General features: G+C 39.6%; 12 protein-coding genes and 2 non-coding genes across 17 annotated transcripts; 7 read left to right on the top strand and 7 right to left on the bottom strand.

The window, feature by feature from the left end:
* The first annotated feature begins 12,707 nt into the window (after positions 1-12,707).
* Positions 12,708-14,438, top strand: cldnc (claudin c). Its single transcript, XM_012852796.3, has one exon. It carries the CDS (start codon positions 12,985-12,987, stop codon positions 13,654-13,656), a length of 672 nt encoding a protein of 223 aa, XP_012708250.2. The 5' UTR covers positions 12,708-12,984; the 3' UTR covers positions 13,657-14,438.
* Positions 14,439-19,476: 5,038 nt separating this feature from the next.
* cldnh (claudin h) lies at positions 19,477-20,353 on the top strand. The gene has a single exon (XM_012852797.3). The coding sequence runs from the start codon at positions 19,616-19,618 to the stop codon at positions 20,264-20,266; it is 651 nt and encodes a 216-aa protein (XP_012708251.2). The 5' UTR covers positions 19,477-19,615; the 3' UTR covers positions 20,267-20,353.
* A 13,133-nt stretch (positions 20,354-33,486) lies between these two features.
* abhd11 (abhydrolase domain containing 11) lies at positions 33,487-43,675 on the top strand. The gene is made up of 6 exons (XM_012852794.3): positions 33,487-33,753; positions 36,123-36,258; positions 36,575-36,748; positions 38,728-38,898; positions 38,996-39,177; positions 40,703-43,675. Exons 1-6 carry the CDS (start codon positions 33,596-33,598, stop codon positions 40,836-40,838), a joined length of 957 nt encoding a protein of 318 aa, XP_012708248.1. The 5' UTR covers positions 33,487-33,595; the 3' UTR covers positions 40,839-43,675.
* A 764-nt stretch (positions 43,676-44,439) lies between these two features.
* Positions 44,440-52,542, bottom strand: bicdl2l (bicaudal-D-related protein 2-like). Its single transcript, XM_012852793.3, has 6 exons — positions 51,810-52,542; positions 51,229-51,348; positions 50,992-51,150; positions 49,296-49,378; positions 49,035-49,155; positions 44,440-46,173 (listed from the first exon to the last, which is right to left on the bottom strand). Exons 1-6 carry the CDS (start codon positions 52,356-52,358, stop codon positions 45,802-45,804), a joined length of 1,404 nt encoding a protein of 467 aa, XP_012708247.2. The 5' UTR covers positions 52,359-52,542; the 3' UTR covers positions 44,440-45,801.
* Positions 52,543-61,299: 8,757 nt separating this feature from the next.
* Positions 61,300-66,463, top strand: LOC118564544 (claudin-4-like). Its single transcript, XM_036142970.1, has 2 exons — positions 61,300-61,386; positions 65,421-66,463. Exon 2 carries the CDS (start codon positions 65,441-65,443, stop codon positions 66,095-66,097), a length of 657 nt encoding a protein of 218 aa, XP_035998863.1. The 5' UTR covers positions 61,300-61,386; positions 65,421-65,440; the 3' UTR covers positions 66,098-66,463.
* Positions 61,306-75,156, top strand: LOC118564545 (claudin-4-like). 3 transcript variants are annotated; one of them, XM_036142971.1, is made up of 2 exons: positions 61,306-61,386; positions 72,718-75,156. In XM_036142971.1, exon 2 carries the CDS (start codon positions 72,738-72,740, stop codon positions 73,392-73,394), a length of 657 nt encoding a protein of 218 aa, XP_035998864.1. In that variant the 5' UTR covers positions 61,306-61,386; positions 72,718-72,737; the 3' UTR covers positions 73,395-75,156. The 3 variants fall into 3 exon arrangements, with proteins under 3 accessions (XP_035998864.1, XP_035998866.1, XP_035998865.1); XM_036142973.1 differs by lacking the exon at positions 61,306-61,386 and adding an exon at positions 65,504-65,572; XM_036142972.1 differs by lacking the exon at positions 61,306-61,386 and adding an exon at positions 71,196-71,239.
* A 3,304-nt stretch (positions 75,157-78,460) lies between these two features.
* On the top strand, positions 78,461-81,176 carry LOC118564543 (claudin-4-like). The gene is made up of 2 exons (XM_036142969.1): positions 78,461-78,538; positions 80,018-81,176. Exon 2 carries the CDS (start codon positions 80,038-80,040, stop codon positions 80,662-80,664), a length of 627 nt encoding a protein of 208 aa, XP_035998862.1. The 5' UTR covers positions 78,461-78,538; positions 80,018-80,037; the 3' UTR covers positions 80,665-81,176.
* A 4,997-nt stretch (positions 81,177-86,173) lies between these two features.
* Positions 86,174-86,935, top strand: LOC105924639 (claudin-4-like). Its single transcript, XM_012860440.3, has one exon. The coding sequence runs from the start codon at positions 86,236-86,238 to the stop codon at positions 86,839-86,841; it is 606 nt and encodes a 201-aa protein (XP_012715894.2). The 5' UTR covers positions 86,174-86,235; the 3' UTR covers positions 86,842-86,935.
* Positions 86,936-92,641: 5,706 nt separating this feature from the next.
* sumf2 (sulfatase modifying factor 2) lies at positions 92,642-98,741 on the bottom strand. Its single transcript, XM_012859492.3, has 9 exons — positions 98,524-98,741; positions 98,296-98,443; positions 98,087-98,201; positions 97,188-97,232; positions 96,964-97,114; positions 94,627-94,682; positions 94,336-94,420; positions 94,048-94,189; positions 92,642-93,947 (listed from the first exon to the last, which is right to left on the bottom strand). The coding sequence occupies exons 1-9, from the start codon at positions 98,576-98,578 to the stop codon at positions 93,845-93,847; spliced, it is 900 nt and encodes a 299-aa protein (XP_012714946.2). The 5' UTR covers positions 98,579-98,741; the 3' UTR covers positions 92,642-93,844.
* A 1,434-nt stretch (positions 98,742-100,175) lies between these two features.
* On the bottom strand, positions 100,176-109,002 carry cct6a (chaperonin containing TCP1, subunit 6A (zeta 1)). The gene is made up of 13 exons (XM_012859491.3): positions 108,753-109,002; positions 108,088-108,151; positions 106,883-107,017; positions 106,595-106,768; positions 104,411-104,514; positions 104,035-104,305; positions 103,596-103,678; positions 102,887-102,983; positions 102,549-102,696; positions 101,355-101,488; positions 100,746-100,848; positions 100,589-100,661; positions 100,176-100,512 (listed from the first exon to the last, which is right to left on the bottom strand). Exons 1-13 carry the CDS (start codon positions 108,887-108,889, stop codon positions 100,440-100,442), a joined length of 1,596 nt encoding a protein of 531 aa, XP_012714945.2. The 5' UTR covers positions 108,890-109,002; the 3' UTR covers positions 100,176-100,439.
* LOC118564656 lies at positions 103,755-103,891 on the bottom strand. Its single transcript, XR_004931995.1, has one exon. It is a non-coding gene; the product is annotated as a small nucleolar RNA SNORA22 (small nucleolar RNA).
* On the bottom strand, positions 107,247-107,383 carry LOC118564657. Its single transcript, XR_004931996.1, has one exon. It is a non-coding gene; the product is annotated as a small nucleolar RNA SNORA22 (small nucleolar RNA).
* Positions 109,003-110,255: 1,253 nt separating the features above from the next.
* LOC105939132 (protein NipSnap homolog 2) lies at positions 110,256-119,126 on the bottom strand. Its single transcript, XM_036142968.1, has 10 exons — positions 118,963-119,126; positions 116,677-116,786; positions 116,534-116,579; positions 116,356-116,450; positions 114,319-114,389; positions 113,346-113,486; positions 113,210-113,241; positions 111,903-111,997; positions 111,593-111,676; positions 110,256-111,317 (listed from the first exon to the last, which is right to left on the bottom strand). Exons 1-10 carry the CDS (start codon positions 119,052-119,054, stop codon positions 111,253-111,255), a joined length of 831 nt encoding a protein of 276 aa, XP_035998861.1. The 5' UTR covers positions 119,055-119,126; the 3' UTR covers positions 110,256-111,252.
* Positions 119,127-119,561: 435 nt separating this feature from the next.
* mrps17 (mitochondrial ribosomal protein S17) lies at positions 119,562-122,458 on the bottom strand. 2 transcript variants are annotated; one of them, XM_012881203.3, is made up of 3 exons: positions 122,345-122,458; positions 121,932-122,075; positions 119,562-120,066 (listed from the first exon to the last, which is right to left on the bottom strand). In XM_012881203.3, exons 2-3 carry the CDS (start codon positions 122,052-122,054, stop codon positions 119,752-119,754), a joined length of 438 nt encoding a protein of 145 aa, XP_012736657.2. In that variant the 5' UTR covers positions 122,055-122,075; positions 122,345-122,458; the 3' UTR covers positions 119,562-119,751. The 2 variants fall into 2 exon arrangements, with proteins under 2 accessions (XP_012736657.2, XP_021163363.2); XM_021307688.2 differs by having other exon boundaries at positions 121,932-122,092; positions 122,345-122,436.
* Positions 122,459-141,962: the final 19,504 nt, after the last annotated feature.

Genomic DNA, 141,962 nt, shown 5'->3' with positions numbered 1-141,962 from the left:
TCCTCAGTATCACAGAAATGCCCAGTGGAGGGCAGCAACGTTATATCTTCTCCTTCACAAATTAATTCTTTTGTTGATGGTATCACTTCCTCATTGCGTTTTGTATTATATATCATAGCTCCTTTGAAAAAGAAGGTGATTATTTACAGGAACCTGGCTCCCTGGTTTAATCCAGAGCTACGTTCACTGAGGCACAATGATAAGAAATTGGAGAGAAAATGGCGCTCTACACATCTAGAGGAATCCTACCTAATCTGGAAAAACAACTGTTGTATAAAAAAGACCCTTCGTAGAGTTAGAGCTGCATATTTTTCATCATTAATAGAGGAGAATAAAAATAACCCCAGGTTTCTCTTTAGTGCAATTGCCAAACTTACCCACAGTCATAGCTCTGTTGATCTGTCCATTCCCTGAGCTCTCAGCAGTAATTCTTCATAAATAAAATTAATTCTATTAAAAATAAAATCACTGGCATCCTACCAAACATGATTACCTTGTCATCAGTAAGTGAGGCAACATTAAAGCAATCTTTAAAACCTGATCAGTGTTTGAACTGTTTAGACACAGTAGAGCTTTCTGAGTTATCTAAGATTTTTGCTTCATCTAAACCTTTGACTTGTATGTTTGACCCAATCCCAACCAAGTAATTTAAGGAAGTATCCCTTTGATAAATGCCCCCATTTTAGACATGATTAATCTATCCTTAGTTAATGGATATGTACCACAGGCTTTAAAAGTAGCTGTTATTTAAGCAACACTCTTGATCAAGATGACTTAATAAATTATATACCTCTATATAATCTTTTTTTCTTGTCCAAAATTGTTGAGAAAGTATTTGCTAATCAAGTATGTGAACATTTACAAAGTAATGACCAATTTGAAGAGTTTTAGTCAGGCTTCAGAGCTCATCATAGCACTGAAACAGCTCTGGTGAAGGTCACTAATGATATTCTCATGGCCCCAGATAATGGACTTGTGTCTATACTTGAATATACTGTAGGTATTAAGGGAAAAGCATTGGACAGGTTAAAATCTTATCTGTCTGGTGTGCTTTGGTGGCGCAGTGGTTAGCGCGCACAGCCCATGTATGGTCGAGGCCTTAGCCCTCAACGTGGCTGAAGCAGGTTTGACTCCGACCTGTCGTCCTTTGCCGCATGTCTCTCCCTGTCTCTCATACAACCTTTTGTCATGATGCAGACTGAAGGCTGCACTCTGAACATTTCTGGCTCCTTCCCCATTGCAGCTCTGATCGGGAACACCTGGCAGGCTGCAATCACCATGGACTCATTCCACCTGCTCACACCACTATATATACTCATCTTAGTCTCTTCCTGATCACCGGTTCGTCTGCAGTCTCCTGAACACCATGCCTGTCCTGTTCCCGTCTGCTCCGGTCTGTTCCCATCTGCCAGTTTCTGTACCCCTGCAACCTCCGTCTGGTAAAATGACTGGCTTTTTTCGTCCGCATCCTGCTGCTTCAATAAACTCTGGAAACCAGCTGTGTGTGTGTGTGTGTGTGTGTGTGTGTGTGTGTGTGTGTGTGTGTGTGTGTGTGTGTGTGTGTGTGTGTGTGTGTGTGCTGTGTTCTGGGTTCATTCAAGACAAATCATGACACCTTTCCGGTCAGCCTATTGTGCAAAAAAATGCCATTAGTGCCATAAAACCATGAAAAAAATCTTATCTGATTTCAGTTTGTGCATGTTTATATTAGATTTTCTTCAAACTTTTTTTTCCTTCAATCTTTATTCTTCTATTTAATACACTGCACAATAACCTGTGCAATAATCCTGTAAAGAAGTGACTGCTGTTGTTATTTATCTCACTACCTCACTGTTGCTCTTTACCTGGTACCACTTTAGGGTACAATGTCAGTACATATGTATATAAGTCACTGTAAATGTACATAAGTCATCCTAAATCTCTGCTTTATTTCGTTTTTGTATTTTTTTTTTTTTTATTCTCTTTTTATATCTTTTTTGATCCACTGTGTATATGTGGACACACTCTATATACCTTATGCACCTTTTCATCCTTTTGGCACCTTCTTTTGATTATTGATTATTGAGCCGATTTGTGACAAGTGAATTTCTCCACTGTGAGATCAATAAAGCTTATCTTATCTTATCTTAAACTTTACGGTCACTTGTGGAGTACCACAGGGTTCAGTCCTTGGGCCAATTCTCTTCACTATATATATGCTTCCAATTGGTAAAATTATCAGACAGCATGGGCTTAATTTCCGCTGTTATGCTGATGACAGTCAGCTATATTTATTCATAAATCCTGATAATTCCAATCAATTACAGGCATGTCCTGATGACATCAAAAGCTGGATGACTTTAAATGTTCTGCATTTAAATTCTGACAAGACAGAAGTTGTAATCTTTGGACCAGAGTCCTTAAAACTCTTAAAGGCATACTATGCAACATTTTTCAGTTAATTAATATGTTCCATATCGTTTTGGATGATTAAATGAGTCATTTCAGGTTGAACTAAGGTTTTCTCGGCCGCCCTGGTGGTCTGTGGGGGAAATACCGCACTTGCAATTGCAGGAGCCCTCGGCTCGCACCCACAGGCTCAGTAGTCTCGTGTGCATCGCGAGAGTCGGTCTTGCTTTACAGCGAGAACTGCTACACGCCCGCAGTGAAAGGTGTGCTCGTTGGTAGCACAGTGAAGATATTTGTGCAGTTATCATGGCGGAACCAGCGAGAAAACAGCGAAAGCCCATGTTGGAGCAGGCAAAAAAGAGGAAAAGGGCTCTGGACAGAGAGAGGAGTCGTACACGGGTGAACATAGAAGGCTGCAAGGCTGACGCGGACCTCGCGTTTCTGCTGATGCGATTGTAAGTAACATTGTAGGGTTTCCCTCACGCTACCGCCACGCCGACATTCCAAAAAAATAATAATAAAAAAATAAAACTAACTCGATATGCGCGCCGCTCCGCTCAGACAACCCCTGCCCCCCCCCCCCCCCCCCCCCCCCCCCCCCCCCCCCCGCTCCGCCGGTCAGCGGTGCAACGTTTGTCTACCCCCCCTTCCGCCGGTCGTCCCAAATTCATAGGGGAAACACAGCATTGGAATGGTTTCTCTCTCTCTCTGTGTGCATGTTCATACTTTCACTGTGTTAGTCATTGTTTGTACTGCCGTTTTTTCGACTTTTGTATTCGTTGTGTTCGCCTGTCTGCTAAGCTCAAAACAACCGCGCCTGGCTTGACGGACAAACCAGGAGAACAGCTGAGCATATTTACGACAGTGCACTTTTACTTTCGCCCTCTGGGGGGAGCCTCGCTGGAAAATCAACCCCGGTTGCATAGTATACCTTTAATCAATCACTTAATCTGGATGGCATTAAATTGGTCTCTGGTAATAAAGTAAAAAATCTTGGTGTTAGTTTTTACCAGGATATATTAATTAAATCCCATATTAAATAGGTTTCCAGGGTTTTCTTTTCTCACCTCTGGAATATTGTCAAAGTTAGAAATATTCTGTCCAGGGGTGATGTTGAAAAACGAGTCCATGCATTTATTATTTGAAGGCTGGACTATTGAAATTCCTTACTATGCGGAAGTCCACAAAATGCAGTTCAAAGTCTTCAGCTGATCCAAAATGCTGCAGCAAGAATTCTGAGGAAAATCAACAAGGGGGATTATATTTCTCCTATTTTAGCTTCCTTTCATTGGATTCCTGTTAAATCAAGAATAGGATTTAAAATTCTCCTTCCAACGTATAAATCCCTTAGTAATCAAGCTCCATCATATATCAAGATGATCCTAGAGCACTTCGCTCTCTTCTACTGGTGGTCTTTTAAAGTAGAATGGGAGGCAGATCTTTTAGTTGTCAGGCTCCTTTCCTGTGTAACCAACTCCCAGTTTTGGTCCGTGAGGCAGACACTGTCATGGTTTGGGTTGAGGGACCAAAGTGGCAGCAAGGCAAAAGAAGGCACATACTGGAAATAATAGTTTAATGAAGTCAACTCAATAAATAAACAACATAGCAACAGTGATCAAAAACAGGGCCAAAAAACAGAGTACGACAACAAACGACACCACCCAGAAGCAACACAAACCCGGAACTAAAATACAAAAGGGAATCAACGGAAAATGCTCAACACAGGCGAGAGGGATTAACAAATTAACACAACATCCAAGCATCATGAAAGACACCTTTCTACTCTTAAGACTAGACTTAAAACCTCACTGTTTGGTAAAGCTTATAGTTAGAGTCGCTCATGTTACCCTGAGCTATCTTTTTAGTTATGCTGCAATAGGCTTAGACTGCTGGAGAACATCAGGATCTATTTCTCTAACTCTGCTGAGTTCTCCTACTGTTCTCCAATTTGCATTGTTTGTTGTTATTTCAACTTTTAACTTTTTGTTCTCTCTCTTTTTTCTCTTCATAGTAGGTACAGCTGGTTTGACATTCTGTCATCTTCATCATTCAGGGAAGACAGATCATCCGGCATTACCATATGACATGGAAAGGATTCCTGGATCAATGTTTGCTTTTGTGTCTCTGCTCTGTCTTCTCTAACCCCCAGTCGGTCGAGACAGATGACCGTTCACACTGAGCCTGATTCTATTGGAGGGTTTCCTCCCTGTTAAAGGAGTTTTCCTCTCCACTGTCGCTTCATACATACTAAGTATGAGGGATTGCTGCAAAGCCATCAACTATGCAGACGACTTTCCACTGTGGCTCTACGCTCTTTGAGGAGGAGTGAATGCTATTTGTCAGGACTCAGTGCAATCTGCTGGGTTTCCTTAGATAGGAAACTTTTTCAACAATCTGTATGATTTGATTGAATTTTACTTTGTAAAGTGTCTTGAGATGAAATGTTATGAATTGGTGCTATATAAATAAAATTTAATTGAATTGAATACCTGGTGAGAAAATACAAAATAAATTGTTACTTATAGTCCATGTCATTCAAAAGAAAGTAATTAGATGTTACTCATTCAATGCTATGCCTGTAAAAGAAGTAACTGTGAGCCCACAGATATGGAAAATGTAGCTTACCATTTTAAACATTTCCTAGAAAGGAACAAAGCAAAAAAAAAAAAAAAAGTTACAGTTAAAGGAGATTCAATTTGAGAGAGACTCTGTGTGTTCTGTGAATAAAACTGAAGGCTGATTGTGTGAGAGATGTATCAGCCTACAAGAATGTCTGTTCATGGAACAGAACTGGAAAACAGCTTGAACTGCATTTGAAATTGCTTTGAATGGTGAGCAGCATCAAAGAGCAGTCTGTGCAATGATGGATGGGATAGCCAAGCTTTTAAACGCTGAAATCAAAGGGAAACTCTTGTTTGGCTCCTACTTTTGCTCTTCTCCTCTGTGACCAAAAGGAGGCACCATCTTCTACTTCAATCACTTGTCAGTCCTCTCTGTGTGCATTTGTTTCCTCCAGCACAACATGAATGAATATAATCTGCCATTGATCCACATAAAAGTATCAGTTTAGCCTCCCAGGAAAAGAGAGAGCTTAGATTTTAAAATATCTGTTGTGAAAGTTTTATTTCAGTCAGGTATTGTGAGCTGTTAAATTAAATTCACAAAACAAAGCAGATAAATATACTTTACAATAGGAGGATTTTCCAATGTTCTTGAAAGTGTATCATCACAAATATGTATCAGAAGGTTTAACTTACAAATGTGTTCTTATTTAAACTCCCTACCTTTTGTAAATAAAAAAATAAAAAAAAATACCCATCTAAAACTAACACTGTTGCTTTAAGGGAAATTATCAACCAGTGACCTAATAAATGCTGCCAGTGGAAATCCCCGTTTTTTTTCTTTTCTTTTCTTTTTTTTCACTTTTTCAAACTAAATCAAAATTATGTAGATTTAAATTAACACAGTTAAATAAGTGTATGGATGTGGGTAAAATTCCAAACATTTATTATTTTCATTTTTGTTATTTATGTTGCTTGAATAATGGGTGGAGCATGTTTATGAGCTCTGGTAAAGCCAAGTGTAACTGTCACAGATCACAAACCCATCTTTACAGCCTGAGAAAGAGCCTGTTATCTTTCATAGGACTTGAGAGGGTTTTTACAAGGTCTCATGCCCTAGTTTCATGTTTCTAACTTATAATCAGGATTTTGATTGGTAGTAGAATAGTCATAAAGTTTATATATAGTAACCCTGTGACTGTAAGCAGTACAGGTAAATTCATTTGGATTTGAATACCTCTTTTTAGTAAAATGCTTAAATGGGTTTGGAGGATTGTGGTCATGTAAATCAAATCGATAAAAAAAATGTTTTACCACCTGTAGACAAAAAAGAAAAACCTACCTATAGGTGCATACTTCGAACAACTCACTCTTTTACCATGCTGTGTTTTACTTATTTACAGAATAAGCTAATTCATTGAAAGTAAATGATTTATGATTTATAAATCAGTCTGTGTATATTGTAGATTTCCTTTTCTATCAGCACAATCCTGTTCAGGGTTGTGAAAAGCCGAAGCTTGGAATAGGTGGTCAGCATATATCACAGAGATAATATAAGAGACAACGGATGAAAAATAGCCTACGGGCTAATTGTCTGTAAATTGTTGCTGCTAAATAAATCAATAAAATAAAATAATTAAGGAGAAAGCCATTAAACTCCAGAGAAGCAAGAGGAAACCCAAAATATTTTGCTGAGTACAGGCACATTTCCTGCGTCTTCTACGACAAACGCCTTCTGTAAACTGAATAAATAAGGGAAAGAAAGAGAAGTGGATAAATGTTTGAGCATTGATTTAAAAACTCTTAACTGAACAGTTGTTTTAAAAAGGTCCTGTATGTTGGTGACTATTTCTCTAAGGTTTTTTGTTGTTGTTGTTTTTGTGAGTTATTAAATGATTATTTCTACAAACAGCTGACAGTTTGTTTAAAAAAACAGCAAATAATCATATGTTCTGTATTTAAGCAGAGGAAACCTACCTTTACCAGACAACACGTATGCATGTTGTTGAGAAAATTATTAAGAATAACAATTTTATTTAATGTGAAGCTGTTGTGTTTCATCCAGTTACTTGATAGATTCATTTGTTTCAGTTTTTACATATTTACTTTAAGTATATAGGGATACAGTAGTATAGCACAACACACCAGACTTTGTCTTTAAGTGTTTGTCTCCCACTTCTGTGTTTGAACTGCTAACTGAATAGCTTTTCTGCTGTCATCTGGACAATCTGATTTCATCAGCATTTCATACCTGTTCCTTCAGCACTTCCACTGTGCACCGGTAGGCATCCAGTCACCTTTCAGGGTGTATGTAGGTCACTGTGATCACTGCGATGCCAGCAGTTGCACGTTCGATTGCGCTATCTGAACTTTTCTTGGCCGTTTCCCAAACAGATAAGCTATTCATTCACCCAGTTTGCTCTAGAACATAGCCCATACACATATAGCTTTCCTTTTATTTTAGATTTTTGTGTCTGTGTGTATCACCATTGTGGGAGACTGGGAGGAGCTCGAAAATGGTCCGAGGCAAAAAAAAAAAAAAAAAAAAAAAGTCAACAAGGAAATGGTTGATCCCTGTGCTAACTGAAACTCAATTATATTTTCTTACGACAGATAAAGCCGCCCAGTGAAACTCACTACTGTAAATTTAGTTTCAGTATAAAATGTGGATGAGCTGAGAGTATCCATGATCAAATAAAAGATGTCTACAGATCATCCTATGAATGATTTCTATTGCACAACAAACACATCCCCATTTCTACACAGTCCTCCATCTACAATTCAAATTATTCAGCAGCTCACTTTATTCATTTAGAGAGACATTCAACTAAAGAGATCACATGATTGTCAGAGAAGCACGTCTGCACCAGTGCTCCGTGCTTTCTCCCCTTGCAAAACAAAAGTGTTTAATGAGTAACACAAAACTGTCAAGAGCCCTGAGAAGACATTTGTTTCTGCCAAGCTGGCAGCTATAAACACCACAAGCATGCAGTACATTCTCTGTGTGGTCAAAAATGCAAGAATAAATTGTGTCACAGATTTATTTGGGCAAATAAAAAAACGAGAGATCTCTTACTAAGTGTCATCACAGCTTGCATGCACGTTTCTTTTTAACTCTTACTTTATTTAAAGAAAAATCTCTAACTTTAACAGGCATGTAGCATAATCTTTAACAACCTTTGTGTTTGGGCCTTTATGTCACTACACTGATTTGTGGAATCGAGAAATAGCATGAGCCACAGACCACTGGGAAAACAGCCAAAAATCGCAAAAAAACAATGATGATTTTTAAGCGCAGAATCAACGCACCGGTTCAAAATATCCACCCAAGAAAAAAACATTGATAGCAGAGTCACTAGGTCAAATGCAAGTTTGTATGGTGAAGATTTAAAAGAGCAATAAGGAATACTGACACCTTGTGTTGCAAATCGGAACAATACACAACAATACACAACACCTTGACAGAGAACAACCATTTCTCAGCAGTGTGAAACCAACTGAATTTTTACTTTCCCAGGATAAGTATATGATGTTGTATTCTTTTCTATTTCTGGTCTACTTCTGTTACTGGCTTCCATGTTAGCAGGCTGCTGCTCTTTTGCCAAGATAAAATACCAAATACTGTGCTTTTTTTGGGGAATTCTGGGAGCTCTATTGGCTCAGGAACCTGGAAGTAAACACGGGCTACACTCTGCACTGAAGTAGTTCCGTATCATACTTCTAGGGCTCAATCTAAATACCCTTATAGAGCAAGGACTCTTTAGCCAAAGCAGAAGTGTGTCAGCGGTCACCATGATAAGTGCTGTCTGAATAGTGCAGTCAATAAGGAAGGAGGTAGGAAAAGTGGCCTGTATACTCCCTCCAGCAGCTAGTTTTGCCAAGGAATGCCACAACATCCCTTACCGCCAGTAAGAACCCTTAAGGCATCCCACAATCCTTTGTGTGACATGTCGTATCTGCAAAGCCCCCTCACGGAAATCAACAAAAAATATCCCGAGAGCAGAGAGCATGCTCTTTTTCGGAAGGCTATAGGCCCGGATCTGACTCGCATTGTTCTTGTGCGTTTCTGTCACGTAATTACGTCAGAGTTAAAGGCTGTCCGAATTCAGCACCGCAGTCCAAAGCTCCTTTCTCCAGTAAGAGTTCTTACTGCTGACCCCATGAACGGTCAATGAACAGGGTATTAAGGGTATTCAGATGGAGCCCCAGTTTGAAAGGAGAAAAAATGTGACTAAGACATTGTTGATGGGCAGGACCAATTGTTTCCATCCTGGGTGACAAGTGAGAATGATTTCGGTTGATTATGCTGTAAATTTCTTACTTATTGCTCCTTCAAATGCTGATATCTCCAGGGAATGGAGTATGGTATAGAGACTTATCACACACCGGAAAATGAAAAGTGCTTTGCACCAACCCCACTGTGCATGTGACTCAGTTGCTGCAGTGACCACTTTTTGTAACGGAAGAAAAGCTGAAAAAAAATTCAGTTAGCGTTTAAATGTAGATGAAGATGCTGTTGACATTTCTGCTCCAGTTTAGACCAGCATTGTCCTTCTGATGTGTGGGGGCACATATCAGCACGTTTCGTCCGCTAGAAAAAAAAAACATGCTGTGTATTAGCACACAGTGCTGTGATTATTTATTATGGCATGTCTCCTTTATGCCATGAAAATCAGTCCATGTTTTACTTGTGATGGTTTGATTGTACTACACTGATGGAGCTATCAATGCTACATATATTCTGAAGCGCTTTCTGTCACGTCACAGGAGATGATTTTTCTTACAAAAATCCTCAGGGTGGCCTGTTGGTCTGGCTGCTGACTTTACTGCTGGAGCTATGCATTGCAGCGAAACAATGAACAATGCTCTGTTGCCATCCCTCAGCCCCAGGTTGTTCCTCTCCTTTATACCTAGATTCTAATTGTTTGCAAGCAGTCGGCTGAACAAAAGGCAAATATTTTCCCTGATAGGTGTAAAACACATAATAAAACAGAACACATTTAACATGTTGCAGCTAATATTGAACAAGCTTCCTGTTCTGCATTGTAAAAATGCTGCCAAGTAAATGGAATTCATTGTATTGCCTTCAATATTATATAATAGTTTTATTCATTAAATTAGAATGAGCATTTAAATGAGGCAATTTCTTTTTAGAATAAAAGTACCCTGTGAAAACATCCTTAAAGCAGGTATTAAACAAACATTTTATTAAGCCCTCATTTCTGTTTTAGAAATGTTTTTTATTCATCTGATTTAACATATGAATCCTAAATGAATTAGCTGTAAGCAAGGAAATATCATTATTAATAGTAATAAGGGCTTGGAGCCATCAGTCTGTGTGTAAATAATCAAGATAATCTGTTTCACTTAGTGAACTAAGACTGAAACAAAATAATTTTTCAATTATTTTCTAATTTATTCAAAGTGACCGTAATATGCAGCTGTTGTTGGAAAATCCAAGAATTAAACTTATCTGAAACAAAGAAAACTCAGTCAAAGCCTTGCATCATAAATTATGTTGATGTAAATAAAGAAAAACCTCTTAAAAGACAAAGTACTCCTATCAGTCATATAATATGCTGTCCTCTGACTTTGGGAGAACTCTTAAGAATAAAGAAATCATGCTTCCATGTCTTTTTTTTTTTCATGTAACTGAGAGGTTAATGACTTTGTCAACATGACTGGCTGTCATAAGACTTTAGCCCAAATGATCAATGGAGTCCCTGTTGGCACTATTACAGCGTGACACTTCTTTATCTTGTGCACATGTGCATATCAGCACGCTTTAATATTACGCCAACACAGCTGCAACAAAACGGCCAACGAAGAAACAACGATAAGATAAAACCTGATAAAAAGCAGCCGAAGGTGATAATTGTCAATGTAGGAAGAAAACAAAAATTGGTTCAGACATATTAATTATACTGTACATAACCTTTTCTCTGCATGCTTGAAGATAACACATTACTGTTAGAAAAAAAAAACACTGACTATTGGTTTTGTGTATTTTTTTATTTTCTTAAAGTTCTTGACCTGCTTTCATTTCACTGATAGGCCGTTGGGCACGATACGATACCAGGAAAACCTCTGTAGGTTACGTCAACCTCCGTAAAGAACTTTATGTTGCAAATGATTGTATGAAAAGTGCTCTTTAAATAAAGACTGGATGATTGATTGATTCAAAACCGGCTTAAATCAAGGTACAGTGGGGAGCCATGCTGAGAAAAGTGAATGAGTCCAAGTGTCGTAACTGATATTAGGCCTTTGACTGAGAAGTAAACCCTTAATAGATAATAGCTGCCACTCCCACTGTTTGACCTGTGTTTCGAGGAATGAAGAAAATCAAACGAATGGGATGTAATTTTCTTAACCTGCAGTCAAGCCTCTGTAAAACTAAATCAGTATGAGGAAACTTAGTGAAGTCATGACACATGCTACAGCTCCATTTTATTTACACAAAACTTTAAAACTAATACATGTAGCATGACCTAACCGCTCTTATTTAAAACAGAAAAAAAGGTTATTCCTACTGCTTCTTTGCGTTATAACTGCAAGATATGCACTTTTGCCTCTTCAGGTTTTAGTGTTTTTATTTTGACAGTGTAACATCAAAACAAACTGTAGGTAATTCTGTAAAAGTTTTGATTTGGGTCACTTCACCGCTTTGCCATTTAGTACGTTTCGATACCTAATTTAGTTCTGGTACAGACATAAAGCATTTGCCATGGGATGTTTCAGTGTTAAATGTGCCTATGGGTTGAATTTAACCATGTGTTAAATGTGGGTGACTTTATCCACAATGGAGAGGTTAAATATCTGTGTTGGCAACATATATTTTAAATTAACTTTATATATTTTCTTCATAATCTACTGAGAGTAAATGCAGAATCGTTCCTATCAGTAAAAGGTCACTGATTCTTATTTTGGGTCTTCAGAACCAATGTCGTACAAAAACTGATAGGTCTAAATGATTAAACTTTGGGTTTTTACAATATTAACTTGTCAGAATATGTTAAATATGAACTACAATGCAATGGTTAAGCCCATCGTTATGAACAGGGTTACTTAGGGGGTCTAAATGATCATGTGTGGGTGTGAAATACGGGGTATGGATTGCTGAATAGGTGAATTAACCCGTGACCTAAATTATTTTCTGTTTATTCCCCTTTTTAAAGCTAAAGAGTATAAAAGTTCTGCACAGAAACCAGAGTTAAACAGCTAGAAAAAGCATTTTTAGACATTTGCAGTTGGCTATTAACTATGATTGTGCTGTGTGAAAGCGTGACCCGGTACATTTTTCACCCATGAAAATTGTAACATGTTGACAAGGCAATAAAGACATAATGTACAGCCAACGAACTCTGGGTAAAAACTGAAACGTACAAAATAAGGCACATAATAGGTGATTTAATATAGCCTGTACGATACTCCGTCCCCATGCAAACTGATACCCACACCTCAAACACTCACCATTTAATAAGCTTGTTTATGCATCCAAAACAGCTGCTTATGGACTCCCGTCAGCCACATAAAAAGCTCCACTCTGGTCACTTATTACCTACAGGGAGCAATAAAACAGACACGCCCGGAGCTACCATGGGCAAAAGGTTAAACCATAGAAACGTTCATCTGAAAAAGGAATGAAAAACAGCTCCAACACACCCAGGTGATAAAGGAGGCCAGGGCCCAGAAGGCCCCTGATTGGCTTGGTTTGACCAGTGAAGTCATCTCCTACTGTAGGAGGGCCAGGCCAGCTCATAATAAAGTAGGTCTATCCGCTGATTACAAGCAACAGTTGACCGGGAAACGTCCAAACCAACACATACGGAGAGAGTCTGTAGAGGAAGCTTCTCTTGACCCAGCAGTTGGAGCCACTCCTTTGGGGGGGAAAAAAGCGCACCTGTTGGAAAAAGGATCCAAGAAGGATAAACTTGGGACTTAAAAAAGCAAGCAGGTACTGCTCATCCTTTGAGGAAGACTGAGAAAAAGAGGAGGTTGACCTCTGGAGTTGGAAAAGACACGTAATTAACAAAGAATGGGGTCATTCGGACTAGAGCTGGCCGGCATTAGCCTCGCAGTGGTGGGCTGGCTGCTGAGCGTGGTCAGCTGTGCTTTGCCCATGTGGAGGGTCTCCGCCTTCATCGGCTCCAACATCGTCACCGCTCAGGTGTACTGGGAGGGTCTGTGGATGAGCTGTGTGTTTCAGAGCACGGGCCAGATGCAGTGCAAGGTCTACGACTCCATGCTTGCTCTGCCTCAGGACCTGCAGGCCGCCAGGGCCCTCACGGTCATCACCATCATCCTGGGGGTGGTGGCGCTCCTCGTTTCCATGGTGGGAGCCAAGTGCACCAACTGCATCGAGGAGGAGGCAGTCAAAGCTAAGGTGATGGTGTCCTCGGGCGCGGCGTTCGTCACGGCGGCCCTGGCGCAGATCGTGCCCGTCTCCTGGTCTGCACACACCATCATCATGGAGTTCTACAGTCCGGTCGTGCCCACCGGGCAGAAGATGGAGATCGGAGCGGCGTTGTACCTGGGATGGGCCGCCGCAGCCCTGCTTCTGATTGGGGGGGCCATCCTCTGCTGCAGTTGCCCCCCACAGGAGGAGAAAGCGCTGAGGTACAGCGTAGCCCCTCAGAGCCGTTTGGCATACTCTGCCGCTCCGAGGTCAACGGCTCAAAGCTCCTACAACAGAAGAGACTACGTCTGAAAGAGAAGAGACAAGAAAGTCAAGGAAGAGTTGGGGGGGTTGGAGTTTTACATGAATCTCAAATATTATTTATACATTTTCAGGAAATTCATGTTTAACAACAGGGGGGGAAAAAAACAGATCTCGCTTTTTTTTTAGATGATTAGAACCAAAAATATGTATGCATTTTTTTATACTTTTGAAGCTTTTCACAGATAGTTGTTTACATATCATTTTCTCTAAAGAAAGCTAAGCGAGCACCCTGATAAAAGATGCTGCAGAATGCAACTTCTGTGAAAGAGACACACCTCATGGGAAAGTGTTATTTTATATAAATGTATCTGTGTTCATAATGTGTGGTTCTATGGGAAATGTGCTGAGAATTGTGTAGATGTTATCGTACTATCAGAGCAGACTGGAGTGAATGCTCATATCTAGATTTTTCTTGATGGACTTGCAGACATGAAACAGGAGCTGCGTCACAAATCTCAGCTTGAAGGAAAAGAAGGTCAAAATGGCGAAGTGGACTGTAAAATAGTGGGAGGGAGTCATGCGAAAACCTGCCTGGGTAGCCTGATATGCGCCTTATTCCATGTGTTTCACCTCTTTTCCTTTCACTGTGGTGACCTTTTTAATTGCTGAGGCTGATGTATCTGACTTTTGTTGAACATATCTCTAAACTTTGTCACATTTTTCCAGAATGTCACAATTCAAGTGAGAATATTTTGTATTTGGATGTACTTGTGATGATTTTACATAACTGAAAGAAAATAAAGTAATGAAGTTTTTTTTTTACAGTAAAACATGTTTGAAGACTAATTCTTTATGTTTTGAAATGCTTGATATAGTTTAACAAATTTGTTAAGACCAAAAGGAATATAATTACGGAAGCATATTGCATTCACCAAAATAAATAAATCAGACAGCTTATCTCATAATTACGAGATCACGATCTCATAATTATGACATCTTATTTCATAATTACAAGAAAAGATGTCATAATTATGAGATCCTGATCTCAATATTATGAGATGCATAATTTCAGAAGTACGAAAGCGTATCGACTCGCATCGCTCGCGGATATTGATGTCATCGAAAGAGAAGAGACAAAGGGAGGCCCTTATTCTTTTAGAAGTCGTCATTTGTCGGAGGAATGTATTCTGCACTGAGGATGACAGGGTAAGTCATGCATGCAAGGCAGTGCTACATGAAAGATTGATCAACAGTTATATTTAAGTACAACTATATACTAGGGGAGTGGTGGCCTAGTGTTAGACACAGACTTTGGTCCAGAAGTCTCTGAGTTCAACTCCCACAAAGCTGCCATTCTGGTCCTGAGCAAGGCGCCTTAACCCCAATTGAACCGCACAGTGGCAGCCCATGCTCCCAAGGGGATGGGTTGAGATGCAGAAGTGAATTTCTCCATTGTGAGATCAATAAAGTTTAGTTATTATTATACTAAATACTTTATTATATACTGGATACTGTATATTATTATATACCGGATACACCTGCAGTGCTGTGGTACCGTCTGTGGCTCTGTTTATGTGACGAAAACAGGTTTGCGTTGTGTTTGTACTGTCCATTCACACGCAACAATGTTTAACTGTTGCTTAAGGTGACTTTCAGCTATAGCTCTGGGCATATTCAGAAGAGTTTGCAGCCAAAACAGGACTCCGCTAACCGTTGTTGTTTTCTTCTTCTGGGGGATTTAACATGGAGCTTCAAAGATCACAGCACCACTTGCTCTGATTTTTCTTTGGTGAATGCGATACGCTTCCATATATAATAGCATAAACTACAGATTAAAAAAAATTGTGTGAGCCAACAGAAATATAAATAGCCATGACACTAATAGAATTATTTTCTGTTTTATTTTTTTCTTTTAATCTTTTCTTTTCTTTTTTTCTGTTTAGTTTTTTTCTGTTTACAAACTCAAATGGAAAATACCACATGAAGTTCATGTTTTTTTCTAAATGATCAGATGTTGCGATGTGATCATTTAGGGGACAATGTGACCCCATGTTAAAGATATGATAACATTAACTGTTTTATTTAATTTAAGAAAGAAAGTATTCCTGGAGCAGCGCTTCTGTGTTCTTTTTGTGTTTCTGCTCTGTCCTCTTAAATTCCCAGTCATGGCAGATGGCAGTTCACACTGGGCCAGGTTCTGGTTGTTTTGGATGTTTCTTCCTGTTAAAAGGCAGTTTTCCTCTCCCCTGTTGCTCCATGCATGCTCAGTATGAGGCATTGCTGCAACGAGACAAAACAAAGAACTTTTCACTGTTGTTACGCGCTCATTCAGGAGCAGTGAATGCTGCAAGTCAATGACTCAGTGCAATCTGCTGGGTTTCCTTAGACGGAAAGCATTTTAACCAATTTGAATACTTCACTGAACTTGACTCCATTGTTTGATAACTAGGATCAAACAGGAATAGTTTTAATTTACTTGGAGTCTGTCTATATGATTAGATTTTTGTTATGTTGGTTTTTGCTAAGTGCCTTAAGACAATATTTGGCACTATAAAAAAATGAACTCAACAGAACAAAAAATAAATAAAACATAAGCTGGTGAAAATAATTATAGTTTGTGTATCATAAGTGGTTTCCGGCATGTAAAATATTGAGATGATGATTTGAATTGTCGACGACAGGAACTGACCCTGAGTCATTGAAAAGCAGTTGCAATGCATTTGCAATTTGAGAAATGTGAATAATGTTCCAGATTTATTTATTATAATTCACACAAAAGTTTACCATTAAACTGTCTTTGAAATAGTTTAATGAGATTTGAAGTTTGAAAAGTTATATACTCAAGCCTAAAATGTATTTCACCACTGACAGATTTAAGGGTTAAAGTAATGTTTTAATTTGACCAGCATGTCTCCTCCGGCTGGAAATAATATAAAGTGTTGGAGTGGCTCAAGCAGAGTTGAATCCGGTAGAAAATCATCATGACTTTGGGATGACGAAGGACCCAAATGCAGAATAATCATTAAATGTAGATTTTTTTTCACACAGGAACAGGGCAATTTAAAAAACCAAGAGGATTAACGACGGAATAAATTCTGACAGAGCAACAAAGCATTGGGAACTAAACAGACAACAGAGGACAAATAAAAACCAGGAAGTTTAAATACAGAGGAATGTGAAGGGTAAAGTGAGCCATAGACAACAAAAAATAGAAAGATGCTGACGCCCCAACGCTTAAGCACCTAAGAATGAGCATTAGGAAATAATTAAAGAGAGCATGACCTACTGAACATAAAAAATCTATAAAAGTACATACGCAATAGAAAATCAAAACCCAAACACCTGGAGATCGTGACAGAATCTGTAGGGAGCTAAAAAATTAGACAGATGGCAAAGGAGGCCTTCAAACCTCAAAATCATTTTATTCATTTTTTATTATTATTATTCCTTTATTTAACCAGGAAAAGTCATCACCAAAGAAAGGAAATTGTCAAAATACCAGTGGCAGCAAGCGGAAACAAACTTTTCAGCAAAGATGAAAAGGAGTTTGATTGATTATTAGTAATGTTTGGCATGCTATTTTTTAACAAAATGTAACCCAAGAATTTTATTTCTAATTGACACTCCTTTCACATCATCTATTCATTTGAGAGATGCTTGTCTGAAAAACAAAGTTTTTGTTTGAAGGAAAATAATCTTATACAGTATATAAATCTGCCAAGAACCTAAATATGTTGGGCCTGTCCAACCTCAAGTTCTAAACAACAAATAATAATAAAAAAAAACTAAATACAGCAACTTTTCCATGTGACTTTTCACAGCTTATTTTAATTCCTCTCCTGGAAGTGTGAATCTTATATTCTATGCTAGTCTAAGCTTTACTTACTCTTACTTGCCTGTTTTTCACTTCAGAGGGTAAAAATTAGCGAGGTCTGAGACAACTTCCCTATATCTATCAGATATTAATGTAGAAATCAACAACCGGATGTAACCCTGTTTAACGTGTGAGAGACTGTGCTGTGGCTGCGTTTCGTCCGCACCACAGATATGAATAATGTTTTGATTTGAATAGTCAAATGATTGAACTTCAGGCTCATGAGGAGGCGGTCGTTGGTGCCACAGTGCAACACTTTTTGTCTGGTACCGAGCAACACAGAACAAACCTTTGTGAAGGTTTCAGTGGGGAAATCTTTCAAATATTTTAAATTAATCCCAAAACTCCAGGGATACTCTATTGTAACAACTAGCATTTATTACTATTGAAGGAAGTCATTGCAAACCCAGAATGAATAATAAAAGCAGAAGTACATATTATACTTGGATTTTACACTGTATTATGGCTACAGGTCACATGATGCTTCCAAAACTCAGTCAACATTCAAACACAGGACTGGAAAAAAGTGTTCTAATTTTTTTTTTTTTTGTTTTATTAAGTTATTTAATTATTTGTGTGTGCATTTTTTCCACATTTAACTGTTTCTGATGACCACACCGATTCTAATGTCGGACAAACAACATTATTGTCATGATCCTGGAGTGTTAGGTCTTATTTTTCATTTGTGTTCATGTTTTCAACATTTCTTTGTTATGTTCCTGAAAGTTTTGCCATAGGAGAGAGACAGAGAGACAGAGACAGAGAGACTTGTGTGGGATGTTTCCTTAGAGTTTAAGCAGCACTGAGAAGATCATATTCTCTGTATGCAGAAGGTGTTTTTAAAGAACTCTGTTTTCCTTGAACTCATATTTGTTCTTGGAGGAGTTATTCCAGTTTAAGGTAGAGCTTTGGAATCTTATCTTGATATTTTAAAAAGGCTACACAGCAGTGTGTTTGCATTGGTGTGAAGAATATATCTTTTTCTGCTAACTTTCCACAAAATATGCTATGTTTAAAGGCAACATATCATGCAAAATCCTCTTTTTAATTACAAAATATTTTTTAAAATATTTCGTAATTAAAGTCTCTTGGAGCGCTGATTGTTTAAATATAGTTTTTCCAGGTATTTACTGTAGAACTACTAAACAAGGTCATGGGCCTCTGGATTACCAATTTTGGGAATCATTTTTATTTTTCGGAGTGATTTTGTAGTCCAAGCTGAAGAAAGCGGTAGCTACAAGTGAAAAAGTAAAAATCTTTGGTTGTTCATCCCACTGTCCCCCAGCTTACTACAGAAATGGATGAACGCGATTGAGTGAAAAGCTCTGCGACCTGGAGGGGGACAGGGAGTGAAGTGCCTCCTTTATATTTAAATAGACACCATCAAAACAAGTTAAATAAAATAAATAAATAAAAAAAAAACAGAATAGAACAGGGATAAAGAGGGGGAACATGACGGTAAATTAACAAGGAATTCAGACCAAAGCATTGCAGTTCCACCTTTTAAAGCCCACATCTGGATGATTTTAATGTGAAAAGGAAGAACTGACAACCATGATATGTCCCCTTTAAAGTCTACATGTAAGTCAACACTTTGGTTGAAGAATGAGGGCTCTTTCTCAACATACTTCTGTTACTCTTACTCACTAAATATACTAATATATCTGTAAAAAAAAAATCTAATCTGTGCTTACTTTGCCCGACATATCAGACTTACGCACTCCTGGGCAGTTAAAAAGAGAATACATGTAACAGGAAATTAAGTGTGAATTTTTCTTGGAAGTTAGGAGTCATATTACCGGCGCCTATCCCCAACCCACACGTACTGAAGCACGAGGTCACGCCCTGCTGCCATCCTTTCTCTGGAGCTCCTCTACTTCGCTCCCCGTTAACAGGTGCTTTTTTTTTTTTTCTGCATGTGAAGACAGCTTTTTGCTGACATCATTGCCACTCCTCTTTGCTCCCATGAGGTATAAAGGATCCGGTTTCTGTGGCAGCATCCTTCAGCTACATCACACCGCTCTCACAGGTGCTCCACCTCAGCTGAATAACAAAGCAGGGCAGTCTTTGCCGTGATCTAAAAGCCTTTGTTTGCTGAATACTCCGTGGACTCTTTGTGAAGATTCAGCCAACATGTCGATGGGTTTGGAGATCGTGGGCATCGCCCTTGGATTCATTGGATTCATTATTGCGATAGTGACGTGTGCCCTCCCCATGTGGAAGGTGACGGCGTTCATCGGCCCCAACATTATCACTGCTCAGACCATCTGGGAGGGGTTGTGGATGAACTGTGTCACCCAGAGTACGGGTCAGATGCAGTGCAAGTCCTACGACTCCATGCTAGCCTTGCCTCAGGAACTGCAAGCATCCAGGGCAATGCTGATCATCGCGATTATCCTCGGGGTGCTCGGGATCATGATCTCCATCGTCGGAGCCAAGTGCACCAACTGCATCGAAGACGAGGGAGCCAAGGCAAAAGTGATGATCATCTCGGGGATTTTCTTCGTCCTCGCAGGCCTTTTGGTCCTGATCCCTGTGTCTTGGTCTGCCAGCGTCATCATCCGGGACTTCTACAACCCTCTGGTGATCAATGCTCAGAAAAGAGAGATTGGGGCATCCCTCTACATCGGTTGGGCTTCAGCCGCCCTGTGCCTGATTGGAGGGGCCATGCTCTGCACCAGCTGCCCGCCCAAAGAGAAGAAGTACAAAGCACCTCGGATGGCGTACTCTGCCCCACGCAGCGTCAGTGCTACTGCAGGGTACGACAAAAAAGACTATGTTTAAACCACCCTGCCGGTGAAAGTGTCGGGGAAATTCACATGGAAAGTAGTTTGAGTATTTATTGTACTTCTGTGTTTGTGTGGATGTGTTTTGCTTGTTCGTTGCTGTCTAAAACAACAGGGTAAGCCCCTATAAAAGACTCCGAAATGAAGATTTTGTGCAAATATTGATCTTTATCCTGTCTTTCTGGTCAACATGTTAATTTACATCCTCTTGGTTTATTAGGAATGAACAGAATAAGAGCCTAAGAGTTTGTTTTCTGCTAAAATAACTATAATGTTTTGACTTGTTTAGGTAAAAAAAAAATAGCAACTCTGGTTTAATACAAACATTTACACCTGTAGGACGTAGGCTGGCGGCATAGTGTTGTGTTACACTGAAACTTGGCAATAAAACATCGTGTGTCATGCCACCGACAATGACAAGGAAGAGCCGGGTCTCGTTTTACATGGATTTGTTTGCGTGATTGTTCCGTGTGTGCGTCTCTGTGTGTGTTTTGCATGTAATATTTGCTTAAGAGGGTTTCAGTGAGACTGAAACTAAAGATGGGTCACTAAGATGACCATTATAGTTTCAGTATGTAAAATATATATATATATTTTAAATTTTTGTGTTTGTGGTTTCGTAAAAGTTTTTTATGTTTTCATTTTTATTTTATAATTTTTGCATTCTCTATGTGCTTACATTTCAACTGGATGTGTATTGTAAATTTTGACTTATTTACCACATTTTGGTATCAACATGGTCCCTCAATGGTCAAACAAATAATACATGGATTGTATTTTCTTGTCTGAGACCCTGAGGGAGTCACAACTTTATTAGCTTTCTGTTTCCTCACACTGCTTTACATATGACTTTTATGTTTTGATAGTGACTATTGATTCAAATATCGTTTCTGAACATGTATAAAGAAATAAACTACTGTTTTATAACACTGTTGAATATTTCAATAAAAGTCCTTTTGCATAAGTGAAAATGTTTGACCATTTTTAGAGAACAAAAACCCACAGGGGACTTAACATATGGGCTCCTAATACAAACACGCTTGAGGCTAAATCAAACAGCTCAAAAACAAGGGGTTGTACTTCAGGAGCTGGACTTCTTTGTTTAGCCAGCAGCTGAATTCAAATATTAGTCTGAAACGTCCCCAATGTTGTCATGTGGGACGTTTGTAAAGACAAACATAATGCAACAAAGAAAATCTAAAAAGCATGTGAATCTAAGAGACCACTGTATTGTGATCAGAACAAGAATCAGATTTATTCGCCAATTTTGTGACAGAGACAATCCACTTCCTGTTTCTTTGTAGATGAGTCTCCATCCTGGATCAGACCAATAACAGTGAGGTTGACAGCAAACTTTATCCAATATAAACTTTCATGGCGTTATAACACAATTTGTAAGTTTATTTCAATATATTCATAAATAGTATTAAAAGACAGTTGAGGAAAGCAGTTTTAATTAATTTCATAGCAGCGTTGGATATGTGTGAATTATCATTCAGCTTAATAAAATAGACTGGAAGGTTAAAGCTCACAAAGGCTTGTCCAAAATTTAATCCACGTAGAATAAAAATCCTGTTTTCAGGTAATATTGTAGAATTTCTGGTTGAAATGTACATGATAGGATGTTTCATCACACAGTCTCATTCACAACCCTGTACATTAAGGTTTAAGAATATTGCACATTAACTCTCAGGAATGTTCACTGCACTGTTTCATATTTAATTAGGAATGACTTTTGGGACTCGGAGCAAGTCCTATTAGACCTTAAAGACTGTTTTGTTTTGCATGCTTTAATCTTAAAAAAAAAAAAAAAAAAAAAAAACTGTACACGTTGCTAGCGGCGTTATTACCTGTACACATTGTTTATTATTTGCTTGTTGTTTATTGTGTGTACCCTAGGTCTGAGTATGTCCCATAAAAAAATTCTCCACGGTAACACGCGGTGACAATAAATGGTTCTTGATTCATAAAAGGAGCAACTGTACACATATCTGTGTTTTACTTTCAAGCAAACTTTGTTTGAGATTTTTAACAAATTCATTTACACATTTTCAAACTAGACTGACTTAACTGTGTACCTGAATTGTAATTGGACTGAACTTATATAGCTCTTTTCCAGCCATACTGACCATTCAAAGTGCTGTACACTAGAGCCACATTCACCCAATCGCTCTCACTAACGCGCACAGATTCATACACCAATAACCAGCTCGGTAGGCAACTTGGGGTTAAGTGCCTTGCCCGGGGGCACATCGACATGTGACAAGGGGAAGCTGGAATTTACCCACAACTTTCTGATCCAACCTACTAATACATGGCGGTCTATCTTAACTGGCAGCCCAGGCAAGGGGAGATATATTTATATAAACATGAGACTCGCCGTGGTGCAACGACAGAGAACTACTGCTCAGGTGGGGAAATCTTTTGTAAACTTTGTAAAAAAAAAAGGAATATATATATATATAAATATATATATATATATATATATATATATATATATATATATATATATATATATATATATATATATATATATATATATATACATATATATGTATAGGTGCAATGGACAGATGTGACCAGAACTGAACTGTTTAGCACAGATACAACATAAATCAGAGGCAAGTGGGCTTTTGCTCAGTTGTTCTGAAAACTTTTCAACACCTATCCAGAAGTCTCAGTTATGGTAGCTCGCACTTGAGCGACCTGCAGTTGGAGCGCTGCCGTCTTTTAGTGCATGGAAGCCCATCCTCCTGGGCTCATTCCAAGGCAGATGCATCACTTTTGACAAAGTCCAAAAGACATGAAGCTGAAATTTCAGTATATAATGGTTATTCAACATATTGTCCCCAGGATTACAAATGCACTCCACACTTTTCAGATTTATTTATGTAAAAAAAATCTTGAAACCAGGGTGTAATTTTCCTTCAACTCCACAATTATGATTCTACTTTGAGTTGATGAATCATATAACATCAAAATAAATGCATTGAAGTTTGTGGTTGCAAAGTTTCAAAATATGAAAACTTCAAAGGGGTGTGAATACTTTTGCAAGGCACTACAATTATAATATTTTACTAAAGAATCATTGGATAGGGATTAATTAAAAAAGCCAACAGATAAAATGTTTTTTCCCCATCATAATATTTTATGAAAGAGAACTCAAGCAGATTGGATGTGAATGACCTCAAGGTGTGTCAGCACTTTTGTGACATGCCTCAGTAGAACTAGCTGGCAGATCATTTTTCATCATCGCTGGTAAACAGCAGATTTTTCGGAACTTTTTTTTACAGAAGTATTTTTTTATTATTGTGATGGTTCTCCTTTCTTTTATGTACAGATTAATAACTCCATGTCCCCTTTCTTGTTTCAAACACCTTATTTGGATGGCAACGTTCATTTGAGAAAACCCTCTTTGTTGTGTTAAAGGTCACAATCCACGCTTGATATGAGGCCAGAGACACGAGCACAGGACTAGCTGCAGTAGAAAGGGTGGATGTCTAAATGTCTAAATCATTTAAAAAAATGGTTACTGAGGTTTGACTAATATGATTAAAGAGATGTTGTATAGAAAATAATTAATAAAAACATAAAAAATAAACATTAATCTCTTAAGCCCATGGGCCCTCTTTCAAGGGAGCTTGAGATCTTTAGCAACAATAACACAGTTGTAGCTGACTAACTGAGACCGCCACACACTTATCATATGTCCAGATCTTCATCTGAGACTAAAAGTATCAACTTCATTCTAATGAATGGTTATGACCACATATATTATAAAATCTCAGATTTTCAATTTCAAGAATAAATTCCAAATTTCTAAAATTGTGCCAAACTGTGCAGAATTGGCACAGTAGGGGCCCACCTGTATTTCTTTCAATCTAAACATGTATAACTTCTCAGCTGCTTGTTGTGTGGACACCAGACTTGCTACAGATGCAACCAAGAATAGTCACAACAGTCACAATATGAGGCCAGAGACACAAGCGCAGGACTAGCTGCAGTAGAAAGGGTGAATGTCTAAATGTCTAAATCATTTTAAAAAATCAGTAGTCGGTTACAAAGAAAATCATTAAAGCACCTTTTCATGACAATGCTTTGCATCCTAGTGTTACATTACAGTATTGAAGTGAATATAAATTATCTTCACAGGTAAATATTTTTGCCCCATCATGACTCTGCAAGGACAAGCAGGTGTTGAAAATGGGATTTGATTCCTTTCATACAAACATCTCACTCTAAATCACATATAGATAAAACTGTGCTGACTGTTCGTTATATAGCTCATGCACGGTCAGGAACTGCCTCAGGTCACATTTTTAATTTCTGACACCCTTAATCACAACCTTTCACAGCCTTATCTATAGGAAACATGCAGACACACACATAATGCAGACAAACAACATACGAGATACTACTGCAATCTGATCGAGGTGGGTCACTGAGTGGAATTTGACCAAACTGTGAATTAGTTGCAATAATCATTTATTTCAAAGGCAGCACGTGTGCATTTTATATCTGTTGCTAAAGAGTAACCTTTTAAAACACATCAGTCTGAAAGCCTTTTACATATTTGTAAAACATTGGTGTGTACTTCCTTAGAAAACGTGTTTTTTTTTTTCCGTCTCAACAGGACATTCATCTGGAACGGTGAAGAAGAGGAAGAGAAGCATGACAATGAGAAAATAAATCCACTCAAATGTCACATTTGCATGTCCACTTCTCTTTCCATTGGACTAAGATGGAAACAAAAGCGAACATACAGGTGATCTGGACAGGCACCTGATGTGACACAAGCAAAATTGTTGGCTGAAGTCCAACATTTGCCTGATACCGACCAAGCAAACCATCAGCACAGCCTGTCCCTGATATGTTAATCTCTTCCCCTGATGGACACAAATGTTGTGTAGAGCAGATAAACTATCAGCAGCAGATGCAATTGCAGTGTATTTTAGACATGCTGTGTGGATCGAAACTCAGCTGACATGTGACCAAGCAGCAGCGCCGCAGAAGATGCTTGGACTGAAACAAATATGAGAAACAAGTCAACAAAGACAGAGATTTGGCAGCTTGTGAAATACTGATTTCATTTCTTGATGATTTTCATTAAAAACAAATGTTATATATCAAGAACCAAGAACCTAAGAACACATTTTAAATTGTTCGGTCAACACAAAGTAGTGCAGGGTTGTGAAATAGAAGGGAAATGGTTTATGGTGACAGGTGAAACTGTCACTGCTGACAAAGCTAATATTTGGGAGACATGCTGTATCCTCCACCTTTGTACAATAGGGAGAATGACATCTTTGGCAGTTTAGTTTATTTCATAACAGCTCAAGCTCACTCAGATTGGATAAAGAGCATCTGTAAAGATCAACAGCAAAGTTTTGCTACATGTTCTCACTTTAACTTAGGTGTGGACTTTGACTTGGACTTTGTAACATATGAATAGTCTTCACTCTAAAGCGGTGCCTGTTAATCCTAGTCCTCTAGTAACCTGTCTAGCCTTACGTTGTGTACACAGCAAATACACTCACACCCTGTGTAAGTCAGTCTGGCAGGCCAGGCTAGTCCTCTGGGTCCAGCGTATGTCATGTTTTAGACGTGTCTCTGCTCCAGCACACCCCGATTCAAAGGATCTCGTTGCCTCCTCAACATGCAAATCTGCAGAAGCCCATTTATCATATCATACATTCAGGTCAGGTGTGTGGAAGTTGGTACCTTCTGTTATTATGCAAAAACACATAGTTTGCACAGCGATCTGGAACACAAACTCCAACCATCAATTAATTGAGTTTATTGGTCAAATTTTCTACGTCAAGATTGAAAAACTGGTATGTGTTAACCCTGATACATAAAGCTGTTGTGCCCCTGCAAAAAAAAGCCAAATGTTTTTGAGGGGATTCAAACCACAATCTTGCTTAGGGCACCATTTTACTGTGAAGCACTTTGTGATTTTTATCTGAGAAAAGTGCTATATAAATAAATTTTACTTACTTACTTACCAAGCTAGGACCAATTCTGCTGGGAACCATATAAAACATACAAGATAGCGTGGTCCTGTGGACCCGGATTGAGAATCACTGCTCTTGAGCAGTACTAGCTCTGCCTGTATGTTTAGGGTCATGTTCCTGCTGGAAAGTGAACCTCTGCCTCAGTCTTAAGTCTTCTCTCGCCCTTAACAGGCTTTTCGTCTGGGATTGACATGCATGTAGCTCCATCCATGTTTTTTTGGATCAACCTGACCAGCTGAAGAAAAGCAATCCCTCAGAATGGTGCTGCCAGCCCCATGTGTCATTCTGGGGATGATTGATTGATTGATTGATTGATTGATTGATTGATTGATTGATTGATTGATTGATTGATTGATTGATTGATTGATTGATTGATTGATTGATTGATTGATTGATTGATTGATTGATTGATTGATTGATTGATTGAACAGAGCTCTTTCAGGAGTTGGGATATAGTTTTATAGCCTAACCCTGATTTAAACATCCCCATATCTTTATCACAGAGCTGTGCTCCCTGGTCTCCATGATGCCTCTTGTTCTCTGATGTTCCCTAACAAACACGACAGTTGGATTTATGTGCAAGATTGAATTGCACACAGGTGAACTCTAGACTGTAAATTAGGTGGACAGGCTGCACAGGATTTATCAGAGTTACAGTGCCGTAATACAATGGCTTTTAGATTTACATGTGTATGATAATTAATGAAACATGACAATTACGTGATTTTGTCTTGGTCTTCCACATCTATATATATATAGCTCCACAAAAATACTTGTGGTTGTAATGTGATCAGCTGTAGAGAGCTTCAAAGGGTGTGAATACTTTTTAAGGCACTGTATATCTGATGTTTGTCTCCTGTTGTTGTTTCCTTTCCTAGAGAAAATTGATAACCTTTGTCTTTATGACAGCGCTTTGAGCTGTATTACATTTCCTCCCTTAAAGTACAGTATGCTGATAACTCGATATTCTCGCGGAGCTCTGCGCTGTATTTTATGACTCAATAAGTTAACAAACTATTTACATATCTATAGTCTCCTGATAATGACACATCCTGTAAGCTATAAAAACGTTAGAGGCTAAAATAGGGATTTATTTGATTTAAAAAATGCATTCAGCAGTGGAACGGGAAGTGATTCACTCAGGACAGTAGAAAAGAGTCATAAATTGCAAGTGATGGGTTGCTTGAAATTTCTCATGCACTTTGTAAGCAAACAAAATGCTCCACATTTTTACTGTCATATGTCTTTATGAAGGTGTGATAACTCCATAAACTGGTAAACTAAGCTAAATTAAGCAGCAAGAGTAGGCGATCATCTCTGATACAGACCTGGCCACTTTAATTTACTGAGGTTTGACTAATATGATTACTTAGAGATATGTTACATGGAAAATAATTAATAAAAACATAAAAAATAAACATAAACCTCTTAAGCCTGTGAGCCCTCTTTCAAGGGGGCTTGAGCTCATTAGCAACACTAACACACTTGTAGCTGACTAACTGAGACCGTCTCCTTATAATATGTCCAGATCTTCATCTGAGACTCCTCTACAAAAGTATCTACTTCATTCTAATGAATTGTTATGACCAAATATAAATAAAGATTAGAATAAATTCCAAATTTCAAAAATTGTGCCAAACTGTGGCAAAATGGCACAGAAGGGTTCCACCTGTATTTCTTTTTCCAATTTCAATTGCTTATTGTGTGGACACCAAACTTGCTACAGATGCAACCAAGTTGTTGTAATTACAGTCTATGGTGTTTATTTCCTTCTTCAAAGCAAAAGTAAGAAGTTGTGTATGCAAACATCTGTTTTTTTTAGCCGGAATTTATTTTTGGGCAATTTATTATTTCAATCTCATTTACTGAATAATTTACTCTCAACTTTTGCCATCCACATCATCCTCCAGAACCTTAATGTTACTTTATAACATGATTAGCAGTTTATGCATTGTAAAACTTGAGATATGCCTCATAAAGCATGAGTATGCATTTTTAGAGAATAGACCCTGGGATTTTTACCTAAATTCTGTGAGACAGTATTAGTATTTTTCTCTTGTGCCTGGACCACACGGGCAGCTGACAAAGCTGATTCACCAGAGCGAGGGGAGATTTCTGCAGCATTTTGGGGATCCCAATAATCCCTTTTTTTAATAACAATATCTACAAACTCTGCATAGAATAGTTCAGTCCAGGTTTGACCGGTCTGTGTTGCACTTTGCAGGCTTGTGTTATTCTAAGGTAACCATAATGCTGGAAAAAAATTTAATAAATTCAAAATACTAACTTGTTTTGTTTTTTTTCATCAACAGACTTTGACTGTCAGGTCAGTTGAGTGGCCCTTCATTGTGCCCCAGGAGGGATTGCATTCAGATTAACCCACTAACAATGTTTACAAGGGTCCCCCGCCACCTCTGACAGTAACTGAAAGAAAAGTATATTCAGTGGGTCTTAGTACTTAGTACACTTTAGTGCCAGGTGTGAACAGGTCTCTGTCAACAAAACTGGGCAAATCATGATTTTTTTTCTTGAAACTAAGACTTAAATACCCATTCTTCCACCCATTGTCTTCCAGTTATCTGAGTTGGATCACAGGGGCAACAAATCCAAGGGAAAACCCAGAGATCCTTCTTCCCAGCGACACTTGCCACCTTATTCTGGGAGATCACATGGCCAGAAGGGGCACATAATCCCTCCAACAAACAGTGGTTCTGCCCAAAGGCTGGACATAAATTTGACTGAGACCTTAAACAGGTTGTTCATGCTAGAAAACCCCCCAATGTAGATGGATTCTAAAAGTTCTGCAAAGGTAAGTCAGGCAAAACTGAAGTTTTTTTTTTAATCTAATATCAAAATGGATTTGGTCATAAAAGCAACAACCAAGCAAGACTTGTGGGGTGAATCCTCTTTCTCTGCACTATAAATGCTACACAGTGCCAAGTGTAAAGCAAATATCTTCATATTCCGGGCAATATGCTGGTGAAGATTTTTAGTCATCACCTCAGTTCTCACCCTGATATGGGTGATCAAAACATCATTCCTTTAAGCTAGGCCAACAACAACCCTAACGACTCCCCGTTACAGAGGAGTGGACCAGTTTCGGTTCAATCTGCTGGCTTAATGTCTTTAACGACTGCCCATTACTAAGGTGTGGACCTGTTTCGGTTGAATTTGCATGTTATCTAAGCCATTACAAGGCATTTGTTTGTGCAGTAGTATAAAGCTTGGTACTGCACATTACTCCAGACTTTTTGAATTGAGAAAGCTTCCTGGAGAGGAAGCGAAACGTCTTCAACTACGGAAAACAAGTCCAGTTGCTTTGTTTTTTACTTTTTTGGAATTCATATTCCGGGCACACATCAGCTCAGACTTATTTCAACAAAGTTATTCTGAAAACAAAGTTAACATGTCTGTAAAGGAAAGTCACCTGTGGTGAGGGCCTTATTTATACAGCACTGTATAGATATCAACACGCTTCTTTCTGCACGTTACCTCTGTCTAGAAGTTTTAATGTCATTCACAGCTTTGTCATGTTTCTCGGTCAACAACATCTACTAAAGCTGGAGGCAATAACCCCTCTACAACCACAAAGTTATAGAAAAACAAACCAGGGGAGGAGTTTACCACGCACAGTGTCAGCTGTAATGATATTATTGAGTAATAAAGTATCGAAAACATTAGAATAGGGGTTGTTTTTTGTCTTAAAACTCTGGTTTTAAGAGTAAAACATTGTGCTGTGTAAGAGAGAAGAGCACAATCCTCTCCTTTCCTTTTCTTCCCCTCGTTGAGGCCTGTACCTTGTTCCTCCCGGTGTCTCTGTCTCATCACCATGGCGACGATTTATAGCATGCCTTATCCCCGAAGACACATCGCCAATAGCAACGAAGGTCTGGAGACACAGCCAAAGGGGCCTGGCTGCCTGAGTTATTCATTTCAGACTGAGGATCGTGTCTTAGATGTTCTTTAATGTGACAAACAAACCGACAGGATGAACAAACGACCCTGGATGAAGAATCGAATGAAGGTGATTCAGCAGAACATGTAGAAGTGAAACTGGACAGCAATAGACAGACGTAGCTTTACAAGCCACATTCAAATTCACAGTCACCACTATCTAAAATAGATAAACTTTTGTCGTTTTGCTCTTGAGAATTTCAATGTTCTTGGAACATTTAAAAATGGAAATAAAATACTAATAAGAAATATTTGCAACAGTAGAAAACTGTTTTACAGTGTTTTAATCTTTTATGTCCTGTATTAACAAAGCAGCACAGAGGAGGAGTATTTAAAGCAGTTTGGTTTGAGCCTGCCCTTTGCAGTCTGCTCTTACGCAGGAGACTATTATTACACTATAGTGCCATCTAGTGGTTTAAATACCCCAATCCCCTCTTTTATAAATCTATTTCTGTCAACTGATCCCTACTCCCACATATTTATTCAGGCAGTCGGCTGAGCCCAGTTCTAAAGTCCTTACACTGGCTCCCTGTATCTCAGAGAATAGACTTTAAAATACTTCTGTTAGTCTATAAATCCCTGAATGGCTTAGCACCTAAATACATTACAGACTTGTTATCAGTGTATGAACCCTCCAGACCACTCAGGTCTTCTGGCTCCAGCCTGCACTGCAAACCTAGAACCAGAACTAAACAGGGAGAAGCAGCATTTAGTTCCTATGCTCCACTTATCTGGAACAAACTTCCTAAAAACTGTAAAAGTGCGGAAAGCCTGAGTTCCTTTAAATCAAGATTAAAAACACATTTGTTTAGGATTGCCTTCGACTGTTCTAGTTAAGCTGTTAATAATAATAATAATTTTAATATTTAGATTTTTTATGTTTTATTTTATTCCAACTCGCTTTTATTCTGTTTTATTTTCCTATATTTAAATCATGTAAAGCACTTTGCATTGTCTTTGTACTGAAATGTGCTATATAAATAAATTTGCCTTGCCTTGCCTTGAGCTGCTGGTGCCAACAACTGCATGTTATAAATTATACAGTTGGCTCTGTCTTTCAGTGTTTAGCCCTGTTTCTTTTGTAGACATAGCTATTTTATTGCAACTGACTGTATGTGCTCTCTTTTGTGTTCAAGACTTGAAAACTGGCTCAGAGTTGATGATGATGAAGATGAAGCAACTAATGGAGCTAAAAAGTACTAGTAATAAAAAGTACTCCTGAATCATGCTTCCGTGTTTTGTTTTTTTTGTTGTTTTTTTTTTTTTGTGTCTCTGCTCTGTCTTCTCAAATCCTCCAGTCGGTCGAGGCAGATGGCCGTTCACGCTGAGCCTGGTTCTGCTGAAGGTTTCTTGCCGTTAAAGTGGAGTTTTCCTCTTCGCTCATTATGAGGGATTGATGCAAAGTTAACAGCACAATGCAAGCGGCTGTCCACTGTGGCTACATGCTGATCCAGGAGGAAGGAATGCTGCAAGTCAATAACTCGTTTTATTGTTTTATTTCTAAATAAAACTGTTATAACAATAACTGCTGTGAAGATGGGAAAAAAACATATTTCAACTTTGAGAGCTTATGTGATACTTTAACTGACCCTAAAAGATAGCCAGCAGGTTACCAGTCACCATAATAATAATAATAAGACCTTCAATCAGCTGCAGCAAGCAAACCAGCAGATGGTCTTAAACAGTGGTGTAGCGACAGCCAAGACAGCATCAACAAACAATGTGTTGCTTTAATCTCTTCTACTATGTTTTATCTGTTCTAGATTTGTAGCACAAATATGCTTTTACATTTTTCATTTTTGTCATCCGGTTTTGATTTTCAGGAGGACCCCACACTTATTGATTCATGACAAGAAGTGGGGACCCCACCCCAACTGTGAGAACCCCTACGCACAAGGAGGAAGACGCTGCTAATAAAACCAATGTATTAAATAAATAGGCATTCCATAGATAAAAATGCACATACAGGAACCTGGGTTTAGGAGCATGATTTCTTGATTCCTAAGAGGTGCAAACAGCAGGCACAGTGGAGCACAGCTTCTGATCAGTCAAATTCTTTGTATCTGCTTGACAAAAAAAAAAAATAAAATAAATAAAAATAAAAATTATAATGTTTGACTGCAGCTGTGCAGCCATGTACTTTTTTGTGTACACCCCTCCTCATACATATTTAATAACTTCCTCATAAATGATTTAATAAGAGGCCAATAGAGTGAAGAAACTTCCACACAGCTTTATCTAATAAACGTGGTTTATTTGAAAGCTGACACTTAAAACAATGCCACCCTCTTGGCTCTCTCACACAAGCTTTGCCACTGCTGACCAATAAGCTCTTTAAAAATACTAACACAATCAAGCTTACCTAAAGTAACATTAATATGAATTTCATTAAAGAGATTCCTTGGCTGACTGATCCGCATTCAGGGTATCTTAAAAAACTTTGATCCCAAGTCACACAAAAAAGAAGAAGAAAAAAATAATAAATGTGTCAAATTATGTAAAAATAACTAGTTAGAAATATTGCCACTGGCAATGGCCATTGCAACAATGGTGCCACCAGGCCATGTCCTGGCCACCCCACTGGCCAGTGTAAATGTGTAGTAGCATCAGTTTAGCATTTGATCCCATTATGCACAGCCAGCTAGGCAGCCACTCTAGTGCAATAGACCTTCTATTGCACTTTTAGTTGTATCTGCCAGTATCTACTTTCACCTACTAATTATTTTGTTTTCAGTAAATTAATAAATGTACACGTTATTCCTCATATAATTACACAATGAAAAATATTTGTTGTTCAACTCAAAATGTTAACTGTACTGTTATCGGTCTATGGACATTAGATCATTAACATTACAAATCAAAAAATAAACCAAAAGATATTAGTAGGCGTTTACTGTAATATAGTTTTCTACAGGCATCTTTACTACAATAGTAGAATAAAATCGTGAAATTATAGCTTTTAGTTTCAGTGTGCCACCCATCTGGCCACCCCTATGAAACATTTCTGGAAGCGCCACTGCATTGCAAAACCCTGATCAATCTGAGCTTATTTTAAATAGAGAAATGAATCATGACGAGTCTTATTTTGGAGTTGTTTTTTGTCAGTATAGACACACTGGAGCTCCGCAAAGAAGATATTGCTCATGTTTTTGTGGATTTCACATTTTAAATTCACGCATTAGCCCTGAGAGACTCTCCGCCTGACAGACCGCACCCAGGGTAAAACGTTCGCCCTCTGACGTCATGACGCACCGTCAGCTGTTGACAAGGTGGGGGTTCTCTCCGGCGTCGACCTCCGGGCCGCTCTGAATGCTCTCTCCCCGGCTCTGCGCTGTCGCTGCGGCCGTTCTCGGAGGCGCATGGTGTTTGTGGACCGTCCCAGTAAGCGAGCATATGCTGCCATGATGACTCTGTGTCGCCTGGTTCAGAGAGGACTGCTGAGCAGCCGGCCGTCGTGCCGTTTGTTCCTCGGACCGGCGGATGCGGCTCCCCCGGTCCGGACAGCCAGCTCATCCAGGTACCCCCGCTAGCCTCCTCCGCTAACAGGTGTCCTCCACCGGCCCCGGCTGGGTGGCGGCGGTGGTTCTGAGTGGAAATCACTGCCCGGTGTTGGTGTCGGATCTCAACCCGTGTGTTAATTTAACCCTTACAACATGTCACCTTGTGGTGTTTTTAAAGCATTAGCACAACAGCGTTAAATGTCATTCAGATGTTTTCGCAGATGTACCCAGAATCTGGGCTTTTATACGGCGGTATGGACGCTAAAGCTCGATATAAAACTAAATTAAATCCGAATTTCGGACAACCTATCCTTGTAACCCTATATGCTAATGTGCAAGTTAGCATCTCAGCTACATTACAGGATGTCAATTTTCTTTTTGTTTTGTTTTTTTAGCATAGATTGTATTTATATCGTCTTCTTTCTTGGAATGTGTACCAAATCCTGATTTAAATTATGTTTGTTTATCCGAAGGATCTCACGATCATAAGACAGCCCCTCTTGCTCAAACATAGGTGCATGTTTTGGCCTTTTGTCTGGAGATGTTTTCTGGGCTATAATGTACGTTCACTGATTGTCTCTTGGTGGTGGAAAGGAAATGTGTAACCCAAGTCACTGGTTAGGTTACATATTGCATGTGAACCAATAGTTAAGCATGAACCATTTTTTAAACATTCCCTTGAGAAGGGGGGTAAAAAAAAAAAGGGGGGGGGTGCAGAGTTTCAGCATCGCTTGGCAATGAAAATGATTGACTCTGACCTTGTTTTAGAGTTGCATTCTTGCAGCTATTTGTTTTAACTAGCAGCGGGGTTCCTGCTAAGACATGGGCTGGTGGGAGTTTCTGACAGTGTGAGTCCATCGTGGAATAACAGTACGGTTTCACTGTGTACTCAGAAAATGGATTACAAAAGGGGAAAATGTGACCTTTATTGCATAAATAGTAATCTGTGGTGATTTTGATCTCTGGCTGGCTGATTGGTGCATTTCTAGTATCTTTAAAGTAACTTTTCCATTGACACCGGTTAAATAGGATTCTTGTTATAAGAATAAATATATACACTACCGATCAAAGTTTGGGGGTCACTTAGTAATGGCCTTATTTTTAATAAAAAGCATAATTTTCTTCAATTAAAGTATTATTGAATTAATCAGAAATACAGCCTACACTGCAAAAAGGGAACTAGAAGCTAATAAAAATTTGTTTAAATTGGTGTATTTTTCCTTGATTTGAGCAGCTAAATAAGACTATTTGCCAAAGGAATTAGTATTTTTACCCCTAAAACAAGATGATTAGGAATTCTGCTCTTGAAATAAGATGATGCCGATGAATTGTTTCTATTTTAAGTGCAAAAATCTTATTCCATTGTGTATAGTCTTATTTACCTGCTCAAATCAAGGAAAAACACACTCATTTCTAGAACATTTTACTTATTTTTAGTTCTCTTTTTGTTGTGTAGACACTGAATTTAACTCTGGAAAGTGCCTTCAGATGACGTGTTTCATGAATTTGCGCTACATAAATAAAACTGAATTGAATTTGAATTGTCAATGTGATATCCTGTCTATAATGGAGTGGCCAACACAGTCACCAGATCTCACCCCCACAGAGCTGTTGTGGGAGCAGCTTGACCGAAAAGGTGCGTAAGAAATGCCCATCAAGCCAATCCAGCTTGTGGGAGGGGCTTCAGGAAGCCTGGGGTGACATTTCCTCAGATAACCCCAACAAACTGAGAGCTAGAACGCCAAAGGTCTGCAAGGCTGCAAGGATTATTTGATGAAAGTAGAGTTTGAAGGACAACAAATATTATTTCAAGTACAAATCATCCATCCTAACCTCGTCGGTGTCTTGACTAATCATTTTGAACCTCATTTGATTTATAAAATGTGGGATACGTTTTGGGTCACCCCCTAACTTTTGAGCGGTAGTGTTTGATTTTCATTTTAAAAGGAAAATAATACTCCATAATAATTCCTGGCCTAGACGGGTCAGGGCCTAGTCTGAAGTCGACACATACTGCATTGAGCTGTGCACCAAAATAAGCACGCATAGCACACATTCTTTATAGGAAACGTGTTTCTGTTTTATATAAATGATCTGATCTCAGGGTCTTTGATCATCACAAAGTACCAACAGTAATAGCTCATTTTAACAGTAGATGCTATCAATGTTCCACCAGCAGATGGAAGCAAAGTCATTTAATCAGATGGTCTATTGAGTGAAAACCAGTGCATTACATAACATCTTCAGCTGTTCTGTTTAAATAATACCTTCTCCCTATCGGGTTAGGATGCTCAGATGATTTTTATTTATCTTTTGTCATCACTTTGAGTTTTTCTTTAGAAGGATCTGTCACCACCAATAATATTTGTTTTTCCCTCCCCCTCAGTCCTGTCAACTTGACCTACGACGTGTTCGATGGCAAGGGAGAGAGCACTCCTCTGGTGTTTCTGCACGGCCTCTTCGGCAGTAAATCCAACTTCCACTCAATAGCCAAGTCCTTGGTGCAACGCACGGGCCGAAAGGTAACGCGCCGATGGAGGCTTCGCACCCGTCTGTCGTTACAGCTGAAACACTTCGATCATTGTGCGCTTGCATTTTGTCCAAAGCGGTCTGTTAATGGCTCTTTGCGGATTTGTCGGGAATGTCCCGGCAGCGGTCATTTGATCCGGCCTCTCGGGCTGATAAACGATACCTGCTTGGCCCGACTTGAATAAACTTGTCACAACACCTCCATTGTGTGTGTGTGTGTGTGACGCCGGGCTTCCCGAGCCACGAAGACTCGCTCTGCTGCTTCCTTTCCCCCGTTCCAAGTGTCTTACCTGTCCTTTGTCCAGTCAGGTGTTGACTGTAGATGCCCGTAACCACGGCAACAGCCCCCACACCCCCGAGCTCACCTACGGCGCGATGGTCGGCGATTTGAAACACCTCCTCGGCCAGCTGCACATCGAGAAGTGCGTCCTCATCGGCCACAGCATGGGGGGGAAGACCGCCATGACGACCGCTCTGACGCAGGTGGGCGATGCCTAAATGTCAGCGTGAATGTGCAGCGCTATATGTCGCAAAATTATGTTTCTCCTCACTTTACATTCCTGCCGGCTCCGCTGACCTTTATTTAGGTCAGGAAGTGTTTGGGCTGACGGCATAGTTGGGACTGTTTGCTTTAATTGGACTTTTTTCCCCAGCAAAGATCAAATGTAAATTAACTTTAATGTTACAATCATTTAATTATATGGTGTCCTATTTTTTTACTTGGTTACAACTAATTGGTTACAACTTAATTTATTCATCATTAGTTAACCTGGTTGGAAATGTTGCATTTAGAAGTAACAGGAAAGCAAGCCTTCAGATTGATGGCAGGCTGTTGGTTGATGGATAATAGAATGAAAACTATTATTTTTCTATTTTTAAATTTGTCACAAATGAAGGATTTTTGTTACTACAACAACACTAGTAATTCCTACCACCTTCATCGCCACCAAAGTCACTACACAAATAACACAGAAGGTGCAAAACCTGTACAATTGGTTTAATTTCCTTGTTTTAACAAAGGTTGCTAGAAATTACATCTGGTTAATGACCCTCAGTCTAAAAATGGGATCATTTCCTTTTCTAAAAAGAATATTTGAGGTTTGGTAAAGAGTTGGTTGTGTTTGAATTCTGTGTTCTTCATTTAAAAAATAGGACACTAAGCCACAGAATAAATGGCCAGGGCTACACTTAAAATATACATTTTGAATTATTTGATAATTACCAATATTGATCAATATAATTTCTATTTTATCAATATACCTTTTTTTCTATATAGTCCAGCCCTAAGATCACCACGGGTTGTTTTAGGGAAATACTCTGGACCATGAATAATCAGGTATTATCTGCAGTCCATCTGTTGATTCCCCTGAAATTAATGAGTTTCCTTTTGTTTAAAACAGTCATTTGAAGGAAAGTGTCAATTTCCCTTAGACTAAGGGGCTTGTGGAGACGAGGAGGAAAAGCAGGGACAAATCTGATTTCTCAGATGCTAATTTGAAGCACATATGATATAAACTTAGTCTGTGTGAAACACAAAATCTGAAATCAAGGCAATTAATTTCAGTTTATTATTGTAAAGATATAAAGAACGTTAGTTGTAGAATACACCTGGTGTAAACACTCAATGAATGGAAAAAAAATACTAGAATAGTAGTGCAAAGCATCATTGGAAAATTTGTAACCTGAATGTTTATAGATTAGCGTAAGATGAATACCTAAAACACATGATCTGTAAAACACCTGGCGGAAGTGAGAAGCTGTGGGCATACCTGCCGCTTAATTAGCCTGAGTCAGGAGGGTTTTTAAACAAAAGGATAAACATGGAGTATTTTGTAACCTGAGAAGTTCAGGACTAAAACCTAAGGAAGAGCGATTCAAGCTTAAAATAGCTGGACCCTTGAGGTTTTCAGTTAGATATGTTTTATTTCCACCCAACAAAAACATTTTGTAAATCCCGTCACATACAGAGACCTACCTGGACAGATGCCCACATTCACGTTCCACACACCACACCTCCCACTCGCTCAGATCTAGTGATTAAAACCCGCCGCGTATCCATCGCACTTCCTTCACTTCCCCTCTGCTGACAGTGTCGACAGTTTTAAGAAATGAAAACATCGCTTATGGGTGATTCTGGTGTCACTGGTGCTTTTAATTAAAACATACTTGCTTTGACCCGTTGCTCTGTTTTTAATGTTTTGTGTATTATTTTGTAATTTCATTGGCTATTTAATTTGGTAAAAAGAATTTATAAAGCTATATACTTGTCTTGCTTACAATATAACCAACTAGCTAAGTGTGTTAATCAGTCCTGAAAAATTAGACATCTGTATTTCATCGTTCTCTGATCAAAGCTGAAATAGGTGAAAATGTTTTCTTATATAATTGTGACTTAATTTGTTTTTGATTCCAGCTACCGGTCTCAGTCTCTCTTTATTCTAAATTTTTTTCTTTGTCTATAGCCGAGTCTAGTGGAGAGGCTGGTGGTGGTGGACATCAGTCCAGCTCAGACCACCACACGCACCAACTTCCGCTACTACATCCAGGCTATGCAGGAGATGAAGATCTCCACCGACATCCCTCGGTCCACTGCCAGGCGGATGGCCGAGGATCAGCTGCGGAGTTTGGTGAAGGTCGGGACGGCTTTTTTAAATTTATTTATTTATTTTCTCTCAGTAGCCTATTTGTAATATTAGATGCAGAGAATCGAACGTGTCTCTCCTCCTTTAGGAGCACTCCGTGCGTCAGTTCCTGCTGACCAACCTGGTGGAGGTGAACGGACATTACTCCTGGAGGGTCAACCTGGAGGCCATCGCAGCTCACCTCGATGAGATCATGAGTTTCCCCAGCTTGGACTCCGTCTACGAGGGACCAACGCTGTTTCTGGGTGGAGCCAGCTCGGCTTATATCAGGTAGAAAACACGACAGAAATGGGAGGAGTTATTTTCAAATAAACCCACTTGCATTTATTTAAGAGGCTGTTTTTAAATTGGCTAGTTGTTAAGGATTGATAGCTCAGGATTTCTTTTGTTTTTAAGAAGCTGGTGAGTAGTACATTTGCATATTGTATAATAATACCTGAAGTGTGAGCATAATTTGGGCTTACAGCGTCTTCCACACTTATTGTCACTCCTGATATAGTGGTGTAATATTTTACTGCAGTTACAGCTCACTCTGAAATTTTAGATTACTCAGTAAACGGCTGAACAAAGATGGCTTCTTTTCTAAATTTATGAGAGTGTTAGAAAACTGCAGCAATATAAATCTGTTTTAAGGCCTGTATTGACAAATGTTAATAAATCTCATTCAGAATACAGTTTCATTCCGACTGAGCTTAATCCAATCACAATTTTCCTACTGGCTTGCTTACATGACGCTTCTTTTTTCCGATCGGCCCTTTATTCCAATTAATTTTGTAAACGTAGCTATTATGAGGTTCTTTGTTTTACTCAAACTTGAGTAAAAATATTGTTGGTTTCACTGTATTTACGCAATACTATATATATATATATATATATATATATATATATATATATATATATATATATATATATATATATATATATATATATATATATATATATATATATATATATATATATATTAGTTTTCCTTACTATTACAAAAGGTACAGTGCCTTGACAAAATATTTGTACCCCTTGAACCATTTTTAAAAGTTTGATCACATTATATTTAATGTATTCTATTGGTATTGCATTAAACTAACACAAAATAATTGTGAAATAGTAGAAAATAAGTATCTCAAAAGGGCTTGCACATGTTTTCAGTTACAACCATGCTCTAAGTCAGGGGTTCCCAAAGTTTTTTAGCCGCGCACCCCCATCCATGTCCCAGCCGGGTTGACGCACCCCCAAGATTTATTTATATATATATATATATATATATATATATATATATATATATATATATATATATATATATATATATATATATATATATATATATATATATATATATATATATATATATATATATATATATATATAATAAAACCCAAAATGTACGACACTATCTGACTGCTTTTAACCAATACAGAGCAGCAGCTATTATTTTCTGCTCCTGCTTAATTAGTCTAATTATTACAGTGGTAATTGCTGCTGCGATCCTCGGTTCTATACAGCTGAAGAAAAGTCTGGTCACTCCAGCACGTTCACTAGCATCTCATTTACACAAATATAAATCATAGGAACCTTATGATGGAAAGATGTAGTGATTTTCAAGCTGTAACCTTTTCTGTATACTGTAATATACTTTGTTCCTGGTAAGCTACCAATGTCTAGTCTAACAATAGAGCTGTTATTTCCTTATTTTTGGTCGCTCCTTATTACAACAAAACATCAGTGCTTCAGGTCTGCGTGTCTTTGTCTTCCCTGATGTTCTCCTCCCTCCCTGTTTGCATCTGCGCTCCCGTCACAGCTCCGACGACTACCCAGAGATCCAGAGGCTCTTCCCCAACGCCGACATCCAGTACATCCCGGACGCAAGCCACTGGATACACGCTGACAAGCCTCTAGACTTCATCAGCTCCATCATCTCCTTCCTTCAGTCTTAGCCGCCTCCAACCCGCACCCGCGGACTTTTTTTCAACGCTCAGCGCCTCTGAGCGTGGAGTGGCGTCAACAGCGATCCTACTAAGTCACCGACACAGGACCAATCCCACTCTTTTACAGCAGTTAGTTTTATTTTTTAACGCAGTAGTGTTAGATGACTTTAATTTATTGTCCCAGTCAGTTAGTGGTCGTAGATTTTTTTTTTCCAGCTTGTAGATACGTTTCAGTTGATTTGTTTTGCAGATCAGTTTAACATCATGGGGCTGTTTTTTGGAGGTAATGTACTAATCCAAAGAAAATCTCGTTTGCACTGTTCTGTCTTTTATGTTCTTAAAACAGCGGATCTCATAAGTGTACACACCCTTGTTGAAAAGCCATATATGATGAGGGAGGGATAAATGATTTAAAAAAAAAAAAAAAAAAAAAACTTTAATGTTATTGGACATTTCTGGAAAATAAACATCTGTTCCAGGGACAAATTTAAGAATTCATATGAATTGAAGCACCTTTTGGTTGGATTCCAGTCTGCTTTAATAAGAATCTGTCACCATCCTGCATCTTGACACTATTTGCCCCACTTTGCCTTGCATGCGTTCCCCAGATCTCTGATTGTGTCAACGTCGCTCCTCCTCCACAGATCTACCTCTTCAAGGGACCCCACAGACTTTGAGTCCATTCCAAAATGTTCCTTCTGGCAAAGTCATTAATTTATTAATTTGGACGTATGCTTGGACCCAACGCGATGCTGAAAAATAAATCCCATCTTCAGCTTTCCAGCTGACATCGTGAAAGGTTTTCAGTCAAAACGCGCTGATCTTTGGAAGCTGTTCATAATTTCATAAATCTAAATAGAGACGACCCCAGAGCATGATACCGCCACCGCCATGTTTCGCAGTGGTTATGGTGTTTGTGCCAAACTCACCTTTTTTTTTAATTTTCACTCAAAGCTTGGCTTCTTTAAACCATAACGAAATGCTTCCTTCTTGCCGGTCTGTCAGACATTTGCGTTGCTCCTTCAGTGCCGCTCCCAGCCTCATGGCAGCTTCCCTTTTATAAGTTTCTGTTTTGTCTTATTACTGAAGACGGTCTTCCCTGTGCCATGCCATGAGGTTGTCGATTTTTTTTTTCTCTTTCTACCCTTCTCCTGTACCATTATACAGTAAGACATTGTTAAAACTTGAATCATTTTATCTAAGCATGCAAATGTCAGCAAAGATCCCAGGTAGGACGGCTGAACTGTACTCCAGGTTCACCAGTTGTTCTGTGATTGATGGGAAGACTGAATGCTGAAATTCAATCAAAAAGTGATTCGTCGATGCGTTAGTTTGATGGTAAGCGCATTTGATTATTACATTGAGTAAATGTTCCATGAAACGCTTTGAAGTCACGTTTCAACAGGGGTGTGTGCCGGTGTGAGAGCCGCTGTTTTTACGTCAGGATTGTCGAAAAATGGCTGTAAGGGAAGTATAATCTGTGTTTGCGGATGTAAGTTACGACGACACTGCTGTAAAACGGATGCTGTGTATTTAAGGAGGTTTTAAGACCAAACTGGTCAGCTGCGGTGGGAGGTGGGGGGGGGGGCTCAGTACTGCAAGTTTGAGGTGGGACATATTTTGACTGTTTATAATAGTGGTTTATTCAGAAGGTTTGTGTTTCAGGTGATGCAGGTTGGTTAATTAGTCATATTTAAAAAAAAAAAAAACAATTCCTCTGAGAGCGCTGGTTATATTTTTATGCTAACATATTTCACTACGGGATTCAGTCTAAAACTTTCCAATGCAGTATTAATACAAACCGTTTCCTGATTCTCTCAGGTTACAACTAGCAACGCTCGGTCTTACCTTCATGTTTCCTTTGTGTTCTGGCTTGCGAGCCGCGGTAACGTCGTGTCCCTGTACTTGCTCAGTCCTTTCAGTGTTTTCCCTGTTTACTACCTGTGTATTCCAGTTATCTTTATGAATAAGGCACAAGGCTTTGTGAGTGTATCACAAATATATGCTACAGCAACATATGTAGGTGCCCAAGTCGTAGTGGTGTTGATATCATTTCTGTCTCCTCGGGTTAGGGGGGGTGATAAGTTTGGTCCAGTAGTGAAACTGCCACATTTAAGAATAAGCAGGGTGTTGTTCATTTGTTTGTGCGTGCCTCTTTTATCAAGAGGTCCTTTTTTTTTTTTTTTTTTTTTTTTTTTTTCTGTAAAACTTTAAAAAAGCAACTTTGATCCTATAATGATGTCTGGTAGACTTTTAGATTGGCAGCTGGGTTGCCAGGTCTGTACGAATTAACATTTAAAGCACTAAATGTTTACTACAATCAGTGTTTTGTGTTTGCTTTAAACGAGAAAAAGACAAAAAAAGAAAAAAGTCTTTAAATGTTCAGAATCAAATAAAATTTGACTCCTTATTTAAATTATTTTTATAAAGCTCAACTCTTAAGTCCTCCTCCCGCAGGACGGATTAGCCTTGTGGCACATTTCAAGAGGCCGTCGGTCGGGGGAGGGGTTGAGTATCGTGCTGACACTTGAATGCAGATTTTATAGTTAAGGAACGATATTTGAAAGGACTGTCTGCTAACGTGGGTTTGTGAAGACTGTAATCACCTGTTCAGGATTGTATTCTCTGACACTATGAGCATGCCTTTTCTCTGGTTTTCAGCCGTTCCCTTCCTGTGCTATGTACATCTTTGTTTGTTCAACATGTTCCCATAGTGGAGGCACTTATTCTAAATTATGGAAATATACCAGTTTTAAATGTTCACTAGGTCCATATAGAAGTGGATGATATATAAATATATTGTTGGAAATATTATACAATAAAATGTCTAAAACCTGTAAAAATGATGAGGTTATCAGTAAAATTTTATTCATTTACATCAAACAATAGTCTTTAAGTTATTTACATGTTACTGTATTTAATGACTCATTTATAAACAGTAATGTTTTGCACATACATTGCAATAGATTCCAGATGCAAAGCATGTTTCCCAACAGTAAGCTCAAGATCATGTTGCGTAAATCTATAAGAATACTTTTAGTTTGCCGCCCAGTTCTGTAGGTTTTGGCCAGAGACGCATCACAAAATTAGCTGGAAATCAATTTGTTTGTTTGTTTTATTTGATAGGAAAGTCAGAAACTCAGCAATGCAATCCTTTTCTGATCTCTGAACATACCTAAGGTCTAACAGGAGGCGCTAACAACACTCTTCGGTGTGTATGCTGTTGCTGAGAGAAGACTCAAAGTTGGTTATTTTCAGGATCTTGAGGGTTTCCAGAAATAAACCCGGAGGAAACACATAGATGTTAGAAGCTGTTTTAAGGAAACTGGAAAGCAAACATTTTCTCCTGAGGGATACTGCATTTTTAGGTGATTTTGGTCTCATATCTGACCTTTTTGGGTTTGGAAAAGGAGCTGTCTGCCCAACCTTGCATCATTCCGTACCTGCTTTTATAGCCATCGTCTAAAATCTGATAGTATGCTGCACGGAAAGTGGTCATGTGACTCCAATAAAAATGATCTTTGAGCATGTTGTGGCTCTGAGTTATTCCCATTTCATACATGAGTTAGTCTCAACTGGGATCAGAACCGCAAGCAATGAAAAAAGGAGCCCTGCTGTTTGTAAAAAAAAAAATAGAAATATTTAAATTTTTTTACACAAACAGCAACAATGCCTCTACTTATAATCAAATTAAATATTGAAGACTGGAAGACAACGTTTTGTACGCTGATCATAGTAGTTTACTTGGTTTGGTGTACTTATGAGCGCCCCCTTGTGTTGGAATTTCAACTTGGAAAATGGATTCACATTCACTATGACTGCTGTGCTTCCAAAACTGTGGAGGTATCAGAAAGCTTTTGCTGGCATGAGATGATGGTTGAGGAGGTAGACCGGGCGACCTTCATACAGAGGCCTCAGCCTTTGACACAGCTGTATAGGGTTTGAGTCCCGGCTCGTGCAGCTTTGCCGCATGTCTGCCGCTCGCTATTAACCCCATTTCCTCTCAGCTTACTGTCAAATAAAGGCCACCAGTGCCACAACATCATAAAAGGTGTTTGTTAGCCTTTCTGATGGGTTGTAACTGAACCACGGGTTGTCTGATATCCATCTGTGAAAATATGTTCCTTCACTATTTGACAGACAAGAAGGGAGAAAAAAATATGTTGTCATCAGCTTGTTTTGCTAATGATGGTTAGCTTGGTTGCTACACACAACAATTCGAGAATCCCACTGGTTTCCCAAAGCGCGAACGGATCAAGCTCACCTCGGGTGGATATATGAAAACCAGATCCGGAATCCGACTTCTAAGACAAATAGTGCACAGCATTAAAGACATATCAGAACGAGCTAAAAGCTTTACGAAACTGGAGAATGTAAGCCACAAAATTCTGGTCCATCAGAAAGTTCAGTTCATGGTTTAAACTGATGGAAGTGGTTTAAAACTCCAAACTGCAGACACAGGAATCTGCAGCTGAATGGAGACTCAAGACCAATGCATTCTCTGGGAGACCACATAAATCTGTTCTCTCTCCTGGGACCGCAAGAACAAAAAGACACTCTGTTCTTGCAGCTCGTTCTTGACCCATATTCTGGGCAGAACCTTTTCCTTGGTGTGGTGCCAGAGAAATATGAGGGCGGTTTGGTGCAGTAGGACATCCTTGGACTTCTGCACGTAAGATCTTGTAAACTATGAGTCGTCCGGCCCAGAAGGAACTTCGTTCTTGCAGCCTTGGATCAAAGAAGAACCCATTTCTTTGTTCTTGTGGAAAATGTATTGGTCTTTACGCAGTTATTTCTGATTAAACATGTCTCTGTGGATTGGAGTTTGTCTCCTTTTCAAACCTAAAGCTCAGCAGATTCGTGTGAGACTGGCTTTCTGCTGTCAAACTGGACTCCAGTCATTCAAACTTAAAATAAGCAGCATGTTTTTTTTTTTTTATTTAAATGTCATGTCTGTACAGTCATGACGGTTTCAGTCGAGCGAAACCGCCTGGAAGCCATCGTCTCCTCTGCCCCACTCTTTCTCCTGCTCTGCTCCGTCCAGCTGTCCGAGGCGAGGCCTGCTCTTCTTCAGCTTGTCCCGCCAGGTGCGTGTGTTGGAAGCAGGAGGAGGAGACGGCATGGCGGAAGTTGGAGGAGAAGGGTTGGCAGATTTGTTCACGAAGATCCCGCTGGAGTTGGTGGTGGGAGGCGTGGGTGCCGCGTGTGAGAAGTTGGCCGGCCGCTGGATGAGAGGCTGTTTGTTTCTCCTCAGGAGGCCCTTGCGAGACGACTTGGCCTGGGCCTGCTGCTCCGCCAGATGCTGATTCATGACCTGCTGCTGGAGGAGGCGCTGAAAGTCGTCCTGAGGAAAGTGACGAGAGAAAAACGTTAAGAGCCAAAGGCTAAAGAACGGCTGGAAGTGTGAGAAGAAGAGACAAAGTCAAAGACATCTAAGACTGCTTCACGTCACAATTATCCTGCATCCATAATGAATGTCACTGCTGCTGAAAACGGTGCCAGAGCAAATACATATTTCATTCTCTGCTTGTGAGATGAAATTCAAAACTCCATTAATTGTAAAACAAACTAATGCTATGCACAAAGAGCTGGAGAGATCTTTTTTATAACAATGGATGAGCGCAATTATGTCTTCAACATTAAAATACTTTAGCCAACAAGGCCAAAAAAGAGTACTTTATACTTATTAAGCGCTACAGGAAAATGTTCCTTTAGTACTGATGGGGTCACGACTAGAATACCAGTAGTTTAGTTTTTAATTTCTGCTTTTTTACACAAAAACATTGTGTAACATTGTGTTGGTGTTCATTTAAACACGTATCCCGATCCGTACTGGTTGAAAAGCGTGTTTAATAAAGTGAAACACACTTTTTCTATCTTTCAGGTTTGTTTATGTTCAGTTATAAATAAATACAATGATCACACTGACTGCAGTTTATTTTGTATGAGACGTACAATGTGTTCAATGTTTAGAATAAGATTTTCTATTATTCATCACATGCTTAGCTTGTCATTGAAAGTCTAGACATTTTAATGTATTGCCTTCTTTTGTATTGTTTTTGTGTATAACTATTTAAGGTAGATCCTAAAGGTTTAGGAACATTTAAAGAACCCGGAGATCTCAGCGCACGGTGTTAGAGGACAATAACGATTGATGCGTGCTGTGCTCTTCCGGCCTTCAGGCACAAGTGGAGGAAAAACAAACTGGGCACGCTCAGACACACCTTTGAAAAACAATGAATAAACACACCGTAGGTTCCTGCTTATTCTGAAGTTCAAACTGCCAAGCCAAAGATAGACAAAAGCCCAGAATAAATACGATCCAGAAGCAACGGGGTGCTCACAATGCCTGAGTTCGGTTCAAAAGGATCTAAGGAAAAAAATTATTTATACGACTCTCAGCTTTTAATCTGAATGATTTAATGAACAGATTGTGGAGCACTCAGGTGAGAACTTTCTCAGATTCAATCTTTCTCCCTGAAGCACAGTCTGCATGAAGTAAAGCCGTGTGGCTGTTAAACTTGTCCAGCTGAAGACTGACACATTAACATTAGCAAACTGGCCAACGCTGTTAATGTTTTACTTCTGAAGGACCAAAGAAGGGAGGGGAAAATTAACTTTCTGCACTTGCTGTTGCAGTGGGATGTTCCTCCCATCAAGCTGCACACAGTTCGTGGTTTCAGTTGTTTTGAATAAGTGCGTTATTCTTTATTAAAATACCAAGATTCTACAGAAGTGACAGAATCTATGCAATATGTCACAAATCTACAAAACACACATGTAAAAAGTCTGCAAACCCCTCCACATTTTTCCCCATAATCAAAAGGTTTTTCAACATTTCGTGTGAAAAGCTCACACAAAGTAGTGCAAAAACGGTAAAGTAGAGGAAAAATGTTACACCCATTACCTGTACCTGTGTCTTACCCTGGACATGTCACCAGTCCATCACAGGGCAACGCAGAGACACACTGGACAAACACCCATGCACACAGTCATATCTAAGGGAAATTTGGAGAGCCCAATTACCCCCTGAGCAGTCATGTTTTAGACTGTGGGAGGAAGCTGGAGTACCTGGAGAGAACCTATGCACACACAGGGAGAACATGCCGAAAGACCCCAGGCCGGGATTCAAACCCAAGACCTTTTTGCTGCAAGGTAACGGTGTGTAACTGCTTCCTTGTGCAGCCCGCAACACAGTAGCTACATGTTGTTGTTGTTTTTTTTATTCATTTTGAACAAATATTAATCTGATAAGTATGGGGGTGCGTTTGTACTTAACCCACCAGAGTCAATACGATGAGTCTCAACTGGATTTAGTCCTGGACGCCGTTACTCTGGAATATGCACTGATCTGAACTGTCGGCTGTATCCGTGTCCTTAAACCTCCTCCCAAGTCTCTTTTTGCCACCTCACAGGTTTTCTTCATGTGATGCCCTGAGGGAAGCATCCCCAAAGCATGATGCTGCCACCACCATGTTTCACCATCATGACAGCATGTTCAGGGTGATATACTGGATTGTTCTCCAGCCACACAGTTTTGCATGTAGGCCAAAAGGTTCACTGTTGGCCTCATCACCTCACCAGGGTGCCTGTCTCCGTCATTAGTGATGAAAATGCAGTAAATGGTTCTTCTTCAGGCTTTCTTTTTGCTCCTCTCCCCCAGAAACATGAATTTGTGGAGTCAACGACTGACAGTTGACCTACTTTGCTCCGCTTCCTGTTGGCCTATCACATAAAATACGTAGAAATTTCTTGATGTGACATGAAAAAAATCTGAGAAGGGACATCCCATGAGCAAAAATACATCTCGTGGTTAACTTTTATATCATTATTTGTAATAAAAATGAATCCATACCTAATTTAATAATATTTGAACACTGTTTAAAACACTCTCAGTGCTTTAAACTCAGCTCTGTGCAGTGTGTTTTTTTCCAACATGGAAAGCTCAGTGCAAACAGGATAGACGCAACCCTGAGGCAGAATACCAGCTGCTGTTAAAGAGCTTCAGGCGCTCATTGTAACGCAGGTGGATTTTAATTGGACTTCTTTTGTCTCTGAGCCTAATTTTAATGATATGCATCAGTGTGCACGTCTGCTCGACGTTTCTAGGCTTTTCTTAATGAGTTTCACTCCGCGTTGACTTTGGTTTTGCGTTTGACCCAAAGTCTCCGCTTCGGTCTAACATTAAACCTGTCTCCGTTTTACCTTCCAGGCCTCGAGCTCCAGCGACAGCTCCAGACGCTTCTGTGCCGCCTCCAGCAGCTGGTTGTTCAGCATCATCAGCTCGGTCTTGCTCCGGAGCACCTCGCCCTCCATCGCCTTCTTCCTGTGCAGCAAAACAGGAGAAACAAATCACTCCTCAGAATAGATCTGCTTCCCTTTTCGGCTTCCCTTTTCCACCGAAAGCCTTGATTCATGGCTTACAAAAAGCAGCGTGACGGTTTGTGGGTCTGTGTGGGAACTCACTTCTCTATGGCGTCGTCTCTGTCCCTCAGAGCCTGCTGCAGGATAGGGCTCTCCTCGACTCCACTCGCCCAAGATTTGGAGTCCTGCATGGAGAATCGACAGAAGAGGCCGGATGAAGACAGTTTCGTTAAAGGGTTATTGTTTGGGAGAAAAATCACAACCCCACTTTGTGACGTTTTTTTCTTTTTTAACATTTGACGCAGAGGCAAGAAGAATCTCTGGTACTTTCACCCGTAAACAGGTCAGACCACATAGCTGAGCTTAATCACCCTGGGTGGAGTTCACAGGTATCTATTTTTCGGTGAAACAATGCTTCATCTGATCGCAGCTGCCACTCAAACCAGAAAAGCTTCAGGGTGAATTTTTTGTTTTCAGATAATCACCACTTAGGCGCCCTGCCAGGAAGAATCAGCGATTCTTTATCTTTTTTTTTTTTTTAAAGTGAAACCATCTTCGAATAAGCTGCATCTCGTCGCTTGTTTCGAACCATCATAGTCAGATGTGTTTTTCTTACAGTAAATCTCTTCCGAGCTTCTAATTTTTGTCCTTTGTTCAGCCACTGACGTTTAAAAAAAATGCGGCTACAAAGATTGTTTTTTCAAAGAAAGCGAATGTGCTGAGGGAACGCAGTTTTCTGTGTAAATAACTCTCCACTTTAGTCACCAAGTCCTACAGAAATGAACAATCACTCTTCTGAGCGACGTGCCCAATGAAATCAGCCGAAACTAAATGACTAAATGACTGCAGGGGAAACTCACAAACGTATTCACAATCCCCTTAGATTTTTATTTTATTCTATTCATTTTTTGTCACAAACACGCACTTCGCTGCGTTTGACTAATATTTTATATGGCAGCATCATGTTGCTTTTCTTCAGCAGGGACAAGGAAGAAGGTGCTCTGGACAAATTACACCAAAATTAAACGTTTTAGCTTAAATGTAAAACCCTTTCTGTGGCCTAAAATAAACTCTGCACCTAACCCTGAGCACGAAACCCACTGTATAAAAGGCAAAATGAAAAACAGATAGACAGGGAAGCTGGTGATTACAATGTAACTTTTTGGAGGACATGAATGACATTTTGTATGGTAGAAAACTAACAGATGAGACAAAAATCATCCTTTTCTGGCCTATTTGGAGAACTAACACTGCATATCTTCCCAAACAGACCATCCCTGGTGTGAAACACAGTGGTGGCAGAATCATGCTGTGGCTTTTGCTTAGCAGGTACATGGAACCTGGTCAGAGTTCATAGAGAGAGGAATGGAGCTGAATATAATACAGTCCTGGATGAAAACCTGTTGCAGGATGTGACAGACTTGATAATGTAGCGGAGGTTTCCCTTTGTAGAGGGACAACAACCCTAAACATTAATCCATAGCTCGAGTGGCTTCAGTCAAAAAATAATCACGCAGATTTAAATCCGGCTGAGAAACAAGTCTAAAAAAAAAACAGATATTCACGGATGTTCTCCATCCAACCAGACTGAGCTTGAGCTGTTTTGCAAAAACAAATCTGAGCTCACTTTTTAAAGGCTTCGAAAACCATGTATCCTTTTCCACTGACGTTTCAATAATGCAATAGCTTAAAACTACTTTTAATGTCGTAAAACCTTTCAAGGTAATAAAAGACTTTGGAGTCTGTGGCTGCAATGAGATAAAACGTGACAAAGTTCAACGGTGGGTGTGACCCTTACATTCTTGGTATGGCTAATTGCCAGTTGTCGGGCCACATTCTTCAGCTCCACCAGAGCGGCATCCAGGCGGTTCTCCCCCGGTTTGGGCTCAGGCTGGCTGGACTCTGGCTCTAGCAGCGGGTGCAGCAGCCTCAGAACCGACAGGACTTCGTCTGTGACCTGCAGCGGAAAGCAAACTGATGTTATAAAGAGCCCTGCGGATTAATGCCGTGTCCTGGCTTCGCTTAAATCCATTACCCTCTCTCGGTGCTGGCTCCATCCAGGTCCATCGTTGCTCCCCTGTAGTTTGTCCACCTGAGCCTTTAGCTTGATGCTCCTCCTGCGGGACAGCTCCACTTCCCTGCGTACTTCTTTAAGCTGTTAAAACAGTGTGGCAACACTCCATTTAAACATTTTAACACGGTTGGTATGCAGGTAAATATTGCCTGAGATGATAACAACCAGCCTAAACACTGAAGAAAATACGACGTCATGACATTTTAACTCAATGTAAACAGAAACTGCTAATCTAGATTCCTGAGTGAAACTCCAGGTGAGAAATCCAGTTGTACTGCCTCATAAACCGAGACACAGCAATATGCAAAGATGAAGGACAAAACAGTTAGTTTTTTTTACAAGAACACTTTGTTTTTTCAGATTCATGCCTCAAAACCAGCCTTCAGATTTTGAAGTACCACTGTCATGCATGTTATATCACATTCAGTTATTTTCCTGTCTGGATCTCTTGTGTAAGTCCTGAGCGACAGCAAAGACTGCCTCCACCCTGTATTACTGGTCCAGTTGAAAACATGGAGGCATTGAAAGTCTTTCCAGCTCACCGTGTCTGAGACATGCGTCAGCGTCCTGCGTCTGCCGAGCGGCCTGCCGCTGTTGACCAGGTCCGGCAGGGTCTTGTCGGCGTAGAACCTCTGGAAGGGGCTCTCCCGCACCTTGGCCTCTGCTCCTGACCTCACAGAGTCTCTTCCCTCCTCCGAGGTCAGTTCGCTTGCACTGTCCGTCTCCTCGGACGCCGTCACGCTGCTGTTGTCGTTGGCCTGCTCCTCTTCATCCTCGTCCTCGAGCTTAAAATCAGTGCTGAAGCTGGAGTTGATGAAAGGCAGCAGATCCGAGCAAGGCCCCTCCTCGGGGCCGCCGCCGAACAACCCTTCTTGTTTCGTGGTAGTTCGAGGTTCCTGCGGGTCTTCCTTGGAGATTTGTGAGTCTGGCTCATCTTGGAGGAGAGCTGTTAAGTACGAGGAGGCTTTGATCCTGAGGGAGTCCACTTTCTTCTCCTCCAGCCTGCAAAGGGAAGAGTGGAGCTGCTCGCTGGAGCTCAGCCGAGGTTTCAGCTTCTCATTGAGCACCGAGAACGGTTGAGAGTAATCCATGATGACCCTCAGAGAACAAGACGCGTCAGTCAGACCATGTAAGACGCTGTGAGCCGCAGACACAGATGGAAAAGGAAGGCTTTGAAGCGAGGAGGAGGGAGGAAGGCTGTCTCAATGCGACCAAACCAGTTTTACCTGAACGGCGTGCGTCCTTACAGGATCCAACATGACATGATGTGATGTCACAGGGAGGCTGTGGCTTCGCGCCGCCTGTCGGGGCTTTCTTCCTCCTTTTCGATTGCTAAACAAGCACATGACGTCCCCAACATACCAAAAGCAGCAGGGACGCACAAAGGTGGGGGCTCTGATGCTCCGATACGATGAGATCATTTATGGCTGACGCAGAACACCTGACTGCTGCTGGAAGCCAAACACGCAGATGAAAAGGTCGATAGAAAGAGACGGCGCCTGGAATCATTTACTCAAAGGAAATGAGTGCGTCTCACAAAACCTGCCCTCGTGTTTAGTCACGGATTTATTTTTAGTTTTGAAAAGTTTTGGGGGGAAACACCAGATCTAGTTACTGCCCACAGAGGAGGGTAATTTTGGGTGCCTATTGTTTTGCAGACGCGTGCAGAGATGAGTCAACTAACAGAGCACTTTAATGCTTTCCGTGGTAATTATTATGGAATCAGGAATCCTTTATTGTCACCGTGAGTTACCATGGTGACATTTTTTTATAGGACATTCACCGACTTAATGAACACGCAAAACACAACAAGCAATAAATAATGGGTACACAGCAAACAATGAGTACAGGTTTATATATATATATATATATATATATATATATATATATATATATATATATATATATATATATATATATATATATATAAAACTCTATTGATAGTAATTTCCATCTGTATATTATATTCGGTACATATCCAGCTGTAAATTTAGTTCACAATACTAGTTATCTATATATTATACTCATAGGACAAATCTATCAGTAAAATCCTGTTTATAATAGTATACATCTACATATTTATTCAGTAAAAACCAACCCATGTCCTGTACTTATGGAACCATTGTTTATCCTGCACTTGCTGCTATTGCACTTCTGGTTAGACCTAAACTGCATTTCGTTGCCTTGTACCTGTACCTGTGTGATGACATTAAAGTTAAATCTAAACTAATCATCTAATCTAGTATATATATATATATATATATATATATATATATATATATATATATATATATATATATATATATACATACATATATCTAGAGAGAGAGCGAAAGAGAGAGAGAGATTGAAGAATGCAAAACAAAACAGTCTTTAGGGTCTGCTAGGGCTAGTTGTCTTATTTAAATATGAACCTGTGCAATATTCTTAAACCTTAATATACATAACTGTGCATGAAACTGTGCAATGAAATATTCCAGATGCGTAAGAGTGTGCAAAAAATATGCATTCACAGTAGTGAAGACAGTCTGTACAACAGACTGTCTTCTCAGCAGGGGGCAGTAGTCCTTATAGCTTTTGCGTAGCAGCTGTTTCTAAGTCTGTTTGTTTTTGGTTTGATGCTCCTGAAAGTTTATCTGAAGGCAGAGGGGCAAACAGTGGATTACCTGAGTGGGTGGGTGGGATCTGTAGCGATGCGTCTGGCCCTTCTCTGGACACATGCAGCATATTCACAATTCCCTGTGCTGTCCTCACCACCCCTGCTAAGTCATTCTTCTCTTTCACTGTGCAGCTCCCATACCACACAGTTATGCTAAGACACACACACACACACACATATATATATATATATATATATATATATATATATATATATATATATATATATATATATATATATATATATATATATATATATATATATGTGTGTGTGTGTGTGTGTGTGTGTGTGTGTGTGTGTGTGTGTGTGTGTGTGTGTGTGTGTGTGTTTTTGCAGCTTAGTGGGAATTCCAGTCCGTTTCAGTTTTCTGAGGAACAAGAGCCGTTGTTGGGCCTTCTTCACCAGGTGGGAGGTGTTTAGGGACCTGGAGAGGTCAGAGGAAATATGGAAACCTGAAACCTGATGCTGTCCACACGCTCCACCACCTCCCCTTGTATGCAGAGAGGAGCGTGTTCAGTCTTCCTGGACCTCCTGTAGTCCACTATGACCTCCTTGGTTTTGCTGATGATCAGGATCAGGTTGTTCCTGTAGCACCATTGTGTCAGACTGTGGACCTCCTCTCTGTAGTGGGACTCATCATTGTTGGAGATGAGACCAACCACGGTGGTGTCATGTGCAAACTTTCCCACTGTGTTTGTGGGGTGGACAGCAAGAACAGTCATGGATGAAGAGAGTGAACTTATGTTTGCAGCTTCCATTTAGGCTCACCTGTTTCTTGCAGGTTGCACCTACCTATCGGCCACTGCAATGACCTACTTTCACTTTATTCCACATTGAACCATGGCAAACCTGTTTATTTCTTTTGGGGTTAAGCATTTCTGATTACTTATTAAAACATGACTTTCTTTCATTTTACTAAACAGGCAATTCAGATAATTGTTGATGAGCTTTAATGAGCTTCAATGTTAATGAGTTAATGAGCGTTTTTGTCCTCTTAATAAAGCAGAAAGAAACAGGTCACAGCTGTGGGGTTTTTTTATTATATTGTCGTGTTTTACCTTGCGGTGGCATGGAGGTGCGTGGATGTTCTGATGAATAACACGACAAGGAATCTTCTTTAACTGAACTTTACTTGCTCCGGCAACAGGTGAGTTACAGACACAGCTGGCGGTCGATACACTGCGTTGTTTTGGCCTCTCGCTCTGGCACAGACAGCGTTTTAGCAGTGTCCATACAGCGAGCATTGAGTGCCTTTACAACTTAACAAAAGATAACAACACTCTCGCGATAACCTCAGGTTATCTAGATGAATGTGCTGCATTTACTGACTTAACACTAGGCTCGGAGAAATCAAACAAAATACAAAAACGTTCTTTTATGCTCATAACAGCTTAAACTGCCTTACACTACCCCCCCTTTTCAGGACTACTGAGTCCCTTCAGTATCAATAACATAAAGAAGTCTGATTCGGACTTATGTAACTCTGGTAAACGCAACAGAAATGACTGAAAAAACTTACACCATGGGGCAATAAAACAAACCAATCCCCTGGTTACTTTTAGTTTTAACATTTAAGTTTTAGCCAACAACCTTAGCTCAGTATAACTTATAACTAATGTCTAAATCTCTCTGGTCGATTGACTATGCGACCACTTGATGTTTTAAAAGTCTTTTCTGAAGATTCTTCATCACCTTGCCTGCTTCCCGGCTGGTACACTGGACCTCTGGGTTGAACCGCCTGACCTGAACCGTCAGACTGGCAAGACTCGCTTGGACCTTCAGACTGTGATGCTTTGTCCGGATCGTCTGGCAATGGTAGCACCGGCGCTAAAGGAGCATCCTCTGTATTTAGATGGAGATCTGGATCCTGGCACTGTTGCAGTATTTTACACCTTTGACGTGAAATCCAGACTGGTATCACATCACTGTTATAGGGCTTGAGCCTGTCATGATGCATTATTGTCCTGTGCTTGGGGCCTTGGATCTCATACAGTACAGGACCACGGTGTGCTGCAACAATCAGGGGACCCCTCCATAGCGCTTGAAGCTTTGGGCTTAGTCCTTTCTTTTTTGTGTCATCTTTGACAAACACTAGATCTCCAATATCGTAGGAATGTTCGTTTGCTCGAAGGTCATACACCTTTTTCTGTCGTTCTTGTGCAGTGCGAAGATGACTTCTTGCCAGGTTCTGTGCTTCCTTTAAGCTCTCTTCAAGTTTGTAGATATAATCTACAACTTCCATTGCATTAGATTTGAGTCTTGCAGCACCACACTGGATATCGTGTGGCTGGTGGACCTCCCTTCCAAGCATGAGTCTGTTTGGTGTGAATCCTGTTACCATGTGTTGTGAACTGCGGTAGGCTGCAGTCAGCAGAGGTAACTGTTCATCCCAGTTCTTTTGATTCCGGTCCACATAACATCGCAGCATCTGCAGCAAGGTCCTATTGAACCGTTCTACCTGCCCATTAGAGGAGGGATGGTAAGGTGTAGTTCTGGTCTTAGTTATTTGCAGGAGCCTACACACATTTCGAAACAGCGAACTTTCAAAATTACGGCCTTGATCCGTGTGTAGTTCTAGGGGGGGCCCAAACCTGGCAATGAAGTCGTAGACAAGTTTCTTTGCAGTCGTTTCCGCGCCTTGGTCAGGAATAGGAAAGGCTTCGACCCATCTTGTGAACTGGTCAATAATGACAAGAATGTATTTGTTGCCAGAGCTTGACACAGGGAATGGTCCAAGAATATCAAGGTGCAAACGATCTAGTGGTGCGCCGACCTGGTAACCTTGCAGTTTTGCTCTTTTCTTCGGTCCTGTAGATTTGCATGCACTGCAGTGTGGACACATTTTAACAAAAAGGTGAACATCTCCACCCATGCCATACCAATGATAACTTTGGCGCACGCGCTCCAGTGTTTTGGCTTCTCCCAAGTGACCAGAGTATGGAGGGTTATGGCATGACTGTATGACTTCTTTCTGCATAGTTGTTGGAACTAGTAACAGCAAAGTTGGGGGCTGGTTCCCAATTTTCTCCCAGGAGTAATAGAGGACTCCTTGTCTCAGTGTAACTTGGGGCCAACAAAGCCAGAATTTTCTCACCGCAGGACTTTCAAGCATCACTTCGTCTCTGCTGGGGAGCGTCCCTGTTTCCTTCCATGTGTGCAGGGTGCCGAGGACAGGATCTGCTTTCTGGAGTATAGCCAGCTGCTCAGGACTAAGCGACTCTAGCCAGTTAACCGCTGGGTTCTCTGAGAAGGGTGCAGATGGCTGATCCTCCACTGACTGAGTACCATTGCAATTTATAAAGCTTTGAGGCTCTATGCAACGCACAGCCAGTGGCACAACATCATCCACATCTTCCTCAAATTTTTCCCACCGCTCATGAATCTTCTGGCAGTACTTGCACCCTTTGCATGGCAGATCTGCAGGATTTACCCCTGCTTGGTAACAGTCACATTTTTCCATATTTTCTTTTGGCAGCCTTGACATGGCATCTGCATTAGCGTGCTGCTTACCGGCTCGATGCTCAATGTGGAAGTCGTACTGGCTCAACTCCTCAAGCCAGCGAGCTAGCTGTCCTTCAGGGCACTTGAACCGAAAAAGCCAGGTGAGACTGCCATGGTCAGTCCGAAGTAGGAACTTTCTTCCTAGAAGATAGTGGCGGAACTGGCGTGTGAAACGCACAACAGCGAGTAATTCACGACGGGTGACACAGTACCTTTGTTGAGCTGGTGTAAGCTGACAGCTGGCATAGGCCAAAACTCTCTCTTCTCCCCACTGGACCTGTGACAGGACAGCACCGACACTGTTGTTGGAGGCATCAGTATCGAGAATGAACTTGCCTTCAGGACGGGGATATCCCAGCACAGGTGCGGTAGTCAGTCTCTCTTTGAGCTTAGTAAAAGCAGCCTGATGTTCCTCTGTCCATACAAACACAGTCCCCTTTTTGAGAAGATGATGAAGGGGGTTTGCCAGCTCTGCAAAACGTGGGACAAATTTGCGATAGTAGTTACATAGCCCCAGGAAAGCTTGTAACTCTTGCAGATTGTCAGGGGATTTCCACAGCTGTACATCTTTGACAAGAGCTGGATTCGGTCTGACTCCTTCTCCACTCACAATATGGCCGAGAAAGAGAACTTCTTCTTGAAGCAGGTGACATTTTGATGGCTTTAGCTTGAGCCCATGGCTCTGAAACCGTTGAAAAACCTGCTCGAGACGATCTAAGCTTTGGTCTACTCCGTTTCCAACGACAATGACATCATCCAGGTAAATGAGAAGGGTTTCCCATTGAAGGCCTCTAAGGACAAGCTCCATTGCCCTTTGAAAAGTACTCGGAGCATTACAGAGTCCAAATGGCATTCGGGTGTATTCATAAAGGCCCCATTTGATGATGAATGCCGTCTTTTCACGATCGTTATTGTCCACTGCAACCTGCCAGTAACCAGACTGAAGGTCAAGGGTAGAGAACATGGTAGCTCCACCGACAACATCAAGGCATTCTTCAATCTGGGGTAGCGGATAAGCATCCTTGATAGTCAAACTATTCAGACTGCGGTAATCTACACACCACCTTACTCCTCCATCTTTTTTGCGTACCAGGACCACTGGAGAAGCCCATTCAGAAACTGATGGCATGATTACTCCGGCTTCCAGCATAGCTTTAAGATGTGCTTCCTCTTCACCTTGAAATCCCAGAGGGGTTCTTCTGACAGGTTGGCGTACAGGCTTAGCAGACCCAGTGTCAATCTTGTGTGTCACAGCAGACATGTAACCAAGATCAGTCTCACTTTTAGCAAAGATGGACTGGTATGAGAGTAGTAGTTGAATAAACCGCTGTTGTTGTCCTTCAGTTAGAGCTTCACTTGTAGCAACAACCAAGCCTTGGAGGTGCTCGGGAATATCAGAGATTGTTGCTACTCTTCCTACCAGCAATGGCGATGCATTCTCTTTCACACAACTAGGCTCAGTGCTTTCACATGTGGGTTCAGGAAAAGCTTCAACAAGGACTCCAAGGCATGCTCCTTTTGGTAAAGCTGTTCTCTTGGTTGAAAAATTGCATACCCTGACTGGCACCTTTTTTTTCATTGTGACAACGACACTTGCAAGGGCCACATTTTCTGCAATGTCTGCAGGCTCTAGCACAGCTGTAACTTCCGGCTTTGGGTCCTCCACTTCCCCCCACACAACACATTCAGATGAAGCTGGTATGATGATGGTTTCCCCAAGAGTCACTCTAGCTACACAGTAGTCTGAACCATTGTCACGCACAATTTTTGAGGGCACCTGTTCACTTCCAATAAAAACCTTTCCACGTGTATAGATGACAACATCATGGGCTTTCATCAGATCCAATCCTAGGAGAACAGAGTCTCTTATTGGAGCAACATGCACATCCCAGTTGAAAGACTTTGATCCGATTTGAAAGGTCACTGTGAGTCCATGTTTGGCTTTCATGCCATCTCCAACTCCTGCATTCAGTAGGTAGGTCTGGTGAAGGTCTACAGGTGCTGTTTTGCTCTCCAGGAGACTTTGGTATAGCTTTTCCGATATCACAGTTGTTTGAGCTCCAGTGTCTGCCACGGCTTGTGTTGAAATGCCATTTATGATCAGAGGAACTTGTAAACTCTCACCTCTCTTCTTGGTGCAGCCAATCTGCCGCCCTTGTAATTGGGGATCTGTGATAGGGGCTCCATCTGACTGCAGCATGTGGTCTGTAGGCTTTTCATTATGATTACATGCAGCCACAGGGCTGGGTGGCCTAACACAGTCCTTTCTGAAATGTCCTGTCTCTCCACATTTAAAACATGGGCCAGCTGCTCCACGATTTGGGCTTGGTGTTTGAGAGCGCCCTCTGGTGTTTTGCACCTGTTGATAACTTTGCTTTCTTTCTGGTACAAAGCTCTGGGCTGCTTTTGCCTGTTGGGCTCTTGTGTTGCCAGGCTGGAGACTTTCAACCTGCAGCTGTAGATTTCCAACCGTGTTAACAATAGTCTTAACTTGTTCCATTAATGCAGCAAACTGGTCAGATGTAAAATACTGGGGGGTCTGGACCCTGCGGGACACTGTAGCAGTGTCTTCACACCTGTCTTCTTCGTCAACCCATGAGATGCGTCTTGCTCTGTTCTTTATCTCAGTGTCACGGCCTACAGTAGCTTTGAAGTTATGCTCATGGGCCTCCACCAACTTTTGGGCCTCAACAAGGGAACTTGGATCACGATTCATTACTTCATAGGCCACCTTTTGGTTTCGTAAGCCTTTGAGGAAAGCATCAGTTGCTAGCTGGTCCTGTAATTGGAGGTCTACTCCTGAATACGCAAGTGTGACAAGGCGTCTCACCTCCTCTGCGAACTCAGCTGATGTTTCTCGCCCTTGTCTGAGTTCTCCAAGCTTCCTCCTTATGGTGGTTGGGGGGTCTTTTTTTCCAAAGCGTTGAGCAAGTTGCTCCACCAGCAGAACATAATCTTCCCTTGTGCGTTCTGGTAATGAGCAGACGTACCGCACTGCAGCTCCTCTTAAACACTCATGTAGTCTGTCCACTCGCTCCACAGCACTCCACCCATACTTCCTGGCTTGACGTTCAAACGGCATCAAAAATGAATCCCAATCCTCGTTTCCATCAAACGTAGCTAATTTAGGCCTCTGGGGTTCTGGCAATGTATGGTAATGGGCTGCAGAAATATTTTGCCTCCTATCATCATGGTAAGCAGGTGTGTTGTGGGCTTCACGCTCAGAGTCTCTTATTTCCCTGCGTCTACTGTCAGGTTCAGAAGCTATAGTCCGCCTTGACGGCCCTGTGCTTCGAGATCTTTGATTTATGACCTCCAGTTCAGCTGCGAAGGACACATTATCCCTTGGTCTAGTAGTCACATCAAAAGAGACACTTGGCTCAGGTGCATGTCTTTCTCTTGTCTGTGTTGGGATTATGTTTGCCCCCCCATTGGCAGTAATAAGTGATGGTGTGGGTTGTTGTGCAGCTGATTGTCCTGTAATGTGTGAAATGACAGGGGCCAGCATCCTTTGCAGGTTTCTTGTTTGTTGATTTTGATTTTCCAAGAGAGCTTGTAACCATTTAGGAGCTGTTTCTGCCTCTCCCGGGGCTGATGTAGCGCCTTGCAATTCTTCTGTCATTTTTTATTTTATTTTTTAAGGTCTTTCTTGCACTTCCTGTTATGCTCTTATTGTGAAAGGACCGCACCGGAAGTTGTGCGCGGATGCGCTTCGGTAACTTCACTACTTCTTTCTTCTGCCTTACAAGTCGTAGCGTAACTTGGCTTATTAGCTCCGGATGCCTCAGGATCTAGTTTTTTCTTTTTTTCTTTGGATTAACAGATAGAAGTTTTAAAATCCCACTTCTGACACCAGTTGTCGTGTTTTACCTTGCGGTGGCATGGAGGTGCGTGGATGTTCTGATGAATAACACGACAAGGAATCTTCTTTAACTGAACTTTACTTGCTCCGGCAACAGGTGAGTTACAGACACAGCTGGCGGTCGATACACTGCGTTGTTTTGGCCTCTCGCTCTGGCACAGACAGCGTTTTAGCAGTGTCCATACAGCGAGCATTGAGTGCCTTTACAACTTAACAAAAGATAACAACACTCTCGCGATAACCTCAGGTTATCTAGATGACTGTGCTGCATTTACTGACTTAACACTAGGCTCGGAGAAATCAAACAAAATACAAAAACATTCTTTTATGCTCATAACAGCTTAAACTGCCTTACAATATATTTGTGCCAAAAGCTTTGAGTATTTCCGTCTGCTTAAAGTCGGTCATAGAAAAATACTAAATGCCTGTATTTCTATTATTTCCTGCACCAACAGCCAAACTAGTTTTAATGTACATCCAAAAAAAAATAGAATTAGAATTGATTAATTCATTTATTTATATAGTTATCATTTAAAAACTACTATAAAGACACATAATAAATGTTCATTTTAAGGCTTTCTTTTTTAAGGCCCAAAATTCAGAGTATCAGACCAACAGAAAATATTTTTAATACTAACATGTTCATGTCCATGTCTGGTCTGTGCAACAATCACTGACACCTTCCACGAGGAGATTAAGCCACACAAGGTCATCGCTAAACACAATAGCTGTCCATGAATTTTGAGAAGAGTGGAAAATACGTGCAAAAAAAAAAAAGTCTGCAAGTAATAATGATCATCACAGCCTTTGAAGTAAAGGCCGTACATGAGCATGAGGGAGATTAAGTAGCCTTGGACTGCTCTAAAGTCATTTCATCAAGGGCCCCTACACACTGACATGTTTCTGAGAATAAAGTCATAAAAGTATGAGAATAAAGTGGCGTTTTTATAAGAACACTTACAAAAAAGGGCAGCCTGCATTAAAACCAGGAATGTGGAGCGTCTTGTAAAGTTATACTTTGGTATCTGTTTCACAAAGAAGGAGATACTAAATCCTGCTGTAGAACCTGTTTGTCAACTCTTTACTGAGGATCTGGTCCCACTTGACTTGGTGGTCGACTCCCCTTAGTGGTCAGATGCAGTACCATTACAATTTAAGAGCGAGCATGCAGATATTTTTATTTAATTGCAATTTTATTACTTGCTGTTGTTATTGTGTTTTTTTTTTTTCATTTTGCCTCTGTCTGTTTTCTGTGATTGCAGCATGTTTCTTTTGCAGCATTTTTCTGTTGCAATAAGTTTTTTTTTGTATTTTGGTGTTTGCATTAGTCATGTTTGCAGCTTCCATGTAGGCTCAGCCGTTTCTTGCAGGTTGCACCTACCTATCGGCCACTGCAATGACCTACTTTCACTTTATTCCACATTTAACCATGGCAAACCTGTTTATTTCTTTTGGGGTTAAGCATTTGTGATTACTTATTGAGCAAATAATCTGAAAAAAAAATAGAATCTCAGATATAGTTTTGCTTTTGCACAGTTTATTGATATTTTCTTTTATGCCCTATTTCTATTTATTGTATGTTTGCTGAATCTTATGAGAATCAAGGAATTGAGACGCCTGATCAATCTCTGATCGTTCTGAGCAACTTCCAGTGAACATATTTGAATTTAGAGATCTGTTCCCAACTAATCTTTTTTCAGGGTTATAGATCCTGAGGTGAAGAGAAAAGGGTCAGGGATCAGTTCTCATATCTGAAATGTTTTCACCTGTCTTGCTTTTTAAGAAAACATTTTAAAACCTGTTTTTTTATCTAAACCTACTGCAGTAAATTTAATGTTTGTGTTTACTGTCATGGAAATTCACTGCAATTATTCTATGAAAGAACTGGCACATAATCGTAGGTTCGCATAAGTGGTGCGCAGGTGTTCATGCACTATGGGGGTGAAGCGTGCCAAATAAAATGTAGTAACGCTCATTCACATACCTAAATTTTGGGGATGTAAAAGTGAGCAATCTGTAGTCCAAGATAGGCCTTATCCATTATTTTCAAACGGCAGACTGAATCTGAAGAGCAAAAAACAGTGCATGTTCTCGGAAAAGTGGCAGCAGGAGGTGAGCAGGCTTCAAACTAATGATGAACGGAGATGTGGTGCAGAATATGCTGTGAAAATCCCATTATGGCGGACAAACAGCAACTTTTAAACAGGCACTAAAAACTTCAGCCATCCAGCTTTTGATAAGCATGCCAATAGCAGAGAGCAGCAGAAAATAGTTCAGATAACTGATAATGAAACGAGATGCAGCGAGGACCAGATGTCCAGTGTGGTCCAATTGACAAATGAAAAGAAAAACTGAATGAAGAACAGCATCAAGCACTGTGTAATGTTCTGTGGCATCTCTGCATTTGGGGCCAGTGGGGCCTGGCCCCACCAGGGGTCGCTGTGGAGCTCTATGTTCACAATAATCAGTGGGTCAAAAATTCCCTTACCAATAAAATTCTGTTATAAAAATTTATATATTAATGTGTATATATATATATATATATATATATATATATATATATATATATATATATATATATATATATATAAAGTCTGCCAGAAAACTGACAAGCTCAGTAGATTAAATCCTCTTGAAGCGCCTTGATGTTGTTTAAATAATGAACATCTGAAATGCCCAACATGCTCTCAGTAGACAGCCGTGGGGCATAAATCCTCTGGCCCCAAGCTCGGATCGTATAATCAGAATACTGGAATTGCACACGTTGCGTTTACGGTCTGCCGGATAGTGTGCGATCATCTCGGCGAGGCAAATTTATTTGTATAGCACATTTCAGCACAAGGACAATGCGAAGTGCTTTAGATGATTATAACATTAGAAAAAAACCCAGAATAAAACCAAGTTAAAAAAAACAGTTGGAACGAATGTAGGAAAAATTAAACAAAATAAAACATGGGAAAATGGAAACCAAAAGCAAATGTTAATCTAGTGCTGCTTGTCCTTGCTAGCTCACTGAAGGACTGATGGAGGAAGACAATGAGAAAGAAAGTGAGGATGATGATGATGATGAGATTTTGTAGGATAAAATATGTTTCAGTGCGTCTGTGGGAAGTGATTAAAAAGCTGTAATTTCTTTTAGTTTTCAATGTTAGAAAAGCTAATATTTGCTCATTTAGGGTGCTCATCTTGCTCATCTTGCTCATCTTGTCCTAAATGATCGATCATGTTCATGCCAAACAACCATTGTACAGCGCATACAGCTAAAACCAGCTGATTAATTGGGCGGAGCTGCCACTGGGTTGCAGGGTGAGTTTCCAGACATCAATAAAAATGTACTTATTGCCAAAAAAAGGCAGGCTGAATGGAAAATGAGACGGAGGTTTGGGGGCCACACAAAATCCATCCAAGGACAGCAAAAAGCCTCTGGGCCGCAAGTTAATCAATTACTCGTGAACTATCAATTCCCATTTTACAAAGTTTTTGGTTCGCTGGGGTGAAACATTTTGCTGATCTTGTCTTTCAAATAAAATTCATACAAGGACAGTATATCTTAAAGTCAGACGGACATATTTATTCCTTAATGTTACATTATAATACAGGAAAAACATGGAAACACTAAGAAGAGGTCAAAGACATGGCTGTCTGGATTTAGGGACACAGTCACGAGGCCAGGACAAGATAGTTGCAGAACTTTCAGCATTTGAACGTTTAAAAAAGAAACTGCACTGGAACAGCCACATATGTGAAAACCTGGCATGAAAACTATTTGATGACAAAGCAGCAGTAAAGAAGAAGTGGTTTTAAACCATGTGGAACAATGACAGAAAGTCTGTTAGAACAAAATTACCCTGGCAATAAATGTTTTTTATATCTGTGTAGGATAACCTAATCCAGGTTTAAAGGTTGTATATGTGTTGTATTTATTTATTTATCTATTTATTTTTGAGTTGGAGAAGTTCAAACATGTTCTAAATGCAAAAAAGCATCTAATTCAGCCTTTAATGAACTTTCAGAAATTACAAACTAGGTTTAGGGTGTTCATAAACTGGTGTGACCACTGAGCATGTAAAACCCCACAAAGAAGAGAAAACTTTAGAGCATTTCTGACGTGAACATCTCTGTTTCTTCCAGTTGACTCTCGTGGCTTCATCATGGCTTCTCAGGGGCTTCAGATCCTTGGTATCCTGCTGTCCTTCATCGGCTGGCTGGGCACCATCATCACCTGCGCTCTGCCCATGTGGAAGGTTACTGCTTTCATTGGGCTGAACATCGTCACCTCACAGGTGATCTTTGAGGGCCTGTGGATGTACTGTGTGACCCAGATTACAGGGCATTTGCAGTGTAGAGTGTACGACTCCTTACTGCAGTTGCCTCAGGACCTGCAGGCTGCCAGGGCCATGGTGATCATCTCTGTGATTGTTGGGGCGTTTGGCATACTGACTGCCATCGTTGGAGGGAAATGCACCAACTGCATGGAGAATAAGGCATCCAAAGCTAAAGCCTGCATCGTTTCTGGAGTGATCTTCATAATAACCGCCTTACTGATCCTGATACCGGTGTCCTGGTCAGCTCGCACCATCATCAGTGGCTTCTACAACCCTGTGTTGTTCTCAGCACAGAGACGGGAGCTTGGCGCTGCGCTCTACATCGGCTGGGTCTCTGCAGGTCTGCTGCTTCTAGGAGGGATTCTTCTATGCAGCAACTGCCCCCAAAAGGACAGCAGACCATACATATCTGCCAAGTTCAGCCATGCAAAAACCGTGTCATCAAATAAGTACGTCAGGTTTCATGGCCAGAAGGGTTTCTAATTACGTTACAAAAGATGCAATGACTTGAATATTTCTTTTACTGAATTGAATACATACAAGTTTTGATTTAACTTATTTTATTTTTAAACTACCATTTTCTTAAGATAAATCTTTATCGTAATCATCAACCTGAGTAGGACGATGCATAATATATACTATTCCATTCTGATTTGCTCACATGAAGGTAATTCTTGGACTCCATTTTTGGACTCCATCTATGCTCAGCTGACGCTTGTAATTCTATAATGCAGTATTTTTCAAATAAAATCAAAAGAATTCACCAGTGCCTGTCTCCTATTCTGTCACCTCTCTGATTTTATCAACAAATCGAAATCTTCCACCTGTTCACTTGATCCCATTCCGTTTACCCTGGTCAAATGCTGCCCTCAATCTCTCCTCCCCTTCATGACTGCCATCATCCACTCCTTGCTTTGCTCTGGAATTGTTCCCTCTCTTTTTAAAACTGCTATTATCACTCCTATCGTGAAGAAACCTGGATCAAATCCCAACAATTACAATAATCTAAAAAACACTGGAAAAAACGGTCGCTTCTCAACTTCACTCTCAATTAACTTACAACAACCTTTATGAACAGTTCCACTCTGGATTCTGTCCCCGTCACAGTACTGAAACCGCCCTCTTAAAAATAACCAATGATCTTTTAATAGTAGCTGACTCTGGTCTAATCTCCATCCTCATTCTTCTTGATCTAAGCACAGCCTTTGACACAGTTTCACACTCTACCCTACTCCATCGACTTTATACAATTGGCATCACTCATACTCCCCTAGCCTGGTTTCATTCCTACCTTTCTGGCCGCACTCAGTTTGTTCAGATTAAGTCCTATCGTTCCAACTCCTCTCCAGTTACAACCGGTGTTCCCCAAGGCTCTGTCCTGAGACCCCTACTCTTTATCATTAACATTGTCCCCCTTGGCAATATCTTTAGGAAATTCAATATTAATTTTTTTCTGCTATGCGGATGATACCCAGCTCTATCTTTCCTGTAAGCCAAACTTTTCACTCCCTCCTCTTTCATTAATCTCCTGCTCCGAAATAAAATCCTGGTTCACCTCCAACCTTCTTAAATTGGATAACGACAAGACAGAAATCCTCCTAGTGGGAACCAAATCTCCATTATCCAAAGCTGACAGTTTCTCCCTGTCACCTGACAACTCCATAACCTCCCCCTCACCTCAGGTCAAGAGTCTGGGTGTCATCCTTGATAGTATCTGGTCCTTCTCCTCTCACATTAACAACCTTACTGGCTCTGCTTACTTTCACTAACACAATATCAATCGCCTTCGCCCCTCTCTCTCCCCTGGTTCCACCTGTGTGTTCATAGTCTTGTCACTTCCCGCATCGATAACTGTTACTCTCTTCTTTTTGTTCTTCCTCAAAATCCCTTCACAAGCTTCAGGCAGTACAAAACTCAGCAACTCGCATCATTCCTAGAACCCCTCCTTCCATCACATCACCCCAGTCCTGCAGCAGCTCCACTGGCTACCTGTCAAGTTCAGAATTCAGTTCAAAATCCTCCTACATATTTTTAAAGTTATTCACAATCTTTCCCCTCCCTATCTCTCTGATTTACTTCCAATTTCAACTCCCTCTTGCACATCTACCACTCACCTCTTTGTTCCTTCCGCCAGTCTTAGCACCATGGGGAGCAGAGCTTTTTCTCGGTCTGCACCCACACTCTGGAATTCACTCCCCCACTGACATCTGCAATATCGAGTCTTTACCCTTGTTCAAATCAAAACTCAAAACCCATATGATCAACATTGCCTTTTCATTATGATTTTCTGTTACTTTCTTGTGTGTAGTTTGTGTTGTTTCTTTTAATTATGACGATGTTGCTTTTACCATTTATTGTTTTTTATCTGTACAGTGTCCTTGAGTGTTTTGAAAGGAGCTTGAAATAAAATGTATTATTATTGTCAGGATGCAGCTTGTAGGCTGCATGCTGAGCCTCCCTTGCTCTCTCGCTTCCCTGCGCAGCTTGATTGGTTCCACCTGTCAGGCTGCAATTATCTCTGATTTGTTTCCACCTGTTGTCACCTCTATATATACCCACCTCATTCTGTTCTCGTTGCTGGTCCGTAGTGTTCAACTCCTGCTCAGTCTCTGCCAGAAATCCTGTGTTAGCGCTGTTTTTGCTCTGTCAGCAAGAAGACTTAGCTTAGCTCTATTTTTGCTTAATCACTGCCCAAAGACTCTACTTCAGCTCTGTTCCAGCTCACCCTCGGCCAGAGACTCCGTTCCAGCTAAGTCACAGCCAGAGACTCCGTTCCAGCCCAGCCTCATCCCAAGACTCTGTTCCAGCTAAGTCACAGCCAGAGACTGCGTTCCTACTCAGCCCACAGTTTAGGGTTCGCCGACTCCGGTGTTCCGCTGTGGTCTCTGTCTTCGGGTCCTGTGCTCCGTTCTGGTTTTAAGTTCTCGGCTGCTGGGTTCCGTCATGGTCTCAAGTTCTCAACTCCTGGTCTCAAGTTATCAACTCCTGGTGTTCTGTCCTGGTCTCAAGTTCTCAACTCCTGGTCTCAAGTTCTCAACTCCTGGTCTCAAGTTCTCAAGTTCTTGGCTCCTGTGTTTCGTCCTGGTCTCAAGTTTTCAAGTTCTTGGCTCCTGTGTTTCGTCCTGGTCTCAAGTTCTCAAGTTCTTGGCTCCTGTGTTTCGTCCTGGTCTCAAGTTCTCAAGTTCTTGGCTCCTGTGTTTCGTCCTGGTCTCAAGTTCTCAAGTTCTCGGCTCCTGTGTTTCGTCCTGGTCTCAAGTCATCGGCTCCAGTGTTCCTTCCTGGTCAGACTCTCCGCTCTACTCTTGTCGGCCAGCTTCTGCACCCTACATCTCCGTCTGTTAAAAGACTCTGGGTCCCCTTGTCATCCATCATCCACACTGTTCAATAAACTCACTTTTAAGAACTAGCTCTGTGTGTGCGTGCTGTGTCCGGGTTCATCCCAGAAAAATACCATGACAATTATTATTATTTATACGATAAATGCACCACCAGGTCTAAAGAAATCGGGACCAGAAAATTTACCTGGAATCGGCTAAGATTAGTGATCAGGTCAAATTCGTAAGAAATTGATACTTTATTCCCATTCATTAAATGTACCAAAACCAAGAACTCCCACTTTTATTGACCCATAAAAGGATCAACAAACAACTTGCACTCTGACACACCTTTTGAGTAAAAAATCAAATAATTCTTGGCATTCCATTGTTTTCTGTTGTATTTGGAAACCACTACTTTCAAAGAATCTGACACATTTGACCTCCTTTTTATGTCCATAAGGCACAAAAACAAATGTTTTTAAACAACACCATAAATATTGGTCCAGAAAGGCCTGATTTGTGCATTTCTGATATGTACAGTTATGACTTCTAGGATACCAGACACCAGATGATCTTAATGCCGCTATTGAACCAACGTGGACTTCCTGAACATCTCAGCAGGGGCCTTCATGCCATGCTGTAGTGATGCTGTAAATCACGTAAAAGAAAGCTCTGCCACAGAGGAAACATACCGTGCAGTACACAGCCAAACATCTCTGTATTCAAAGTATGTTAACTATGAGTCATATAAATGTGCTATTTTTCTCATTTATGTAAATGACCCTTTTACATTTCACACTCATTAAAGTGTTTCACTAATGAGGCTACATGGTTTTAATTTCTTACATTTCAAAAACGGAAACTGTTATAAAGTTTATTTTCTTAGCCTGTGAGCCATTAGTGCAGTCTTTACTATTAAAATCTTTCTGTAGACAGGTCACTTTGTTTCCGCCTATGGAATGGATAGTGAACCACGAAAATGAAAGGTGGGCACAGAGAAGCTCGGAGAAAAAAGGCTCAAAAACCTAAAAGTGGACACAGCTAAATGTGCCAAATTTAGAAGTGTTTTGCACTGCAAGTGTGACTGTTCAGCAGCGCCATCAAATGCAGCTGCAGACGTGTTGAGAGCACAGCAGTAACACCGAGGAAGAAGCAGAATGAGTGGAGGAGGAAGAGGAGGAGGAGGACAGAGATGTGACCCTGCAGGGACCAACAGAGGAGGAGGTCCAAATAGTTGCTAACAGCCCAGTAAGAAGTAGCAGAACATGTTAACACTGGCAAAACTGAAAAATTAAGAAAATATTTATTCACTTCTTTATTCACACCTTTATTCACAAGGAGAAATTTCACTGCTGTAGCAGCATTGGGAAGGAATAGGGATTAGATCCTGGCTTGCAGTAACAAAAATACATATTTCTGTAAAATGTGCAATCTTTGGGCTATAGAAGATACCTTGTGTCAGCATTATGAACAATTTCATACAACACACGGATATTTCATGTAGGGAGGGGGGAGGGCTGTTGGGTGTGTGTCGGGGGAAAAACTTCACTGAATGAAGAACTGCCTTGTTTTAACCAGAAGTTCACCAGAGAGACACCTAAATTTACGTTAAAGTGAGACCTCTTGTTGGAACATGAGCTTTGTTGTTTTGATTTTCAATGTATTGTGCCATTCATAGATCAAGCGAATATAGAGTAACAAATATGCATTACCTGTTGTTTTCATCAAATACTTTTTTACTCTTACTTGAATAATTTCGTGGCTGGTTACTTTGGAATTTTACTTGAGTAAAAACACACACTTAAGTTTCTAGTAGTAGTGCTACTCTTACTTTAGAACAGTTTTGGGGTAAAAAAAAAATAAGATATTCAAGCCTGTCTGCTGTTGCAATGACCCGGATAACTGAGATTTTACACAGACATATTACATTTTCTTGTAAGAATATAAAATTATTTATACTGTACCTTAACTAATCCCTGCTTTCTTTTTCTTTTCCTTCCCATCCCTACAACTCGCTCTTTATCTCTTTCTCATTCTCTTAATATTTTTATACTATAAGACACCACTTTTTATGCAACATGTATTTTTTGCCTTACTTTTGGCCCCATTGTCTTTTTTTTATATATAAACAGTATGCTTCATTAAACACTGGAAAGACATCTTTAGCAATGTTTCTTGGAAAAACAAAGTGCCAGACACAACAGCAAGTAAAAGAAGGTACAAACCCTCTCTAAAAACAGGAAGTATGCCAAAACTCTAGGGAAGTCAATGTGATGCCCAGAAGACACTTGGAGGGAAGAAAGAAAAGGTAAAGATTTTTGTTCATGTCTTTTTCAAACAGATCATGACTGTAATCTTTCACAATATTTTAGAACATCAGCATACTTATGTTGGAAATATTAGCGTGCTTGTCTTTGCTGAACATCTGCTCACACTTGACTTGGAGGACAACTCCAAGCTGAAGTTGTCTTCAGATTGCTGCCTCCAATTCAGGAAGGGCTATTCCATCTATTTTTCACTTCCTTAACCGTCTTTAATCTTGTCTTCTTTGAAATCTGCAATATTTAGACTCTTTAAAACTTGTCTGTATTATTCTGCACTAATGGAAGAATCTTTTAAACCTAGTTTGTGATTTGTGAAATGTTTTTCTCATCTTTTTCAACATTAAAACCGGTCAGAATCCTCAACTTCATTAATGACTTCTGTTCACTATACATCGTATGTATTGTATACGTAGAGCAGCAATTATAGAACCCACAAAATAGGCTAGAATCTGTTTGTGTTAATAAAGATCTCTGTGACTGTTATAAATTATTGTGGTCTCGAATTGCCAGATTAGGGTTAGTTTTTATCAGCACTGTAGGTCGATAGTTTTAAACAGTCCATTTAGGTCAGTCTTCAAGTCAAAATACCTCACAGGCCTCAAAATAATGTTTTTCTTATGATTAAAATGCTAAACATTTTCTGAATCTTTTTCTTTTTTGCCCAACAATAAACTAAACCTGTAATATTCAGATGAAACATGAGAGGGAGGTTTGGGGGCCACACAAAATCAATCCAAGGACAGCAAAAAGCCTCTGGGCCGCAAGTTAAATCAATTACTCGTGAACTATCAATTCCCATTTTACAAAGTTTTTGGTTCGCTGTGGTGAAACATTTAGCTAATCTTCTCTTACAAGTAAAACTCATACAAAGACAGTATATCTTGAAGTCAGACGGATATATTTATCCTTAATGTTACATTATAATACAGGAAAAATATGGACACGGTAAGAAGAGGTCAAAGACATGGCTGTCTGGATTTAGGGACACAGTCACGAGGCCAGGACAAGATAGTTGCAGAACTTTCAGCATTTGAACGTTTAAAAAAGAAACTGCACTGGAACAGCCACATATGTGAAAACCTGGCTTGAAAACTATTTGATGACAAAGCAGCAGTAAAGAAGAAGTGGTTTTAAACCATGTGGAACAATGACAGAAAGTCTGTTAGAACAAAATTACCCTGACAGTAGATGTTTTTTTATATCTGTGTAGGATAACCTAATCCAGGTTTAAAGGTTGTATATGTGTTGTATTTATTTATTTATCTATTTATTTTTGAGTTGGAGAAGTTCAAACATGTTCTAAATGCAAAAAAGCATCTAATTCAGCCTTTAATGAACTTTCAGAAATGACAAACTAGGTTTAGGGTGTTCATAAACTGGTGTGACCACAGAGCATGTAAAACCCCACAAAGAAGAGAAACCATTAGGATATTTCTTACGTGAACGTCTCTGTTTCTTCCAGTTGACTCTCCTGGCTTCATCATGGCTTCTCAGGGGCTTCAGATCCTTGGTATCCTGCTGTCCTTCATCGGCTGGCTGGGCACCATCATCACCTGCGCTCTGCCCATGTGGAAGGTCATTGTTTTCATTGGGGCAAACATCGTCACCGCACAGGTGATCTTTGAGGGCCTGTGGATGTACTGTGTGACCCAGAGCACGGGGCATTTGCAGTGCAAAGTGTACGACTCCTTACTGCAGTTGCCTCAGGACCTGCAGGCTGCCAGGGCCATGGTGATCATCTCTGTGATTGTTGGGGCGTTTGGCATACTGACTGCCATCGTTGGAGGGAAATGCACCAACTGCATGGAGAATAAGGCATCCAAAGCTAAAGCCTGCATCGTTTCTGGAGTGATCTTCATAATAACCGCCTTACTGATCCTGATACCGGTGTCCTGGTCAGCTCGCACCATCATCAGAGACTCGTACAACCCTATGTTGTTCTCAGCACAGAGACGGGAGCTTGGCGCTGCGCTCTACATCGGCTGGGTCTCTGCAGGTCTGCTGCTTCTAGGAGGGATTCTTCTATGCAGCAACTGCCCCCAAAAGGACAGCAGACCATACATATCTGCCAAGTTCAGCCATGCAAAAACCGTGTCATCAAATGAGTACGTCAGGTTTCATGGCCAGAAGGGTTTCTAATTACGTTACAAAAGATGCAATGACTTGAATATTTCTTTTACTGAATTGAATACATACAAGTTTTGATTTAACTTATTTTATTTTTAAACTACCATTTTCTTAAGATAAATCTTTATCGTAATCATCAACCTGAGTAGGACGATGCATAATATATACTATTCCATTCTGATTTGCTCACATGAAGGTAATTCTTGGACTCCATTTTTGGACTCCATCTATGCTCAACTGACGCTTGTAATTCTATAATGCAGTATTTTTCAAATAAAATCAAAAGAATTCACCAGTGCCTGTCTCCTATTCTGTCACCTCTCTGATTTTATCAACAAATCGAAATCTTCCACCTGTTCACTTGATCCCATTCCGTTTACCCTGGTCAAATGCTGCCCTCAATCTCTCCTCCCCTTCAGGACTGCCATCATCCACTCCTTGCTTTGCTCTGGAATTGTTCCCTCTCTTTTTAAAACTGCTATTATCACTCCTATTGTGAAGAAACCTGGATCAGATCCCAACAATTACAATAATCTAAAAAACACTGGAAAAAACGGTCGCTTCTCAACTTCACTCTCAATTAACTTACAACAACCTTTATGAACAGTTCCACTCTGGATTCTGTCCCCGTCACAGTACTGAAACCGCCCTCTTAAAAATAACCAATGATCTTTTAATAGTAGCTGACTCTGGTCTAATCTCCATCCTCATTCTTCTTGATCTAAGCACAGCCTTTGACACAGTTTCACACTCTACCCTACTCCATCGACTTTATACAATTGGCATCACTCATACTCCCCTAGCCTGGTTTCATTCCTATCTTTCTGGCCGCACTCAGTTTGTTCAGATTAAGTCCTATCGTTCCAACTCCTCTCCAGTTACAACCGGTGTTCCCCAAGGCTCTGTCCTGGGACCCCTACTCTTTATCATTAACATTGTCCCCCTTGGCAATATCTTTAGGAAATTCAATATTAATTTTTTCTGCTATGCGGATGACACCCAGCTCTATCTTTCCTGTAAGCCAAACTCTTCACTCCCTCCTCTTTCATTAATCTCCTGCTCCGAAATAAAATCCTGGTTCACCTCCAACCTTCTTAAATTGGATAACGACAAGACAGAAATCCTCCTAGTGGGAACCAAATCTCCATTATCCAAAGCTGACAGTTTCTCCCTGTCACCTGACAACTCCATAACCTCCGCCTCACCTCAGGTCAAGAGTCTGGGTGTCATCCTTAATAGTATCTGGTCCTTCTCCTCTCACATTAACAACCTTACTGGCTCTGCTTACTTTCACTAACACAATATCAATCGCCTTCGCCCCTCTCTCTCCCCTGGTTCCACCTGTGTGTTCATAGTCTTGTCACTTCCCGCATCGATAACTGTTACTCTCTTCTTTTTGTTCTTCCTCAAAAATCCCTTCACAAGCTTCAGGCAGTACAAAACTCAGCAACTCGCATCATTCCTAGAACCCCCTCTTTTCATCACATCACCCCAGTCCTGCAGCAGCTCCACTGGCTACCTGTCAAGTTCAGAATTCAGTTCAAAATCCTCCTACATATTTTTAAAGTTATTCACAATCTTTCCCCTCCCTATCTCTCTGATTTACTTCCAATTTCAACTCCCTCTTGCACATCTACCACTCACCTCTTTGTTCCTTCCGCCAGTCTTAGCACCATGGGGAGCAGAGCTTTTTCTCGGTCTGCACCCACACTCTGGAATTCACTCCCCCACTGACATCTGCAATATCGAGTCTTTACCCTTGTTCAAATCAAAACTCAAAACCCATATGATCAACATTGCCTTTTCATTATGATTTTCTGTTACTTTCTTGTGTGTAGTTTGTGTTGTTTCTTTTAATTATGACGATGTTGCTTTTACCATTTATTGTTTTTTATCTGTACAGTGTCCTTGAGTGTTTTGAAAGGAGCTTGAAATAAAATGTATTATTATTGTCAGGATGCAGCTTGTAGGCTGCATGCTGAGCCTCCCTTGCTCTCTCGCTTCCCTGCGCAGCTTGATTGGTTCCACCTGTCAGGCTGCAATTATCTCTGATTTGTTTCCACCTGTTGTCACCTCTATATATACCCACCTCATTCTGTTCTCGTTGCTGGTCCGTAGTGTTCAACTCCTGCTCAGTCTCTGCCAGAAATCCTGTGTTAGCTCTGTTTTTGCTCTGTCAGCAAGAAGACTTAGCTTAGCTCTATTTTTGCTTAATCACTGCCCAAAGACTCTACTTCAGCTCTGTTCCAGCTCACCCTCGGCCAGAGACTCCGTTCCAGCTAAGTCACAGCCAGAGACTCCGTTCCAGCCCAGCCTCATCCCAAGACTCTGTTCCAGCTAAGTCACAGCCAGAGACTGCGTTCCTACTCAGCCCACAGTTTAGGGTTCGCCGACTCCGGTGTTCCGCTGTGGTCTCTGTCTTCGGGTCCTGTGCTCCGTTCTGGTTTTAAGTTCTCGGCTGCTGGGTTCCGTCATGGTCTCAAGTTCTCAACTCCTGGTCTCAAGTTATCAACTCCTGGTGTTCTGTCCTGGTCTCAAGTTCTCAACTCCTGGTCTCAAGTTCTCAACTCCTGGTCTCAAGTTCTCAAGTTCTTGGCTCCTGTGTTTCGTCCTGGTCTCAAGTTTTCAAGTTCTTGGCTCCTGTGTTTCGTCCTGGTCTCAAGTTCTCAAGTTCTTGGCTCCTGTGTTTCGTCCTGGTCTCAAGTTCTCAAGTTCTTGGCTCCTGTGTTTCGTCCTGGTCTCAAGTTCTCAAGTTCTCGGCTCCTGTGTTTCGTCCTGGTCTCAAGTCATCGGCTCCAGTGTTCCTTCCTGGTCAGACTCTCCGCTCTACTCTTGTCGGCCAGCTTCTGCACCCTACATCTCCGTCTGTTAAAAGACTCTGGGTCCCCTTGTCATCCATCATCCACACTGTTCAATAAACTCACTTTTAAGAACTAGCTCTGTGTGTGCGTGCTGTGTCCGGGTTCATCCCAGAAAAATACCATGACAATTATTATTATTTATACGATAAATGCACCACCAGGTCTAAAGAAATCGGGACCAGAAAATTTACCTGGAATCGGCTAAGATTAGTGATCAGGTCAAATTCGTAAGAAATTGATACTTTATTCCCATTCATTAAATGTACCAAAACCAAGAACTCCCACTTTTATTGACCCATAAAAGGATCAACAAACAACTTGCACTCTGACACACCTTTTGAGTAAAAAATCAAATAATTCTTGGCATTCCATTGTTTTCTGTTGTATTTGGAAACCACTACTTTCAAAGAATCTGACACATTTGACCTCCTTTTTATGTCCATAAGGCACAAAAACAAATGTTTTTAAACAACACCATAAATATTGGTCCAGAAAGGCCTGATTTGTGCATTTCTGATATGTACAGTTATGACTTCTAGGATACCAGACACCAGATGATCTTAATGCCGCTATTGAACCAACGTGGACTTCCTGAACATCTCAGCAGGGGCCTTCATGCCATGCTGTAGTGATGCTGTAAATCACGTAAAAGAAAGCTCTGCCACAGAGGAAACATACCGTGCAGTACACAGCCAAACATCTCTGTATTCAAAGTATGTTAACTATGAGTCATATAAATGTGCTATTTTTCTCATTTATGTAAATGACCCTTTTACATTTCACACTCATTAAAGTGTTTCACTAATGAGGCTACATGGTTTTAATTTCTTACATTTCAAAAACGGAAACTGTTATAAAGTTTATTTTCTTAGCCTGTGAGCCATTAGTGCAGTCTTTACTATTAAAATCTTTCTGTAGACAGGTCACTTTGTTTCCGCCTATGGAATGGATAGTGAACCACGAAAATGAAAGGTGGGCACAGAGAAGCTCGGAGAAAAAAGGCTCAAAAACCTAAAAGTGGACACAGCTAAATGTGCCAAATTTAGAAGTGTTTTGCACTGCAAGTGTGACTGTTCAGCAGCGCCATCAAATGCAGCTGCAGACGTGTTGAGAGCACAGCAGTAACACCGAGGAAGAAGCAGAATGAGTGGAGGAGGAAGAGGAGGAGGAGGACAGAGATGTGACCCTGCAGGGACCAACAGAGGAGGAGGTCCAAATAGTTGCTAACAGCCCAGTAAGAAGTAGCAGAACATGTTAACACTGGCAAAACTGAAAAATTAAGAAAATATTTATTCACTTCTTTATTCACACCTTTATTCACAAGGAGAAATTTCACTGCTGTAGCAGCATTGGGAAGGAATAGGGATTAGATCCTGGCTTGCAGTAACAAAAATACATATTTCTGTAAAATGTGCAATCTTTGGGCTATAGAAGATACCTTGTGTCAGCATTATGAACAATTTCATACAACACACGGATATTTCATGTAGGGAGGGGGGAGGGCTGTTGGGTGTGTGTCGGGGGAAAAACTTCACTGAATGAAGAACTGCCTTGTTTTAACCAGAAGTTCACCAGAGAGACACCTAAATTTACGTTAAAGTGAGACCTCTTGTTGGAACATGAGCTTTGTTGTTTTGATTTTCAATGTATTGTGCCATTCATAGATCAAGCGAATATAGAGTAACAAATATGCATTACCTGTTGTTTTCATCAAATACTTTTTTACTCTTACTTGAATAATTTCGTGGCTGGTTACTTTGGAATTTTACTTGAGTAAAAACACACACTTAAGTTTCTAGTAGTAGTGCTACTCTTACTTTAGAACAGTTTTGGGGTAAAAAAAAAAATAAGATATTCAAGCCTGTCTGCTGTTGCAATGACCCGGATAACTGAGATTTTACACAGACATATTACATTTTCTTGTAAGAATATAAAATTATTTATACTGTACCTTAACTAATCCCTGCTTTCTTTTTCTTTTCCTTCCCATCCCTACAACTCGCTCTTTATCTCTTTCTCATTCTCTTAATATTTTTATACTATAAGACACCACTTTTTATGCAACATGTATTTTTTGCCTTACTTTTGGCCCCATTGTCTTTTTTTTATATATAAACAGTATGCTTCATTAAACACTGGAAAGACATCTTTAGCAATGTTTCTTGGAAAAACAAAGTGCCAGACACAACAGCAAGTAAAAGAAGGTACAAACCCTCTCTAAAAACAGGAAGTATGCCAAAACTCTAGGGAAGTCAATGTGATGCCCAGAAGACACTTGGAGGGAAGAAAGAAAAGGTAAAGATTTTTGTTCATGTCTTTTTCAAACAGATCATGACTGTAATCTTTCACAATATTTTAGAACATCAGCATACTTATGTTGGAAATATTAGCGTGCTTGTCTTTGCTGAACATCTGCTCACACTTGACTTGGAGGACAACTCCAAGCTGAAGTTGTCTTCAGATTGCTGCCTCCAATTCAGGAAGGGCTATTCCATCTATTTTTCACTTCGTTAACCGTCTTTAATCTTGTCTTCTTTGAAATCTGCAATATTTAGACTCTTTAAAACTTGTCTGTATTATTCTGCACTAATGGAAGAATCTTTTAAACCTAGTTTGTGATTTGTGAAATGTTTTTCTCATCTTTTTCAACATTAAAACCGGTCAGAATCCTCAACTTCATTAATGACTTCTGTTCACTATACATCGTATCTATTGTATACGTAGAACAGCAATTATAGAACCCACAAAATAGGATAGAATCTGTTTGTGTTAATAAAGATGTCTGTGACTGTTATAAATTATTGTGGTCTCGAATTGCCAGATTGGGGTTAGTTTTTATCAGCACTGTAGGTGGATAGTTTTAAACAGTCCATTTATGTCAGTCTTCAAGTCAAAATACCTCACGGGCCTCAAAATAATGTTTTTCTTATGATTAAAATGCTAAACATTTTCTGAATCTTTTTCTTTTTTGCCCAAAAATAAACTTAACCTGTAATATTCAGATGAAACATGAGAGGGAGGTTTGGGGGCCACACAAAATCCATCCAAGGACAGCAAAAAGCCTGTGGGCCGCAAGTTAAATCAATTACTTGTGAACTATCAATTCCCATTTTACAAAGTTTTTGGTTCGCTGGGGTGAAACGTTTTGCTGATCTTCTCTTTCAAATAAAACTCATACAAGGACAGTATATCTTGAAGTCAGACGGACGTATTTATTCCTTAATGTTACATTATAATACAGGAAAAATATGGACACGGTAAGAAGAGGTCAAAGACATGGCTGTCTGGATTTAGGGACACAGTCAGGAGGCCAGGACAGGATAGTTGCAGAACTTTCAGCATTTGAACGTTTAAAAAAGAAACTGCACTGGAACAGCCACATATGTGAAAACCTGGCTTGAAAACTATTTGATGACAAAGCAGCAGTAAAGAAGAAGTGGTTTTAAACCATGTGGAACAATGACAGAAAGTCTGTTAGAACAAAATTACCCTGACAGTAGATGTTTTTTTATATCTGTGTAGGATAACCTAATCCAGGTTTAAAGGTTGTATATGTGTTGTATTTATTTATTTATCTATTTATTTTTGAGCTGGAGAAGTTCAAACATGTTCTAAATGCAAAAACGCATCTAATTCAGCCTTTAATGAACTTTCAGAAATTACAAACTAGGTTTAGGGTGTTCATAAACTGGGGTGACCACTGAACATGTAAAACCCCACAAAGAAGAGAAAACTTTAGAGCATTTCTGACGTGAACATCTCTGTTTCTTCCAGTTGACTCTCCTGGCTTCATCATGGCTTCTCAGAGGCTTCAGATCCTTGGTATCCTGCTGTCCTTCATCGGCTGGATGGGTATAATCATCACCTGCGCTCTTCCCATGTGGAAGGTCGGTGCTTTCATTGGGGGGAACATCATCACCGCACAGGTGATCTTGGAGGGCCTGTGGATGAACTGTGTGACCCAGAGTACAGGGCAAATGCAGTGTGAAGTGTACGACTCCTTACTGCAGTTGCCTCAGGACCTGCAGGCTGCCAGGGCCATGGTGATCATCTCTGTGATTGTTGGGGTGTTTGGCATACTGACTGCCATTGTTGGAGGGAAATGCACCAACTGCATGGAGAATAAGGCATCCAAAGCTAAAGCCTGCATCGTCTCTGGAGTGATCTTCATAATAACAGCCTTACTGATCCTGATACCGGTGTCCTGGTCAGCTCACATTATCATCAGAGACTTCTACAACCCGATGGTGATCTCAGCACAGAAACGGGAGTTTGGCCCTGCTCTCTACATCGGCTGGGGCTCTGCAGGTCTGCTGCTTCTAGGAGGGGGTCTGCTATGCAGCAACTGCCCCCCAAAGAACAGCAGAACCTACATATCTGCCAAGTTCAGCCAAGCAAAAACCCTGTCAACAAATGAGTAAGTTGTGTAAGTCTCTTGGCCAGAGGGGTTTTTAATTACGTCAAAAAAGATGCCATGACTTAAATATTTCTTTTACTGAGTTGAATACATACAAGTTTTGATTTAACCTATATTCTTTTTAAACTACCATTTTCTTAAGATAAGTCTTTATTGTAATCCTGAGTAGTATGATACATATGATAAATGCACCAACAGGTCTAAAGACCAGAACATTTTTATTCACCCATTAATGGATCAACAAACAGCTTGCACTCTGACACACCTTTTGAGTCTAAAATCAAATCATTTTGTTATTCCTTTGTTTATGCTGGATTTGTAAAATACTACTATGAAATAAGCTGATACATTTGACCTCCTTTTTATGTCCATAAGGCACAAAAACAAATGTTCTTTTACGTGTAAATCACGTAAAAGAAAGCTCAGCCACAGAGGAAACATACCGTGCAGTACACAGCCAAACATCTCTGTATTAAAAATGCGTTTTTAAAAACAAAGTTTGAAATGTATTAAATCTTGTCTCATGTAAAGGGCCCTCTTAAATTGTACTCTCATTAAAGTATTTCACCGCTGAGGCTCCATGGTCTTAAAACCTTACCTTTGAAACACTGAAACTGCTATGAAGATGATTTTCAGATGGGCCAATCAGATTTCAGGGTGGTCCATTACCCCCCCCCCCCCCCCCCTAGCTCCGCCCCTGCCTGGCAGGAAAGCTATTTGATGACAAAGCAGTCAAAAAAAAAAAAAGAAGTGGCTTTACACCATATGGAACAGTGACAAAAACTCACAAGAACAAAACGACTCTTGCAGTTTTTTTGGGGTTTTGTTTTTTGGTTTTTTTTGGTGTCGAATAATATAATCCAGGTTTAAAAGTTACGGGTGGGCAATATTAATAAAATCTAATATGCCGATATCTTTGGGCTATATCACGATATGTTCAAATAACCTTGAATAACAAATGTTTTTAGCCAAATAGTGCCTAAGTTGCAGTGGCATATCTCATATTAACGTGTCAAACTTTTTTTTGTTTGAAAAATGTATTGCAAAATAAAAAATTATTTAAAATGTTATATTTTAGCCATTTTATAATCACAGCTGCACATAGAAGCTTTTTCACAAATTACAATATTGTCATATTAGAGCTCTTTCGTGATCAACACTGGACCTTAAAAAAAAAAAAAAAGAACATCCCAGCGGCCAAAAGGAACACCAAAGAAAAATCTGACACAAATTAAACCTGAAATAAAAGGTGCTCTTTTGTGCTTAAGGCGTATAAATCTGTATAATAAAAATGTGACAATCCCAAAAACAAAAGCTTGTATTGTGACTTTAAAATCAAACTGACCAGTCGCAGCTACATATTCAGAGCATCTCAAAAATATTTCCGTTGCTCTTTAGGTGCTGAGAAATTTTAAACAAATGTTTTATTTATTTTTTCCGTCATATGGGATTTAGCAAAAGAAGACGCCAGTTTCAACAGTTTCACGGCTGGTTTAATTAAAGTTTCCTTCGGTGTTTGGGGGAGGGGGGGTCGACTAGCGGAGTTTACAAGAGTTGCACTGGATGACTTTTTAGGTGGAACAAATTTGTGCTACTGCTACCTTTTGTGGCAACGGTGTTACGGCATGTTTTGCAATTTTCCACTATTTGGTCGACATCTTTCTTGTGAAATCTAAACCACTGTCTGGACCGCCCGCTGTCACCATAGTTCTCGCTGTCTCGTCAATGTAATCGCACGGGTACGTTGTTATGGGTGCGTGTTTGCGCCAGAGCGCTTTCTGGCTGAATGATGCGTTCACAGAATGTGGGAGAAACTAAACTCACAGTGAATTAAATACAACGGCTCAATCTTGCCGTGAAAATTTGCACGCAATGGTCGCGATAAAGCCATTTTCAATATCGCGCAGAGGAAAACTCGAGATACATCGAGTATATTCGATATATCGCCCACCCCTAGTCTAGGTGCATTCACAGGTACTTTCACAAATCACAAATTGGAGTTTTCAAAATCTGGTGTGACCATGGAAGAAAACAACTTTATAACATTTCAGACGTGGAAAATCTCTATTCTTTCAGTCGACACTCACAGCCTCATCGTGGCTCCTCAGGGGGCTGAGATCCTTGGTATCCTGCTATCCTTCATCGGCTGGATGGGTATAATCATCACCTGTGTTCTTCCCATGTGGAAGGTCATCATTTTCATAAGTGAGAATGTTGTCAGGCGGGTAGCGATCTGGCAGGGCCTGTGTTTCCCAGACCATAATGCTGTGCACCCCTTGCTTGTTCTTCCTAAAGACCTTCCAAAAAAAAGTAAAAAACCTAAAGACCTGCGGGCTGCCAGGGTCAAGGTGATCAGCTCCATGATGGTTGGGGTGTCTGACTTGCTCACGGCCATTGAGCTATAGCTCTTCTAGGACTGGGTAGATAGGCCTTGCTGCAGACAACCTTTTTCATCTATCATGAAACACTGAAATTGGAGACAGCTTTTGCCGGTGACAGGCGATCCATAACAGGAACTGTCCCCGGATATCGGTGTCCTGGACTTCCTGAACACCTCAGCAGAGCCACAGGATCATTGCCTCCATGCCACGCTGCAGTGATGTTGTAATTCACATAAAAACAAAACTCCGGTACGGAGGAAACATAGCGTACCGTACACAACCAAACATCTCTATTAAAACTGTTTTTTATGTATAAAAAAAAAATCTTTCCCTATTCTCATGGATGACCCTTTTAAATTTTACACCTATGAAGTTCCATGGTTGTAATTTCTTACCCTTCAAAAAGAGAAAAAGCTATGAAAATCATCTGTGAGAAATTAGTGCAGTCTTTATTAAAATCTTAGTTTAAAGTTTTTTTTCTATGTGTCCTGTTTGGCAGTGTAGCGCTAAGAATCGCTGTCTTAATGCCAAAGAGAGCCCAACAGATTTTACTTTCAGAAATTGAGCATTACTGCTTTCGCCATAGTGCTCCACTTGATTTTTATATGCAAGAAGCTTTATTAGATTTTATTCTGGGACTATTTTATGTTCAATGGACACAAAAACAGCAAGGTAGAAGAGAAAAAAAGGAGGGTAAAAGATGAGATAAAATGTCAAATGGGAGAAAAGGTGAAAAAAGAGGAGGAAGAAAAGAAGAGAACAATATAACTTCTTCTGAGTTTGTTTTTACACCTGTAAAGAGAGATATAAAAAGAACAGCAAAACCAACTGATAAAGTATTAAAGGTATGAACAACCAACGTCTTGATACCATCACTGAAGAATATACAGTATTAATTAATATGAAATGTATAAAGTGACAGCTAAAGCTAATAATAGGGGTTTTCTGTATAGAAGTGAGTCTTTAAGCACCTGAATCCAAGCACCTGTAGGTGTTTGCAAGAGTGCACTTGTGTAAATAAGGTTTATCCATAAGAAAAAGCTCAATAGTCTTTGTGAGGAGCCAAAGAACTGCAGGGCAGGACCGACGCTGGGGAGACCAGAACCCCAGACCCCCAAAGGGACCCCCAGAGCAAAGGTGTCCAAGAGGGACCAGCACAGGGAAAGCTGCCTCCCCCACCCCAGGGAAGACCAGAGAGGAGCCCCAGGAACTCCCTCAACAGAGCCACAAGCTGATCATTTCTATGCCACGCTGCAGTGATGTTGTAATTCAAAAGAAAACTGAACCATGGAGGTAGCATACCATAGAGTACATAGCTAAAAGTCTCTTGTTTCTCTTGAAAACGTCTACTAACAAGCAGATTCACAAGTAACAAAATCATCACAGCCTTGTGCAAATTGAAGCAAAGCCCATTCATGAGTTTGGGGAAGAATTCAGGAGCCTTGGACTACTATAAAGTCATTTTATCAAGGGTCCCTACACACTGAAATGTACAAGACATGGGCTACAGGAGAAATAGGTAAGACTGAACTTCTGCTCAGTGGTCCAAAGGCCTGTTTTTTAACATGGAAGTTGCATTAAATTTGAACATTAAAGTCTATGTATGGAGGTTCCACAAGTACCAAAAACATTAGTAAGTAAAAAAAAAAGAGAGCTGCAAACTCTTTAAAGAAAAGGAAGTAGACCAGACCACTAAGGAAGACAGTCCCGTGGTGTTCAGAATAAAGTTGTAGGGAAGAAATAAAATGTATGTTTTTATTAACGTGCTCTTTCAACGTGTGGCCCTAATATTTTACTATATTTTAGAATACTTACATCATATTACGTAGGCAATATTAGCTTGTTTGTCTTTATTGAGGTTCTGGTCACACTTAACTCAGTGGTCGACGCGCCCTAGTGATCTAACACAGTACCAAGTTTAGAACAAGTTTGTAGTTTGTTTTTGTTTTTTTTGTGTGTGTTTTTTCCAAATATAATTTAGTTTTTGTACAGTTTATTGATTATTTTCTTTACATTCCAAAAAAAATTAAAAAACAAAGCAACCTTTTTTACTTTTTTTACTTTTTACTTTTTTTGTAATGACCATGACCTGGATGACTGAGAATCTTCACCACCATATTTTCTTTAGACCTTATTTCTGTTTATTGTATGTTTGCTGAGTCTTATGAGAATCAAGTGATTGAGCCAGCTGATCACTCTCTGATCATTCTGAGCCACCTCCAAAAAATAGATATGAATTTAGAGGTCTATTTCCAATTAACCTTTTAATGCATTTGTTATTTCCCTGACTGTAAACATTCAGGGTTATCGATCCTGGAGTAAAAAGAAAAGGGTCAGGGTTTAGTTTTATCTGAAATGTTATTATTCAACCTTCTTTTTAAAGAATCCACTTTAAAACCTGTATTTATCCAAACCTAATGCGGTAACTTTAGTTGTTGTCTTTGTTTGAGGACCAAGCTGTGTGTGCGTGCGTGCGTCTGCTTCCATTGTTGCCAATCCAGAAGCCTTTTCTCAAGTACCAAAAAATTGTATGTGAGGGAAAATGACTAATAGTCTGATGACATCAGATCTAGCGTTTTCACCTCCGTTTGTCTTGAACAGAGGTCTGTAACCTTTACAACCCCAAAAAGACATTTTTGTCTTCACCCCAAGTAAGAAAAGAAGTTTTGTTTAGAACTGTGAATGACTTATTACACAATCTTCTGAAAAAAGACAACTTTTTTAAAAATATCTACAATAGAAAATTAGTTTTCATTTTATTCCTATTCATTTAAATAAAGAAAAGAAATTGTTTTTTTGCGAAAAGAGAACAAATACATTTCCTTCTATGGGAAGATGTAAAAAAGCACCTTGTTTTTAACAACAGTGACAAGAAAAATAGATCTAAAAACCAATCAATGGTACTTTTAAGCTTATTCTGTTGTGGAAATGCACTGCAATTATTCACCGAAAAAAAACTGCAAAAAACGTTATATGTTATTACATAACAGATATTCTTAGCTCTAGAGCCGTAGGTCACAGACTTCTGGTCTTATAAGACAGAAACTCCACCCTGAAGTCACACAGCCGAAACCTATAAAGGTTCAGAGAGGAGGAAGCGTGTTCACTTAAAAACCCTCAAAGAAGAGACAACTGTGCAACGTCTGGGACGTGAAGATTTCAGTTTCTTCCAAGTTGACTCTTGTGGCTTCGTCATGGCTTCTCAGAAGATCTGGATCCTTGGTATCCTGCTGTCCTTCATTGGTTGGCTGGGCACAATCATCACCTGTGCTCTGCCCATGTGGATTGTCTTCATTGGTGACATGGACACAGTGTATTGGAATGGTCTATGGAAGGCCTGTGAGCTCCGGACAAGCACGCAGGAAAAGAGGTGCATTTACTACCAGCTTGAGCACTATTTTCTGGCTCAGGAGATGCTAGTTGGCAGAGTCATGGTGATACTCTCCTTGATCGTTGGGGTGTTTGGAATACCCCTGGGCGTCGTTGGAGGGAAGCTCACCAACTGCATTGAAAATGAGGCGTCCAAAGCCAAAGCCTGCATCGTCTCTGGAGTGATCTTCATAATAGCAGCCTTACTGATCCTGATACCGGTGTCCTGGTCAGCTCACGTTATCATCAGTGGCTCGTACGAAAAATACTTGATCGGGTTAACGAGATTGGAGCTCGGCGCTGCGCTCTACATCGGCTGGGCCTCTGCAGTCCTGTTGTTTGTGGGAGGGGGTCTGCTATGCAGCAACTTCCTTCTATCGCTCAACAGACCCTTCACACCTGCTAATATCGGCCTTGCAAGAGCCGTGTAATCAAATGTGTTCTATATGTAAGTCTAATGGCTGCAGAGATTTTTATTAATTTGAAGAAGATTTCACGACTAAACAAGCACTTCATTTTAAGTTTTGCCTGCAGCTATTTAGTTCTTTCAATAAATTCTGAAGATTAAAAAAATATTTGCAATGTTTCTGATGGAATAAACTTTTTAATTCTACATTACCTATTGCAACTATTGGTTTTTATTTTTAAAATATTGATTAATAAAAATGTTTCTTCTAAATGATTTGGTTATTTTTGTACCTTTTTTTATTTTAGTCTTTAATATACCAGAATTTGTGCACAACTTCATATTTTCTCTGCTTGATTACATAACAAACAACAAATCAGATGTTGCTCTGTACATAAGGAACCCATTTTACCAAATACTTAACCTTACTTGAATAATTTTGTGGTAAGCTACGTTTTACTTTTACTTGAGTAAAAACACACTCTTAGTATATTCTAGTTGTAGCGCTACTCTTGAGTACAACTTTTTTGGTAATAAAAAAAAAGGTATTTGATTTGCTTTTAACAATATACAATTATTTAATTTATATCTTAACTGACCCCTGCTCTCCTTTGTTTCTTGGTCTTTCTGATTCTACATCTCTCTGTTTCTCTTCTCTTACTATTTTTATACTTTAAGGCACCACTTTTTATTCAACATGGATGTTTTTCCTTACTCTTGACTTAACTGGCGTAGCTATACAAACAGTATACTTCATTAAACACTGAAAAGACATCTCTAGCAATGTTTCTCGGACGAACAAATGTGTCAGACACAACAGCAAGTAAAAGAAAGGTGCAAACTCGCTCTAAAAAAGGAACCATGCCAAACCACAAGGGAAGGCAATGTGTTGCAGAGAAGACCCTTGAAGAGAAGAAAATAAAGGTAAAGGTTTTTGTTCATGTCTTTTTCAAACAGATAGCGGTAATCTTTCACATTATTTTAAAACATCAGCATACCGATAAAGGAAATATTAGCACGCTTGTCTTTGCTGATACAGCTTCTTCGCTAAAAGCTGTCAGGGCTTCCACCCCGGGTTGAGAAGACTACGTCTGCACACGTTACAACATCACTACTGTGAATGCCACTCTTAACTATCAGGTATGTTTCATTGCACAGCTTCATGCAGATTTCTGTATATTAAGGTTTAAGAATATTGCACAGAAATTACTACAGGCATGATCGTATCATCAAAGAAGCTTTCAGTGACTGATTCATGTAGCACAATGGATCATATTTAAATACGACTTTGGGAACTCTGTGTGAGTCCGAGCAGACCCTAAAGACTGTTTTGTTTTGCATGCTTTAATCTCTATATAAAAAAACTGTACACATAGTTTGCTGTGTTATTACCTGTACTCATTGTTTATTGTGTGTACCCTAAGCCGATGCATGTCCTGAAGAAATATTTCTCCATTGTACCGCGCAGTGACAATAAAAGATTCTTGATTCTTGGAGGTCAGGTTCCACTTGACTTGGAGGTTGACTACAAGTTAAAGTTGGCTTCAGATTGCAGCTTCCAATTCAGGAAGGGCTATTCTATCTATTTTCTAACTATTTTTATCTGCTCTACTTTGAAATGTACAATATTTCAATTCTTTAAACCTTGATTGCATTATTCTACACTGCTATAATAACCTTTTAAACCCAGTTTAAAGTTTCTTTTTTAACATTAAAACCGGTCACAATCCTTTTGAAGAACTTCATTAATGACTTATGTTCACTATACATCATATGTGTTGTATACATAGAGCAGCAATTATAGAACCCACAAAATGGGCTAGAACCTGTTTGGGTTAATGAAGATAGCTATAATTGTTATAAATTGTTTTGGTCTCGAATTGCAAGATTACAGTTAGTTTTTATCAGCACTATAGGTTGATACATATAAGAAGTCCATTTAAATCAGTGGCATCCAAACTTTTCATCACAAGGGCCAAAATCATCAAGTCAAAATACCCATGAACCTTGAAATAATGATTTTTTTATGATTGAAATGCTAAACATTTTCTGAATCCTTTTCTTTTTTTCCCAACAATAAACTGAACCTATAATATTTAGATGACCCCCCCCCCCACCCCCCCACACCCACACACACACACACACACACACACACACACACACCTCCCACCCCAATACTGTCATCAGTATGACATCAGTATGACTGATGTCATGACTTAAACATTTCATTTTATGGACTGAATAAACCTTTTAAGTTTTTATTTGACCTACTTTATTTTAAACAAACATTCTCTCATAATAAAACTTAATCATAGTCGTCAACCTGAGTAATATGATACGTAAGAGAAATGCACCAACCAGAAATCTGAATCAGGCAATTTTTCCGTAATTGGTTCGTATCGGTGATCAGGCCAAATCCTGAAAAATCGGATACATTTTCCCATTCATCAAATGCAGCAAAACCTAGAACTGCCACCTTTATTGATCCATAAATAGCTCAACAAACAGCTACTGTGGCACATTTTTTGAGTTTGTCATTCCTTTATTTTATGTTGGATTGAGAAATCACTACTATCAAATAATCTGATATACATTTGGCCTCTTTTCTATATTCATAGTGTGGAGAAATAACTGAAAGATTTCAAATAAAACAATAAATATTGGCCCAGAAAAACCTGCTCGGTGCATTTCTAATATATACTTGTTTTGACCTCTAAGATATCCTCCCAGGTTCTTTACCTATAAAAAGTATTGTTCTCTATTGTAGACTTCTGAGATACAGTTTTTTACGATTGCTTTAGCACAATTTTGAAAACAGGTCTCGGAATTTCAAAACACTACAGACTATCCTTACTTGAATAATTTCTTGGATGGTAACTTTATACTTTTACTTGTGTAAAAGAAATACTCTAGTAGTAGTGCTACTTTTACTTAAATACAATTTCGAGGTATAAATAAGATTTTTTTTTGTAAGAACATAAAATAATTTAAACTATACCTCAACTGATCCCTGCTCTCTTTCGTTTTCCTGGTCTTCCTGTTTCTAAATCTCTCTTTCTTTCAATATCACATTCTCTTACTGTTTTTATACTTTAAGACACCACTTTTTATTTAACATGGATGTAACTGCATTATTTATATAAACAGTATACATCATTAAACACTGAGAAGACATATCTAGCAGTGTTTCTTTTACAAACAAAAATGCCAAAACCAACAGCAACTTGCACACATACACATCAAACTCAGTAGTTACGGTTTTGTAACGGTGTCACGGTGTGGAAACAGTCATCTTATTTTCAATGTGGACAAAACAAAGGAGATAATTGTAGATTCCAGAAGAAAGAACAATAGGTTGAACACTTTTACCATACTGGGAGAAGAAGTGGAGGGGGTGGAGGAGTGTAGATACCTCAGTGTTCACCTGGACAACATGCTGGACTGGAGACGCAACTGTGAAGCTATCTAGAAAAAAGGACAGATCAAACTGTACTTCCTGAGGAAGCTAAGGTTCTGTAGCAAGATGTTGGAGAGCATCTACAAGTCTGTTGTGGATTGTGTGATCTTCTCTGCCATCACCTGCTGGAGTAGCAGTATAGCAACTGACTTAGAGCTATAGTTGTTAATCCTGTTCAGAAATGCTTTTTGTTATACTGGGTGAAATGGACCTTTCATCCTGACAGTAGTCAATACATTTTGTATTCAGAAGAAATAGGTTAAAAAATGAAATCTCTGTGAGAGCTGCAGGCCTGTAAAACCTCTGACCAATCCCTGCCATTCAGTTCGAAGTTTTGGTCCTGCTCTCACTCCCCCTTTGTCCCACAAGTTCCAGAGGTATCACTTTATCTATTGATTGTCCCACATGCCATCATTCTGACATGCTCACTTAACACCAACGTGTGTGCTCCTTCCTTGTTTGTTTCCACTTACTGGCTGCACATGCTCACTTCTAGTTATTATGTGGTTATCTGGTTAGCTTAGCGGTTAGCTTCTGTGTTAGCCGTTCATTGTAGCTCCGCTGCTCTCACTGTATACTTTAAAAATGGCTGAAAGTTACAAGAAGCATACCGTCTACAAGTTTATGAGAAGTAGAGGAAAGCCTCAGCAGAAAGAAATAAGACCAGAGTGGATTTGAGAGATCTTTTTCATACGATCCCCCTGAGGGGCGAAAGAGAAGGTAAGATGGTATTGTGCATCTGGCTGTTCAAAAAAGAACTTGGGGAAACGTCTGGAAAAATTGTGGACTCTACCTTTAAGGAAGCTCAACAAGCTAAAATAGAAGGTCAGCTCTGTTCTGGGGACCCATCTAGAACCTCTAGAGATGACTTTGCAGAAAAGGATTCTTTGTAAAATAAAGAACAAAATAAATCTAAATTTCAATAATTTTCTAATTTGTTAAGATACACCATTATATTTTATTTCATTCAGAAATAAAGGTATTAGAAATATTCTTTAAATTCTGAATTTTGGAGGTCATCTCAGGACCACCAATAGGCTTTTCCAAATTTTGGGAACTACAAGTCATATGGATGAGACTTGGGGTTACGGTTTAGTATATACTTGGCCCATGTGTCAAAACAGACACAAACCTGTTCTTTCTGAATTAGACCCAACCATAAAATGGACACATTTTTGGTATCCTTTCTAGTTTAACCAATGGTCCAGTGAAACAAGGTGTTAAAAGCATAGACATAATATAAGAGTAGACGCGTCATTGGGCGGGTTCTGCCTATGCTGCGATGCGTCAGAGCGTTCGCCATCTTAAATGTGGCAAATCTGCGGTTACTCAGTCACTTTGTACTTATACTTTGTATTCGTAGTATTTTTGTTTTTGTAATATTACAAGTTTATTTTCGTATCCCTTTAGCTTCATTTTCCTGAATTTATTCTCCTAAAGAATAAAAATATTTAAAATAATCTAACCTGGCCCTATTACTCCAGGAGTGAAATAATTCTGCAAACTGTGACTATTCTGGAAATGTTCCCCCTTATTCTCATAATATGATGTTTTTATCATAACATTATCACTTTTGTGTTTGTTTGTTTTTTTTGTTTTGTTTTTTTACTTTATTGACCTAGGACTTTTTTTCCTCATATTATTAATTTTACCTCTTTAATACTCCCCCAAAAAGTCTGTTCCTAAAGGTTCACATGTGACACGGTTTTATGAAATAATGAAGACCACAATGTTTAAATTTAACAAATTGATCCTTATATTCATAACACACACACACACACACACACACATATATATATATATATATATATATATATATATATATATATATATATATATATATATATATATACCCTGTGTTACCACTCTGCAGCTTTAGTGTGTCCAGTTTTGCAACATGGTGCAGCCTTAGTTTATAGAAGGCAGATACAAGTAGTGAAATCAGCCAGAATACATTTCCATGCAGCACAGGAATGAGGCATCTTCTCTGATTCATGTTCACAATAATAGAACTCAACTTTTTTCTGCCACATACAATATGCCGGTGGCGGTGACGTGCGAACCTGCGCCCGATGACGCGTCTACGTATATGATGTCTGTGGTTAAAAGCATGTTGATTGCCTGGTTACTACTTAGAACACACAAAAAATGTTTTAATGCTTAACGCTTTTATTTTTATTCTAATAAGGCAATAAATAAGACCATGTGGTTTATTGAATCGGTCGATTTGATTTTGAGATCATGGGGGGACGAGGTGGCCTGTTGGTTAAGGTGATGGACTGCTAATCCAACAAAGTATCTTTGTTACAACAGATGTAATCACGCTACTACAGTAATAAAATGAGCCACGTCCTTTTTCCAGCATTTCAGGTCTTATTGCAGTCATAATTTAATCCCAGGTTTGCTAGAATAACATAGAAATGTTTCTGCATCAGAACCAGGGTTAAACCATGTCACTTTAAATGCAAAACTTCACGTGCATCAACATTTATGTACATTTAAACATTTACTTTATCTGATAATAGGATGTGAAATAATCCATTGATTAGACACACAGACGTAAAAAAAAAATCTAACTACAAATGCTTTGTCGGAAAAGCATTCCCACAGATGAGTATTTCAGGTGTTGGTGGTCAGTGGTTTCCCTTTCAGATGAATGCATGTGGCTGCACTTAGCAGAAACTCTGCAGATTGGTGTCAGACAGGAAATGTGGAGGTGTGGACTTTCCCCCGTGCACATGCAACATGTTAATTTCTTTATTTAACAGCACTATGTGAACATTCCCACAACTGGTTTTATATGACTGAAAAGTGCAGACACACGTTTAGATTTTATTCTACTTGTCCTGTATGTATTAAAAAATAAAGGTGGCTGTCACTGTAAATCACATTTAGTGTGTGTGGCCAGACTGAGAGCTGAAAGCCTCACATTAAACAGCAAACTGATAGTTAAACCAAGATAGTTAAACGAAGAGCAGAGACTAGATCCAAGTTCTCAGAGCGAGTCCGATCAGCTAACATGAGAAAGTAAGCAAAAAGCCAATGCAGGGATTAAGAGTCTCTGTCACTAAACTAAAGGCCTGATTTGGTCTCCTGTTACGTAACTAACTGAACAAAGAGAGATCTCAGTGTGAAGACCGAGGAGTATCTGCGGTGGGAAAGAGTGCCCCCTTTCTGTTGCTGGGTGAATTCATTCAGTCCATGTTTTTTGTCACGGGCGAAGAGACGTTTCTAGGCTGCAAACAAAACTCAATCAAAAGCAGAGAGGGAGGTTTGTTATGTATTTATTTGTTGAATTTGGGTGCAAAAAGAAATTTCTCCACAGGAGAGATATAGTTGCCTGTCCAAAAGTGTTTTTAAGCCCCCCTGTGGTCCCTCTCATGGTGGTCCTTAGTGCTTCAACACAAAAACAACTGGGCCTTTTCCAAGAACCACGAAAAGCAGCCCAGCTCCTTTCTATTGGAGCACTTTGTCCTGCACTCGCTTGTTTACACTGCATCTGTGTCGTTCATTTAAACGGCTTCTTTTCATTTACTTCTGATGAGAGCAATTAAGAATGAACACTTTGTCGCTATAGCTCCGCTTTGTCATTCCCCTTGGCTTGTTTCTTCCCCAGGCTGGCGGCACACCTGAAGCTCAGGTTGTCCGAGGCAGAGTCCGGGGTGTTACCCATCCTGAAACACACGATCACGGCTGTCATCAGAGCTGTCTTAAAGCCTCTAAACGAAAGCAGTCTTTTTTTTTTTCTCTCCTATTCCCAAAAACTGAAATCACCTGGTTGTGATCCGCGCCTTGTGATTGGCCGAGCCGTCCGCCGTGTCGATCCAGGAGGCGCCGCGTAGCACGTACGTCGGCCGAGCTGCCGGGAACGGTGTGGACGTCCACTCCCACGTGTTTCCCATCATGTCGTACAGTCCTGCAGGGGGAGCCAACACCAAGGCCGGTGATTAAATCACTTGTTTAAATTTAAGTCTTAAAATATCAGTTTTGTCTGCGACGATACACTTTAGTTCTGCTTTACCCTCATATTATGTTTTTTAAGCTGGCTAAGGGGACCATTACCGTAACTGTTCTGAGGAGGAAATGCAGTGACAGGCGAGGTGCCATGATATCCATCCTCTGCTGTGTCTTCATCTGGAAACGTTCCCTAAACACACACACACGGGAGAAAATGGATTTATCTTTCAAAACAAGAATTTTCACATCTACTTTTGGCCCTTAAAATCCAGAGAGCATCAGTTTGTCTTCACTGTCATAACGAGTCGACTCATTACAGCTCCCCGCTCAAATCCACTGTAGAAAGACACCAGAAACAATCACGGCTGTCACATGTTAACAGTGGATGGGGCTGACCTGCCACAGGTTGGTCCTGTTGGGCTGGAACTTGTTCCCCCACGGATAAGTCCGACCTGGAGCGCACACGTAGAGAAAGGACAAGGAAACAGAAAAATAAATCTAATTAAAAACATCTTTCCTTTTTTAAAAGACGACATTTACTAAGTGTGGTGTATCTGAAACACTTCCTTATAACTTGCTTCACGGGGACCCAGAAGTCCAACGCAACTGTTATTTAAATATGCCACTGCTTAAATAAAACTGGCAAAAAATATATTAAATAAATAGATGTACAATGATTTAATTGCTGTATAAACTTTGTTTTAATTATGCAAAAAGCCTTGATGATTTCCTAATTTATAGGGTTGCTCTGCAGGTTAACCAATTAAATGTTACGGTCTTTTCCACCGTTGTGCAACTCCAGTCACTTCAGAACGCCTGAATCAAATAATTTGGACATTAGCAGAATTATGTAAGACTTGATTGCATGAGGAGGAAATTCAGTCATGTGATTCAGAGACCTCTCCTGGAGACACCTTGTGCAGGGGCACTTTGGGTTAGGATTGGCTCCCATGGAGGGTCTACAAAAATTCAGGACACCTGGAGCACTTGCGATTTTTTTAACCTCCATGACGATATGGATATTTAACATGAATTGGAACAATCCTAAAAAAATTGAAAATGAAGAAAATGCCATTTTTTTTTATTATTTAGAAAACCTCAAAATTTGTTCCTACTTTAAATGGCCCTGACTGACTTAAAATCATACACAGGGATATCGCATCAAGTGTGAATAATCCCAACATCATTACTCAGCATTTCTTAGGAGGTTTGCACTGTTTAAACCTCAGACACTTAGTTAGACGGGATTTCAACCGTTTAAGTGAAACTGAACACCACAGTGATGTCCGAGGATCTGTCTGAGGCCTTCGAAGAGAAGATTGTAGTAGCTTAGAGTCTGGTCAGAAAATAAAAGAGGTCTTAACGCAATTAAAAATCAACCATCCCACTGTACAGACAATAATCAACAAACAAAGGGCATTTAAAGCAACTTGTTCTTGTCTGGCTGCCTGGGTCAAGCCTAAAAGCAGACTGCAAAATGCTAAAAGCAAAAGTCTGGGGATCAGCAACAGGCTCTTCTTATTGGTGATATTAAAGTGAATCTCTGTGCGATCAGAAATAAAACCACACAAGTTTAACCGTCATGGTCAGGGGCCAGGGAGGAAAACTTTTTCTCTGTAAGCACAACATGAACACCAGACTAAATTTGGCCGGAGAGAACATAGACAAAAACCAAAACTTCCGCAGCAATGTCCTCTGAATAGATGTGTCTGAAACTGATTTTTTTTTTTTTTTTTTTTGGACACCAAAACCGAGTAGATGTTTGTCATAAACCAAATGTATCCCTGCAAAAGATGAACCTCCTTCCTACTGTGAAGAAAGGAGGCGGAAGTGTCATGCTTTGGGGGTGCTTTGCTACAGAAGGACGTGGTCGGCTCACTATCATGGATTCCACCATGGATTATTCTGTGTATCAGAAGATTGTTGAAGAAAACCATCCGTACAAAATCATAAAGCTAAAGCAGAACTAGCAAAGCAACATAACAATGATCCAAAACATCCCAGTAAATCTAGACTGCTGAGATTTAAGAAATGGAAAGGCGTGGGCCTAGTCAAAGCCCAGATCTTGATCTGACTGAGATGAAGCAGGCGGTTCATGTAAGAAACCCTAAAAACACCTCAGCTGGAAGGGACGACTGAGGCAAACTTTCCGTACATCAGGGTAACAATAGCTATTACAGGGTAGGATACACGGACATTTTTGTTGATATCTTTTATTTAATGTCTGGTATAAAGTAAATTTTTGTTGTTTAGTGATTAAATTAATGAGATCAGACGTCGATGAGGGAACATTTAACAATAATTAATATCTAACAGGGTGTCCTAATATATTCACATGACTGGATATTTTCAGGCCATTACTTCTGTGCTTTCCTGCCACAATTTCAGCCAAAACAGGGCGAATTCCTTCTAAAAAGCAACATATTCAATTTGGTCTCGTCAAATATTTTTTATTTTTCATTTAATTTTTAAAGCGACCCGTTTAATCTCTTAGTTTTTCCTCTGTGATTACTGGTGTAGTTTTTGAGTTAGACATTGTAAATGATCATTTATAAGCAGATAAACTGGGTTTAAAATAACCCAGAAGATGAAACCTTAGATTTTCTCACTGGTGACACTGTGTGGCTGTTATCATTTTAGAAGTAAAAATGAATGCTGCTAATTGTGATATACTCCGTTGCGCTCGTTCTATGTTTTCTGGAAATGTTCTGAGCGGCGAGTGTTGAGGTTTACCCTGCAGCCCTCCACGAGCAGCCCACTCCCACTCCTCCTCTGTGGGCAGTCTGTTGCCTTTCCACCTGCAGAACGCCTGCGCGTCGTTCCAGCTCACCTGAACCACCGGGAAGTCCAGACGCTCCAGGATGCCTGAACCCGGCCCTGCAGGCTGAACAAACGGCAATGAGGAGCGGAAAAATGCACCCTCAGGGGAGGAGGAACCGTACAACATGCTGGCTTACCTGTCTCCAAAATGCTCGTTCTATGGGCAACCACCAGGGGGCAGACTGGATAGAGGAAAGAAAAATAACTTACAGCAGGGGCGTCCAAAGTGCTTATTTGTGCCCCTCTAAATTAGATTTTGATTCCCCGACCAAAACTCTTCAATTAAGAAAATCTGGCCTGCAAGGACAGGCGGCTGAACCCGAAGGACACTTTATTTTTTATTTTTTAGGGCGACATTTTCACAGATAAAATCTTCATATATTATAAATGACAGGCACAACATAAATTAGTTCTCCTTTATTGACCAGGTTTCTAAATTTATCGTCATTTTGCCGCAAACTGGATCACCAGCAACTTTTACTTAAAGCCAACTTAGGGTGGTCTGCTGATTTAAATAAAATAAAAATAAAGATCTGATTTTGGCTATTTTATTTCAATAAAATCACAGAGTCAGGTTTATTATTGAGCAGAGACAAAAAATAAATAAATAAATATAAAAAAATAAATATATATATATAACTACAATTGTATTTGAAACTTTTTATTCTAAAAGTTTGGACACCACCGACTTACAGATTATTCCTAAAGTTAGGATCTACCGATGTGGTAAATGTTGAGGGTTCATAATAATTTGATTTGTAACATGTTTTTAATGTACTTTTAAACACATTGTGTATCTATGGGTATTATTAATATGTTTATTTATGTAAACAGTTGATAGCCCTTGTGTTTACACGTTTTCTTCCATATTAAAAAATAAATAAATAAATACACAGGATGTCACCCTAAATTTCTTAAACTGCAGCTTGATGCCAAGCGATGGCCCTGGGGCCCCATCGGTTGCTGCAAAGTTTGTGTCACTGGTTAAACCTTTGAGAGAAGGTAGATGCATCGGATTTACTGCTTTCATGTTCACCTCAATTCTCTGAGTAACTTTGCTCTTCAGCTCATCTGAAACAAAGTCCTGGAAGACAAAACTCCATCCAAAAGTCTCAGCTTCAGTTTTATACTTCATTGCTCGAACAAAGTCTCTGTTTTGGGCAAAGGGAGAGAGAAATAAAACCCATAGCAATGCATTAAACAGATGCATCATCCAGCTGAGCGTCGGATTTGGGGTTATATTACCTGAAAAGTGAATTTGTGACCGGATATTTGTCTAAACTGAAGGACTGGACCTCCACCTCCCTGACGGGGGACTCTCCGTCCCTGCCGTCCGCTGCTCGGGTCCCCATCAGCAGCCTTCCTCCGGGGACGTTCACCATCTCCCCGGCGGCTGGCAGGAGGACAACACGTCTCGTCACGATAAAACTTTGTTTATTTAACACTGATGTATTTTGTGAAAGGGTGTCTTACCCAACCCTGGCAGTAAAACCACAGCAAATATCCAGGAAACGGATCTAACGTCCATTATTCACAGTTTCTGTCCGTAAAATGAGGTTTAAGATAAAAAGCAAAAAATAAAGGTTGACATTTAACTGCTGCGCACGGCTCCACTGCTAAACTTTCATGTTTTTTTGTTGCATTGCTTCTTTTCTTTGGTGACTCGAACATTTGTCCGACGTGCGAAAGGTTCCGTGTTCAAAGGTTCCGCTTTGGTTCCAAAAAGAAAGAAAAAAACTGCCTGAAATCGAATAAATACATGAATACAACTTTGGTGAGATGTTTTTTTAAATAGAATAATTTAGAAAAGTATATTGGGGATAGGCCAACAAACAATCATTCACGGGGATAGAAATGTTACACTGTAATTATTGTAATTGTTTCACTACTTACAGTAAAGGTTTAGGGCAATAAATTATTAAAGATCTAAAAGTGTGCAAAGGTCTAAGTGCGGCCCAGTATAAGAAAATGACATTGATCATTTTCGTAGCAGTTTCTATATACCATTGTTCCTAATCTGATGAGCGATAAACATTAAAATAGATACACTTGGTGCCTAAATTCTGTAGCCTTTTGCAAGCAGTCTCAACGTGTCCCATTTTTTTTTTTTTTTTTACAATATGTGCCCTCTATATAAAATTAAAAAAAGTCTACATCTCACATGTTGACATTTATTGTCCACAGCCCTCTTTATGAGAACAGATTTTTCTAGCAATTAAATCTAATGGATATAGGGCCTAACATTTGTAGTTTGACTCCCAGCTTTAAACCAGGACACCCCAGCAGAGGTGTCAACATTGACTCATTTTAAAAAAAAAATGTTTTTTTTTTTTTCATCCAACCTAACAAAGCCTACAGTAACCCCCACAGTATGACTCAGCCAACCTCATGTAAGGTAGGTGCCAAGTGTTTAGTGTCAGATGTTATTTCAGAACAAAGGCTTCAAAGTGCCCTATTAAAATGCTTTTAATAAAATCATTTTATCCGTCTCCTGATATCTTCATCCATTATTTTGGTTGTTGGTTGACTATCACCACACCATAGACTTGAAGGATATTTAAATCAGGAATCTAAATTATTTTTTAAATCACATTTTCATTTATACAGATTTTACAATATCGACGTCTAATTCCAATCTCAGTAGTAGGTCTTCATATGGCAGCATCAGTGAAGTAGCTGATGATAATAAGGTTGGTGAGCACTGGAGTAAGGACTGTACAAATACCTGGCTTTTTATAAAGGGACATGTACACTGTGGAGATCCACTTTGAAATGTTGTGTATTCACCTCTTAAATCATACCCAATCATAACTAGGGATAAAATTCATTCCTAATGTACAAAAGCTCCCAAGAGATTATTCATGACATAAAATTATACAATCTGTCCTGCATCTTACTTTTGGTGTTACCCAAATATACCATATTAGAATTAGAATCACCTGATAAGTTACCAAAAAAAAAAAAAAAAAAAAAAAAATCAATAAATGAATAGAAAAAAAAAAAAATCACAAGGACACTATTTCAGTAAAGACCCGGTTTAACTTCAGACTTGGACCAGGGTTTTCTAAGGGCCCAAGTCACTTTTAAACCCATTCACTCTTTGAATAAGAGACAACCAAGAGATCTTTCAAGCCAAGAACTTTTTTAATGGGTAGAAACAGAACTGCAGAGGTCAGTGCTTTTAACAAAATCGCATAAATAAAACCAATCGTTCTAGAGAGGGGGCAAAAATCATGAAAAAACCATGAGCAGGTGAACGATGATTTCTAACTGATGCTAAGATGGCCGCCGCGGGTTTGCTCAGTAGGCTGGCCATCGACTGGGGTGCTTCAGACTGCTGCGAGCTGAACCGTAGGTAAACATCACTGGAGCACAATTACAGCTGCTCTTTAACCTTTCAGAGAAGACATGCCAGCTCGCATGATCTCGTCAACCAACAGGATGTTGCTGGCGATCACCGTGCTGTAAACACACAGCAATGTTAGAGGGATGAAAATCATTCAGAAGGACTTAATACATGTTAGACACGCATCCTCACCATGAATGGAGAAGCTGTTTTTTCACACAGTAGTTGTCCCAAACACCGGCTTCTCCCGCCACCATCGGCTCCCCTGAAAAACAGGATTTTAGTGAAACACAGTTCGACTTGTGCACAGGAGAACAAGACCATGATTAATGGGTCTTGTGGTGATTACCTGTGCTGAGGTCGACTCCAACTAGCTGACCAGACTCTTTGTACTCTGTCTGCAGCTTCAGCAGGGTCTCCTGAGGGTCATAGCCAGAGTTGTGGGCCAAGACCTGCAACAGAAGCATGAACATCGATTTTTTATTAAATAAATCAAGCTTCTTCTCAAGTAAAGCAAAGACAAGGTAAAGTTATTAGAAGTTTACACTAATTATCGGCATCAATGTCCTTAACTGTTCTTTATCCAAGGTGGGATATTAACAGAACTTCAGGGGTTTTTAAAAGCAGTGGATGTACAGCTTTTAAGTTATCATGGATTTCCTTTCACTCAAAAAAGGGTAAATTTATACATAAAGGCTCAAATGTACACATACACCCGGTTCAATATTTGCTTAAACTTTACTGCTGCAGTTCCTGCCCTGACCACATGGTGTCTGTAAGGATCAGCGAACACAAACTGAAGTACTGACCACTCTTCTTGGCTAAATTGGTCAAGTATAATGAAATTATTTGGGTCTGTGTGTTAATTTTACCCCGTGCTTATTAGTGAATATCTACAATAAAAAGTAACATGAAGTGGACACTCGAGCCACATGAGCAGGAAGTCGGCACAACTCACCTTAGGGATGACTAGAAGAGCGTCTGCGAATGCCTGGACTCCCAGCTGAGCTCGGCCTTTCACGTTGGGCTTGTGTTTTACCAGAGCGTCTGCCAGAGCAACTTCCACCGCACCGGCACCCGACACAACGCACCCTTGGGATACAAAGGGATATTTAAAAAAATACGGGGAATGAGTAATCCTTGCTCAGGGAGCGCAATAAAAAGGTTTACAATAAAGTACGTTGATTAGAGAACAAAATAACTAAATAAACCAGGGAGTCTGTTCTGATCAGTTGAATACATGTAGGAGAGACTAAACTCTTCTACTGCAGAGGAAAAGATCAGAGTTACTGTGGCACAGACAAGAGACCAGGGAGAGCCACCATGGCGTCCCTGGGTGTTCGCTGTGCAAACGACCACGGTCAGTAAAATACCGCCGTTTAAAATGTGAAAATACGTTCGCTCATCTTCAAAACTTAGATCAGTACAGAGATCAATTATATATATTTTACAATTGTTATGTAGAATGGCCTTAATATTGTTGGGCGATAAAACGATTTAATCCATAAATTCGAATTTACAAATTTAGGATTTTATTTTTGTACTCTCTGGGCTTCCATGAAGAAAATAGCATGCAGTGCTTAATATATGTATTGGTAAATATAAATATATTGTCAAAATAATGTAAAGAGGAATCTTTTTTTTTTTTTTACCATAATACGAGGCACTTTACTTTGTTTGAAGTTACACAAGTGCAGTGAAACTTATTCTAGCTCATTGTGTAATTCCACTAGCAGCAAACATGTTATTTTTTTCCATTGTTTACAACGACAGGGCCGCCATCTTGTTTTAAAGGCATGTTTCACAGCTTATATTTAGTTGCACTTTGAATTCAGGTCAACTCCCAAATGCAATCAGACAATTTATTTAGCTTCAACGACTCCAATCGGTGCCAAGAAACAAACATTTTAGCATTGACAGCTGAAAAGTCAAGGAATCAATGACCTTATGCAATCTGTAGGCCTATTTTTAAGAGAAAACCTTATCCCCATAAAATGATATGTCTCAAGTGACTGTCTATTCTATGTGAAATAAAAGATCATTCATTCAAATATTCAGTTAAACTCAAGAATTTTGAGCAAAACGATTGTTACAGGGCTTTGTAAAGTTTAAATCTAATGCTAGGAACACAATTTACAAACAAGTTTGTTACCATCTTCGATGGCGTTCTTGACGGCTCGCAGACCATCCCTCACGGCGTCTTTGATCTGTGTCAGGGTGTGCTTGTTGGGACCCTTCACCAGCAGCGTCACGGAGCGAGGGTTCCCGCACTTCTCAACGAACGTGAACTTCTCCTCCCCCTGGAAAAAACAAAACCAGCAACAAACAACATTAAACAGCTCCGTCTCGCAGTTTAAAGTGAAAAAAAAAAGAAAAAATAATAACCTTTACAAAAAATAACCTTTTTATTTTTCTTATTTCTTGAGGCCAAGAAAACAAAGGGGTAATTTTATTTATTTTTTTTTAAATTTAACCTTCATGGATACTCACTAATGTGTGTTCATAAACCAGCCCAGCATGACCCAAGCACTCTGGTGTCAGGTCATCAACAGAGTTCATGGCGATGCCGCCGCACGCAAGAGTGAGCCTGAAATCAAAACATTTACAGAGTTTTTACACTTAAAAGTACAAAACTTAACTCTCCAAATGTATCTTTATATTTTTTTAATTTTTAGCACAAAACCGTTTAGTCTTATCATTTGTAAAGTCAACAAATCAGAACATTGAAGTTGGCTTCAGACTCAGCAGTGTTGGAACGGGTCATTTACCAGAGTTTGTGTTGTTTGAACAAACTTAGATGAGCTTTATTTTAATATTTAGACTGATGAAGTGTGGACCGTGTTATCCTGCATTAAACATATTCTTCCAAGATTTTTTAAATGCATTTTCTCCCCTTAGGAGATGCACTAATCAATCTACCAGAGATTGGATTCTCCCATGTTTCCTGAATTGATTCTGATTGGTCAAATACTCAAAAGCTGGACCCCAGAAAAAAAATAATTGGTGAAACTTTAAATGTCTTAAACCTGTAGTTATGAACAGATCAGAGGTAATCACCACTTCTAATCGTCAAGAAATCCCCTTTTCTTTATTCATTTGCTGAACTGCACATTTAAAAATGCTTCTTGCTCGTCAGCAAGGCACACCTTCCTCTGGCGCAAATATACATTTTTAGGCGCTACGTCTGCTGCCCTCTTACCTCTCCATGTTCCTCCTCTTGGCTCTGCGCAGGGCCACTATTCCTTCCTTGGCCAGAGCATCCAGGGAGAAGGGATCGATGCCCTGAACAAACCAGAAAGATGAGCCCCGTTAACCATTTTTAATTAAATCAATCACATACTCCAGTCAGTGGTGTCAGGACTGTTCTGATCCGCTGAATACATGCAGGAGAGGAGCAGGCTCTCCTGATGCAGAGGTACAGATCAGGGTTACTGTGGCACAGATACAAGAGACCAGGGGGAGCCACGCTGGCATCCCTGGGTGTTCACTGTGCATTTAAGCCTCGACTTTGACACAAAGTGCATTAACATCAACAAAGACTGAAGCCTGAAGTGATTAAAACATTGTCGCTGTGCAGAGAGCGAGTAAACATTGACAATCAGTTGTGCTAAAACGGCATTAGCCCTCCTGCATTATACCTTCTGGTTTATGACGATGAATCCCTTGTCGTCGTTGGGACAGACTTTCTTCTTGAGGGCGATGATCTTCTGCACCCGCTCCTCGATGAACTTCCTCTCTGCAGCCACAAGCTTCTCTCTCTCCCCGGCGCTCTTGTAGAAGAAGCCAGAGTTGACCTCTGTCTTCTCGTACTCCAGGGAGATGTTGCAGGTCAGAACGTAAGCGTCCTCCACCCTCTTCTTCATGTCTGGATGTCTGGCACCGTGGTCCAGCACCAACCCTTTGATCAGCCTGGAATAATAATAATAATCATAATAATAATAAAGGAAAAGTGAGAGGCCAGTCTTTGGACCCCACCCTAAAAAAGGCCGATCTGGTGTATGTGTTCAGACTTACTGTGTGTCGCTCTCAGTCTTATGCTTCATTTCCATGATTTCCACCATGTAAAGGTCGATGGGCTCATTGGGTTTAGAGATGGCGAGCACAGCGTCTACTACAGCCTGAGGATGGGAACAAGAAGATTTAAGATTTTACACCTCATTTTCAACCAGTCCGCTGCTATTTTTCTCTCAGGTTTAAACACTTAAGTCAGTTGGACCTAATTTAAACCTAGCAGCGCACCCAAAAATCAGCTGGTGACTAGAGCTGGGCTATACAGGTCAAAAATAGTGATATTTTTATGTTTAACACTGATATACGACATTTATCTGGATGTGTTTTTCTTTTTATAAAAGTAATTGTAGAAAGGTATATCTGAATCAAAGCTTTATCCCAAATATCTCAAGACATATTTTCGTAACAAACAGCTGTAGATAAATATGAGAAGCGGCTGAAAAATAACCTACTGGAATACATAAAAGTATAAATCTAACGCAAAAAAGACCATCTCGATATAAACAATATAGCCTCATCTTATATCTCTTTAGAAAAATCTAAATTTTTAAAAATCTTGATATATTGCCCAGCTCTACTGGTGACTGGGCTGACTTTCATTTGGACCTTTTCTAATGGGCGCCCAGTTGGTCAGAGTCAGAACCGGATCTTCCCCCCAATCAATTAAGGAACGCAAAACACCTGCATACATTACTATATTATTACTATTACTATGTTATTATTAGGGCAGATGACACTCTTCTGTGTTGAAACAGTAAGTGAAGAAGACTAAGTCATTTTCTATATCCATCAGATGTTAGAAAATAAAGGCAGGAGACACAAAGCTGCATGACGCCGTTTAAGAGAAAATGACTTTCTATGGCATAATTGTCTGTTGTTAATTTAAAGATTCAATAGATTTATAGTCATATGCATTTATCATATCAAATTCAAGCACCTTGTTAATCCAGACAGATTTCAACGGGTAATAGAAAGGTTGATTGTCATTTTGGTGTTTTCACCTTTTGAGCTTTGGACTTAATGCTGTCAGTGAACATGGAGGGTTTGGATATTTTAGCATCTTTATGGAAATCCCAGCAGGCCAGCTGTTAACTGACAACATTTCTATAAAGCCGCTCAATACATTGACTTGCAACGTTCTAGCAAAGGACTGACTGCTCGGACGCAGCATCTGGTTGGACATCATTAGTTGGCATGCAGAGTGCCATTCATTCACACTCTGCATGCAAATAACATATTTGGGAAAGTGGATTTTCTCACACTGCCCTTGATGGACATGTGTATATTTTAAGTGGCAGATATGCTAAAGTTCAGAGAATAGTGGGAAAATTGTAACTATAGAAATGAGTGAAAAGAAAAATGTGTGTTAATATGAATCAAAACCATCACGGCAATACTAAGCAAGAGCTTCACAAATGTTTCCCAGCTGCCCCACTTTTCTATAAACTCACTGTAACAAGGCAGCTTTTCTACTAGAAGCACAGGAAGTCACAATTTCAAACAGCCTCAACTTAAATATCTTAACTATCCTTTGAAAGCAAAAATCTACATTTCTCTTGTATCTAGAATACACACAAAGGCCACCTTTTAGCATTAGTAACCATGCTAATCAAAAAGATGCTAATGCAAGCTTAAATTAAAACAGACAAGGCCTCGACTTCTGAGAACCACTAACAACAGAAAGCTAGAGAAATAATTTCAAATGTTCTTGATTGTGGTTTTTAAAAAGACAAAATCGAGGTCAGCTTAGATCAGTATTAGCAGGTCAGAGCTTTACCAATACTAGAAATCAGCCGCAAAATTCTCCACTAAAGCTGTGACCCATGCCAAAACAAGCCGCAGGTTATACCAGGGACGGGTAGCATGGAAATCAACAGCACTGCTTAAAAGGTTGTAAAAAAACGTAAAATCAGTGCATCAAGTGTTTGTGATTTAAAACAGAAAACAAATACACTCATCAAGCAGCAGATGTTTATCTGAAGCAGAAAAGAGCTGCAGGGTGGCTTTACATTTCTGAACACAGGTACGCTTTCACTGATATCAACTTGCTAAATACCCAAATCAAAAGCTTAGTGTTTTAACAGTTTATGGTGGTGAAACAGAAGCAGAGAGAGAGAAAAAAAAACAGGGTTCAGAGTAACCTGTGCTTTAACCCAGCACATGAAGCTCCATCCCCGCATGCCTCACCTCAGTGAGCAGGTCTGCCAGCTCTGTGTGGACCTTGGTCCTGAGAGAAGTTCGGGCAACGTTGATGAGCGTCTCTCTGTCCATTTCCCGGGTGACTTTCAGTTCCTCCAACACAGCCAGGGCTTTCTCTTTTGCTGCCTCGAAGCCTTCGGCAATTATTCGTGGATGAAGACCCTGCAGCGCAGAAGCAGAAATGAGTTAAGGACTGAGAAGATAAAGCCTTACAACATTCAGGACAGTTTGGAAAATCCAGACTGAGGTTAGAAAGCTTCTCTGCAGAGCTCCTACCTCTGAGACGTAGAGGTCGGCCTGCTTCAGCAGCTCGCCGATGATGAGCACGTTGGAGGTGGTACCGTCCCCCGTGATGTCATCCTGCGCCGTGGCTACTTTAGCAATCAGTGACGCTGTTGGGTGTTGAATTTGCTTAAAAGAAAATTTGTGGAAACAAAAAAAATCAAACAGTGAAGCTTACTGAATTTGAAACAAGATTCAACCAAATAATAACTGTCTCCAGCTGACTTTTGTTAATCACTTTTCAAAATCTAACTTTTTGTAAAAACTAAATATCAAACAGCAGTTGTAGAATTATTGTCAAAGTTTTACCGTTAAAAATTAAACAATTCCCCTGTTAACATTTGTTCCAGAGGCAAAAGGTTGTTCTGATCCGCTGAATACATGCAGGAGAGGAGCAGGCTCTCCTGATGCAGAGGTACAGATCAGGGTTACTGTGGCACAGATACAAGAGACCAGGGGGAGCCACGCTGGCATCCGTGGGTGTTCACTGTGCACATAACTGATCTAATAAATAACTTTATCACAAGGTGCCTCAATTTAATTCATAAAAATCCAACTTTCAACTCATCAGCGTATCCTGCAACACTGACGTTTTGTTAAGCACTTAACAAAAAAAAATTAGATGTTAGCTGGCGTCTGGAATCAAACAATTTATTTAGCTTCAACAGCTCCAATCGGTGCCAAATAAACATTTTAGTATTAACAGCAGAAAAGTCGAGGAGTCAATTTCCTGATCCAATCTGTAGGCCTATTTTTAAGATCAAATGTTATCCTGATTTGCATTTTAAACTCAATTTTACTACAATAACATGACCCTATAACCCAAGAGAAAACTGGAATGGATGTACTGAATTTAAATTATTGAGAGCATTGTACTGATTATGGTTCTAGTTAGGACCGGGATCAGCTTGTCCTGTGAAATGAGATGGAATTTGCTGTGAATTGACATTGTAGCAATAAAAGTGTCAACCAAGCACTTTATGTTGCCCATCATGGTAAAATTAAGGAACTTAAACTAAAGCTCCTCCACAAGCAGATGGGGTGTGGTCCCCTAATTATGCAAAAACAGAATAATGACTTCTGGACAGGTTATAAATAAGAGCAGCCATGCTAAAATCCCTCAACACCAGACGCACGGAGGCTTAAACACAACACGGGATAAATCGCATTTTTAAAAAAAACTCCGTTTACTTCCTTACCATCTCGTGCAGCAGGACATTTCCATCTTTGGTCAGCTTTATGTCTCCCGCACCAGACACCAGCCTGCAAGTTCACACAGCAACACACGTGTTTGAAACGATGACAGTATATGGATGGCTGTAACCTCCAGCCGCAGTTTGCAATCCATCTTTTTTTATTATTTTTTTAAGAAAAAGACACTTTTTTCCTCAGTCGTGTCGAAAAGAAACCCCCCATAAAGAAGCGTGCAGTCACGTCAGTACCAGAAATCACTAACACTGGGCGGATTTCTTTTGATTTATAATTAAAGCACCAAGCGCAAAAACAAATTAATATTACTTTGACATTGCACGGGTTGTATAAATATATGTACGCCGTAAAACCGCAGCGGATTTAAGCTGCTAGCTTTAGCTTCAGAGGCTAGCCGGTTGATGCTAACATGCTAACGTTAGCTTAGCGGTGTCCGCGCGGATGACTGGGCATGGCAACGTGCGGCAGGAAACCGCTTATGCGGTTACAAAAGTGGGACCTCCGCTCAAATAAAGTGTGGGTAGTCACTTTTTTATAGACAGCAAAGGCTTTCAGTCCTTCTATAAGCCAGACACGTGAGGAAACAAACGGCTGTCTATGCAGTTTACCGGCGGCTAACTTAGCTACCGCACAAAGAGCCCCAGAAGGCACTCACATTTTCATGGTCCCCTTCGGTCCCAGATTGCTCTTCAGCACGTCCTGGAGCCCCCGGGCGGCACTAATGTTCACCGCCAGGGCGGCCTGCGCTCTGGCCACCTCTGCTTTGGGGTTCAGTGCTTTAACGGCAGCCATGGTGAGGCAGTACAACCAGCGGAGTCAAGTTAAAAAGTCTCGCCGGCAGAGAGTTAGCACTGCTCGGGCTAGGACAGCTACAGAAAGGAACGCCTGCTTCCAGAAAGCTCCAACACGTGTTGCCGCGCTGCCTTCAGGTGCCACCAAGACGATAGGACTTTCTGGCTCCAGAAGGCATCCTGCTTCAAGACAGGGGCAACTGATATGTCATTCCAGTGTCTTGTGGAGAAGTATTCACATCCCATAAACTCTTCACCATCTGCACCAAAAACCTCTATGTATTTTTATGGGATTGCACAATTTTAAATTCAACGACGATATACACCATTGTACATTTAATTTTCAATAAATGCATGCCACACTTTTTGCTTGTTTTTTTCATAATTATTCAGCTATCGCTTCACATTTTTTTACTATCGTGTTTTTGCACAACACAATAATGTTTCTGGAGCTGTGTCAGGTTTCCTCTTGCTTAAGACGCTCCAGCATCATCGATCACCAGCTTCCTAACTAACTGGCACCAGCAGCTGAGCATCCTTAAGAACAATTAGCAATATCATCCACCAGGTAAAACACCTTTGGGATGACAGTGTATGACCTCACAGATGCGCTACACATACACTCCACAACCTTGCAGCAATACATAATACATTTGGCAATACAGTGTAGCTACAAGTTGTCCTTTTTCTATTTTATTTCCTCCAGGTTTAAGTAACACAGCAGCAAGGTCCGATCAATTTATCTGGGGTTTAAGAACAGATTCTTAAATCAGGTGCAGACAGATTTCCAAAAAGATTTTGAAAATTTTCAAAGATAAAAATAAACAACCTGCACATTTGGTACCCATTTTATTAATGCCAAAGGCGCAACTAAACTACCTTGATCCAATATTTAGTAATGTTTGCTGTCCACCTGACCTAACTCAGTTTTTTTTATTAAATTAAACCATTAAATTACATTCTTTAGTTCTATAACTTCAGCTGTATTGTGCATTCAAATACTTTTGTTCATAATAAAATATCTAATCAAAAACAGCAAATTAACAGCATAACATTAACAGCATCTCCAACAAACAGCCTTCGTTAGGAAACTGTTAGTGTGATATTTACTCCTTCTGTATTGATCTTGTTACATATATGATGCCTCGACATATTGGTGGGGCTTGTGCATCGAACCTGACCACAATAAACAGAACCCTAAGTTCAAAGTTCACTGCATCTTGAGATTTCCCACATTCTTTAAATGCACCAAAGTCACACCCTAGGAGTCTGCTGATTGGTTAAATGATGTCACATCTGGGCATAAGCAGCAGTCAGCATCAAGAACATCAGAAACGTCAAGAAAGACAACAGGAGAGCAAAAAGCGTTCTATTAATCAGAAATTTAATTCAATATGTACAACTAATGTTCTTAAATTCCACTCTTCAGACAACAAGAGGTGATTTTAAAGACCCCCCCCCCTCAATCAACAACAACATGGTGGCATTGCTTAAAAATTAATCTCAGTAAGAGCACACAGTCACCCTGATGCTAATCTATTGATTTGGAGTAAGCCCAAACCAGTCAGCAGTAGCTTATTCTGCAAATATTCATTGGCTCTGCTTAACCAGAATACAATTTAGAAACATTTTCCTATTCCTGCATTATTTGCACAACTGGAAGAGCCAGGAGTGTCACAATAGAGTTAAAGAGACAAACTGGAGGTGTGATCGGTAAAGAAAAGGAGGAAAGAAAACAAGGCAAAGGATTCAGCACATTGTGTGTTTCCAGATAAACCTAAAGAGCTGAAACGCTTCATTTTCCAACATTTTTTGGCATCCTTGTGAACTTCAACTTGTGAGAGTCTTCTTTTTTTGGATCATGAATACCTTAATAATTCTGAATCGAATCTTAGCCTCAGATCCCCGTCAGGTGGTTAGATAGAAATTTTGTAAACATGACACCTTTGTTAAGAAGAAAAGGGAGCAAAATCAGAATTAAGCCTGTTTGTATCCATAAAGTCAGCACAACCCGTAACATCTGACACTCAATGTTTTTTCTTTTAGTTTTAGTTTCCTACAAAGCTAATGAATCATTCTCATTTTTGTGTGATTATTCAAGGCAGATGAGGAGGAGGCCAAATCAGTAACTGCATCAACTCAGTAACTCATCCAATTCTGGAGATAATGACCCAATATTCTTAAAAACAAACAAACAAACAAACAAAAAAAAAAGGTAGAAAGAGGGACTTGGGAAAACAAAAAGAACTGAAGCAAGGAAAACTATATTTAGGCTGTGCTGAATCTCCTGGCAGTGTACATTCTGGTGGTTGGTTACACTCCTCAGGTCAGTGTCGTTGTAGCGCTGACGGCTTCTGTCTGTGGTTACTTCATGGGGGACGTCTTCATGGGGATCATTATTCTGGACTCCATGTGCTGAATAAGAGGGACTGTGGAGTGAAAACATAAGGTTCAGATTTATATTTCAGTTTGGAGTTAATGAACTGATCGTTAATAAAGTTACTATCATCATTAAAGTTAAAGAAGCTATTCAATTCACCACTGAAAGGGCGGAACTTTAAATTTTTTAAGTTGTGGTAATTAAACAAACAAAGATGTCAGCAGATCAAAGCTTTTTAAAACCAGAGGCTGGAAATCGGCCATAAAACTGATCGGAGCGTCTCTGGTTCTCATTGACGTAACGGAGGGAGAGTAAAGAACTGACCTGTGTAATAAACCACCTCATCCCAGCCATCCCGCTGCCACGCCGCATTTCTAATTTCCTCTCTGGACTGAAGGTCTTTGTAAGCTGGTAGGAAGAAAAACAAAAAAAAAAAGAGATTTATTTATCGGCTGACTAAAACAACTTACTGTTTCAAGCTTACTGAAGTTATTCTGAGAAATTGTTCAACGGTTCACAAATGGGAGTTGTCCATTTCATGACACTAAAGTGTGATTATTTTCTTAAAGTCAGAGATGCTTGTTAACAAGAATTTTAAAATCATATGTAAAAACTGAGAGGGAACTCTGCTCACCCCATAGGTGATGAACTTGGTATAGACTTCCGATCTGAGAGAAAAAGCCTCCCACGGCCTCTTGGTTCTGCTGGCGAATCTCAATCGCCCGAGCCCTGCAGAGCACCAGGTCAAAAACGTCAACACAGCGAGCGTTTCCTCACTGAGGGACAGTACAATTTAGCACAAACGATGCACCTTAGCCAGCAAGCTTTAGCTAGAACTTCAATCCTTTCACTCTATATCTGCAGTTTGAGGATTCTTTTTTTAACTCACTTCCAGCATATCTGCTTGATTTCCAGCAACAAGCTAATGTTATTCAAATTAATTATTCATGCATAAAAAAGGGAGAGATTTATCATACTTAACATTTACACTACAGTATGTTATTAAAATAAACAAAAATAAGAAATTTAAAAATAATCGAAGGGGATCAAGTTCAACATTTAATTTAATTAGTCCGATTTTATCCAACCATCCTGTTAGAGTTTTTATTTTTCCTTTGTCATCAGAAATTTTAATTCTAGAAAATTAATAGCAATATATTTACTGACCAGTCATGTTTAAAACTATGAGAACTGCATATTATATATTCCTCTTTGGTCATGCCTTATTTGTCTTATTGTTCAGAAGTATGGGGAAATGCAAATAAAACAATTATTGATAAGTTAGTTAAATTGCAAAAAAAAGCTATAAGGCTTATTAATAAGGTGGGATACCGTGAACCAACTGATAAACTCTTCATTCAAAGCAACACATTAAAATTCAAAGACATTGTTTATATAAAAATACTGGAAATAATGTATAAAGCAGTGAACAAAAGTCTTCCTTCTGGTATTCAGAAATTATTTAAATTAAGAGAGAATAAATATAATTTGCGAGGTTTGTTTATATTTGAATGTGCAAAAGAGAAGAGCCAGATAAATTCTAGATGTGTTTCAGTTATTGGTGTGAAACTGTGGAATGAACTGAATGACGATTTAAAGTTATGTCCTTTCTTGATGAATTTTAAAAGGGCTTTAAAATTTAAAAGGATAAAATCCCTATGTTATGTAATTTTGAATATTTATATATGTACTGTAAAGAACCTGGTAGGTTGTAAAGGTTTGTAAGTATAAAACAGGGTAGGCAATAATAAGCTTTGCTTCAGCCTATTCCTTTTTTTTTGGTAAATTGTGGGTTTGTTTGTTTATCGTTGTTTTTTTTACTGTTTCCTGTGTTTAATGTTGGATAATTTACTAAAAAAATAAAGTGAAAGTGAAGTGAAGTGAAGAACTAATTGATATTTATTAATTGCGCAGGCGAAAATAAAGAAACCATATCCTTACCAATAATTTCCCCACTCGATCATTGTCCCCGGCTGGAATCGCAGCATGAAAATGGAGAATGTTTAAGCTTTCAACCTGGTCGAAACAGACCTTTTAAAGTGAACGAAGCTGACGGGAGTGAAACGGGGAGTCTTACTCGGAGCTGGTATGATCGGAGCTCGTAGATGTTTGGTCCTGGGCGAGGGACGGGTTCGTTCCAGAAGCTGAACTCCAGCAGCAGCTGGTTCCTACGAGACAGCAGCATCTTTCCCCGCTCGTCCCTGTAGTTCATAAACGCCTACAGCAGGGACAAAAAAAAAAAAAAAAAAAAAAAAGAAAGCCCTGAATTAAAGGACCCGGGGCTGAAGACCCTTTAAATGTGCAAACATTCAACCAGGCTGGTTTCTGACTGTTTAAGGTTTTAATTGCCGTTTAAAAGGCGAACAAGCAAGAGCAGCAACACAACTTTAGCAGTGAGAAAACTGAATTTGAAAATAACTGGGCTGTAATCTAAATTTACAGTCAGTTTCCAAAAAGCTAATAAAATAAAATCCACAAAAAATATAATATAATTATTTAGATGTACTGGAATGTGTGTGGAAAACTTATTGAAAATAAAAATTATTATATAAAACAATTATGGAGCCCTTAAAGAGACATTGAAGGGAAATTATTATTATAAAAAAAAAAAAAAAAAGCTTTTTCGTGCACACCAGAAGGTAGTTATTTTTTATTTCCCTTCAATCTCCCTTTAGGGGCTCAGTAGAAAATCCTTTAAAGATAATTTCAAAATGAAGAAGAAAAAAAAACCACAAATGAACTGTAATGCTAACTGTTGTGATATTAATGTCTGCACCTAAGTTTCTGTTTTTGGTAAGCACAGACAACATGAATAAAGCAAAAACTGCCTCCACTACTACACTCACCAAGCATACGGTTGATTCTAACTCTGTAAATATCCTTTAAAGTTTAACAGGACAGAAAACAGCAGGGGGAACCACAGATAAAACACATGGACTAAAATAAATAAATTAAATAAAACTAGTCTGAGGGTCTATTTTATGGGCTGTAAACTCCGGCCTGTAGGTCAGCAGCGTCCAGCGAGCTGAACTGATCCGAGGCCCTGTTACCTTATTCTGCCTGAGTTTGTTCATGACTTCGGTGAGAGCCGGGTATCCTCCCCGATATCTCCATAGGTGAACTAGAATAGAAGGAGCAGAAGAGCCAGAAATAATGCAGCTCTGGAAGACGTTTTTTTCTCTGGGCCAAATATTCCTTCATATCAAAAAGTGAGGTATGTTCGCTTTGCACTTGATAGCATAGATTCTCATTAATAATAATAATATTAAGGTAAAAGCCACAGCTTCAGAAGTTAGACTGGAATACAAATGGCAACACAATGCAGACGGACGCTAAGCATAAACCATGGATCGCTGCTACTCCTCTTTGTTTTCCATTTCTATTTTCCACGGCTGGATTTTTATTTTCACAACTTCTGCCTCCTTTCCACCTGTGATCACAGACATTGTCAACATCCCAGAGTGGCGCCACTGGCGTCAGATTACGGTCCAGGAGAAACACAGTGAGGACAAGATGGACAACAGCCAGGAAAAGTGCATCACATACATAGCTGGTGTAAGCTAAATACAAGAGCTGTGACGATGGAGTTTTTTTTTTAATCAGAGAAGAAACAAACTATTTAACCACACTGTCTCTCTAAAGTATTAATACCCCTTGAATTTCTTTTTACAGTTTGTCATATTACAACCACAGCATTTTCCCCATTGTTTGCGAAATAGCTCAAGCTTCCAGATTCCCAGCTGGTTTTAGTTCTGGACTTTGACTAGGCCATTCCGACAGAAGAATATGCTTTATGCAGCAACTTCTTCAACAGCTTTGTCGAATAACTAAATAGTTAATGTTTTGTTTACAAACAGATTTTTCCACCTGTGATGGGTATTTTTGCAGCTCCTCCAGAGTAACCATGGGTATCTTGGATGTTTCTTGGATTGATGTTCTCATTTCCCTACCTGTCAGTTTAGGTGGATAGCCACGTCTTAGTTGTTACAGTAATGCAACACTATTGACATTTTCTAGATGGATTCAACAGTTCTCCATGAGATGTTCTAGACATCTGAGCTCATACTGAGATTAAATTACACACAAAATGACTTCAGTTACTAACAGGTTGACTTTTAAAGATGTCACAGGCATCAGATTAAGCTGAGCTGAACAAAAATATACTTGAGACTTTTCAGAATTTCATTCCTAACCTTTTTTAAAACCTTCGATTCTTCTCCTTCCACTTCACAGGTACGCGCCATTTTTTTTTGTTTGTCTATCACATAAAATCCCCCTAAAATCCATCAGGTTCATGGTTGTAATGTGACAAAATGTGTAAAGGGTTGGAGGGATGCAAACACCATTGCAAGGCCCTGTAACCACTTTGAACTCCCTAAAACGATAACACAAAATATTCTGGTTCTGGATTTTAGCAAGTCAAACTTATTTTGTTTTAGTTTGAAGTAAAAAAAAACAATATGTAAATTGTAGTAAATCCGTCTAACTCTTGCGTTTTTCAATCTTCACCAGGATTTGACTTCTTTACTTATATCATAGAAAAACATTTTCTTCCAGCAAGTTCTTTAAAAAATATATTTTTTTGCATAAACAAAAACAACAAACTCTGTATTTACGAATGTGTAAACGTGAAATCTGCCACATCCTTCTGCGGTTTTAAGCAGGCAGTCTTTCCTAATTTCCAGTAAACCGGTAATCATGGTGACTGGATTGTTGTTTTCAGCAGCCTATTAATCTCAGCCTAACTGGATATTCCTGAATTACAGACACTGGCTCACACATGACAATCACAATTTTTATGTCTTAGCGACAGCTTGAGTTATGATAACCCTTAAAAAAGGAGGACGGACAACACTCGTGTTTGTGACGTTTCATCTCTTACAAAAAGCATTTCAACAAGACTGAGAGTAAAACTAAAGCTGATTTTCATGTCTGAGATATAAAAAAACAAAGCAAGACAGCACAAAGGTTCAACATTTCCTGCAGCGGCTGGAATAATTATTCAAATGAATCAGTGTATTGGTCCTAGATTCACCATGTGTCAGTGAGAGCTTTCTTGTTTTAAAAAAGGACATTTGCTTTCTTACCTGCCTGATCCTGCTCGCCGTACCATGTGTTCCAGGTGCCCACCAGCTCACAGGGGTATTCAGGGTCAGCATGAATGGAGGGTAACACTGTTTCACTGGGTAAAAACACACACAGACTCTACTAAACCAGAGTTTTAACAGAGGGAGGGAGACTCATCAGGGCACGGGAGTTTCTCACCAAAGTTCATTGTAAGCGTCAAGGCACTCTGGTTTGACATTATGAACTGTTGAGGGAAAAAAGGGATAAGAGGACAAATAGTAAAATTAAAACTGTACATTTAATAGATCTATTAATCATATATGTTGTGCCAGAATACATACATTGTATTTTGTACAGATTGTTGTCCTCTTTCTTGGCAAGTAGATGAGAGTGAGCATCTTTTCTGGGGTCAACTTTTCTCACAAAAAGAGATTTAAATCCAGAGAGCGCTCTGTGAAAAAATAAAAAAAATTTAAGTGTTTTTTTTTTTTTTTTGGTGCACAGTTTTAAAAACCTGCCTGTTTAACAACCCATTAGATCTTACAACGAATCCCCCTTTCACACCCCTCAAAAGCCATTAATAGACTCGCTATTAATGGCTAGTACTTATTTTTATATTACCCAAGCACATAAACTAATTCCCGTATGATAAATTAGTTTAGTCTGTTGAGAGGTTAAGATCACATTTGGTGTATGTTTCACTATTATATGCCAAGAATTGGCAAAACATGTAATGCCTCGCAAATGTATTCACAGCCTTAGAACTTTTTCGAAATTTTTTTTCCACGTTACAATCGCAAACGGCAATAAATTCTAATGGACTATGATGGATAAATGCAATATAGTGCTTCACTTGGAAGTGCAAGGAAAAGGATGCAATATTTGTTTGCATTTTTATAGGTGAAAATCTGAAAAGTGTGGCAGGCATTGGTATTCAGCCACCCTGTTGCAAGTACTTTGAGAGATTCTCCTACGAGCCGTAGACTTTGCAAATCCTCTAGTTACCATGGACTTCCTGCATGCTTCTCTGATTAATGCTCTCTTTAACTGGCCCTCAGTTTAAGTTGGGGGTCTGCAACATGTTGACCTACACCCACCTCACTATGACTGTTAAGAAGTTAGACTAAAAATGAGAAGAAAATTAGCAGTACTTTTAAATGTAAAGGCAATTTGAAGGTCTCTTGTTTTTATGTGATAGCTGCATAGGATTTCCACAGTAGAATTGCATTAATGGTGCATAGAAATAGATCAAACAAATTCAATATAGTGTATGTAAACTAAAAAAATCCACGCGTCGTTATCCTTTAATTTCACAATCATGCATTACTTTGTGTGGGTCTGTCACAGACAAGCCCAGCAATGCAGTCATATTCAATAATTTACAAGTAAAGCTGGATTGTCAGATTAAAAGTGCCTTTTGTTTAACACAAACTTTTCAATAAACCCACATTTCTACATTCATATTGGTATAGCTTTGACGTAATATTCTAATCTTATGCTATATTTTCATTAGCTGTAGGTGGAGAGATCATCATAATTCATAGAAATAAAAGCCTGAAAACATCAGTTTGTGTGTGATTAATCTATAAACTCAGCTTCACTTGGGGAATTGAGTTCCTGAAATAAATTCATCTTCAACAAAATTCTAATTTATTGAATAAGTTATGTCTATTGAAAAGAAAAGGTCAGAGAAATAGTTATGATTAAACAGAAATGTTGCAAAAAAATTCTGCTATAATGTAGCTCATGAAGTATATATCTAAACAAAAGCCTTTGTTGCAAGTATATGGCTGATGTTTTAGAGTCTAAAACTTTTTATGATATTATTAAAACTGTTTGCAGATAATGTGTACCTTTAAAAAAGCAGTTTTAACATTATCAGACATGAGCAATGATTAAAACTAAATGCATGACAAGCTGGAAAGGTAAATAAAATAAATAAATGAATTATTATACCTATTTTTAAACCGACAGAGCCGTGAAGTGGAATTCCTCCAGCAACTGTTACACACATTGCTATTTTCTTTTGTCCTGTTTTATGCCTTACATTAGAAAACGTATACACGGGAACTTTTACGCAGATATGCAGCTTCTTCAACTAAATATAACATATAACACTGATATTATTTGATATGTTATCGCTTTAAAAGCGCTCAACCTTTTGTATTATCGTTAATATTTATGAACAAGTGAGACGCAGACTAAAGTTACTGATGTGTTAAAGGGGGTTTCGGTTCAACATCTGATCAAAACAAGTTCTGCAGAGCGCCGTCTCACTGTTTTGACCTTGAAGTTAAATCACTTTGGGGCTGACAGCCTCTGCTAATTTCATATTACGTTCTCCGCAATAAACCTACAGCTGGGTTTTCGCAAATGTGATTACGAGCGGCCCCAATTTCGGGACTTTTCCATTTTAATCTGGCTAATTATGAGCAAAGACTGAGCAACTTTGCGGCTAATGCTAAGCGGCTAATGCTAGTGACGCTCCAGACGCACCAGCGTGTTCCCCGGGCTAGCTTAGCCGCCTCGCATCCCGGAGTTTGCGCAAAACTTTAATGAAGCCAAAACAAACTTTCGGCAGCAGCAACCTCTCCGGATCCTGCAGGTGCCGTCTGCCCAACTCTAACCTGGAGGTGACGGAAGCCGGGACGTTCGCCTGAAGTCCGGTTCTCGTCCTGTGAAGGCCGGTGGCCACTCTCTGAAGGACTCGGCTCGCCATGTTTCTGTGGAGGCGGTCGGGGAGTCGGAGGCTGCAGGCGGCCGCTGTCGGTCCGGTCGGGGCTGTTTACCGAGCAGCTGACAGGGCAGACCCCCCTGCGCCGATGACGCGTTTCTCCTTATCGCCAACACAAGGATCACGTTTACAAGCTCATAAGCAGCGCAATCCATATCTTTATATGAACATTTTCGTGTTGTTTTTTTTAATGCTTTGATCAACTTGGGACTTTTAATTAATTTCCAAAACACTGACCTGCACAGATCCACCATACCAAAACATTTATGTACCTATAATATCCACGTTTTTGTTTAACACAAAATCAGTCACACATTAAAAAGTCCATTAGTCAACACAATAAATTACATTGATCCAGCCGCTCTAATAATTCACTTTTGTCTCTACAGTTCAGCTGTTTTGTTAAAAGTCATAACATCTTCAAAGACTTTTTAGGTCCAAAAGTTTAAATTGATTTAAAACCTTCAACAAATCCTGCGAACACTGCAAAGCATACATTTGTTCACCTTTTCAGTTTATTCCAAAATAGTCATGCAGATTTACAGTTTTGAAATCAATCTTTTAGAGTAGGCATGGTGTAAATACCTGCTTCTGTTACACACATACCATTAACAAACCTAAAATTTTGTCAACTCTTGAAGTCAGAGCGTTACAGAGTGCCATTAAAGAAAATGGCTTTCTGTCAGGAAGTAGGAGTTTGTGCGGATGGAGATTCAGCTGCACTGGAGTCTGCAGAGATGTTGAGCTCGTTGAGCTTTTCTGACAAAGTCTTCTCTTCAACCAGAAGGTCCGATAGTGGCTCCACAAACTCTGTTCCTGCAACTCGTCGTCCCGTCAGTGGATCGACCACCCGGCCCACTTTGTGCACGATCTCAGAAAGTTCATGCTTCACGTGTTTGGATCTGGCCTCTGGCAGAGCCTTGAGGAGGACGATATCTCCCACAGTGCACTGCTGCAAAGCATCATGGGCAAAGTAGGTCTTTCTCTTGTTGTAGTACTGTCAAGGGAAACAAAAGATTCATTTGGTTACCTTTAAAAGAATGACATGTATTCTGGTTGAACACATTCATGCAGAACATATACAATATGTAGGATTTACTTAAAAGTTAAAGTCAAAATTAAAGTTCAACAAACTTAAATTATTTTGCAAAGCAAGTCATCTTTAGCTACCTTATATTGGCTATAAGTTTATGTACTTCAAAAACTACATTTTTTGACTGGAAATCAATTTATTATGCATTTTTAGTAGCTATAAAAGTGAATATTTTACACCTGACTGGGTAAAACGAACTGGGTCCACCGAGGGTGTTTCACCTTAGACATGGCACGGTGAAACAGTAACAAAATGGGTGCTTTTTTCCCCCAATCAAATCCTATCAAGAGACTGCCCGAAAAGTAAGTTATGGTCAGTCTTACTGGCAGCTGCTGATTCTAGCCAAATTAGACATTTAAATACTTTTCCTAAATCCAAAGACTTATGCTGCTGTTTTTTTTTTTTTAACTCTGCAGTTTAAGTTATGATTCCTCAAAATTAGCTATTATTCTTTTTAGAAAATAAATGTTGTGTTTCTAAGTAATTTCACACTAATACAGCACAAAAACATTGTCTTTTCTTAAAGGACATGCAATGAAATAAAAGAAAACTATTTTTTTATTGCAATATAATCGCAAAAAAATAAATAAAAAATAAATCGCAGACATCTGCAATTTTTGGCTATGTAACAATTACTGGATCAGACACGTCCTTTAGGTGTCTGTAATATGTTTAAAGTGGGTTTTCCTCCACATGGAAGGGAAGAGACTTGCAGCAGTGAGATAATCTAATTTATTTACTTATTTTAGAATTTATATAATCAATATTTTTTACCATAAACTTTCAGGAATCTTACTATAGCATTACGTACTGGTCAAACTGTTTAATACAAAGACTTGTTTGTTTGTGGCACTTTGCATTATATGTTCAACAAGGATTGATGTCCAACTCAACAAGCTGTTCTCTTGAATAACACTATTCTGATAAATAAAAACAGTTACATTACTTGTTTTAATAAGTCCTTGTTTACAAACATCTTTATCTACAGGGTATTTTTCTTGTTTGTGGTTAATGCAGAAAAGTCAAAAATAAATCACAATTGCAATTATTGTTGATATGTATTGCAATTTAGATTTTTTGGCAAAACAGTAAAGCCCTAGTTTTAGGTTTGCACGAATCATTCGGCTACCTTTCCCTTGATCGTTTCTGATCAGTGATCAGCAGGTCAAATGCAGAAAAATCAGTTTTTCTCCTGTTCATTAAACACATCAAAACTCCAACCATTTTAATAAAATAAACAGTCAACCAACAACTAGATGATCAACTCTTGGATTAACTTTTCATCCCTTTAAGGTAAATATAGAATTTTAAGTCAAAATTTAAATTTGCAGGTCAGACATCAAAGACAACAAGAAATCGGTATGGGCCAGAAAAAAATCAAAATTTGCTCTAAAAGAATACGTGTCATTGTCATAGAGGCATTATTACAATATAGATTTGATTTATTGTTTACAAAGTCTGTTGTGTCTGTGTGTCTTACGTCATCTGTGTACATTCTGAGGTTTCTGTCTTGAGGGGGAAAAAAATCATCATGGTAACAATAAGGATTATTGAAACATGTAAAGCCAACAAAGAAACGAAAGGTCATATCTCAGCATAGGGAATAAATACCAAATAAAAATTAAATAACTAACTATACAACGTTAGGTGATTAAATCTATCACTAGTGGCACAATGATGCTGTTGTTTCTTTAAATTAAAACGCCACCTGTTTTATTTGATTTGACACACAACAACCAGCTAAATGCTACGTCCGGTTCCAGACTCACCTTCAGCAGGTAGGGGTCTAGCACCAGTCTCGTCACTCTCACTTTCGCAGTTTTCAGCATCTTGGTCCCGATTACTCTGCCGATGATCCATTTGGCATGGACTGAAACCTTCCTGGCTGACATTCTGCTCCGCTTTACTGAACCCTGGAGCGAAAACAGAACCGTAGAAGGCAACATTTTAAGTATTTCCCCCGAAAATGAGAACAACGTTATTTATAGTCCTCCTACTGTACAACCTTATTCATACAAATCTGTCACATAATCACGAACAAGGAGACGGGAGGGCCCCCTTCATTAGCTTATTAGCTTTAACATCACAACCATGTATGTTTATAACAAATCAACAAATAAAATAAGACTTCGATATAATTATGAATGGACAATAAGGCTAAAAGGTATGAGAATGAACTCACTGAAACAGGGTAAAGTAGTAAGTTTGAAAGGTCAAAAATCCTTCAGCTTCTGCAAGACTTCATGCTGCTCATGTCTTCTTCTTCTTCTCCTTTACTAAATGACGGCGTGGTGCACCGCCGCCTACCGGAAAGGAGATAAAATTGCAGTAGCAAACAAAACGACAACCCGTCGTTCTGCGATGCATTTCTCTATGTAAAGCGCATTCTTGACAAGAATAACTTACTTGGGTCAGGATCTATAAAGTAAAATCTAACTTAAATAATAGGTTGATACAGCATACTTACACTCGTTGATTTAGTCTGATACATTTCAATATTACAAAAGATTGCGAATGCAACAAGGCTTATGCAAAATATTTGCTTTGTTGCTAAACAAAACATTCCATTGCTGTAATTGCTGCAAATAGAGGATTATTTCAGGAAAGTGAGAAATCATTTCTCAACTTTATCTGATTAATGTGAAATACTTTTTCTAAAGTTTCGTGTCCCCCCGTTTTTTCCACTGCGAAAAGAGTTTAAGGGTGTCCACCAGATGGCAGCAGAGAAACAGTTCTTCTAAGACAGGGGTCTGCAACCTGTGGCTCTGGAGCCGCAAGTGGCTCTTTGGACCTTCCCCAGTGGCTCTTAATATCTTTGGCTACAAATTATATTTTTATTATGGTATTTAAATGTAGTAATGATAATAAATACAAGTTTTAGCAACCTTTTCTTGGACTAATTGCTTTTAATTTTCACAACAGAATGATGCTAAAAGTGCCAGTAATATTTAATTTTAAATCAATACTTTTTCGTTATGTTGGAAACAGGTTTTTTTTTTTTTTTTTTACGTATCATCCACAAATATCAACATCCCATCCATCCTATTTTTTCAAACCTCAAAATAGACATAAAATGGCGTTTCTTTAACAATGACAACATATTTCCTACAGTAGATCTTTATCACAAATTATAACTTGTCTTTTTTTCAAAACCCACGCAACATTTGCGGCTCTGAACGAGTTTAATTCAAGTGGACCGTAGGCAAAACGGCTCTTTAGACTGTAAACGTTGCAGACCCCTGTTCTAAGAGCACGAAACGTTTTGTAGATTAAAGTAAATATCTTTCTGCTTTATGGGCATTTTTCAATTCTCCAAAATCGAACACAATAATAGACATTTATTTGTTGCCTTTTTAGGTCTTTATGCCATCCAGCTTTGGTTACACTGAACCCGCACGGCATCTGTGTTGTCCTGTGACGCCCCTCACTCAATGACTACTGTAAAAAATGTGCCAGGACTCCAGGATAGTGGGTGGGAGATGGATGGATGAATGCCTCATCTCCCTCCACTGGGGACTCTCAGTACAACATAAACGATAAAAACAACAATAAAATATCTATGGGTACTATAGAAACACAGCACACTATTCTACTATACTTAACCCTAAGGTCCCACAGAGCAAACCTGCCATTAAGGAATTTAATAACAAAATATGTATGTTAAAGATGAAGAAAGCACAGACAGTTTTCAGCGTAGTCGTTGTTGATTTATTCACATATGATCAAACTGTAACATATTTTAAACACATGGTAAATCCGTCATTTCACCCAACTGATGAGTGCCCTCCGTTAATCTTGCTGCGGCGAGCTAGAGTCCAGCAGAGAGAAATCTTAGGTGAACCAAACAAGCATGAGTCAGAGCAGAGGACACGTTTCAGCCCTGAGGTTTCATGTAAGTGCAGCTGCTCTTTGGGTTAAATGTCACCAAGCTAACATGTTCCCAGTTAAAACACAACCCTGTTCATGATTTAAGAAACAAAACATTTATCTTGTTCAGGGTTTTTTGTTTTTTTTTTTACTTAAAGAGGTGCACACTAACCTCAGTTACTCAGCACACACAGGCCAGCTGGAGCAGACCAGACAGTTTGGCCTAAACAGACAAGTGGTAAACAAAGTGGAAATTTGACCTGATAATGGTGGTAAAGGAAAAACTAAACTAAACAGGTAGATAAACAATATCCGGGCAGGGACAGCATTAAGTTCTTCCTGCAGTTGTAGAAATGATAGAACAGGGATCCCCAAAATGGGGGTCGAGACCCCCCGAGAGGGGTGGTCGCGAGATGATTTGACGCTCATGTGCTAAAAAGATCTAATGTTTCCTTATTTGTGAAGCCGATTCCAAAGTATAATTTTAAAAGAAGCTCAACATCCCTCATTTTGATGCAGGGGGAAGGCTGCACTTTTTCGTAAGAGTTCTCATAAAAATACTACTTTATTCTCATAAGATTCTGACGTTATTCTCATAATTTCCCCACCAATAACATGTTCTCATCGGGATATTTACTAGAAGGCAGCATCAGTAAGGCACCTGCTGTATCTATATCTTCTGTACCTAGCAAAAGTATTCCTACCTCTTTGATTTTTTTCACATTTGGCTTTAGGCTATTCTAACCCATTAACATGCTGTTATCCAGAGCCATCTGCTGTAGCGCTGGTTATAATGTTTCAGGGAGTTACCCTGCTGGAAGGTGAACACTCTTCCCCCGATCTCTAGTTTTTTCTATGTACACTACAGCTCAAAAGTTTGGGGTCACCCAAACATGTCATGGTATCCAAGAAACCCCACATTTAAGTAATCAAATTAAATTAAATTCAATTCAATTTTATTTATATAGTGTTGATTCATGAAACCTGTCCTATCAAGGCACTTTACAAAGTCAAGTTCAATCATATTATACAGATTGGGTCATATTATACAGATTGGTCAAAAATGTCCTATATAAAGGAACCAGTTGATTGCATCAAAGTCCCGACAAGCAGCATTCACTCCTGGAGAAGCGTAAAGCTACAAGGAGAGTCGTCTGCATTCTCCATGGCTTTGCAGCAATCCCTCATACTGAGCAAGCATGAAGCGACAGCGGAAAGAAAAACTCCCCATTAATGGGAAGGAAAACCTCCGGCAGAACCAGAACCGGGCTCAGTATGAACGGTCATCTGCCTCGACCGACTGGGGGTTACAGAAGACAGAACAGAGACACAACAAGAGAGACAAAAAAGCACACAAACTGCAAACGTCTTCCCATCAACTTTGATCAGCTTCTCTGTCCCTGCTAATGAACATTCTCTCCACTGCACAATGCTGCCAACACCAGGTTTCCACCATTAGGCTGTGCGTTTAGGCTAACCTGGCAGTGCTGGTTTTCACCACACCTAAGGTTTTGCACGCAGTTGTATTATGATTTATTGAGCAGTGCTATCCCAAAGCTTGGGGGAACTCTTGTAGAAGATAACTCTGTTTTAGGTTTTTACCAACTTGCTCCCTGACCTGCCTGGTGTGTTCTTTGGTCTCCGTGATGCATTTTGGTCAGGGATGTTCTCTAACAAACCAGTGAGTCCTTCTTAAAAATAACTGGCTTTGTCCCATAGTCAAATTGCACCCAGGCAGACCGTCATCCAATGAGGTGATTGGTGAATTCAGCTGGTTGTAGTGGACTTTACAGTGCCTGCACTTTTATACCTGTCGAAGTATTATAACCTGAATATTATAACCTTTTTCAGGATTATTTTATGTGATGGATCTGCAGAGAACTGCCTAAGTTAGTGAAGCAAAATGAGAAAAATATTTATTAAAAAGGAACAAAAAATATCTAAATCCTTGATGTTCCTCCAGAGCGTCATCAAATCCATCATCTTCAAATTTAAAGTACATAATACCACAACAAATCCGACAAGACAGGGCCGCCCACCAAAAGTCCCAGATCAGTGAATGAAGACATTAAAAAGAGAAGCAGCACAGGGACCAAAGGTCACCCTGAAGAAGATGCAGAGGTCCACAGGAGAGACGGGAGGATCTGGCCATTGGACCAAAATAAGCTGTATACTCCAGAAAAAAACCTTTATTGATGTTAAAAATAAGAAGGCACGTTCTGAGATTGCCAAAAGGCTTGTGAGTTACTCCCCACATGTATTTAGTAAAGTGCTCTGGTCAAATGAGACTAAAAATGAACCTCTTAGCCACCAAGGAAAATGCTATTTCCGGTTACAAACTCAACACACCCCCATCACTCCAAGAACACCATCCCCATGGTCAAACAAGATGGTGGCAGCATCATGCTGTGGGGATGTTTTTCTGCAGCAGGGACAGGGAAACGGGTCCTGCTCGAGGGAAAGATGGATGGTACTAAATACAGGGACATTTTTAAGCTAAATCTGTGTCAGTCTGCCTGTTGACATGTTCTTTAAATTAAATAATACAAACCCGAATAATTATAAATCCAGATTTTGAGACAAGACATGAAAAATGCTCAGGAGGAGGAATACTTTTGCTAGGCACAATGTTTAGCGTTATCAGAGAGGTGACTGAATATGAATGCAGTGAAACTACTGAAATTAAATCATTTTCTTTCCACTTGGTGATGCACCATTCAGTGTTTGTTTAACAGAATTTATCCCCGAAAAGTACATTAAAGTTTGTGGTTGTAATGTAACAAATTGCATAAATTAATACTTTTGCAAATCCCTTGAGTTTTTTGCGAGTTTAATAAATTCCCAACAATACAAGTGACCTGCTATTTTGCGAGGCCGCGCGTGGTTATGAGCCCCTCGGGATCTCTGATACAGCTGAGAGCTGATATAAACGTCTGAACGGTTGACAGAGCAACATAGATGCACCCCCCCCCCCCGACGTTAACAGCCTTGTCCCTGTGCAGGAACCGGCTGTGGCTCTGCACCAAGAACAAGCAGATCAGTCTGGTCCTAATCAGAACCACGTTGCAGTCAAAGCACAGGTCTCCTGTCTCTGTTTCCCATTTAAGGCAGTGTAGCTTTGGCTCACTTCTGCCAGAATTACAGCATTGCCCAACTTTAGCTTCCTTCATACAAGAACACTGAGACAATTCATGCAGCGCTGCCTGTGTACAAACTGTTTTCTGTTAACCTCGTCTCACAAACAAAGAGAGGCTGATGCTGAGATACTGTGTGGGCAGTGATGCCGTCTGTGACAATTAGTGTTGATTTGGCTGGTCATGCTGCTTTTATAGGCACACGTCAAACCATATCTTTATGGAATGATGTTTACTCAAAGATAACAATATCCATATCGTAATGCAAATGCATCCAATGTTTGCATATATGAGAAGACTGAGAGTTCGTCATCATGTGAAAGCCCCGCTGCTGTGATACAACGCAGAGGCCGGAGAGGGCATACATGAATGTTTTCTGTGATAACACACTGACCTCTTAATCAGCAGGTTCTCTGTTTTCAGAATAACAGGCAGGAACGACACTGACCCACTTTCTCTTGTCCAACTTACACGATTTTATGTATTTCGAAGCAGATTAGATAATTTAGAAGGGTTGTTTGACATAACGTCTGATTTAAGCCATGCAGACTCATTCATGGAGCTCATGAAAATAAAAGGGAAACATCGCTATTAGGCGTAAATGGAGATGTTACATTTCTGTTTAACAAAGGAAGATCAGTTCGTCTTTCAGGTGTTCTGCTCCTACGCCAGGGACCTAATTTCGGATTGTTCTACAGCTAGAAAATAGATAAAATAGTTACAATTAAAAAAAAAAAACAGTTGTGATACTTTGTTAAATGACTTCTACAAATCGACGTATTTATACAGGCGGATAACCTGTAATCTGAAGCTGTCAGAGTTGAGTTTCTAAGGCTCTCAAAATGTTTCTTATCTTGCATACTCTGTCCAAAACTGAATTGTATACAACTGATAGGCTTTAATTTAATGCACATATCGCTAATCTAGTTAAGCAGCTAAAAATAAAAATTGTTTCACATTTAAGAAACATACCTTATTTTACCTTCCTTGCAAGAAAAAAAAGGCTGAAGCCACCTTTTTGTCTATAATTGATCACGGAGATGTATTTTACATTGTCTCCCTGAATATATGTTTCATGCTACTTTAGGATTTAACTTGAATGCAAGGCTCTTCTGGGTAAGCTGCCGGTATACCTTGATAAACTACTTCCTGTCAGATCTATTAACAACCGTGTGCGTGCCTCCAAATAGTTGCTTTTGAATTTTTAATTTTGGCAAATCGGCATTTTCTTGTCATGCACCGCAATCTTGGAATAACCTACAAAGCGCTCTTAAAATCAAAACATTTTATCACAAAAAGGCCGTGAGGGAAGATTATTTTTTGTCTTTCTTCAGACATTGTATGTATCACAGTGTCATGTGTTTTATTCATTAGGTGTTATTTGTTTGTTCTACATGCATTTATTATCACACAATGAAAAAATATATGCATTCTGTCCATAAAGCTTCAAGAGACAGAAAAAAAAACTGTTTTTGAGTATTTGGGAAATGTTTTTTTTAAGTCCTGAACCTATTTCCTTTTCTTTGGGAATGGAAAAAGTCTGTTGCGTTGGCACTGGCTGTCTGTTGGAGTCTGCAGGTGTAAATGCCTGTCGGAACGAGCCGCTGTGATCCAGCAACACATTCCGCCGCCCTCACCACCCAGATTCGTCCTGTTCTCCCGAGAGCAGCTGCAGACGTTTGCGAGCAGCTGGTGAGGGAGGTGAACGTATCTTAACTTCTGAGGGAGTAGAGTCTTTGTTGGGCTCTCCTTACTTGGTGTGAGACGTGTTCGTTCCAGGTGAGGTCAGCAGAGATGTGGACACCCAGGAACTTGTAGCCATCAACGTTCTCAACCTCCTCATCACGTATCGAGGGTGGAGTGTGTGTGGGGCGCGTAGATTTCCTGAAGTCCATAATTAGTTCTTTTGTCCTCGAGATGTTAAGGTTATTGTTCCTGCACCATAGTGTTAAGGGCTGGACCTCCTCTCTATAGGCCGACTCATTATTGACATAAATTAGACCTAAAACAGCGATGTTGTCAGCAAACTGGACCATGGTGCCCTCGTCCTCACTAAGACTAAGAAAGTAGAGAACATAACCCCAGTTCTAAAGTCCTTACACTGGCTCCCTGTATCTCAGAGAATAGACTTTAAAATCCTTCTGTTAGTCTATAAATCCCTAAATGGCTTAGCACCTAAATACATTACAGACTTGTTATCAGCGTATCAACCCTCCAGACCACTAAGGTCTTCTGGCTCCAGCCTACTCTGCATACCTAGAACCAGAACCAAACACGGAGAAGCAGCATTTAGTTCCTATGCTCCGCTTATCTGGAACAAACTTCCAGAAAACTGTAAAAGTGCAGAAAGCCTGAGTTCCTTTAAATCAAGATTAAAAACACATCTGTTTAAAATTGCCTTTGACTGTTCTAGTTAAACAGTTTTACTGTTTTTAATGTTCTTTTTAGTTACTACATTCTATCCCTACTTGCTTTTATTCTATTTTCTATCTACATTTTATTATTTTGCTATATCATAATCATGTAAAGCACTTTGTATTGTCTTGTACTGAATTGTGCTATATAAATAAATTTTGCCTTGCCTTGCCTTGCCTTGGTGTTGGTGGGGGGTGAATGGGAGAGCAGGACACACCCCTGACACGCCCATCCCTATGTTCAGGATGAGGGTTGATGACGTGTGCCTACCCATCTGGATGATCTGTGGTTTATTTCTGAGAAAATCCACCTGCAGAGTGCAGCTCCCAGACCCATCACCCAGTTTATTCACCAGGTTATGTGGAATAACAGCGTTAAAGGCGGAAATGAAGCCTACAAACAGCATCCTGACATAGATGTTTTCTTCTCCACCTGGGTCCTTGCTGTTAAAAGTGCATCTTCTGTTTGACCAATTTGCTCTGAATGCACATTGGTCACCGGGAAGAGCAGTTCTGATGTGTGGTTGGAAGAGTCTTTGAAAACATTTGGTGACGATTAGGATGAAGGCAATCGTCATTCAGACTAATTGTACTCTTCATTGTTGATATCAATGGATAAAGGAATGTAAAAACCGGCCTGTGCGCCACTACCAGTCATGAGTTTTCATGATTGTCTTTCATCTCTCGGGTTATTTTCCTAACATTTGTCAGTCTCACGTTCAAATCAACTCAAAGCCTTCAGGGTTCAATGTCAAGAGCAAGGTAGGAAGAACATTTTTAATAGAAACTGAGGAAAGAAGAGGTGTGTCAAAAAAGGAAAAAAAAAAGTTTTAAGGGGACCCTTTTGTGTGAAACACCTCTGAGTCATAATGGGTTTTGTTTTAATGGTCGGTTTTTGAAAGAGTTTGGGCTGCGTCCAAAATTTAACAAGAGCTGATGCGGAAGAGGCAGATGGTTGCTCTTGGGCCCTGTGTCTTTCTTTCTATCTATCCATTTTATCTCTTTAGTCCTTTGTTTTACACACTGTTGACACAGTTAAATTCTTTGCTTAGTATCTGCCGCTGAAGATTTGTGATGATGTTTAGCGGTGCTTCGTGACAGGTCAACTTGTCTTTTGGGCCAAAAAGACAAGTTGTCTTTGAGACCTTTAAAGATTTGTAGCCAAAGTGATGTCTTTTCCAAGCCTTAGATTGTGCGTGTGGGTCTGGTTTGTTCCCTTTTGGTTTTCTGGAACATCTTTGAGCCTTAAGCTGAATTCAGGAAAAAACACATGAGAACTGTCACATCGCTAATGACTTTATTGCTTTTTTTTTATCCCTTATCTTAAAATGACTGAATGATCGTTCCCAAATTAAAAAAAATTGGCACATCAGACCACTTTGACAAACCCTGATGCCAAGAATATTAGCTCACTTCAATGAAATTTAACATTTATATATTTTCCGAATGAATATGGATATGTGGCAATACTGCTTTTGTAAAGAAAAACTGCGAAATATAAGTTTGATTTTGGTCAAGGTACTTCACATTTAGTCATCATGATTAATAACTGTTGCATCCTGAGTTTGAAAAAGTTAACTTGTGTGTTTACACGTCTTAGGAAGGGCTTATGTTAAAACAGAAATAAAAAAAGTTTTATATGGGTGCAGAAGCTGTATTGAGTCTGATAAACGTTCTGGAGTGAATGTCTTTATCCGTCCATGACTGTGCACAATCAAGAAATTTGACTATGGATACCGTGCAGTAGGGTAAAGAAAAAGAAAGGGTCTGAATTTGAGGAAATAAAGTGGATTTTGTGTTGCATCCACTCCTGCTGTGTCTATCAAATAATCCTGATTGATTTTTTAGATTTTTTTAAGGTATCTGTTCACAGTCACTGTCGGTGACTACATATAGCTTGAGCAAGGTTATTTTGCTGTTAAATCTTCATTGTTGTTTTTCTCCCATATTATAAGATCATGTGATCTATGATTTAAAGTTAAATGCTCTGTATTCAGACTATGAGTGTTCCAAGTCATTGAACGTTTAAGCATAAAAGGTGAAAAATATACAAAAAAAGGTCTAAAAATTACTTTACAGAAAGTTATATCCAAAGTTTTTGACCGTTCATCTCCAGAGATTCTTTGCTCTTTGCACACTTTAATTACCGAGCTTAATTTATTGAGTTTGTCATGAACAATCTGCTAGGTTTCCTTAGATAGGAAACTTTTTACCACCCTGTCTGTAGGATTTGATTGAATCTGACTTTGTAAATTGCCTTGAGACGATGCGTGTTGTGAATTGCCGCTATATAAATATAATTGAATAGAAAATAAATTGAATTACACTAACGAGATCGAAATTTCACATGCGCAAATTTCGCCAATTGGTTGGCTGGAGGAAGGCAAGCAATTGTCGCCAAGTCACATAGGAAATGACCGGAGAGTGATCGGTGTCACTTCACTTGTGTCGAGCCTTTAAGTCTACAAGTAGTCTTTAACTGTTTTTCTCTCTGTTTTTGGTTCATTAGTCTTACTTTATTTTATTTTATTTGGTTCAAGAAGCTTTTGCTCTGATTATCATCAGTTGGGGCAATTCCTATATCTTATAGTCTTTAATGAGCTATTGAATTTCCATATTGATTCCCTCCATAAATGTCAAAATAACGCAAAAATGCAACATCGCTTCAGTGAAATAAACCAAATAAAGAGCTTCAAGTCTCTATAAACTCCAGGAAAACATAAAATAGTCAAATTTCTCTACTTTTACATAAAAAAATGTCCCTTATTAAGTCAGTTCGGTGTGTACAGATCACACTGGGGTGTAACCAGTGCTACAACAGTAAAATGTGCAACGCAAGAGATGAAACTGTCAGTTGTCAGTAAAATAAACCTGACAGCACGACACTCACAACACATGACATCTGGTCTTTTCCTCCATACCTCAGTCTCTCATGCAGAGCTGAACAAAGTGCACTTACATTATGCTTGATTTTCCTGGCCTCTAAAAACATTTGCTGTAATGGTTAATGATAATACACGGTGACGTTTTATACCTTATTTGACTTGTGACTGCATCACTGTTGTTTTAGTGTGGAGAGACCTCAGCCTGTACAGAGACTGCAGTGAATCTGAACCATATGAAGCTCCGGGTCCTCAGGGAGAAGAATGTAAATTGTTAAGTATTTGCTAAAATAATATTCGGCTCTGGAGCTACATGCTCTCTGTGTCTTTGTCCTTCTCTCTCTCTATGCTTTTGATCCACTCATTTGAATAAATTCATATAAAATAAAATAGGTGCAGTTGTTGTGCTGTCAATTGAGTTTTTGCACCTGCTGTGTTAAATAAAAAGTAAGTTTGCTTATTGTGATACTAGTCAGGTGTGCAGGGGAGTGAAGACCTAAACTAACAAAAATAAACAACCCATAGAAAATAATGTAGGAAGGGAGACGGTCCAAACTAGTTTATATAAAACAGGACTGAATGAAACTGTAATAAACACATAAATACAATGAAAAGAACAAAAAAAAAGACTCTTGCATTCATTTATGTAGAACGAAAAATCACCTTTTCTGTGTTAAATTTTAAGCCATGGTGCTAAAATGCATGGCTAAATTGCTTATAGCTTGGAGTCAGATGGGCTTGCAAAACTATTTATACATCTTTAACTTTTTACATAAAAAATGACAACCAAAGATTTCAAATAATTTTTTAATTGGGAATATTTCTAGATAAAAATCTAGCAATTGTGGTGTGCATTTGTATGCAGCTACATTTACACCATTTGCCTCAATTTGAGCTGAAACTCTTTGGAGGTATGACTCTATTAGGTCTGTAGATCCTGAGGCTGAACTTTTTGGCAGTTTGTCTTTAGAAAACAAAGCTAAGTCTCATTTGTTTGAGAGAACCTGGGAACATTAATTTCAAAGACTTGCCACAGACTCCCAACTTAATAGAGGTCTGGTCTTTGACTAGACCATTTTAACACACCATACACACTGATTATTACAGCTCATGCTGTTTATTTAATGTCATTGTGCCGTGGGAAGGGGAACCTCTGCTCCTGTCACAAGTCTTTTGCGGGTTTTCTAGACGGCTCAAACCGTCGTTCCCTGAACTCGGTCCGCAGGTGGTGAAGGAAAACAATCCCATAGCTTGGTGCTGCCACCAGCATCTGTCACTGTGGAAATGGAGTCTTCAGGTTGATGTTCATTGTCAGTTTTCTGCAAAACATAGCTTTGTGCAGTCTCATGGCTATACTGTGCTGATTTTGTTCGCTTTAATTTAATAGTAAATAGGACCACATCTATCCAACGACTTTTACCCAAATGCAGACTTTGGTGCATTAAAATCTGATTAGAATTAATTGATTAAAATTGGCTCAATATAATCTAATTTGTTTATTGAAAATTATATTCGTTAGAGCAGGTAAAGAAAACTGTATATTTGGGCTGTGTTATTTATTTTTCTGGCCCTCAAGTGTTTTTGATTTGACAATTTTGGCCCACGGGCCAAAAAGATTGGACACCCCTGCTGTAAACAAAAGCTTTGTAAGGGTGAATGATTAATGGCTGCCATGTCAACAGATTCTCCCACCTGAGCTGCGGATCTCTGCAGCTCTTCCAGAGCTCCCAGGGGCTCTTGTTGCCAGGTTGCCAGTTTAGGTGGGTGACCACGTATTGGTAGGTTTTGCAATTTTGTTCCACACTTCACAGGTTTTCATGTAAAAAACATACATACAAAACATACAAAAAACATACAAAACTAATGTATACCATTAAAGTTGGTGGTAACATGACAAAGTGTGGAAAGATTTTGGAAGAAATATGAATAATTTTTCAAAGGCACGTTATGAAGAAGATGTGACAGTATTTGCTCAGGTTTTAAACCTCCAATGTTTGGAGTCCAGCTAAAAAAAAAAACTTACACAGGAAAACTTAAAGTAGAGTGGAAAGTAGCTATTCATTAGGGTCGCGTTAAGTGCCACACATTCGGCCACACAAAGACTTTACACTTTCTAGCTTCAAACAACTTAGCAGGTTTTTAGGTAAAAAAATGTGGTCTCACTTTGTTTAATGTGCTGCTAATTAAAAGTCTGCAGTCGAGGGAAGATTCAGCAATGTTCCCTCGTCCATGACATCATCTCATCTCATCACATTGACCTCGCAGCGTTCATGCTATAAGTGAACACTCCTGACAAACAGTTGGCTCCCTGCAGCAGTCTTTGAAATGGGACTCTGTGATTTGACGTTGGCGATATCCTTGTCAGTAACTCTGGATTAACAAAGGCTTAAGGTTTTGTTCCACTAACATGGAAAGCAGAGCGCGTGCATAACGGATGTTATCATAAACATCTCTGCTATAGGATGTCAGCCCACAATGTGGTTCAGGTTTACATGTGAAGACTCATGGCTGAACAGTTTGATTGGGTTCATAAAGACTTTATCACAGAAATCTGGGTAAGCTGTTTGTTCTTTCAGCCTCATTGTTTCACAGTAAAAAAGCAGGATGGACAATCTTATCTGATCAAACTCAAAATAGAGCATTTCCAATAACAAATACAAAGAAATTGCTTTACTGATTACAATTTCGTTATTTAATTATAAAGCAGTATTTACCCAACTACAGGTTTCTTCTGTTCTTGCTTTCCTCTTACATTTAAGAACTTTATATATTAGACAAAGGTAACCGTCGTACACTAAATGCATGTTTTCAAACAGCATTTTTGTAGAAGTTACATGAAGAAATTGTAATTTTCAGTAGAAAGTTGTAGTTATTATAACATTAAAGAAAAATGTCTATAATTTTCTAAACGAAACAACTTTTTTCTCAAAGCAAATATTGTTGAGTGTGAATATGCAGGCTGTGTCATGGGAATGTACTGTATTTTGTAATGATGTTTCTGTATGAACTGCCTTCAGTGTATATAGAGGGATTAGTTCAGTTCAGGTTGTGCTTTATTCAACTTTACCTTTTCATTATTACACTGATACAGATAAATGTCACAAATAATATGTTACTTTAATGGGTCTGGCTCTTGGTTTTTATATGTTCTAGTCTGTAATATTTAATTTTACATTACTAATTATTAACAATGGTTCTTGGATTTTATTACCAATAAGTAAAAACTTTTCATCTTCTACCACACTTAGTTTTATATTTTGAGACCAAGTTTCAGCATAAAATCTGATTTTCTGGTTTATTGCCCTGTTTAATGAAGACGTAAAACATAACATGCTATTTTCTCCAATCACAGGATATGTGAGGTACTGTTCTGTATATAAACTGCTTGTCTTGCAAAGTGCCTTGAGAAATTTGTTGTGTATTGACACTACATGGTAAATGGTAAATGGTAAATGGCTTGTACTTGTATAGCGCTTTAACTAGTCTTGACGACCTCCAAAGCGCTTTACACTACAGTTCAGTCATTCACCCATTCACACACACATTCACATCCTGACGGTGGTGAGCTATGTTAGTAGCCACAGCTGCCCTGGGGCAGACTGACAGAGGTGAGGCTGCCATGCACCGGCGCCACCGGTCCCTCTGACCACCGCCAGCAGGCAATGTGGGTTAAGTGTCTTGCCCAAGGACACAACGACAGACACAGACAGAGCAGGGAATCGAACCGGCAACCCGCCAATTGCAAGACAGACTCCCTAACCTCTGTGCCACATCGCCCCATACATAAACTGATATAACAATTTTTAATTATTATTTTATTAGGAAACAAATCAACCCAAACATTAAAAAAAATCCTTGATAACTTATGTATTAATCATGATTGACCACATATTTGGATCAATTGCACCGGTCTCACCTTGATTAATACCAGATATGCAAGAATTAAATTACACAGGACCTGTATGACATCATGAACTAGGCTAAATTAAAAATAGAAATCACCACAGCATTCCTTGTTCTAAAGAAAATAAAAAAACAGATAAGAAACAAAGGGTCTTCTATTTGTCTAGTAACAGTTACCAACCCATTTCTGAGGATGTCGGACTGCATCAAAATGCAGCGAGATCCACTGACCACAAATTAAGAAAACGTGGAACAGTCTGACCCTTCCCAGGAGCCAAATAAAATTACTTCAGGAGTGCATTGAAGACTCATCCAGAACAACATTTACAGCACTGCCAGTTTTATTTGCCTTAGTTATGGTCAGTGTTCATGATTTATTGATAAGAAACAAAACTGTGCTAAAATGGCATTTATAAAGGAGTTCAAGGGCTAAAACCACTGCTGACAAACAGCTCAAAGACACTGTATGTCAGAAACTGCTTAAACTCCTGATTATATCTAAAATAGTTACACTAGACAGCCAGCTGGCTGTGAATTTTAAATGACAAGGATAATTAAGGCAGGGAAATATGAGTAGAACAGTTAAACAACAAACTACAGCCAGAGCACCTTAAAGCAATTGTCTTTTTTTAGACAAAACTTTGTAAACGTGAAGATCATTGATGGCTATGAAAATTATCTGCTTACACAGCATTACCAGCCGTCTGAAGTTTTATAGGCATCACATGGTGTGGTTGCTTAATGGTATATATCCACGTTGTATGCCTATGCAAGAAAAGACCAGTTGATTATTATAAAATAAGGCTTTATACTTTAAGTGTCCATCCAGATAGTGTTTGAACAGTCATTTTTGAGCCTAAAACTTTTTTGAGCCTAAAACTAACCCTCTCAGGATGCGATGAGCAGCTATAAACAGACGTGGCGCCGTCTACCGGCAGCACCGCAGAATTATAAGAACGCAATATGGCGACTAGTAAATCAAAATTAAATAATGCCAGACTGAGCCTGACCCCTCTGAAGTGCATTGCGGTAAAGCAGCAGCTCGGCGTGATCGAAAAGCAGCCATCATGAATTAAATAAACTGATCTACAGCAACTCTAAGAGCCTCATATCAGGATATCACAGAGAAATTAATTACTCATTCATAAACGGCAAAACAATAACTAATATGCCAACAGGACGTAATAAGCTTACACAAAAACTTTGTATGCAACCAGAGTGAGTTACTGACACATACATTTAAAAATGTGAAATAACGTGGCTATGCACCTTTAAGGCTTGGTGGGTTTATAGTGAAATTGACTTTGATGTACAGATGTTACAGTGCAGGAACCAAAGGGTATGTGATGGATCCGACGTCCTTAAGGTTTTAGTTGTCCTACACAGAATACATTATGGGATGATCATCATATTTTAATGGCATTAAGACGTCACGCCACGCAATGGTCTCTACGCTGCCGAGTGGCTTCCCACAACTGGCATCAGCTGGACTCCAGGTTTACTGCTTCTGGTCTGGGCCGCCATTAAACCCTAGTCAGAGTGAGATGACTATGTTTGGAGTGGTACTGTAAGCGAGAAGCCTGGACTGGCGTCATGGAAATGGTGTCGAATCATGTTCAGGAATGAATCTCGGTTTGGTTTTACCATGGTTTGTAGTCATGACAATCACGGACATGATGACAGAGGGGAAAAAAGGTAAAACCCTGCCAGGGTTGTGGAGAGAAAACCTGATGATTTACATGATCAACAACAACCGCCTCATTTCATTTCCACAATCCACCTTTTGCAGATCAAGTTAGTTATCATAGGTCCATCCTCCACACATTTTAGATTTAAAGTTAGTGTTCCTTTAAGACTCGGTGGGAATCCCAACAAACTCCTCATGAATCACTATAACCACAGCAAGACAAGAATAACACGATTAGCTTAAGCAGTGATGGAGGTGGTACACATGGACCTTTCCCACAGAGCGGTGAGGTCATGGTGTTTGGCCTGAGGTTTGCTGAGACCTCTGGAGATAATGGAGCCTTATCTCTGAAGACATAACGAAAACGTCAAGCCTCCGCTGACTCGTCGGCTCTGCAAATACAAGTCAGAAAACGGACTAATATGGAACAAGTCTACAGAGATGGGCGGCTAGATGTTTTAATCGATATCCAACAGCTGGATTTGATTAGAGTGACTCAGTTTGTGTTAAATTTATATGAATAGTTAAGCATTTGTAGTAAAGTTGTTTAGTTTATTTATTTGTATAACAGTCTAATGCATTAAAAACTGAGAAATCAATATAATATTTGACATATCAATTGTAAAGCATCTCCCCAAAACCCCTTTATTAGATGTTAAACCAGACTTTCCACCTACTGAAGCGATTCTGCAATCGTGTATGATTGATGGCACGGCTCAGCAGACAGCTCTGATAGTCTATAAAAAGATTGCAGTAACTTAATTGGGGTTTTTTGTTTCTCTCTCTCAATCTTGTGTCTAAGAAAGGGCACTATTCATAGTTTTAGCATCTAGGTCACAGTTTCAGCTGCCAAAATGTGTCATTGTTTATATCAGAGCTGCCCGATTGTTTCTGACTCTATGTATGGTCTCGAGGACAGGACTCACCGCAGGCGTTCACAGAAAACAGAGCTCACAAACTCAGCTGCCAGAGTCTGAGTGGCAGCTCACCCCGACTGCCTCCCTCTGCTGTTCTCCTCCGGACTCTTTTGTTTTCCCTGTCCTTCGTAAACTGATTAAGCTCTCCTGTTGCGTTTTGGACGCGATTCAAGCGCCGAACAGTCATGGCTCTGGCATGCGCTGGCAACACATACGTTGGACAGACCCAGCTCAGGCTCGCACGTGCGTTTGTGCAGAGGAAAGGCCAGTTTTGCTGCGTTCTTGCGTTTTTTTTTCGAGTCTAGATTATCGAGTGGAAAGAGATAAGAGTAATTGCAACATTAAAGTATCGGTTTTGTTCGTTACGCTAAGTCTTTATGTCCCCTGAGTAAAAACTGTCAACTTTTGAAAAATTACAGCAGATAGTCCAAATTTTCCATCTGTATTGGTAATTTTGTTGTCTGTCTGCAGATCTGCCACGCATCAAGCTGTTCTTCATTTATCCATGTTCACTGAGAATAGCAACCACTCACTTCCAGAATGATTATTGTTCCTACCTGAAAAAAAGTACGGTAGACATGTACACCTGTTTAATGCACTCTAACAGACTTAATGTTTTATTTCACATCACGCTTTCCCGTCTCCAATCTGGAATTTTCTTACATTACTTTGCATAGTTCTGGTCAATTAAATGTTTTAAGATGTTTGGTTAACCGTGACATGTTATTTTGTAAAAGTAATTTGGTACTGGATAATCCTGAAGTGGAAGACAACAGGGTTTTCTTAAGTTTCAAACAAAAATTTGAAAAGTGTAGCATCTATTTGAAATCAGCCCACTGATTCAGTACTTTTCAGAACCCCCATTAGCTACAAACATTTTAGAGTATGTCAATACCTGCTTTGCAGATCTGGAAATTTTTTGCCTATTTTTCTTTACAGATAGCTCAAGCTCAGCCAAGTTGGACTAAGAATGTCTCTGGACCTCAGTTATTAAATGTATGTTTCCCTGTCACATTTGGTCTGCTTTAAAAGGACCAGAGTTTGTTTCCCCCCCTTGGTCTGGACCTTTTTATGCAAACTACCAGATCAAGACCCACTTTTTGAAACCGCTCTAGTCATTTCTTTCCAATGTGAGAAACGATCGTCACACGCGTGGCTCTTTGACGAGGCCATTCCTACACATGAATATGCATTCTATGGCAGCTAAGATGGTGTCTTTAGGGTTTTTGCCCTACTGGAAGGTGACCCTCAGCCTCAGTCTTAAGTCTTTTGCTGCCTCTAACAGGTCTTCCTCCAGGTTTCCCCTCAGTTAAGCTTCAATCTTCTTCCAGTAAACTCTAACCAGTTTTTCTGCCCACAGTGAAGAATAGTATTACCTCAACATGATACTGCCACCACCATGTTTCCCCATGAGGTTAGTGATTTGGTTCATTGTGATATTTAACATTAAATATAATTAATTTTTTTCATTGCCTTGTGTTAAACTATCTTTAAAATTTAATCCATAATTGTTTTCCACAAGGTGATGATATTTTCTATGAACTTTAAATCTCTCTATTGGCATATCTGAAATGTAATACAAAACACTGTTTGTCTGATAGCTTTTATTAAAAAATGTGCACAAAAGATTTATCAGAACTAATGCTATAGTATGTATAATTTTCATGAATGCCATAGTGTGAAGTTAATACCGCCATACATAAAAACTTTAGGAATAGAAATATTGCCCCATATTTTTATATCCAAAGAACACAAGTACAGCAATTTATTTACAACAAACTTTTGAGAATGAAAATAAATATTTGCATAAGAGTTGCATAATGATGGGAAAATAATACATTTCTGGTATATTGTAAAGGGAAAAGATAGATTTGTTTTTACATTAAAGTTGCATTTAAGAGTTAAAATGTCAATTGATTAATATTGAGGTATACTGAGGACTGAATCTAATAATAATGTTCATTGAAAAAGTGTTTTTTTCCATGTCCAAGAATTAAAACATTTCGGGACCACAGAGGGCTCAGTCAATGTGTACTTACCCATGCTTTAGGGCTGACAAATAGATTAAGATGAAATACTTGTAACAAAATGGCTAAAAGCTGACCTCAAATCACAGTTGTCGCTCTAGCCTCCACCGGGGCAGCTTGCTCTGATACAAGCTGCACTGAAAGCCTCTTAAAAATTTTAGTGTACTGTCAGCAGTTAAAACTGTGCTCCTTTCAAAGGTTAGCTCCTGTGTTGTCTTCATCACAGAAGTTTATGCAGCAAAACAGAAATGGCTAAACAGATCAATGCCAACCATACTGTGCTGTGCATATTTAACCTGTGAAAGCTCAGCTGTCTGGTTTAGGTTTGCTGTGAGAGACAATGCAGCTGGATAGCATCACGGGAGTCCGACCCGTCGGGTTTGCCACCTGTCCTCTGCAGCCGTGGGATTTGGCTGACATTACTCATATAGATAACAAACTGACTGATGGAGGTTGCACTGTTAGTGTGAGTTTATACAGTCAGCAGTTAGTCAGTCACCTGATTAACTTGTTGAAACTGTTTTCTGTCTTACTTCGGCTCTCAATAATAACGCCCAGTTGTGCCATAAACCATTTTTTTGTCTAACTACTTCATGCCGCATATGGCCTCAGCAAGACAAGGTCTAAACCCATCGTTAAAATATTTTGTGATCCAAATGTATTAAATAAATATTTGCCTCAGAGATCTTCACACAGTACTCCATAATTGCAAAGTGAAAACGTTGTATGTCAAGGCACCCAAAACTAAACTTCGACTCCTGCTTCCACTGTTCATGCTTCAAATTTTTCCACAGCTTGATCGGAGACTATCTAGGAAAAACATTTAGTTGGCTTAATATGATTTGAAATGAAACACAATTGTTCATAAAAGATCTGCCAATTGACAGTGTATCTCATCTTGTGAAAGCTCCCCTGAGGCTGGATTGTGTCAAAGCACTAATGAATAGGATTTTAAAAACTAGTAGTATT

This window comes from Fundulus heteroclitus, chromosome 11 (genome assembly GCF_011125445.2).
Source record: "Fundulus heteroclitus isolate FHET01 chromosome 11, MU-UCD_Fhet_4.1, whole genome shotgun sequence".
Taxonomy (NCBI): Eukaryota; Metazoa; Chordata; class Actinopteri; order Cyprinodontiformes; family Fundulidae; genus Fundulus; species Fundulus heteroclitus.
This window is presented reverse-complemented; position numbering and strand designations above follow the sequence as displayed.

What these genes read in the sequence shown, in the direction of transcription:
- cldnc (XM_012852796.3), top strand. Translation starts at nt 12,985, where the DNA reads ATGGGGTCATTCGGACTAGAGCTGGCCGGCATTAGCCTCGCAGTGGTG.
- cldnh (XM_012852797.3), top strand. Translation starts at nt 19,616, where the DNA reads ATGTCGATGGGTTTGGAGATCGTGGGCATCGCCCTTGGATTCATTGGA.
- abhd11 (XM_012852794.3), top strand. Translation starts at nt 33,596, where the DNA reads ATGGTGTTTGTGGACCGTCCCAGTAAGCGAGCATATGCTGCCATGATG. An exon ending in AGCTGCGGAGTTTGGTGAAG is followed by an intron (nt 38,899 to 38,995) that starts GTCGGGACGGCT and finishes CTCCTCCTTTAG; the next exon opens with GAGCACTCCGTGCGTCAGTT. An exon ending in GCCAGCTCGGCTTATATCAG is followed by an intron (nt 39,178 to 40,702) that starts GTAGAAAACACG and finishes CTCCCGTCACAG; the next exon opens with CTCCGACGACTACCCAGAGA.
- bicdl2l (XM_012852793.3), bottom strand. Translation starts at nt 52,358, where the DNA reads ATGGATTACTCTCAACCGTTCTCGGTGCTCAATGAGAAGCTGAAACCT. An exon ending in CAATTAGCCATACCAAGAAT is followed by an intron (nt 49,379 to 50,991) that starts GTAAGGGTCACA and finishes TTCTCCATGCAG; the next exon opens with GACTCCAAATCTTGGGCGAG. An exon ending in AGAGACGACGCCATAGAGAA is followed by an intron (nt 49,156 to 49,295) that starts GTGAGTTCCCAC and finishes TTTGCTGCACAG; the next exon opens with GAAGAAGGCGATGGAGGGCG.
- LOC118564544 (XM_036142970.1), top strand. Translation starts at nt 65,441, where the DNA reads ATGGCTTCTCAGGGGCTTCAGATCCTTGGTATCCTGCTGTCCTTCATC.
- LOC118564545 (XM_036142971.1), top strand. Translation starts at nt 72,738, where the DNA reads ATGGCTTCTCAGGGGCTTCAGATCCTTGGTATCCTGCTGTCCTTCATC.
- LOC118564543 (XM_036142969.1), top strand. Translation starts at nt 80,038, where the DNA reads ATGGCTTCTCAGAGGCTTCAGATCCTTGGTATCCTGCTGTCCTTCATC.
- LOC105924639 (XM_012860440.3), top strand. Translation starts at nt 86,236, where the DNA reads ATGGCTTCTCAGAAGATCTGGATCCTTGGTATCCTGCTGTCCTTCATT.
- sumf2 (XM_012859492.3), bottom strand. Translation starts at nt 98,578, where the DNA reads ATGGACGTTAGATCCGTTTCCTGGATATTTGCTGTGGTTTTACTGCCA. An exon ending in TGCTCGTGGAGGGCTGCAGG is followed by an intron (nt 94,683 to 96,963) that starts GTAAACCTCAAC and finishes TGTGCGCTCCAG; the next exon opens with GTCGGACTTATCCGTGGGGG. An exon ending in TCCTCCTCAGAACAGTTACG is followed by an intron (nt 94,190 to 94,335) that starts GTAATGGTCCCC and finishes CTCCCCCTGCAG; the next exon opens with GACTGTACGACATGATGGGA.
- cct6a (XM_012859491.3), bottom strand. Translation starts at nt 108,889, where the DNA reads ATGGCTGCCGTTAAAGCACTGAACCCCAAAGCAGAGGTGGCCAGAGCG. An exon ending in TGGCAGACCTGCTCACTGAG is followed by an intron (nt 104,515 to 106,594) that starts GTGAGGCATGCG and finishes TCCCATCCTCAG; the next exon opens with GCTGTAGTAGACGCTGTGCT. An exon ending in AAGACTGAGAGCGACACACA is followed by an intron (nt 104,306 to 104,410) that starts GTAAGTCTGAAC and finishes TTATTATTCCAG; the next exon opens with GCTGATCAAAGGGTTGGTGC.
- LOC105939132 (XM_036142968.1), bottom strand. Translation starts at nt 119,054, where the DNA reads ATGGCGAGCCGAGTCCTTCAGAGAGTGGCCACCGGCCTTCACAGGACG. An exon ending in GACGCTTACAATGAACTTTG is followed by an intron (nt 116,451 to 116,533) that starts GTGAGAAACTCC and finishes GTTTTTACCCAG; the next exon opens with TGAAACAGTGTTACCCTCCA. An exon ending in CCAAGTTCATCACCTATGGG is followed by an intron (nt 111,677 to 111,902) that starts GTGAGCAGAGTT and finishes TCTTCCTACCAG; the next exon opens with CTTACAAAGACCTTCAGTCC.
- mrps17 (XM_012881203.3), bottom strand. Translation starts at nt 122,054, where the DNA reads ATGTCAGCCAGGAAGGTTTCAGTCCATGCCAAATGGATCATCGGCAGA. An exon ending in TAGACCCCTACCTGCTGAAG is followed by an intron (nt 120,067 to 121,931) that starts GTGAGTCTGGAA and finishes TTCCCTTGACAG; the next exon opens with TACTACAACAAGAGAAAGAC.